Here is a 144,179-nt window from a genome sequence, read left to right as displayed (position 1 = left end):
ATAAATAAGAGATTTACCTACCCAATGATGAAACCATAAGGAAGTGGTGGCCCCATTACTAATGCCAATCCTCAATCCCGAAGCTAGGAGTTTCCTACCCTTGAGAATATCCCTCCAAATTTGAGATTGTTAAGCCCTAGGATTTCAATCAAAGAAAGCAGAATTCCTCAAATATTTCTCATTAAATATCCTTACCCAAAGCTGGGAAGGATTGTAAAGTAAAGTCCATCCTAAATTTAGCTTAGCCATAAATCAAACATTCCAATTCCTTAGTCTTCGAATACCTAGACCCCTTGCTGCAAGAGGCATGGTGACAAACTTCCACCCCAATATGGGTCTGTAATGAATGTTGTCTACCTTATTCCAAAGGAATTTTCTACATCTTTGTTCTAGCCTATCCAAAACCGAGAAAGGTATAAGATTGGTTTGCACGTGATAAACCGGATAAAAGTTTAACACTGATTTTATCAAAGTACACCACCTAAAATTTTCAACTACACCTACCAACCACTAGATTTCCCCCACCATAACCGCTTACCTTCCTCTACAAATCCAAACCTCCATCATCACATCTCTTCCTCCATAAAGTTTCAACAAAACCTAACCTAACACCATATTAATAATTAATAGAAACGCTTTAACTGTATGTAACCATTTTTTGCAACTAGTGCTCTCATAATAATCCAGCCTTTCGACTTGATGATTCCCTAGAATCACCAATCTTACCTTTAATCTCTGCAAATTACCATCTTCATCACACTTTTCTTTATATATAGACCCATCTCCTTTCAAAAGCCTTCTTCCCAGGTCACAGGTGGAAGTTTATCAAGAACCCACATTTCTTGCTCTTCTAGAGCTTTAATCTTTGAGACTATTATTGCATCTCGCCATCTAACATGTTTCATTATTGCCTTTTTGAAAGTTTTATGTTCATGGCCTCACATAAAGCAAAAGCTCCTTGAAAATCATCGAAAGCTAACCAAAGTAGTTAGCTATGGACTGCGTAGCATCCTATTGGTGCACACCCAATAGTGTCTTCAGTTGACACACTCGTGTTCCACTAACCACACAAAAGAGATTATTGAGGTTGAGCCATAATTAAGACAATAATTAAGACACTTGCATCATCATAATCACCCATTTTTGAACGCACCTTCGGGTCTAGTATGTTTGTTGTCCATTAAACCAACAACATGGACTAGACAACAATCCAATGATTCGTCTTCTTAGGGTCCTTTGCCTTCATGTACAATCGTCTGTCCTGTCTACAAAACCAAACTTTTACTTGGCCATTAATGATCAACATATGGCTTTAGCCCATACATCGTAATTCTCACCACGCAATTGAATAGGCATGATCATGTTACCGGTTACCCATTGCATCTCTCAAACCTTGGTAATAAAAACTAAATCGACTGGTGGAGTTTTATCACCCATCTGCCTTAATAAACAGTTTGTTCTACCTACTTAACTTAATCTCAAAGTCTCAATCTTCTCATTAATCACATAAGCTGTATTTATACACAATCATGGTCCCAATTAATTAATAGAAATCTAATTATTACATAGCTTGATCTGAGGATTAATTAATATATCACAATAAAAGATAATACAAGATATATAAAAGATATATTTCCTAATTATTATCACCCATCTCAACTCCCTGATCAGGAGGACACTAGAGCTGTGGATACCATCATATGTAATGGTAAAATTAACCTCCCCAGCGTTCAAAACATGCCCCCCTCCCCCTCATGTCACCATCCATATAAAAAATTTGGTCCTACCATGCTATGTCCAGGACCAAATATTCTATGCTCTAGGTAAAGGGGATTATTTTGATGCCAAATCAGCCTATCTTAGGCTTTGGAGCCAGAATACCCCCCAAACCCACCTCCCAAATTTCACCTCTATCTGGAAGCTCAACATTCCCCTGCTTTGTTTAATTCTTCCTTTGGTTAGGCTTATGGAATAGGTTACCCACTACAGACCACCTCCATACTAGGCACATTATAACCACCTCTGGATCATGCATCTTCTGCCGTGGCACTCCTGAAACCTCTAGCCATGTGTTTAGGGATTGCAATAGAGACAGGGAATTCTGGGATATTGTCCAACCTTCTCCAACTTGCCCTTCCTCCGATCCTGTTGCCTGGCTATGTGAAAATCTTGATATTACCTCTCATCATCCCTTTCTCAACCTCCCTTGGAATCAGACTTTTGCCCTCTTAACCTGGAGATTGTGGCTAGCTAAGGAGAAATGAGTGGGTTTTCAATATAAAGTCTACCCCTTGTCTAAAACCACATAAATGCTGCTAAAGCTTGGGATGTTGAACCTGACTCTCACCTTCACCATCCCAACCATAACCAGATTATTAGCCAACACATCAGTTTGGGTCTGGGTATGAGTATAATGGTTGATGCTTCTTTTAAAAACCATGTTTGTGCCACTAGCATTGCTTGTATCTGCGGGGACCAATATAACAATTGGGTGAAAGACATTGCCCTCCACACATGGGCAAATTCTGCCCGCATGGCTAAAACCATAGCCATAAATGTTGTTGCTGCCTGGTCAGTAAAAGAAGGCTAGGAGGATGTCCATATCATCTCTGATTGTGAAAGAGCTGTACAAGGAGTGAATCAACATCAACAAGGCTTTGATGAAATGGGGAATCATTATCTTTTTTGTAGGGACCTGCTAAAAAAGATACCAAGGGCAAGGCTATCCAAGGGACCTAGGGATCAAGTCAAGGAAGCAGATGTGGTGGCCAAGCAAGCTATGCAGCATCTAACTCCCTCCACTAGAGATGGCTGGCCGTTTGACAATGTTTTGGATATATGTGTGCTAATAATTGTACCTCATGTGCCAGCTTCTGATTTATGTAATAGCAACACTGTTTCTTTTGGTAGCAAACTCATCAACTCCGCTAATCAAATATGTAATTTGGGTGTCACCACACCACTTTTGAACCCACCTTAGACTATGGTGGTGTTGTTTGTATTATGGCTTAGGCCTCCTAACAATATGTCACTCTTGTTTATTTCTATAATCTAATCTAGTTCCTTTTCCTCCAAAAAAAATTCTCAACCAAACTAGTAATATATAACTTAAAGTAAGAAAAAATGAACAACTACGTTCTATACGACTCACACTACTACAAAAAAGCAGCAAAAAGACCTGTTGAAAAATGCTTTACAAGCTGCCAAGCTACAGGTCTCTAGCTAAGGGGTCTGTCAGATAAACAAACCGCCTCTTTGGGGGGGGGTCTATTTTAAAAACATAACAGATCCGTTAATTAAGAAGTCAGGTTTGTCAGACTAGTACTTTAAAAAATTATTTAGAAGGATAAGAGGCCTGTTATTTAACATAACAGGTCTTTTCAGTGGGGTAACAAACATACCCCATATGCTACATAACTGGTCTCTTTCTTCTTTTTTTTTTTTAAAAAAAAAATTCTCGTGATTTTTTTATTATACGTACTATTTTGAAATTTGAATTTCATTGCTTTATTGAATTGGCAGAATATTGAAAATGCAAACTTTGAATATGTAATTAAACAAACCGACATATATTAATTATTGAAATTTACAAAATAATTACTAGAACTATTTACAAGTGGTAGCTTATTGAATAACTTACAAGTATATACTTCATACGACCATGCATAAATTAATAGTGTATCTTGTACTCCGTATTCCTTCCATCTTGTACTCCATATTCCTTCTATGATTATCAATAGCATAATCTGTCTAATTATATAAATAATATCAGGAATAATTATGCCCAATACTATAACAATATTAGGAGCGATTGTGCAAAATGTTATGTAGTTATATGAAATTAAAATATATCTGGCTAAATTAAGAGCCAATAAATAAGTCAAGATTTAGTAAAATGAAGAGCAATAATCTAAGTTAACATTCAAACAAAAAAACAAAAAAAAAAAACAGATAAAAATCAGATTGCCTACAATTGAAAGCCAAATCTAAAATTTTACTCAAACAAAACAATTGCAATTAACAACAAAAAAAAACGATACGAATTTCAATGAATTGAACAATTTAGCAATTAATTTTTTTAGAAATCGTGGTGAAACATTAGTAGATCTCGAATAGTCATTTGGTAAAGCCGAAACTTCTACTTTTGCCCTCACTTTCGTCCCTTTCATAGATCTTCGGACCTGTACTAAAAAAAACATCGGATCTAAATTATTAGGGTGCAAATTACCCAATCACATAATCTTTCAATAGACCCAACAAAAGGATTATAATCAATTTAAAGAAAAATTCGAGAGTACAAATGGAATCAAAACCTGTTTTCATTGTTACCGGCATCTCCATCCTTGGATTTGTTTCTGGGTTGTGTCGAATCCCCATTTGGGTTTGAAAAGCTCTTAAGCTGTTTTAAGAGCTCTCAATCTCTCTCTCCTCTCAATTACTGCTTGTTCAATTGGATCTTCTTCAGTCACCATTAAAGCATGCTCAAATTATTTCAGTATTTACAAACTTAGGTAAATGAAGATAGAATAATAAAGTTATTTTCAATAAATAGGATTTAGAATGAAAAGGGCGTTGATAACTAAGAAGGGAATGATAGAGAATATCCATAGAATATTCTCATCCTAGGTTTAGGATATATTTTGTATAAGATTATCTTTGATATCTGTACATATCTTATAGTTACCTAATATGATTAGGTTTCTCATTGTAACCCTATAAATATTGATCAATGGAAATCACTCTAATTGAGGAGTTTATATTATCTGACATGGTATCACAGCTTAGGTTAGATCTTGGGATCATATACAAAAATTCTCACCCTGACGGTGGGTTAGAAAATTAAACCCACCGGCGGGATATACAAATTTTTTATGCTTCCGCAAACACACACATAGATTTTTTTTCTTTTCTCAAAGATTTTTTTTTTAAATTTTTTTTTTTATGTAGCCTTGCGCTTCCCACCGATAGTAGCAACCGCGAAAGCCGCCTCCATCATTGGTGGCAATCGCATACACTACCGCCTCCCACTATTGGCAGTAACCACATCTGCCAACCTACTCCATGTGCCGCACTCTATTTCCACCTCCCCATGACCAACAATGATTCTTACATTGCCTCATTGGTTTTTTTTTTTTTTTTTTACACATAATCACATAGATTTTGTTTTGGTGGTGGTATATCACAATAAGGTCAACTTTTGCACATCTCTTTTGCTATCAAGTTAGCTCCTTTTATTGTTGCAGCACTTGGAATCTTTGTGGAGTATTAATTCTTGCTACCTGGTTTCTCTTTTGAGAATTGATTAATTTCAAGCGGTGGGATTTAATCTTTTCTTGCGCAATTTTATTTGTTTTTCTTCAGCTGTGATTTCACGTAGTAGTGTAGTGTCTTCTCCCCGATGATGATTTGATCCCTTAACTTATTCTTCTCTGGATCTGCAACTTGGCCCAAGTATATGCGTGACTCTTCTCCTTCGGCCTAAAAGCGCATATCTCTACTATACGTAGGTCGTGGTTGTTGCTTCTCATCGTCATCACCAGCACACGTCTACTACTTCTCTTTTGATCATGGGTTACTATACTATCCTTACCGTTCGATGCGTGATTCAGATCCAGTCTGAGCATCCGATTTTCTCCCGCTCTGACTGCGGGGGTGTGATAGAGAATATCCATAGAATATTCTCATCCTAGGTTTAGAATATATTTTGTATAAGATTATCTTTGATATCTGTACATATCTTATAGTTACCTAATATGATTAGGTTTATCATTGTAACCCTATAAATATTGATCAATGGAAATCACTCTAATTGAGGAGTTTATATTATCTGACAGGGAAGAATTGGATATTACCAACCGTTCAGTGGCGTTGATATAAGAATGAATTAAGAAGGTAATATCCAAGGGACGTTGATAACTAAGAAGGTAAGGATGAAATGGGCCGGGCTTTAGAATGAAAGGCCTCAATAAGGTATGATATAAGAGAATTAAGAAGGTAAGAAACCCGTTCAGTCTCAGAACGGGTCTCTAAGACTTCTATTGTTTTACTAATATTGGATCTCCTACATCAAACAAACCTATTATTAAGATGATGGGTCTTTTATTAGGGGTCCTTTTTTCAGATTTCGTAATAGTGTCATTCAATATTTTTTGTTGATTTATAGAGATAGATAGACATAATAACATCATTCTTTTTTATTCCAAAGACAACAAATACAAATATTATACATATATTGTATTACTACAAATGAAATATAATCATATGCTTTACCAATAACCAAAGGTAAAGTATTCAACACAAAAGTAATAATGCGTAAATACGAGATATTAAAATGCATGGTACGTATGATTCAAAATTTAAGCCATAATAATAGGATCAACAAGAATAGTGGCAACTTTTTCTTGCATAAGTTGGCCGACGGTATAGCCATCTTCATCACAGTGATAGATGTCATATAATGTCCTTGTAACGTTGATAACTGCAAATAATATAGGGGTTGGAACAATTCTTGACCCAATTATTTCTTCATTCATGTCCTTCCACGCCTCCTCGATGTGTTTTTGAAGCTCCTTCGTAGCTTCTTCGATCGAGAATCCAAATTGATCCATGTAGCAATCTATTGCAGACGAAACATGACCTCTAGTCTTCTCAAACTACAAATTTCCATTAAAAGTGAAATCATAAGATTGGATTGAGCTAGGGCAATCGTGTTTAACCACTACGAAAAGTGGTGGTTTAAAAAAAAAAAAAAAAAAAAAACCCTAATGTTGTCAAATACTCGTAGTAAAATTTTCAAACAAATTGTAAATTAAACTACTCGTACAAATCTTATAAAGAGTAAAGTTTCCACTATTTTTATATTGGAATTTTTTTTTGTGAAAAACTACCTTTTAAACTCCAGACTTTGCGAAAAACTACCCTAAAAACAAAATGTTGTAATTAACTACCTTATAAAATATAAAACGTTGTAATTGACTACCTTCTACCGGAATGACACATTTGACTTTTATTTTCCGACATTGACCATGTCACGTGAGGGTCACGTGACCCTTTAATGACTTAATTCCCTTCTTTTCCCCAAATTTTCCCGCTTTACACCAATTCAGCCCATATAATTATCAAAGTGGTTGCAAATAAACAATATAAAATATGAATATTGTATTGTTAAGGAAAAGAGTTGGTATAAAGCGGGAAAATTTGGGAGAAAAGGAGGGGGGGGGGAAATTAAGTCATTAAAGGGTCATGTGACCCTCACATGACATGGTTAACACCGAAAAATAAAAATCAAATGTGTTATTCCGATGTGAGGTAGTCAATTACAACATTTTATACTTTATAAGGTAGTTAATTACAACATTTTGTTTTTAGGGTAGTTTTTCGCAAAATTCAAAGTTTAAAAGGTAGTTTTTCACAAAATATCCTTTTAAATTTAAATGAGGTCAATTAACCCGACCAACTACTATTGATTTGTCTGCCGCTAATTATACGATCATTAACAGCAAATCTAACCATCAATTTTTTATCTCATCTTATTTTTAATCGGTAAGAAAGGTATATTATCTAAGAGAAACATTGTGAATTAAATGTACAATTAGTCAATTCAAACTTATGACTAACCAAATATGTACAAAGCCTTTTTTTCCTCCTCTAAAATATTCGTAAAAAGTTGTCATAGTTGCAAATAGAAAAAATTGTACAAATTATCACAATTTCAAACTTATAACTAACCACATGTCTAATTCAGATTTTGAATTTTGTTTTCATTGAAGTATTTATGTCTAGGAGTTAAATAATTGTAACAAGTAATTTCAGTGTTGTCACTTTAGTTTATTAGTGGGAGTACATACCTTATGGCTACTAATGTCATTCAAGAGCCTAGCAAGTATGCACGAAGCTTTTAGAGCCTTTGTATTTTCGTCGACCCATTCAAAGGCATGTTTAGATGCCAACTTCCCCATGCCTTGATAAGAGGCAGCAGTAATGTACAAATAGCCAGAGGTGATGATGCCAGTTTTCATGTATTCGTCGTAAGTTGGAACAACATTTTGATGATGCCAAATAGATTCTTGCAAGTAAGCTTGACAAATACCTTTCATCTAGTAAACAAAATAAGACATTTATTGAGGATTTATGTTAGTTCTTTTATACTTTCTCAAGCAAATCAAATAATTATATATAGATTATATGCTCATTGAATGTGTATGTACTTCTTTTTGGAGATGATCAACAGCATATGATCGTTGCTCCAAAGCTAATTCTTGCTCAATTTCTTCGAATGTATCAAACATAACTTGAGAAATTGCTCTCATGTAGTCCGGAAGTTGATTGATGCAACTTTTGTCCCACCTATATATAATTTCATCAAGTTATACAAATTTCTAATAAGTTCAATAATTAGGTTAAAAAAGATTTAGGAGTACTATATATACACGTATGGCACATTCATGCATGTTAACGAACCTTTGAATCATTTCTGTGAAGGGTTTTAACTCTTCAATGGTTCCATAAGCGTCATAGATGTCATCTATTATAGATATAATGTTGAACAATTTGTTTAACAGCATCCTCGCGTACGAGTACTTAGGCTCATAGTACACACCCAAAATCCAAAAATAGGCCTCTACCACTCTATCACGAACAAAAGGGTATTTTGTGACCATATCTAGACTTCTCCACCACCTGAGTAAAAGAAAAATTAGTACTAACCCTAGCTAGATAAATCACTTGTATCAATAAGTTACTTCATATTTAATTACCTAGTATGATCTCTTAGCTCCTTGTTATGCAATATTTGAACCAAGTTGAAATCTAACTTCGCAAATTTCAGCAAAGCTTCGTTATGGAAAGGCTTTGACTCATACCACGAAATTTGATACCACGATTCAAGCCTTATACTACGTCGATGGAGGGGTAGTTTCAAGGCATGGGCTATTTGTTTAGCCATGGGAGAGTTTGATTGTGTAGAAAAGGAGGTTAGATGAGTAGTAGCAAATGCACGAGCTTCGTCGAGTGTATTCTCTCCATGTACTCCTAGATATGATGCTTCATACAAGCTCAATAGGCCTTGCACATCGTTTGTTAACCTTTCCTTGAAGCTTCCATTCTCACATTTGAAGTGTTCAAACACATCTGGTTTATACATACAAATATTATATCAATAAACTTGCATACAAAATTAAAACAATGTAACGATTAAGAAGATGCATTGGAATTACATACCACATGAAACATTGAAGCCATGTTGTCGTAAGAGACGAAAGCGTAGAGAAACATAGTAAAGATCATCCTTGTAGGAACTATCATCATACATCTTCTTATAGAAATTTTGAAAAGTGTCTTCGATTTCATTTTCAAAGTGGTATGATACTCCAATGCGATGTATGTCATCTAAGAATTCAAGTCTTTCCTTTGGGTCCTTATCAACGTCCATAATTTCTTTGCGCACTAGCTCTTTGAGCTCCTCCGCCTCTTTCTCCATTCGGCCTTGGGTAACCTAAACCAATAGATCGTTAACGTTTCTTAGTATAAAAACGAAAATAAAACATAAAATGTATATGAATCCTTTACTTTTTAAGTACAAAAATAAAACATAAAGTAGTATATGTATCCTTTACTTTTTAAGTACATGCAACAAGCTAAGGTGATTTTATTATAAATTTATTAATGATAACTTGTTAAATGTATGAATGTGACAACCTAAAATGTGCAATATTAATATTAATTTATGAAGTTTAATGCCAAATTCAATTTTATATATATGAGAAAATGAAAAGCCAATTTTACAAACTAATTATAGAACAGATTAAAGTCAGGCCGACTCATTGGCCAGAGCAAGATTAAAGCGGATGATAATAATAGTAGTAGTAGTAGCAGTAATAACAATAAATAAAAACCTCGTCCGGGGGAGTGTAGTTGAGGAAGTGATCACCCCATATGTTGGGAGGATAATTAGCAAGCGGACGAACGATTTCTGTAACTGTATGATTCATACTAACCATATCATTCATACAAGTCATATTCTCTCAAAAACTTTTGAGAATTGAAATTTGCAAGAGATTATTTTGAAGTCTTTTGAGTGAATAGACTTAGTTTTTTTGTTGTTATGAAATTTAAGTGTAAAGCAAGCACATATATATAAGGGAACAAGTCTAGATATTGCCGCACGTAAAATTCTTTGTCTTATATTACATTTTGTTTCTATTAGTTGATTACTCTTGCTAGTTGCAACTTTGTAAGTTTGCTATATTTTTTTTGTTTCTTTTTCAAAAGTTGGCATTTTTAAAATAAAAGGTGTTGGGATTTCTAAGATATTTTATTTTTTTAAGTTGGTCATAGTATGTGGGCTTGATTCTACGAGATGGTAATTTTTTTCTTACATCTGTCTATGTGTTTTAATGTTAATTAATTAGATATTTCTCCAGCCATACTAAGATTGTTGAATTAGTAATAATTGAATTTCTGAAATAATATAGAAGCCAACAATCAAATATATAATTAAGTATGAAATACTACTTTTGAAATATTACTTTTGGTTGCTTTTTTTCTCTCTCTAGATTTTAGAGAGAGATAATTCCCTCTAGGGTTTTCCCTTGGAAGGGTTTTTCCTAGCCTCTTTTGCTAGGGTTTTTTCTTTGTTTTTTCTTCAATCCTTCGCTACTTTTCTTTATCTCCTTCATTCTTGATTTTTATTTGTAAATTTTGTGGGGGCTTCCACTGGTTTTTACCAGTGGAAAGCCCCAAAATCTCTTTAATTGCTTTCAATAAAAAGATACCATCCTTAAGATGGTGTTCATGGTAGGGATTTTAATTACTTGTTTATTGAAGAATGAAGATCGAAGGTTTTGCAATTTCTATCGGAGTTTAGAAGACCAAGGAAGGATATTCATCAAAAAAAATTATGCATCTGCAGATCTTATGCCGAATTAGAGCGAACTCAAAAATTGTATTGCTTCGGATGAATTTTTTGTTAAGGCTATTATCAATCGATTCTGCGATGTTATTTTTAGGGTTTTATATGTTTTTGTTGGAATTTTAAATTTCTCAAAAATTGATTGTAAGTGTCGTTTGACTATTTTATAAATGAAATCTTTAATCTTATCGTAAAAAAAAAATAAAAAAAAACAATCAAATATATAATTAAATAAATAAAGTTATAGTTTTTACACAAATTAATAATAATAATAATAATAAATAATAATGTACTACTATTACTAATAATAATAATATGGTGTTAAGGATTAAAAATTCCATATAATAATGTAGTACTTTTTTTTTTTTTTTTTTTTTTTTTTGTATCAGTGACTTTTTCAGGTTCATAAATTTACTTGCATATTTTCTCACTATATTTTGGTTTCACCCATTCGCAATTTTAAAATACACTCACCCCATTCTATAATAATTGATATGGAATACATCTTTATTATTATTATTATTATTATTATTATTATTATTATTATTATTATTATTATTATTATTATTATTATTATTATTATTATTATTATATTTATGTGTTAACTTTGACTAAAGTTTTTAATAGCATATTTATATGAGATAGGAATGTATATTGTGATATGATATTATGAACAGAGATTTTTCAGTGCGGCATGCCACATGGTGCGGCACGGGTTACTTGTATTCTGGGGTTATTTGTACGGTGTTACTTGTATTCTGGGGTTACTTGTATGGGTTACTTGTATTATGAGGTTACTTGTATTCTGAGTAACTCCTACAAGTAACTCCAGACAAAAATCCCATACCAAACCAGTAATACCCTACAAGTAACCCCTAATCAAAACCAGTAACACCCATACAAGTAACCCTAGAATACAAGTAACACCTATAAGTTACCCCTGACAAAACCAGTAACACCCTACAAGTAACCCCGACCAAAACCAGTAATACCCATACAAGTAACCCCAGAATACAAGTAACACCTACAAGTAACCCGTGAAAAAACCAGTAACACCCTACAAGGCTAGTAACCCCGACCAAAACCAGTAACACCCATACAAGTAACCCCAAAATACAATTAACACCTACAAGTAACCCCTGACAAAACCAGTAACACCCTACAAGTAACCCTTGCCGCACCATGTGGCCAGCCACATACAAAAATTTGTATATTATGAAAATAATATTATATGAGATAATATTGTGAAAAGATATATGTGATATATTATATGAAGTTAAGATAATAAGGAATATTAGGGATAGTTTATATTGTAATGTGGCCTAATATTATTATGAATGGAAAAAATACAATGAAAACGATAAATATAATAAACATTATTGTGAATATTATTGACTATATTTAGTAAGGTTTTTACTAACATAGTAAACATGTGTAATCATGTAAAATGCTTTTAAACCTATAGTAAAATAAAATTTTATAATATCAATTTTTATTATAAAATTTACTAAAATTTTAAGTTAAACTACTATGTAATATATTATTGACAATTGTGCCAAATTAACAATGCCATTTTTTTGGTTCCACAAAGGGCATGGGCCGTGCCGACACGAATTCGACATGGCCCGACACGAGCTCGCCAGTGGCACAACGACCCAAGTGTGGGTCGTGGACCGTGTCATGAACAAACTTTTTTATAATAGGCACGGGCACGGCATGAGCACGGCGGGTGGCACGCTATATATATATATATATATATATATATATATATATATATATATATATATATATATATATATATATATATATATATATATATATATATATATATATATATATATATATATATATACGGCACGGCCCGCCAGGCACGTGGGTTGTGTTGTGTCGTTGGTTGGGTTGGGGTGTGCCAAAAATTGGCACGGCCCGGCATGAGCCACCCCTTGGCACGGCCAGACACGGCCCGCGGCGGCCCGGCACGGAACGATGCCCACCTTTACTTAGCTTCTTCCACCCATCCGAAATTTTAAATATGCATAAGCTTTATTCTTTCTTACAACAAAGAAAAATACGAAGTAACACACAACCTGCCACTTTAGCGGCTGTAGACACCCATTTGTGTCTCTCCAAAACCAAACCCAGTGATGAGTGCCTTTCACGTCGAATCATAATCGAATGAAACGAAAGTGTGGAAAGGTCTAGTGTTGCGGAAAGTTTTATTTCTTTTCTCTTCTCCCTGTTTTGGAAAACTTTATTTTAAGAAAACAGCTAATCCAGTTTGGTTGGTCCATGATATGGGTCCAATAGTAGTGTAGTTGGATGGGGCTTGCAAAGACCTTTCCAACGATATATTATAAGCCCAATTCCGATGAATATTGAGGAAGTTATGGCCAATTTACTAAACTGGGCCCGGTTTGAACTTTATATACGGCCCAATGATCTAGGGGAGGGCCTAATATGATTTATCATTCCTAATGTAATTAGGAATGGTTTTAGTCTTCTAGAATATTCTAGAAGGTTCTTTTCATTCCTAATTCAATTAGGACTCTTTTTGGAGTTTTAATCAAGATCAAATAGCATTTCGATGGAATTATATTATTTTATCTTCCAGTACGGGAAATTTATCAGATTTTCGAAAACGCGTTGAAAACCAGTTTGGCGTCCAACCCCAGGCCTTGGCGCCTGGAACCAGGCTTGGCGCCAGACGCTAGTCACTGGTGCTGGCGCCAACTAGCCAGGGCTGGCGTCAATGCTGTTTTGCGATCGTCAGACTATGTTTTGTTAAATTATCTTTTTTGGCTGATTTTCTCTATAAATATCGTATTAAAAACTCCGTTTTCATTCACCAATTCTCCTCATTCTTAAGTTTTCATCAACTCTCTTCATTCACAAGTTTTCATTCATCAATTCTCCTCATTCTTGAGTATTCATCTACAATTTATTCTCTCTCTTTTCTAAACTTTGGTTTTCATACAAAATTCCGCATTCACAAGATCTAGAAACACCTAGCCATATTCGAAGTTGCCTTCGCCCTAGATGTGAAAGGTTTAATTTCGGAGGGTTTGGTCCCAAATCTCTATTTCAACCATTTAATTTAATTGCTTTGTTTATTATTTTCCTTGAAGTTACTAACGTGTGTATTTTGTAATTAGAAAGAGGTACGAGGCATCCAAGTAAGTACTTTAAGGGTTTTAATTTATTTATGATGTAGACATCATGTTTATATTGTTATTATGACTCCTAGTATCATGTCTAGGTTAATTTTAATAGTAAATATGATTTCTATGATGCCTTTTATGCTCTTCCTAATATTTATTCATGTTAGTATCATGTTAGGGTTAAAGAATTGATTTTTATTGCTTAGTGACATGCTAGGGTTTGTTATTAATCTTGTTAGTATCATGCCTAGGATCTTACTTTTATTATGCTTTAATATGAATATTGTTATAATTATGATTATTAATATTTATGATTGCCATGATTATGAATATTATTATTGTTATTATGATGATTATTATTTTAATGATGATTTATTATTGATTATGTTGCTTGGTATTTATTTATTATTTATTTCTTGATCACACCTTTTATACATGTTAAAGGGAATTTGGTACTTGTAATCATGCTTAATAAGATAATTAATAATCTTGTTAGGTTAATTGTGATTATAATTCAAGTGATCGCCAATAATAGATTTATTTGTGCATTAATATTCAACCAACATAGATTAAACAGGTTTAGGGTTAATCCTATTGATTGTATGTTAGTCAGAAAGTGCACATGAATACGAGCAGAATAAAGTAGAGGCCTATTATTAGGGCAGGTTCAATCTCTTTTAGGTTGGATTTGTACCATCATCCCCGAACCCTTATTTGGTTCATAACCTTATGGAGTTGACGATCTCTTGGATCGTTAAGGGGTGTAACCTTCACCTCGTGAACGGTTTACAAGTTCCCTAAAAACTTGTTGGCGACTCTTTTGCTCTATCTTCTTCCCTTTTGGACGCCACCGTACTTTAGTGTATGATCACAGTGGGGTTCAAGCTAGTGGGATTTTAAAGGCTTGAAATTATTCCCTACAGCGGCCTAATACATTGATTTTTCCTAGAGTAACACAAGGAGTGAGTGACTCTTAATATAATTAAAGCTAGATCAAAGACAATGTACTGTAATCTAGTAATAGAATAAACTTGACTAGAAATAGTAACAACTAATTTATTCATTAGGTTACTTGTCCAAATTGTCGAGGAAGAGAATAGAGGTGTCAATTTGGGTACTTAGGTCAGGTTTAATTGGGCCGAGTCAAGTTTAGTTTAAAGTTAAATCATACTAAATTAGTGTTTGAGTGGGTATTTCGGATTAGATCGGATCAATTGAACAGGTCAATTTTTGACACTTGTAGTCACATTTTCTTGAAGAACACTCTTGCTCTGATCTTGGCCTTGGTGGGAGTGTGACTGTGTGAGTTAGTTGCCAAAGAATTTTTTAGTACTACCTCAAGTTCAATTTACTCGCAAGTCGCAACAAAGGAATATTTTATGTCTCACAAATAATACCTCTTTGTTGCAAGTAAATTAAATCGGAGGTAGTATAAGAGATAGAGGCACAAATCCTTCATACAATCATACACTCAGATATGATGTCCATGACATAAATTGGTTTACCAAGTCAAGTCTAGCCATTGAGTGTAGAAATTTCAAATGATTTGCTTGATGGTTCACCAACTAGTTATTAATTTACTAATTATTTTTGTATAAAGGTAATAAGGAGAAGCACGCAGCACAACATACAAGAACATATAGCTCAAGTCTTAGTAGACTAATCAGCTCTATGTCTCTAATCAACATAATATAGTATATCTTATTAAATTTGTCGTATATGATGAAATTGTCTTACGTATTTACATGCATCCTCAATTTTAATCGCTAACCAGGCCACTTCCGCCGGATGAACGTCACTTTTGCACAATTTTAAAATGATCTTTAACTAGTTCTTTGCCCAAGCAACACTTGGATATTCATAAGAAAAAATTACTTATATTTATATATTATTATAACTTTGTATTTAATTATAGATTCTGTGTACATTTAATAATTTATATATTTAAAGTTGTTAATGTTATATTATTTAGGTTGTATGTTTATGAGTCCAAAAAAAAGTATTTACTCTCTCTCTCTTTATTTTTTTAATCAATTATCATATTATTTTTAATGTAAAAAATAGAAAAAAAAAATTTGGAAGAAATTTTTTTAATGTGAATGTGACACGTGTACTTCTAGGATAATGTTGGTGATTACTTTAGCACTACGTATATATAGTATTGATAAATATAATTGATGATGATGATTATATATTCCCCTCTATAATTTTAACTTGCTTAGCTTCATTTATCCGGATACAAAGTATTAGGAGGAATAATAAAATTAATCATGTTATTTTATAATGTAATTAGGTTGGTTGAAAAAAAAATAAAAAGGAAAATTCTCAATAGTGACCCCCAACTCCTGCTACGCACCACGGTGACCCTCTTGAAAATTAATTATACAAATTGACCTTAGTTAGAAATTGCATCTCATTCATAACCATATTTCATTAAATATTAACCTTGGTTGGATTTATATTTTAAAAATAAAAATTACACAACCACCAAAACCAACCACCCCCACATGCCCAGCCACCATCTCCCTTTCCGGCGACACTACCCCAAGTTCTTTCGGCCGCCAGCAATGCTACTTACTGTCCCAGCCATCATCCTCGCAACAACCACTATCACTACAAAAATTTGGCCTTTTAGCAATGGGTGAAATCCGTTGCTAATTGCTAAAAATCCGTCGCTGGACATAGCTAGCTACGGATATATCGACGGAATCACTCCGTTGGTAAAAACCTTGTCGCTAAATGAATTTAGAGACGGAAAAAAAAAATCCGTCGCTGGACTTAGCAACGGAAAAAAAAAAAATCCTTCGCTGGATTTAGCAACGGAAAAAATAAATCCGTCGCTGGATTTAGCAACGGAAAAATAAATATGTCGCTAGCTTTAGCAACGGATTAATAAAATCCATTGCTATATTCAGCAACAGAAAAAAAAATCCATTGCTAGATTCAGCAACGGAAAAAAATATTTTGAATCTAAAAAAGAGCTGCTATTTGGGTCGACCTCACTCGGGTCAACCCGACTCGACTTTCCTTGAATCTCCAATCGCAATATTGCTGTTAGTAGGAGTCGAAATCGTAACCTCAATGTCAAATAGTGAAACTCGTACCAACTATACCAAATATTATTTGTTTACTTTTACTCACATAATTGATAATAAATGAAAGAAATATCAGAGACGGGATTTAAAATCCGTCTCTAGTTTAGAAACGGAATTTAAAATCCGTCTCCAATGTAGAAACGGATTTTCAAATCCGTGTCTAATTTAGAGACAAATTTAAAAATCTGTTTCTAGTTTAGGGACGGATTAAAAATCCGTTTCTAGTTTAGAGATGAATTTTACTTACATAATTCGTATCTAATGTAATATTTTAAATAATTAGTTTCAAAAATTATCTAGAGACGAAATTAATATGTCCATTTTATATAGTAATTTACCCCCGTCCCTTGGTCATAATTAGTAGTGTTTTTGGCTCTTTCGAGCCATTTTTATTGGTAATTGGTGTTTTTCTAGTGTTTTGGTAGTCTTTGTTGAGTTTTGTAGGAAATTGCACCTTTGGAGCATTTTCTCGGGTTTTTCATGGAGCGACTACGGAAATTAGAAGAGCACGACCATCTTTGAAGCCCAAGGCCGGTTAGAGTCATCGAGCCAGTGATTAAGGGCTCGGTAATCGGGATACCGAGATATTTAGACCGAGTATTCAAGACCCGAAGAGGAAATCCGGATTGGGCCGAGGCCCAATCGAAGTCCAAGCCTCGAAGAGAAGCAAGGGCCCGATCGGGCAAGCATTACCTCGATCGGGCGCGGCGTGCAACTTTGGTGCTGGTGCGTGGCCTAAGGCGCGCCCGATCGTGCGAGCATTTAGCTCGATCGGGCGTTGCTGCCGAGAAGAGGCGCGAGGAAAAAAGGTGCGTCCGATCGGGCGGCCTCTAGCCCGATCGGGCGCGTGTTTCAGGAAGACTTTGTTAGACGAGCACTTAGTTTCTAATTAGGAGTTGTTTAGTTTGTTGTTTAAGTACGAATTATGTACGTAATTTTGGATTACCTTCTTTTTTTAGATTTTCTCTCTCTACTTAGGATATTTCTCTCTCTTAAATTCTCTCTCAACTTTTGTTCTTAATTACTTCCATTAATCCAGATTTCCTTTGGTAACAATTTCTTCTCTTTTAATTTCAGCTATTTCATTTACTTCTTTGATTATGTTTTGTTTTATTTATTTGATTAGTTTAGTTACCTATATGTCTGAGTAGTTTAATTCTAGGGTTTATGGGGATCCATAATTAATATGAAGGGATAATTTGTTATTAATGATTATTGGTGTTACATGATAATTTCTTATTGAATTGTTTTAATTCTTTGCAATTAGATTATGAATCGAGCATATGTAATTTGATTGTGAATGTTTAGCAATATTGAATTGATGAATCGAGAAGATGTTAATTTAATATTAAAGGATTTTTTTAATAGGAACTTAGATCTAGTAAATTGCGAGAGCCTGTTAGATCTATGTTGATTAATAAATTGCGAGAGCCTGTTAATCATGTTATTTGTGCAATGTTAATTATTAATTATTATGTTTTATCCCGAAATATTAATTATTGGTGAACCTGTGACCCTAGGCCTTCTTATTATTGTTTTTTTCCCTAAACTTATTCTTCATAGTATAAAATTTATTCCCAAAAATATTGGTTACTTAGATAATTTAGATTATAATAATTAATTAGGAGTAAAAAGACTTACGACCCTACTTCCCTATCTACTTTAGTTAGAGGACTTAGGTATTTACTTTTGATTAGGGGATACGACTTTACCTTGTCAAAATTTGGCGCCGTTTCCGAGGAAACGGTTTTATTTTTATTTCTGATTATTTTTATAGTCTAGGTTATTTTCTTTTTGTCTCAGAGAACATTAGTTCTCTGAGGCAAATCTTATATTTGCTTCTAGTTTTTTGTTTATGCCCAGGTGTTCCAGATCAGGGTACATCCCATTCGATCCTGAGATCGAACGTTCCTTCCATAGACAGAAAAATCTCTACAAGCAAATCCTGGCGGATTCTTGTGATAATAATAATAATCACCGCGATCCTCCGACTGGTTCTAGCGATTCATAGGTATCATCAGACGCAGAATCAGAGATGGCGGTTCCAAAGAAGCTTAGTGATTACTCACAACCAAAGCTTTTAGATTTTCCACATCTCACCCCTACTCCGGCTCTTGATGGGGTTCAATTTGAAATTAAACCTCAATTTATAACGATGATAGAGAGGAAGCAATTCAGTGGAGCTAAGGGTGAAGACCCAAATCTTCACATTGCCGACTATTGTCAATATTGCAATACCATCAGGCAAGCCGGGGTCACTCAAGACCAAATCAGGGAGATTCTCTTTCCCTTCTCTTTAACTGGAAAAGCTAAATTGTGGTTTAATGGCTTAAATAGAACTGCACTTGGTATAACTGACTGGGAAACTCTGGTTTTGAATTTTTATAACAAGTATTATCCTGCAGAGAGAACAGCCGTACTACGGAGTGCGATTCAAAACTTTGCCCAAGAAGCCGATGAATCTTTATATGAGGCTTGGGAGAGGTTCAAAAACCTACAAAGAGAATGCCCCCACCATAATTTAGCACAATGGCAGTTAATCCAAGCCTTTTATAATGGCATTGGAAATTCTTCTAGAATAATTTTAGATTCTGCAGCTAGTGGGAGATTTATGAATCTCAATGTTGATGATGCAGGTCAGGTTATTGGAGATATGGGGATACACAATTCCCAATATGGGAATCCTAGAGGATTTGCTAACAAGGGGAAGCATAGTGTTGACTCTATATCCTTTTTGCAAGCTCAACTGACCTCTATCTGCCAAAAATTAGATAATCTGAGCACTGCTAATGTAGCTAATGTTTCTAAGATTAATAATAATTCTAATAAGGCTTTCTGTGAAAATTGTGGTATTGGGAACAAGATTGCAGGAGTTCCGTGGAGCAAGTTAATGCCTTTCAAGCTTATAGGAAGAATAACTCATACTCCAACACCTACAATCCTGGGTATCGGAACCATCCGTACCTTTCCTACCGGAGTACCAATGTTCAAAACCCACCACCACAAGAACCACAGGCGCCACAGCAACAGCAGCAGAAATATTATCATCCCAATGTTGGCCAGAAGAACCAACCACAACAACCCTCCTCATCTTCCGACCCTTCTTTGGTAGAAATTAAAGCAATGTTGGTTAATATGCAGAAGCACATGGAGAGTAGAGATGTGACAATTGATCAAATTCTAGCACATAATAAAATTGTAGATAATCAGATTGAGCAACTTTCCGCTACTCTACAAGCCCGCCAGCAGGGAGCTCTGCCGGCACAGCCGACCAGGCCTACGGATCAAGCATATGCAATCACTCTAAGGAGTAGTTCAAACTATGAAGGGCCCCCTATGCCCAGAGTTGATGAACCTAATTTATTAAATAATGCTAATCTTGATTCCGTTAAACCAAACAATGTAGTCAATAGCCCTGCAGGGCTAAAAGATAGTACTAACATATCTAATTCTACATTACAGGGTACGACTCCAGAGAAGGTGGCTACTCCAGACAAGAGCAATAATGCTCCAAAGCCAATTATCAAACTTCCATTCCCCAATCGTCACTTGAAGACAAATTTGGATAAGCAGTTTGGTAAGTTCCTGGAGATGGTAAAAGATTTGAAGGTAACAATTCCCTTCACTGAATTAATCACACAAATTCCTTCATATGCAAAATTTATGAAAGAAATATTAACAAGGAAAAGGTCTATTAGTGAGGTAGAGACAGTAGCTTTCACTGCAGAGTGTAGTGTCGTACTTCAGAATAAATCTCCACCTAAATTAAAAGATCCGGGTAGCTTTTCTATCCCTTGTCATATAGGAAATCTAATGATTGATAATGCATTGTGTGATTTGGGTGCTAGCGTTAGTGTTTTAGAGGATGTTCCAAGTTGAATATGGGTAAATTAAAAGCTACTAATATTACTCTACAAATGGCCGACCGTTCTTTCAAATACCCTAAAGGTATTTTAGAGGATGTCCCCGTTAGAGTAGGTAAATTTTATATACCCGTTGACTTTGTTGTTCTTGATATGGCTGAGGACATGCAAACCCCAATTATTTTGGGTAGACCAATCCTCAACACTGCAGGAGCAATCATCGATGTGAGAAGTGGTAAGTTAACACTATCAGTAGGGGATGATAAAGTTATTTTTAATCTTAATAATACCCCTAAAAGCTCCATGACCGAGGAGAAATGTTTTAGTGTCAATGTGGTTGAGAATTATTCTAACAAGCCCCAAGCTCTTGAAAAAGATCCCTTGGAGGCGGTATCTTGTGTTGCATCCCTTTCAGATGAGATAGACAAATGGCAGATGGAATTCGATGCAATAGAAAGAGCACTTTACACTGTTGGTCTTGGTTTCGAGGATGAAAAGGTGGAGCCGATCAAGCAAGTTGTACAAATTGAGCCTACGGTAAGTGTTCCGTCAGATCGAGTTGCAAGTGTTGAATGCAAAGACAATTTGGAGCAATCCTCGATCAAAGAAGGATCTTTGGTGCGTAGCACTGAAGAACCCCCAATTCAAGTCAAGGAGGATCCACCGGACAAAGTGAATTGGCGTCCCACAGGGTATGTCAGGAAGCCGCGTCGTAGCCTAAAAACCGCTAGACCGGGTGAGAAACCGCCCGATCAAGCGTTAGGCCAAGGGTCCTAGTTACTTGGTAAAAAGGTCGTGCGGGACCTAGATAAACCAGTGCTTTGCGGGAGGCAACCCGTATTTCTTGCTTTCTAGACTAGTTTTCCTTTTTCTTTATTTTTATTTTTATTTTAGAGAGGCGAGGAGAGTGAAATTTTACCTTTTATAAGTGTTTTTGTACAGGTATAGATTTGAGAGGTAAGGAGACTTAGAAAAATTTGAAGAAGAAAAGAAATCGAAGAAGAAGCTAAGAGAATCTGACTGGGCACGGGCCCGATCGGGCGGAGCTTGCCCGATCGGGCGCGCAAGCGAGGAAAATTTCAGCTCTTAATTCGCCCGATCGGGTGAGGTTTGCCCGATCGGGCGCGCAACTGGAGTTGGAATTGGAGCTTAATTAGCCCGATCGGGCGCATTTTTTGTGGAAAATCGAGTGAAGGAAAGGATATGTTGGGCGAAGCTCGCCCGACCGGGCGAGTAAAAAGGCGAAATCTTACTTCGTATTTGCGCCCGATTGGGCGCGCAAGGAGACATCTGGAATTCAGTATTTTCGCCCGATCGGGCGAGGCTTGCCTAATCAGGCGCGCCTGTTTTTGGTCGTCCCCTTTAATTCCTTTCCCTTCTTTCTTTCGTCACTTTCTTCTTCTTCCATCTTCTTCATTACTACTTTCTTTCTCTAAAACCTCCATTTTCACACCTTCAAACTCCCTTATTTTCAAGATCTCCTCCAATTCTTCCATCAAAACTCAAATATTTTTACATATTCTTATTCCTTTCATCTTTCTCTACAATCTACACCAAATTTCTACCACTTTCTCTCAATTTTTCTCAAAACCCTAAGAGAGAGAAAGCTTCACTTCCTACCATTTCCCATTAAAAATGGCTCTCAAAAGATCTAGGACCATAAGGGGGGAAAGCTCAAGGCAACAAGCGCCTAGGATTGACCCGGAGTTGCAAGTTCCGGGATGGGAGAGGATGGTCATCCCCACCCAAGAGCAAAGACAACGGATGATCAATCTCACGTCAAGGCAAGTAATTCCTACACCGCTTTGTTCATCACCCCACCCTTGCTAGATTAGGAATTGATAAACCCGTAGAAAAATTGTTTAAAGGAATTGGCATGAGTGGTTTGTTTAACTTGCATTATGATACTTATGATTATTTGACCTTGGAATTTATTTCTAGTTTTAATATTATAAAATCTAATGCTTTGATTACTCATGTTCAATTTAGATTGCTTAATAATGATGTTAGATTGTCTTTGAAAGAATTTGGCAAATTATTTGAGTTAAAATCGGATAGACCAATCGAACCTCCTCAAGACAACATTGCCGTTGTCTATCAATCCCTTACGGGGGATGCCAACTTGAACCTCCAACATGCCAAGGGCACTTGGATACAACATCCCATGCCAAAGTTTTGGCAACGGTTTGTTGGCCTTACCATCTTTGGGAGGCATGAACCCGCCAACGTTAGGAGGGATGAACTAGAATTGTTAGGGTCATACATGATACCTAAGAGTGATAAGCTCAACATTGTCCATAAGATGGCCCAACACTTCCAAAGGGTGGCCAATGCGGCCGAGGCGGGTAGGTCTAGGGTACCCATTTAATTTGGTGGTCTAGTAACTCACATAGCGGCCAAACACCTTAACTTTGTTCCTAACAACGAGCGGAAGGTAGCCGGCCCAACAATTATGGACCTACCCTATTTAGGTGGCCTAAATTGGATAAATGTCATAGGAGGTGAGACTTGGTGGGTGATTCAAAGGGAATCGGGTAGAAGGGGCAATGCTTTTACTGTGCCTAACCCTGTTTTGACCAAATTTGAGAAGGGTCTACCTTCTTACACCTTCGACTTAGGCAACCAAGGTGAGGCCCAAGCGTCTCACCAAGCACCACTCTCACCACAACCTCAATTTCACCAGCCATCACCCCAACCCTACACATATGACATTCTCACTTCCTCAACCAACTACAACATTGACCCCAACGCCACTTATGACTTTTCGGCTTTTAGGAGTCAATTGGATAGGATTGAGATGGGGCAAGGGAGAGCCGAGAGTATGGTTAGGAACTTGGACACTAGAGTTGGGTCTCTAGATAGACGGGTGGGGTATGTGGAAAGGAACGTCGGGAGGGGTTTGTACCTAGTGTACGATCGATGACTATGCACGTCGGGGGGCTATTCCCCCCGAATCACTTGTTCCCGATTGGTTCCAATATCCTCAAGGAGGATACACGGACCCTAGGGCCTACGGTACCTATGTGGACTACTCATCGGTCCATGGTTATGGGACCGATGTTCCTTTTGGTGGGCTTGGGGGAATATGGATCCTAACTACTTTGCAGGTGGTTCGGGTTATGGAGGTGGTGGTTCGAGCCATGGAGGAGCCGGTCCTAGCCATGGAGGGGGTTATTCGAGGATGGACGAGGATGAGGAGTAGACTACATTCCCAAGTCAATGAGGGCATTGCTTGATTTGGCTTGGGGGGTGATCTTTCGCTTGGTAATTCTCTTCCTTTTCTCTTTTTATTTGCTTTCTAGTATAGTTTTTTTTTTTCTTTTTTTTTTTTCTTTTTGCCTTTTAGTGTAGTGTCTATTTGCTTTCCCTTATGAGAAAAATACAAAAAAAAATTGAAAAATAAAAAAAATCCAAAAATACGTTCCAATGAATTGTAAATCATGCTTCCCTGTGCCCCTTACTTGAGAAAATTTGTTTTGATTCTTGGTTATTGATAATGAGAATTGTGGATTTGTTGGTCATGATTTGAAGTTTAATTGTTTGGATTCCTAAACATGCGTCAATTTTGCCAACTATTTGTGAATACAGTGCTTGGCTAGTTGATTTGGTTAGGAATGTGTGATAGTTCCATAGTTCCTGGTATGTCAATGAATTTGAGTATTGGTTTGCAATTATTAGTAATGTTTATATAGCTCAATATTATGCACATTGAGGAGGACGAAGGCATTTGTTCTCTTAGGAAGCCTTCAGACGATATTAGATACATTTGTTCCCTTCTTGTTACCCATGTTATTGCTTGTGCCCTTTTATTGTTTATTTAGCCACATTACAAGCCTATATGAGCCCCATTGGTTACTAGTCCCAAGCTTGGCTTGGGGGAGCTATTAGTTGGTGAGGTGAGGGAGTTGTGGTGTGCACATTATTTGCACAATGTGGGAATAAAAGGAAAGTGATTGTTCTTTGATTTTATGATTGGAAAATATTGATAAGTTGTGTTACAAAGTTGAAATTTCCAATATGAGTTAAAAAGAAAAAAAGAGCAAAGAAAAAAAAAGTTGTTTCATATGTTCAAATGTTCTATTTGAAGGTTGTTCAAAAAGAAAAAAAAAAATTCAAAAAAAAAAGAAGAAAAAGAATGAGTTCAAAGATTGTATTTCACTCAAGTTCTACATTATCATATTCTTATGAGTGAAATTGTTAGTGTTGGGATTGTTTATATTGTTTGGAGTTGTATTTGGTGGATTTTTGTTGGAGTTAGTTATGTTGATGGAGATGTATGATCATCATTTATTTTGATCATGGGTTTGTTAGGATTTGGCTCCCTTCGCATAGCTTTTCTCACACATATTCCCAAATTTATCCTACCCTTTACCCTAGCCTTACATTACAAGCTTTAAAGACCTTCAGACCTTTGTGCATAGAGTTATGTAAATGTGAAAGTGTTGTTTATCAATGCAAGTTATGATTTGACATATTTCGAGTTGACTAGTAGGTTGAACGTTCATTGTTTTAAACACACGAGAGTGTGAGATGGGTGGGCATTGTTCACAAATAAAGGGGTTGGGTTGGAGAGCGATCGAGTACATCTTTTACTCGCCACATAAATGAGATTTGAGTGTGTGAGCACTAGTCTTGAATTCTATATGCTCTTGTGGTTTGCTCTATTTGACAATTGTTGGGGAGGAAGGGTGATTGGATGAATAAGATTGATTGATGTTGAAGCATGTTCATTAGATTTGCCTTGAATCGTTTGTGCTTGATTTGATTATTGGGGTGAGGTATGTTTTATATGTTCATTGATGAGCTCTTTGCTTAGGGACAAGCAAAGGTTTGGCTTGGGAGAGTTTGATATGTCCATTTTATATATTAATTTACCCCCGTCCCTTGGTCATAATTAGTAGTGTTTTTGGCTCTTTCGAGCCACTTTTATTGCTAATTGGTGTTTTCTAGTATTTTCGTAGTCTTTGTTGAGTTTTGTAGGAAATTGCACCTTAGGAGCATTTTCTCGGGTTTTTCATGGAGCGACTACGGAAATTAGAAGAGCACGACCATCTTTGAAGCCCAAGGCCGGTTAGAGTCATCGAGCCGGTGATTGAGGGCTCGGTAATCGGGATACCGAGGTATTTGGACCAAGTATTCAAGACCCGAAGAGGAAATCCGGATTGGGCCCAGGAATCAAGCCCAATCGAAGTCCAAGCCTCGAAGAGAAGCAAGGGCCCGATCGGGCAAGCATTAGCTCGATCAGGCGCGGCGTGCAACTTTGGTGCTGGTGCGTGGTCTAAGGCGCGCCCGATCGTGCGAGCATTTAGCTCGATCGGGCGTTGCTGCTGAGAAGAGGCGCGAGGAAAAAAGGCGCGCCCGATCGGGCGGCCTCTAGCCCGATCGGGCGCGTGTTTCTGGAAGACTTTGTTAGATGAGCACTTAGTTTTTAATTAGGAGTTGTTTAGTTTGTTGTTTAAGTACGAATTATGTACGTAATTTTGGATTACCTTCTTTTTTAGATTTTCTCTCTCTACTTAGGATATTTCTCTCTCTTAAATTCTCTCTCAACTTTTGTTCTTAATTACTTCCATTAATCCAGATTTCCTTTGGTAACAATTTCTTCTCTTTTAATTTCAGCTATTTCATTTACTTCTTTGATTATGTTTTGTTTTATTTATTTGATTAGTTTAGTTACGATTATGTCTGAGTAGTTTAATCCTAGGGTTTATGGGGATCCATAATTAATATGAAGGGATAATTTGTTATTATTGATTATTGGTATTCCATGATAATTTCTTATTGAATTGTTTTAATTCTTTGCAATTAGATTATGAATCGAGCAGATGTAATTTGATTGTGAATGTTTAGCAATATTGAATTGATGAATCGAGCAGATGTTAATTTAATATTAAAGGATATTTTTAATAGGAACTTAGATCTAGTAAATTGCGAGAGCCTGTTAGATTTATGTTGATTAATAAATTGCGAGAGCCTGTTAATCATGTTATTTGTGCAATGTTAATTATTAATTATTATGTTTTATCCCGAAATATTAATTATTGGTGAACCTGTGACCCTAGGCTTTCTTATTATTGTTTTTCTCCCTAAACTTATTCTTCGTAGTATAGGATTTATTCCCAAAAATATTGGTTACTTAGATAATTTAGATTATAATAATTAATTAGGAGTAAAAAGACTTGTTTCCCTGTGGAGTTCGACCCTACTTCCCTATCTACTTTAGTTAGAGGACTTAGGTATTTACTTTTGATTAGGGGATACGACTTTACCCTGTCAGGAATAAAAAATTCTTCGCTCATATTAGCAACGGAAAAAAAAAATTCCGTCTCTAACTTAGCAACGGGAAAAAAAAATTTGTTTCTAACATAGCAACGGGAAAAAAAATCCGTCTCTAAATTTAGCAACGAAAAATAAATCCGTTGCTAAATTCAGCAACGGAAAATAAATCCGTTGCTAGATTCAGCAACGGAAAAAAAATCTGTTGCTAATTTAGCAACAGAGAAAAAATTCGTTTCTAATTTAGAAACGGATAAAATTCCGTCGCTAGAATTCCGTTTCTATATGGACATATTTTAGTAGTGTATCACCATCAGCCAGCCATGCTACTTCTACCTCTCGCAACCACATTCACTGCCCAACCACCAATCAGCCACCCTACCCCTGGTGCAACCCGCAATATCTACCTTACACACCAGACACCACCACACAAACCAGCCACCTACCATCATTACTACCAGGCGCAAACCTCCAGTATCACGCACAACGGCAACCATCACTAATACCACTACTAAAAAAACAGTTTTTTGCGACCGCCAGCAACGGTCGTTGATAATACCTAAAACGGTCGTAAATAAGGGGTGAGTGGCAAGGTCAACTCGTGGATGCCTCCCACACCTTGTTTGCATTGATGTTTATTGTGAAATTCTCGAGTTAGAGTGTAGTTAAGGTGCCTCGGGTGTGCATTTTGGGAGGTGGACTAGAATTTTGAGATTTTATAACCGAAAGAGGGCTTGTTACAATTTTGGAATATCTAGGTGTGCTCTAATGAACTAGTAAAAGGTTTAAGGAAGTATCCTAGTGCAACATTGCTTAGTTATCCTCTTTACCCCCAACTCATGTGTACATTTGTATGATTGGTAATTCTTGAAAGTTGCTCACTCGTCTTGCTTGTGTCTCATATCCCTATGGGTTGACTTAGGCGAAAAAATTGAGATTGTGTGATTTTTGACAATGTGTTTTGGATTGTGTGAGTTGTCACTACAAGAAAAAAGGGAATTAGTGACGGTGAAAGTAGTCGCAAATTCGTCGCAAAAATAGATTTGCGACGAATTTGCGACTACTTTGGTTAGTTACTAAAGGCCTCGTCGCAAATCCATTTTTGCAACTACTTTTGAGCTAGTCGCAATTTTAGCAACACCCTTGCAACTACCAATTAGAAACAAATTTTCATATTTTAGCAACTGAATCATTGTCCGTCGCAAAATATTAGCGACTAATTTGCAACTATCATTTAATGACTGTCTTCCAAATTTTAGCAACTGATTCATTGTCCATCACAAAATATTAGCGACGGATTAGCAACGGATTTAACTGATTTTTTTTAAGACTACAGAGACCATTATTTTGAGATGGATTAGCGACTACAGAGACCAATATTATATTTTTTTTTTTTTTTTTTTTTGTAATTCACAAGTAACATTGAGACCAATTTTTTGCTACTAACCAATTAGTTGAAATCACAAAGGCAGCAATTCAAAACAGTGCCTTTCATCATTAAAAGTTTTTTACATGAACAATTGCCTAAAATAACCACAAAAACATGGATTTTTTCAACCTCGAAATTGATACAGAATACACACATATATATAAACTTGAATATCTTTCAATAATAATTATTGTAATATTACAATTTTATCACAAAAGAAAGTATTTTAATTGTACAAAGTTGGGATTAGCATTAATAAGAACATTTAACGGCAGCAATGGCAGCATCAACATTGACATCAGTGACTTCAACGCTAACAGCAGCGATTAAGGCATGAGCAGCAGGTCTGTAGAATAAAAACCAGATAAGTAGCTTGATTAAAAATCCACAAGTCAAGTATAGATAACAGAATATACACAAGAAGACCTGTTTAAAAATCCACACGACTAGTATAAAAACAGAATATTGCAAATGAACTATAATAGAGATGCTTAAACTTATCAAGATCCCCTTGAAAGCTTGGGGAGATTCATAGCAATGCAAGGACCAATAGTGATCTAAGATACAAAAGATCCCAATCCTTCTTATCATAACTAAATTAACTAGATTATTTAGACAAACAGAATTAGGAGACTAAGGTAATATAACAAGTAAGGTTGGTTGTCGACGTTCCTAAGGTGCTTCTTTGCTTGTTAAGCTGATAGGGATCCAGTAGTGAATATTATTAACCTATCAAAGAGCAAAGATTTAATGGAGATTGCAATATCAAATAAAAGATGGAATAACAGTTCATATACGTTATGTTTTGAAGCTAAAGAAGCAATAAAACAAGAAAGAAAAAATATGGCAGAAACTTTTCAAAACTTTGATCCCATAAAGTAAGTAGTAGGGCATTCAATATGTCAAGGCTATGAACTAGCCCATCTGCACTTTTTTTATCATAAAACAATAAATATAGAAGCATAATATGTACTATGTATCTTTCTCAGTCCAATATATCAAGGGACCTCTAATTTAAGCAATAACAATAAATCCCAACCCCGTACGTCCCAGAATTTTGAAGTACTATATACTATACTATAATCAAGTTTCATGTTCTTGCTTATCAAGCAACTACTATACATGGACTAATGTAATTAATTTATTTAAAGAGTGAAACAAGCATATTGAAGCTCACGTTCCAAAATCAAGGACCATATCATAAACTAAAAAGAAGAAGATAGAAGAAAATGATGAGCTTGTGTTACAAGAGTGCAATGAATCTTGATTACTACTTGTCCTAACACTCCCCTTGATACTTTTAGACAATAAGCAGTAATTTGTTTGTGCTTAAACTTGACATTAACCTATCAGTTAGTCTCTAAACACTCCAAATTCCAAAGCATAACCATAAATCTCCATAAACCTAAGAGCAAATCCTGATATCTTAAATGAGAAAGTTATGGCATGAGCATTCATTCCACATCAGCAAATGGCATAGTTTGCACTGTTTAACATTCTCATTCAACTTTCTTTTCTACAGCTTCATAAACAATCTTCAAAACTAGAATGTGGCAACACTTCAATGATAAAACAGAAAATCATGAAGCTACACCTATTAAAGGGTGATAACACCATAAAAAGAACCAAAGAGCACAAAATAGTTTGCAAAATTACATCTTCAGTTGTCTCTTAAGGTGTTATCCAGCCAAGTATAATGCAGATTACATCTTCCTTGGGTTGTTTCTTAGTGACATGAGAATAGTAATAATGAAATTGTAGTTACAAATACAAACCTTTCAGCAACACTAATAATGCAAGGGTGATTATAAATACACACAAAAACCCCAAAATTTCATCAACAATTTCAATTTTCTGTCTCTGTAATTGGATTTCTATAAAATTACTATAAATCATCAAACCTCACCAATATATATAAAAAAAAATCTAGCAAAATCATGTAGAAATATATGAATAATTAAAAAAAACACAAATTTTGACATTGAATCTCCAAAGCAATTCAATAAATGGGCAAAATTAACCAATAAGCCCAAATAAAAAATCAACAAATTGATCCAAAATAGCAATAAAACAGGCGATACAGAGGGCCAAAATCGGTTATCAAGGAATTAATTCTAATGAGAACTGGAATAAATGAAATTAATTAAAATATAAAGGACCTTACATATCGAGTAAGCGGCGCCGGTGTTTAAGGAATTTGGCGACGTGGGCGACCACAACGATGGCGGAGGAAGAGTGATGGAGAGAGTAACCAGATCAGAGAGAAAAAGAGAGAAATCGGAGGTTATCAGTTGTTGATCGAATTTGGTTGGTTTTGGGGTCGAATTTGTTGGATTTCGGGGTCGAATTTGTTGGATTTCAGGGTCAAAATTTGCTGGGGTTTTGGGTTTGAACAAGAACAAGCTAAGGGGTTCAAAATTCCAGGGGATTGTGCCTCGGATTTGCTCGAAATTGGGGGGTTTGGCTCGAATTTGCTAGGGATTTTAGTTTTTTGTTGAATTTTTTTGGGTTCTAGGGTCGAATTTGTTGGGGTATGAATAGGAAATTTTTGCTGGGTTTATTGAGGTTTGAATGGCTTTAGCATCATTTAATGATGTTCATGTCAAAGTAATAATTTACAAAATTTAAATCCTAAGTTTTTGTGTCTTCGGAGAAGATGATCCTAGGTCAAAATTAAATTGGGGCTTGTAAGATTGGTAAAGTACTAAAGTGAAGATATGAAACGGAACTGAAGATCGTTACTTCTTTGACTATCTAAGCCGTTAGTCAAAAATTTTCAGTAGATGTTACCGTCTTAGCACCATCCAATAAAATTTACAAATTTACCCCAACCATGTTAATTCCATTTACGAAAATATCCCCTGATTTACATCTTATGTAAATCAGACTGATGCACTAGTATTTCCCCCAAGTTAAAGTAGTGCGTATTTCAATTCTTTGTCTACACTGTAAGCACTAAGCAGTGCGTTTTAGTTGTCAATATGAATAAACTTCAATTTGAATTAAGAGGGCAATTTCATCTTGTGGGTGAAACTGATCTTACCCTAACATAGGTGAACAAGTAAATTATACTTCGTATCAAAGTAAATTGTTAACACTTTTATCGCGAGATACGAAACCATAACTAAGTCGTATTTATTTCATTATTTGAAACACCAAACACATCAATTGGAATGTAGAATGAGTTGAAGTGACAACTACTCCGTATATATTTTTTGAAAAAGGATGAACATCAAACTAATACCGAACGAATGAATATTTCGGTCTTTTTCATTCGCAATTCTTTTTTTTTTTTTTTGCGACTGAATATTAGGGTAGTCACAAATATTAGTCGTAAATTAGCGACAACATTGCGACTACTGCGAAATTAGTTGCAAAATTTGCGACTACCAACCTTTTTCAGTCGCAAAAATATTTTTTGCGATTGAATATTAGGGTAGTTGCAAATATTAGTCGCAAATTAGCGACCGCATAACAACTACTACAAAATCAGTCGCAAAATTTGCAACTATCAGTCGTTTTCAGTTGCAAAAAAATTTTTTGCGACTAAATATTAGGATAGTTGCAAATATCAGTCGCAAAATTGGCTTTTTCTTGTAGTGTGTGGGACAAGCTAATTGGAAACCCTCACGAGATAAAAAAACTCATCCTCTAGGGAGACTTAGAGGTTTAAATTGCTTCTCACTTGCGCTAAAAGTTATTGTGGTTGCTACCATGCGGATTAGTGTGTATGTGCTTTCTCCTTGTTGCCCCTCCTTGTTTTGATTCTAGCAAATTATTTCCCTTCTTTGGTTTGACATTATTGTTTTGCTCGAGGACGAGCAAAAGCTTAGCTTGGGGGATTTGATAACTTGTTATTTGGTATGATTTTAGGGTACTTTTGAACCTTGCATTGTTTTCGTGATTATTCAACATCAAATTTCATTATTTATCCTATTTTTATGCATATTTTGTACCATCCATGCTTCACGGGTTGTTTGTGCTTTTGATGTAATGTAGCTATTTTTAGCACTATATATGAACGTGATCAAGAATGAGTGAACAAGGAGAAGGGAAAGATTGGTTGATAGAGCAATGGAGGAAGAAGGATGAGTTCCTTAAAGAGAAATGAAAAGCTTTTGGAAAGCCTTGAAGGGTTGTTTTCACAAGAGTCAACTTCAACTGATCATAACTTTTGTTCTACTCATTTTATTGAATTGATTCAAATTGGAGGTTAAATTTCGTCTCAAGAGCTTTCCAACGACTGGTCACAAGACCATTTTCGATAAGAAACGAAGAAGTTACAGCCTCTCGAAGTCAAGATGTTCGTGCAGGGGTTTATGCACGGACGTGCAACAAAATGGCACGTCCGTGCAAGGCTGCACGTCTGTGCCAAACTCTGCACGTCCGTGCAGACCTTGGCAGTAGGTTATGCCCTCTTCTGCCCTCTCTTGCATGCCCGTGCCAACTTTAGCACGTCCGTGCAAGCCTGTTTTCGGGCTTTTTTTCGTTTTCTCCGTCCTTTTTATTTGGGGTAATATAAATACCTTCTTAGTTTCGATTGTAGGAAGGGGGATCTTCTTATTATAGTTTTAGCTTATGTTAGGTTTTTAGGGAGAGAAACTCTCAATTTCTAGAGAGAGAAAGTGGGAAAAACTTGTTGAAAGCTTGGAATATGAAGATTTGAAGGAAGGAGACTTAAAGATTTGATTATTTCCTGCATTATCAATGAGAATTTCTTACTCTCTCTCTCTCTCTCTCTCTCTCTTATTTTATTGCTTTAATTGTTTATTTTTGTATCTTTTCTAGTTTTATTACTTGTTTATGTTAAATTAGTGTTTGATTTCATATTCTTATTGTTAACTCCTTTAGTTTTGCAATTTATAATGATTTGTGAGTAGTTCTTTTACTTGGTATGGTTGAAACTATTGATGAATTCACAAATAATTATTTGCATGTGTTGATTAAGCTAATGTGGGATGTTAATTAGTTGAACTTAAGTTGTTTCATTGTTAGTTCTTGTAAGTGGCCATTACTAAGGATCGAGAGATGGACTTAAGCTTTCTCAACGAAGGTTCGAGAGATGAACTTGAGTTGGCTCCCTTATACTTAATTGACTTGACATGCCATGAGAATAGGAATTTCTAATCAAGGAAATGTTTATGTTATCGTGATTATGCTTTAACAATTGTTTTATGCTTTAACACTTGTTTTATGCTTTGTGACCACGAGAGTAGGTTCGTTGTATTCACGACTCAAGTAATCCCTCTAGCTTGAGAGAGTAGTTGGGTGTCTTAGATGACTTCCCCTAATTATCCTCAACTTGCTATGTTTTATATATTAAATTGTAGTTTGTGAATGACTTAATTGGTGCATACCTTCCCAAGATCATTTTTATCATTGATTATAGTTTTTCTTTATAACTCAAAACCTAAAAAGACTTGATTTAGCTTATCACAAATCGATATTTGTTAGTGCTCCCCTTAGTCCTTATGGGATTGACCCTTACTTACCCTTTCTACCCATTAGAGAGACCAAGTTAGGTTTTTATCTTTGGTAGGCTCGACGACGGCCTATCAATCATGTTGGACTCTGTCGTTCCGCGACAGAGGCAGTTTTACTCCTTATGGGATTCGGTCTTTTTCTGATCGTATCCGGGCTATTTTCTCTATAAATAGGGTCGTATTTTCCTGTTTTTTATTCATTCACAATCATCATCAATATTCTATTCTTTTCTCTCTCAAGCTAATAATTTTTCTCTCTCCCTTTTCTAAGCCTCGCCTTTACAAATAAAATATCGCGCTCACGAGTTCTAGACAGACCTAGCCAAGCTCGAAGTTGCATTCGCCCTATACATGAAAGGTTGATAATTTCTGAGGGTTTGGTCTCAAATCCCTATTTCAATTATTTAAATTAATTGTTTAATTTAATATATTTTCCTTGAAGTTACTAATGTGTGTTTTGTTTTGATAGAAAGAGATACGAGACAACGAAGTAAGTAATATTATTGCTATATTTTTATAGAAAGCATGCTTAGATTATATTAATTTCTAGTATCATGTTAAATTAGGATGTTATTTATTGTTTTCTAGTATCATGTTTAGGTTGCTTCCTATCCTATTTTCTTCTATTATGTTAGTATTATGTTAGGGTTAAAGCTTTTATCTTTATTGTTTAGTGACATGCTAGGATTTGTTATTAATCTTGTCAGTATCATGCCTAGGGTCTTGCTAATATTATTATGCTTTGAGAATATTATTGTGATGATGATTGTTATTATGTTGCTTTATATTGTTATTGTTATTGTTATTGCTTGATCACGCCCTCTCTTGCAAGTTTAAATGGAAATTGTACATATAATCACCCTTAATAAAATAATTAATAATTTTATTTAGGCTAATGTGATAATTCAAGTGATCGTCAATAATAGATTTGTTTGTACATTAATATTCAACCAACATAGATTAAACAGATTTAGGATTAATATATTGATTGTATGTTAGTCAAAAAGTGCACATGAATATGAGAAGAATAAAGTATAGGCCTATTTTTAGGGCAGGTTCAATCTCTTTTAGGTTGGATTTGTACCTTCATCCCCTAATATCCAGTCATGGTTCCAGACCACTATGGAGTTAGCAATCTCATGGATCGTGAAGGGTTGTAACCTTCACCATGTGAACGGTTTACAAGTTCCTAAAACTTGTTGGCGACTCTTTTGTTCTAGCTTCCTTCCCTTTGGACGCCACCATACTTAAGTGTATGATCACAGTGGGACTCAAGTGTGGGATGCTTGAAATATTCCCTACACAACCCAATCCTTTTTTTCCTTGATTTGTAAGTCGAACAATATCTTGTATAGGTTTTAGGGGTCATAGTAGCGCTTAAGGATCCAAATCGAGCTCGGGATTGACAAAAAATTAATGTAAGTGTCTCATTTTGCGTATTAAAAAATATATCGATTTACGTGCAAATATTCTTGTTGCTGCGAAATATTCTCGGGTAAGGTTTTATGGGTCATTATAGTACTTAAGATACTAAATTGAGCTCGAAATTGATAAAAAAAAACGTAAATGATTCAATTTGTGTGTTTAAATTGACATTATTGAACTCGTGATTGCATGATTGAACACGTAAAATTAAACGAGAGTTATTTAATTTTATTGTCAATTTTGAACTCATTTTGGACCCTTAAAAGCTAAAATGACTCATAAAACCTTACCCGATCAAATTTCGAGGCAAAAAAGAATAGTTGCACGAAAATCGATATATTTTTTGATATGCAAAACGAGGCAGTTACGTTAATTTGTTACCAATTACGAGCTCAATTTGGATCCTAAAGGGCTAAAATGATCCCTAAACCTTAACATGACATTTTTTTTACTCAATAAATAGAAGAAAAAAATTGGATTGTACGTGTACGTGACAATTAACAAGTTATTAGTACTTTTAGGCTGTAATATATAAGTTTTTTTTATTATATGGCTTCAATTTGCAAAATATAGACTTTAAATGGTTGTAATTGACAATTTTTTCCTATCAACCGCCCAACAAAAACTTTGAAAGAGAAGAAGAGGGAGAGAAAATGAGAAGATGGCCATTGAAATTAGGAAAAAAATTGTGTAGAAAGTGCTCACCGTGAGTCCACCTACAAAAATACCCCTTCTGCTATCTTCTTCCACCACAAACTTCCTACTTCCTCACTTTCTCACTCCTCTCAATTCCCCCAAATTTCATCATCGTCATTCATGCAATTTTCTCGTCCATGGATCGATCGCGTACTTTCTCTCTCCTCTCAATTCCTCCAAAATTCATCATCATCATTCACGCCGGAGAATCGACGCTATTTTAGAGCAACATAAAAACATTAAGATTAATCCGAAAAGAGCAAGCAGAAAAAACAATATGAGGAGAGAGAAACTTAGCGGGGGATTAATTGATCTACAATTAAACACCCAAAATTGGAGTAAATTTTAGGTAAAATTGTTATAAACCACCTTTTTTGTCCATCTTTTTTGAAAAAACCACATTTTATGTTTTTTTTTTTTATTTACTAAACCACCTTTAAAGTACCTAAATTCTTGATTGCATCACCCCTATTTCAAATTTTGACGAAAAATTTAACTGAGACGTTAAAGGAGCCCACAACTTGTGTCTTTCGCTCCTAAATCATGTATTTTTTCACCCAAAAAGATTTTACCTTTCCCTTTATATAAATACATGACTAAATTGAGTAAAGCTCTAAAAAACCTGATAATACGATAATATACACGTTTTAATTATATGCCATATTTATATGATTTTTGTTGTGCTTTCTTCCTACATTTGCTTATTTGAGCATCATTTTATTATATATTTCGATATTGCTCTCCTCGGGATCTTTTTGTTTATTTTGTAGGAATAAGCTATTGTGTGAGTTGAGCTATATATTGGAGATGTTTTTATATGACAAAGAGTAGGAATTTATTGAAAAAAAAAAAAGCTTGCCCCGCAGCCAAGATGTGGCTTACTACACTCCTCCACAACCTACTCGTGGCTAGCACGTCAAAAGGAAGAAGAGTGGTGTGGCAGCACATACCACAGCCCCGCCTGTGGCCGGTAGAGGTGCGCCACAACCAGATTGTGGCCTGCTCGTATTTGGTACTTTGTACATGAAATTGGGCTTGTATGGGCTGATTTCTCGGGAGTTTTTATTGTATTCAACTACTCCAATGTTACCTTTGGCTCTTGCTAATATATAGCTAGTTATTAGGGATAATATTGGGGGGAGCGACATGATGTATAGCTAGGAGCAGCAACCCCATATAGGAGGCTAGTGAGTTGTTCTTTTAATAATTTTCTTCTTGGCTTAATTCTCTTTTATTATGTTATTCTAGTCATATTTTCTAGAGTTAGGTTGAACCCTAGCCATGATTAATACTTGATTTATTCTTTTAAATTCTCAATTAATTATTTATATCCTTGATGCTTAATTGATTGTGCTTATGCCAATACTAGATTAGAGATAATTGGTATTGTTATTATTCCATTGTCTTGATCGCAACGGGAGTTGGGTTTTGACGGATTTGAATAGATCAATTAAGGGTATGAAATTCTCCACGGAAGTAGGTAAAACGGATTATTGGGAAGTTAGGGTGCCGGACTTAATGTCTTTAATTTGCATGATTCCGCGGAAGTAGGTTTGATTATTAATTAGGGAAGTCATTGACAACTCAGGAGAGATCTTTGGTATTTTATAGGGCGTACCTTTCTTTGTGAACATATAATTGATTGATTGGGGTAAGAATTTGTCTTGTATTGATTATGCTAGTGGTAATACTTAATTCTAGATATTTTTATTATTTGATTTTCTTGTTTTAGTAGTATAATATTTTCAACCCTATTTTGATTAACTCGACTAGTTTTAATTCATAGTAACCCAATACTAATACTACCTTCTCTGTGGAATCGACCTTGATTTACCCTACTACATATTAGCAGGATAGTTTGACTTTTATTATTTTTGTTAGGTGTGCGACCGCCTATCAAAATCAAACCTAATTTTGCTACAAAAATTAAATTGTAGTATTGTTTATTCTCAAACCCTAAATTGAGGTAATAGAACTGATGGTTGAGATGGAGGGAAGTTTTTGCTATGGTTGCTGATTTGGAAGTTGATGGTTGAGATGCAATATGTTAGATTTGAAATAGGGGTGGTGCAATAAAAAAATTTAGGTACTTAAAAGGCGGTTTAGTAAATAAAAAAAAAAAAACATAAAAGGTGGTTTTTTCAAAAAAAAAAAAAAAAGTTGAACACAAAAGGTGGATTATATCAATTTTACCTAAATTTTAGGTAAAAATAGAGAAAAATGGATGTAATAAGAGGGAATTGAGAGAAAAGTAGGGAACATGATGATTGTTAGGTGCAGGAAGTTGTAGTGGTGTTTGATGATTGTTATTGGTATGACTACTAAGACGAAGGACGTTGGTATGACTACTGGTATGAGTACTATTAGATTGTTATTGGTACGAGTAAATGAGTATCAAAGGTTGGATTATTATGGGTTGGATTATTATGGGTACTTAGTAATCATTGGTATGACTACTAAGAGTAAACCTTTGATACTTATAATAATCCAACCTTTGATACTCATTCTCAAATTAGATTGTTATTGGTATGATTACTATTGTCAGATATTAGAATATTAAAGTCATATATTAGAATATTATCATCACATATATTGGAATCACGGTGAATTTAGTCTTACGCAAAACGTTTCCTTGAAATTAAGGCCACCAATTTAAGCAATGCTTTAAAAATTGGTGAAGATTAAAAATGTATTGGTGAAGACTCAAGAGCGGGGGTATTGAGGAAGTGACGGTGGTGAATTGGTGGGTGAGGAAAAAAATAATAAGAAAATTGGCGTGGGTGGTGGGAGGAGAGGAAGAAGAAGGGGGACGAATGCTACGGAAGGAGGAGAGAGAAAGAAGTAGAGACAGGAAGACGGAGAGAAGTTGTTTTTTTTTTTTTAAATATTGATTATTAGAATAATAAAAATAAAAATAAAAAATATTTTTTAAAATTTTAAAATTTTAGATCAATTAGAACGTGACACGTGGATTGCCAATTGGTTATCAAGGGTTGGTGACCTGCTTGTGCTGCTAAGAGTAAATGAGTATCAAAGGTTGGATTATTATGGAATAATCAAAATGTGAGATTATTTTAAAGAATTAGGGAATTGAATAATTTTAGGTTAATTTTCCTTTATTAAAAATAAATAAAAAGTGAATAACCACACGTAAAGGACATTGACACATAGAATAGGAATATTTTACTCATATGCATTATTACAATGAACTCAAATCATATACCCAAACCAAAGGTAAATTACTATATCCGTTCTCAATTATTTACAACGATTAGATATTTTCTACTCACACTTTGTCAAATAGTTAAAATTAATTTGCAACTGAGGTTATTATTTAACATACATAAAAGTATAATGCATAGATATATACATGAAATTAAAATGGTGCGTTATTAAAAAAATTATGCCATAATAATAGGATTAACAAGAATAGTGGCAACTTTTTCTTTCAAGAACTGGCCTATAGTATAGCCATCTTCATCGGGGTGATAAAAGTCATATAATGTCCTTTGTTATGTTGACAAGTGCAAGTAATATAGGCGTTGGAACAATTCTTGTCCCTATTATTTCTTCATTCATGTCCTTCCATGCTTCTTCAATGTGTAATTGGAGCTCCTTCGTAGCATCTTCCTTGGAGATTCCAAATTGATCCATGTAACAATCTATTGAAGATGAACCATGACTTCTAGTCTTCTCGAACTACAAATTTCCATCAAAATTAAATACGGAGTAATAAGATTAGATTGAAGGCATTCAATTCGAGTATACCCATTATGAAAAGTGGTGGAATTTAGAAAGACAAAAAAAGTTAATAGAGTAAATAGTAAATTTTCAAACTAATTTTTCAAGGACATGATTTATATTTTAAGTAAAACATAATCACACACGATCTTGGTGTTGTAAGTAAAAGGAAAATGAGAAAGTATTAAAAAGTGTTTCAAACATTTTTGCTACATGCTAGGGATTAAACATGTGACCATTTAAAAAAAAAAATTAAAAAAAAAATAAAAAAAAATGATTTTAACCATCATTTCAATATAACATCATTGATAAGTGTTTCAAAATAAAGGTAATAAAGCCAAATTTACTTGTATTTCTTTAGTATTATTAGATAAGTAGTTATACGTCCGCTAGCTTTATTCAGGTCTGTTTCTAAGCTTCTGATGGCCTATGGGTTAAATAATAAATTGGGCCTTGAATTAAAAATTAAAGTACAAAATTTAAATTAGCTTATATAGAAATTTTATTTTTTAATAAAAAATAATACATTAATTTTATTATTACAGCTATTTAATATTTAAAAGATACATTTAAAACTTAAATTTAAGCATCCAAAGAATCAAAGACAGCTATTAAAACATTTGTTTTGTTGTATTGTGGTCTACTCATTTTTACTATACTCCTTATACGAAATTTTATAATTAATTTTTTATTTATCACCCACAACTCTACTTTATCATGAGGTCCAATTTTTTTTTTATTTATTTAATAGACTTCTTATTCTTTATCTAATCATCAAAATAAAATTACTCAGATATATGGTCACCATTACCACTTTTTCTTTGTTTGCTAGCTATAGTAAATGGCTAAAAATCTGTAAATGGATGGAGTACGTTACGATGAAAAAAAAATATTAGATTAACTAAATTTTTAAATTAACAAAAAAAAATTTAAAAATTAAAATTTACGTGATTGAAACAAAAAAAATATATCAAACTTATGTAATTAAAACCATCATACAATATGCCATATTAAAGTATAATATTCTAAAAGAGTATAATTACATAAATTAGCTAGAGAGGTAACATTGAATCCATAATGGAATTTATGAAACTTCAATAGACGTGAACTTAAAATATTTAATTTGCAGTAAATAATTGGTGGAAGAATTTATGCATGCGGATTGCAAAAATGGTAAAAAACAGGAGCATTTGTTATTCTTTTAATCTTTAAATAAAAAACTTAAAAAAAATGTTAAACCATTTTTTATTGGGCCCCTCATCCATTAGGCCCTGGGCAGCGGCACCTATTGCCCTGCCCAGGGACGGCCCTGGCTTTATTGTTAACAAGCAATATTATACCTTAGTTCATTGCAAAACTCGGGACACTCACACACACACATATATATCCTGATGAGTTGACTTGAATTGGGTGATAAAGACATTGAAATTGTGTGACCATCAATGAAATGGTTGTTTTTGCATGATTTGTGGTTTAAACTCAATGGAAACCCTCATGAGATCAAAACTTGTCCCGTAAGGTGACTTGTGGGTTTAAATGGCTTCTCACTTGAGCTGAAATTGATTCGTGTTTTCCATGAGTGTGGTTTTGCTTGCATTCCCTTCCTCTCTTGTTGCCTTTCTTTGCTTTGATCCTAGCAAGTCCTTTCTACCCCTATTTTGGTTTGATATGACTATTTTTCTTGGGACGAGCAAAAGCTTAGCCTGGGGGGGATTTTGATAGCTTGCTATTTGGTATGAATTTATGATTATAGAGTAATTTTTTTTGCCTTGAATGTGTGAGGAATCAATGTCTTAGCTCATTAATCAATTCATTTTTATGTGTTTTTGTGTACTATGTGCTTCACGGGGTTGTTATGTTTTGATCACATTTAGGTCCTAAAGAATGAACAACAAAGCATCCTGAGAAGTAAATAAGGAATTTAAGACAATAATGAAAAGAAGTGAAGCAAAAATGAAGAAGCAAGAAGCAAAATCGAAGAAAGAAGGAAAGATAAGGCCAAGAAGACCCTGCACGTCCGTGCCATGTCTTGCACGTCCGTGCAGGGGTAATCCAAATTGTGAATTGCTACTTTCCAGTTCTGCACATTCATGCATAAACCAGCACGTCCGTGCAGGACCTGGCACGCCCGTGCTCGAATCCTGCACGTCTGTGTAGGATGCCCTGACCCAAATCAGTAGCTACTGATTCTACATTACAAGGTATGCACGGCCGTGCATAAGGTGGCATGTCCGTGCGAAAGTCTACACGTTCGTGCCACACTTATCACGTATGTGAAGAATGCCCCAACTTAAATTGGTAGCTACCGCCTCCCTTTTTCCACCTAGGACGACCGCGCTCAAACGTTACGCCCGTGCAAGAGGTTGCACGTTCGTGCCAAACGAACCCCTGCACGTCCGTGCAAACTTGCTTTTGAGCCCGTCTCTTGTTTTCTCCCTCCTTTTTATATGGGGGTTATATAAATACCTCCCTTGAGCTTCTTTGTATAGATTTTCTTCTCTCCTATTCCCTTAAGCTTATTCTCTTAGTTAGTGCATAGTTTTTCTCTCCCTTAGCTAGTTTAGATTTCCAAATACTCAATCATTGTACAAGAATTAATGGATGTTTGTTCTACCATTTTCAACAACTGTTCTCAACTTTGAAGCATCAATTTCTGTAATTTCTTTCCTTTCTCTTGTCAATTAATTTTCTGTTTTTCATCTTTGTTTAACTCTTGTTCAATCTTTATTAATTGCTCTTACATGTTCAATTCATCCTTGATTTATCTCTCTTCTAGTTTAATTGAATTCATGAAAACCCTAAATATAATTTTAAGAGTAATTTCCACCATGTTTAATAAGTAGTTAGTTACTTAGTTCACTACTAGTCAATTTTCGACAGAAAAATTTCATCAAATCACCCGGAAATCAGTCGGAAAAACCCGATTCTGACGGAATTCCGCCGTAAGCAGTTGTCGGAAACCCTCTGGTAGGAAAAACGCCCTTTTCCGACGGAAATTCCGATGGAAACACCTTTCCGACGAAAATTCCGTTGGAAACACCTTTCCGACGGAATTTTCAACGGATTTTTGTCCTCGGAATATATTTTCAAGTACCGGAAAAGTCCGTCGTAAATTTCCGACGGATTGTAAATCTGTCGGAAATTTACGACGAAAATTCAGTCGGCAAAGTTTTCGATCCAATTATAAAAAAAACACGCCGCACCACCACCGGCACGGCGTGACACCACCACCACCCCTAACAAACCCTAACCTAAGCCTTCTCCACAGCCACTCTCCCCACCCTAACCCTAAACCCACCTAAGCCCACGCCACTCCAAGATCGAAACCACCCCAAACAAACCCTAACCACAGCCACCACAAACCCAGATCTAAACCATCCCCACCACTCTGCCCACCCTAAACCCGCCTAAGACCACAACCCCTAACTAACCCAACCCTAAGCCCACACGCACCACCAGCCCCTAACACAAAACCCACAGCCCCTAACTAACCCAAACCTCAGCTCACACGCACCACTATGCCCATACGCACCGTACCACCAGCACCACCACATCAGACCACCTGTACCCAAATTTTTTTTCTAAAAAAATATAATTAATTAAAAGAAAAGGGTAAACATACCTTATGAATTCTTCAATTTTTTGTTTATATGGTCAAATTCGACCATGAAAATCCCAGATCTAGAGTTTTCATGGTCGAATTCGACCTAAAAACCCATTAATTTGTTGTGTCGTTTCGAATTAGATCCTTGAGGAGTTGTGGACGCAGCATGGTCGGGGTTTTCATGACACAGAAGGGAGGACGGAGAAAGAGAAGGGAGGACGGATAAGAGACAAAGGAGGGAGAAAAAAAGAGGAGAGAGACACAGGAGGGAGAAGGAGACCTAGGAGAGAGAAAGAGGAGGGAGAAGAAGGAGAAATTTGAAGAGGGGAAGGAGTTGCGAGTTGCGGCTGAAATAAGGTGTTGTGATAATAATTAGGGTTTCCGTGTTCATTTCAAAAAAAAAATTCGACGGAATATAAATTCGTCGGAAATTCCTATTTTTCCGACGGATTTACGTGTCCGTCCGAAGTATTCCATCAGAAGTAGGGCCTTTTTCTAGTAGTGGTTAGGGATTGGGTGAAAATACAATAAAGCAATGGTTGATTGATTTGGATTCCTTCATGTTTTACTTTGGGTTGATGTCTTTTTGTGCTTGAATTGATTATTGAATGTATGTGTATTTTGGTGGCCACTTCATGCTCATGTGTTCATTCTTTTATTTACTCACATTGAAAGATGGGGTTTAGTAGTGAGTCCTTTAATTTCTTGTGCAATTGGATTATGCTATTTTTATGACTATGGATGGATATTTGGTTTCAATGAATAGGATGCTTTAGTGTGGTAATTTTTGTGATAAATCCCAATTATTTGTGCTTCATGCTAGCTTGGAACGATTGAGAGACAAACTTGAGCTAGAAGCCCACTTCCTATCATTGAGACTTACTTTTTATCATGTTAGTGTTTCATCTAGGGAATACTTATGTTGTGACTTTGAAAGAAGACAATGTTATATTCATATTCTATCACCCATGTATGTTCATGATTTATCCTTGTTATCGATTATTTGGTTTGGTTGGTGTTGAATCCCGTCTCCCCTAACGTTTGTCTTTATAGAAGTTAACTAATCAAAACCCCAATTTGTAACCGAACTGGCTTACAACCGTTTCATACATACTCTTGGTGTTCTTTACCCATTCCCTTTGAATACGGTCCTCTACTTACCCTAGACTTATCTTAGGTTGGTTTAGGTAGAAATATTGTTTGGCTTAGGGTGATTTTCCAACGACCTATTTATCCTTCTACCAAAATGATGCCGTTTTCGGGGATCAATATAAAAGTATGTTATTGTATTAGATCTAGGATCAAAGTTAAATCAATTACTCATTAGAAGTACGTAAGCCATCCGTGTTTTAATAAGTGTGACACTTACCAAATACAGTCGTGTTTTACTAAGTGTTACATTTTTTAAAAAAGTACATTTTAATATTATATGTTTCTTCTTTATTGTCCCCATCCAAATCTATCACTATTTTGTTAATATTATTTCTTTCCTTTCATATTAATTACTTTTCAATAAACTATTACCCTTTTATTTATTTTTTATATAATTTTTTTATACTTCAACTACTCCACTTACCTCTTATTTTATTTAAATCAATTAAATTGTCTAAAACTATATATCGGTCAAAGTGCAACACTTATTAAAACATAGAGAGAGTAATTTTGGTTGTCAAAAAAGAATTAATTCTGAATAAAGGGTGCTCAAATGTCAACGTTGTTGACATCAATGTACTTTTAAAATGTGCATTAATCAATGGATTTTATCGACAATTAATTAAATGTGTAAAAATTAATATATAAAAAAATCATCAACAATTTACTATACCAATAGGTTGTGGAGTAAAAATTTTCCATGTTTATATTCATTCTTTTGGCATTCTAGTTCTTTTTGTTGGGATTCCTTTATAACCTCCACTTATCTCCTTTCTTAATGGGGTGTTTAAGGGTTGGTTAATTTTCTTAATTTCTAATTAGTATCTTTGTCTATCATCTTCTTTATTCTTTCATATTACATTGTGAATTATATATATTCCTTGGTTGAAAAAACCAATTATTATACATTTATGTAAACGTACGAAAGTTGCTAAACACATTCCATCTTTTTTGCGCGTAAGTTCTAAACACATTCCATCTTTTTTGCGCGTAAGTTTATGTGACTCTAATCTCTCACCTAATTACAAGAGTATGCATGAGAGTAGAGTGTGAAGTTGTGAGCTAGTGGCGGATCCAGAAATTTATAAATAGGGGTCTAAAATAATTGGCAATAAATTCAGGTAGTTGCCAACACTATCAATCCAGGCAGTTAGACGGTCTGTGGGCGGCAGTAGATCTGGGTAGGTGTTTGATAAGTGTTTTGGGGCTTTAAGTTGGAGAGAGAAAATTAGACAACGGTTTCGTAAAAAGGATTTCACATGACTGTATAAGAAATTTAAAAAAATATTAAAATTGCTTTTTTATATTAACCAATTCACATGAAGAGCTTAGGAGAAATAAAGAGTCTAGCAAAACAGAAATATTCGGAATGGGTCAAGGGTCTAATTTTTTGGGCTTCTACTCGGGCTTATGAACCTTTTTTTTTTTTTTTTTTTTTTTTTACAAAATGGGGATGCAGGTATGGTGCTCGCTCCCTAATCCCTATATGGGCTTAATATGTCCGCCACTAGTGTGAACCTTAAGGAACATGCCAGCGATTGAATACAATTGAGCATCACTTCCGATTGCGCTAGAATTTTGTTTTCAAATCAGTTATTTACGTACATAACGGCACACCAGTTTTGTTCCATTGTTTATAATATTTACATTTTAATCTTTTGGCTATTTCTTACTCATGGCCTTTTAAATACCTTATTTAACAACATTTTTATCAGAAATTTGAAAAATACCACTATGTAAAGTAGTAAATTTTGACATTACCACCTCAAGTTTTTTTTTATTTAATCGTACCACCTAGTTTTTTCCAAAACATTTAAAAGTACCACCATTTTTCAGAGTGACGTCATCATGGGATTGTGTTAGTGTTTTCGCCCCAATTACATGTATTGATTGTGTTTTTGCCCAAATTACATGTTTTTATTGTGTTTTCACCCCAATTACATGTTTTAATTGTCCAACTATTCATCCAATTAAGCAATTCATAAAACCTAATTTTTTGAATTGAGCAAAACCCCCAAATTGATTACCCAAACCCTCATTACACTAATCAAGCAATTCAATTCGTTGAAGGTTTAATTGCAGAAATTAATACCCTAATTTGCAAAAATGCTATAATTGAAATCAAATTTACAAGATGAATAGGTAGAAAAGGGGGAGAAGATACGAGAAATCGAGGGAAAAGAAATGAAAAATGAAAAAGGGGGACTCATGATGACGTCACACAGAAAAGTGGTGGTACTTTTAAACGTTTTGGAAAAAAATAGGTGGTACGATTAAATAAAAAAAAACTTGAGGTAGTTATGTCAAAATTCACTAGTTTACATGGTGGTTTTAATCAAAATTTCCTTTTTATTAGTACTACTTTATTGGTAATTTTGAGTCGCCGGTAGATACCCCTTTTCTTGTTGTGCATCTTAAATGAGAGTACGTGTACATACCTTGTGGCTACTAATGTCATTCAAGAGCCTGGCAAGTATGCATGAAGCTTTTAGAGCCTTTGTATTTTCGTCAACCCATTCAAAGACAGGTTTTGATGCCAACTTCCCCATTCCTTGATATGCTGCAGTAACAACATAGAAATAGCCGGAGCTTACAATGCCATTTTTCATGTATTCTTCGTATGTTGGAACAACATTTTGATGATGCCAAACAGATTGTTGTAAGTAAGATTCACATATAGCTTTCATCTATCAAATAAAATAAGACATTGATTAATGTTAGTCATTGCTTGTATAATTTCACAAGGAAAACAGATAATAATGATACGAGTATAAAGATTATACTTTAGTATATATGAACGTACTTCTTTTTTGAGATAATAAACAGCGTATGATCGTTGCTCCAAAGCTAAATCTTGCTCAATTTCTTCAACCGTATCAAATATAACTTGAGAAATGGCTCTCATGTAGTTTGGAAGTTGATCGATGCAATTTTTGTCCCACCTATTATTTCATCAATTAAGTTAAGATTCTAGTTAGTTCAATAATTAGGTAAAAATATAGATTTAATTAGGAGGACTATATTTAACTTTCATATGGTACATTTATGCTAACGAACCTTTGAATCATTTCAGTGAAGGTTTTTAACTCTTCAATGGTTCCATAAGCATCATAGATGTCATCTATGACCGATATAATGTTGAACATTTTGTTAAACAACATCCTTGCATATGAGTACTTTGGTTCGTAGTACATACCCAAAATCCAGAAGGAGGCCTCTACTAATCTGTCTCTCACAAAAGGGTATTTTGTGACCATATCTAAACTTCTCCACCACCTTAGCAGAGAAAAAAAGCAGTTTAGAAATTTCTCAATTATTGACACTGTTAGAGATATGAGATATCGGAAAATATATGTGTTAATCCGATGAGCAAACCCACATGTGAGTGAAAGTATTGTCCCACATTCAAAGATTGAAAAAAAAAAGTGGAGAAATATTGGGATGTGTATCCCACATTGAAGAAAAGAGAAATGTTAAGTCCATGAGAAAACCCACATGTGAGTGGTGTGTTGTCCCACATTGGTTTAGTTTATAGTAAGAGTTTGTATTGGGATGTGTATCCCACATTGAAAAAATAAGAAAGTTGTGTGCACTTTATAAGGCAAAAGGGTTACTTCCCTCATTGCCATATGGTTTTGAGGTAAAACCTCATTGGTCGTGTATAGTGGACAGATGTGTCGGGTGTGGCCTAGGCCTCTTTATCAAGAAAGTTGTGTCCACACTTAATAAGCATAAGGGACCACTCCCCTCATTGTCATATGATTTTGAGGTGGAACTTCCTTTGTCGTATAAAGTAGACACTCATGGCGGGTGTGGCCCAGGCCTGTCATCAGACACTAAAAAGATAAATCACTTTTATCTACTTGTATAAGTTACTTGACATGTTTACCTAGTATGATCTCTTAGCTCCTTGTTGTGCAATATTTGAAGCAAGTTGAAATCTAACTTTGCGAATTTCAGCAAAGCTTCATTGTGGAAAGACGTTGACTCGTAGAATGAGATTTGATACCACGATTCTAGCCTTATACTACGTCGATGAAGGGGTAGTTTCAAGGCATGGGCTATTTGTTTGGCCATGGGAGAGCTTAATTGTGTAGCAAAGGAGGTTAGATGAGTAGTAGCAAATGCACGAGCTTCGTCGAGTGTTTTCTCTCCATGTACTGCTAGATATGATGCTTCATACAAGCTCAATAAGCCTTGCACATCACTTGCTAGACAATCCTTAAAGCTTTTGTCCTCACATTTGAAGTTCTCAAATACATCTGTTTTTTTATACAAACAAATACCGTGTTAATATGCGGAGTATTATCTTCTAATTACGATGTATATATTTGACATAAAACTATGCAAAAACAATGTAATGATGAAGTAAATGGTGACATACCACATGAATCATTGAATCCATGTTGTCGTAAGAGACGAAATCGTAGAGAAACATAGTAAAGATCATCCTCATAGGAACTATCATCGTACATTTTCTTGTGGAACTTTTGAAAAGTGTCTTCAATTTCATTTTCAAAATGGTATGCAACTCCAAGTCGAAGTATATCATCTAGAAATACAAGTCTCTCTTTTGCGTCTTTGTTAACGGCCAAAATTTCCTTGCGCACCACCTCTTTAAGCTCTTCTGCCTCTCGCTCCATTAGACCTTGGGTAACCTAGGCCAATGGTACGTAAATCATTTTTTGGTATACAAACAAAATTAATATTACAATAATTAGAAGCTAACAATAACACTTCCTCCGTTTCTATTTAGTTGACACGTTTAATTAAGCACACATATCAAGGAGATGAGATAGAGTGAGAGAGAATGATAAAGTAAGTGGGAAACACTTAAAAAGCAAGGTATAAAAGTTACCCAAAAAGGAAATGTGTCAACTAAAAAAATCTTCCTAAAAAGGAATACGTGTCAACAAATAAAAAACGGAGGTAAGTATGAGATTTAATCTGTTAATTATCTCTATTTATCAATAAGAAAATTTGCAAATTGCAGCCATTTAAAGTTAATATTTTGCAAAATTGCAGCCATTTAAAAAAATTGCAAATTACAGCTCAAAAGTTGTTATAAATTGTAAACTGCAACCTAATTTAATTTTTTCATCGGTTTGCGTGTTGAAAATTATTTGATAAAAGTTTTAATAGTTCCAAATTGAGCTCCGAATTAGCATAAAATTATCCCTCCCCATAATTTTTATTAAAAAAACTCCCTCGAAAGATAGGGTTTTTGCTCCCTTGCGAGAAAGGATTGTACTCCGTCACGAACGACTGTGCTCCGGTATCATGGCAGAGGATTTAGCAAAGATGTACTCCTCTTTGAAAATAGAGGAGGAGGAAGGAAGTGTGATTGACTTAGGCAATATAGAAAGTTCGAAATCGGATGAAAACCTAGAACTGCTTTTGGTAGGGCGCCTGTGTACATCTAGGCCTTACAATATAGAAGCCTTACAATATAGAAGCGTTTAAGCGCACGATGCTGAAGGCGTGGGCGCCAACGGAAGGGATGGTTGTATGGGTCTTGAGCCCTAACTTGTATGGTTTTCAATTTTTTCAATGGCGAGATAAGGAGAAAATTTTGAAAGGAAGACCATGGTGTTGGGATAATCATCTCCTTGTTTTGAATGAAGTTAAAGGGGATGAGAAGCCTGATCAAGTAATTCTCACCCATTCTCCTTTCTGGGTAAGAATTTACAACCTACCTTTTAACTGTCGATCGAATGAGTATGTGGAAGCCCTCGTCGGGGGATTAGGGGAGGTAATTGAGATAGAAGATGATGCCCTTGGGTTGGATCGATATAGGAGAGTTCGAATTCTGATGGATATTACCAAACCCTTGCGACGTTTCCAACGAATCAAAGGCAGGGGAGGGAATGAATTCAAGGTGGAATTCAAATACGAGAGGCTACCTTATTTCTGTTTTGCGTGTGGAGTGATTGGTCACTCCGAGAAGGACTGCCTTGTGCTGACAGAAGAGGAGAAGGAAAAAAGATTAGGGTGGGGTTTATTCCTCCGAGCCTCACCTAGGAAGGGGCATGCTAAATAGAGGGAGGAGTTGTCTCTGATTACGAAAGGCAAGCGTCAGTTGTTTGTGACTAAGGAGGGGGACAAGCAGCAACTAGATAGACTCGAACTAGAGCAAGGACTGATCAATTGTGCTGACCAAGAACCAAATTTGAACACTAATATCATGAAGAAAGCATGGGAAGGCAGTGTAGTGCCAGAGGTGCCAGAAGAGTGTGCTTTAATCAAGAGCTCTGGAGTGAATGAGGCTAGTGTCTTCCAATTCGTTGCTGGTAAGAACTCCCCTAAGAAATTACCAGGGGCGAAGACATGGAAGAGATTTGACAGAAAATTGGTGACAGATGCTGGTGCTGAGTCTGCTTCTATGAACCGCAAAAGAGATGCTAGTGTTTTAGGGGAGGAGTTAATTGATAAGGGAGTTGAAGGTGAGGGAAAGAAGTTAAAATGAAGGCTCTCGAGTATGTTGATGAAGATATGGCGGAGGTTGGCTTGAACCAACCCCGCCAAGCCCAATGAGTCTCTTATGTTGGAACTGTCGGGGTATGGGCAATCCTTGGACGGTTCGAAGACTCCGTAAGTGGAGTTCTATTTATGCCCCTGACTTGGTTTTTGTCTCGGAGACCATGATCAGTAAGGTGGAGGCAGAAGGTGTTAAAAATAATATAGGCTTCTCAAATTCTTTTGGTGTGTCGAGCCATGGGAAGTCTGGTGGTTTGTGTCTGTTTTGGAGCGAGGATAAAATCAGTTTTTCCCTTGTTTCCTTTTCCCGCAATCACATTTGTGGAGATGTGGTTCGTGATGGTGTTAAATGGAGGTTTGTAGGAGTGTATGGGTGGCCGGATTCTTCGCATAAGCACTGCACATGGCGTCTCATTCAATCTTTGTGTGAAGGCATTAATTTGCCTATTATTTTCGGAGGCGATTTTAATGAAATTCTCTCCCTTAGTGAGAAGGAGGGGGGTTCGGATCGTGATCGAAGGGAAATGCCAAATTTCAGAGAAGTTCTTAATAATTGTGAACTCAGAGACCTTGATTTTCGAGGTCAATGGTGGACTTGGGAGAAGGGGTTGACTGAAGCTACCAAAATTCGTGAAAGACTGGATAGGTTTGTGGCTTCTCCTTCTTGGTTTCGATTGTATCCGAATGTTTATGTTGAACACCTCTTGAGATACCGTTCTGACCACACCCCCATCATAACCCATTTTGAGCAACAAAATAGACAGAAGAAGAAAAAGCACAAAAAGTGGTTCAAGTTTGAGTCTGCGTGGCTGCTAGATGAGACTTGTGAAGCTACGGTTCGAGAGGCTTGGTGTGAGACTGGCAGGGTGAGTGTTATGGAGAAAATTATGGCAGTGGGCAGAAAGCTCCTAGACTGGAGTATGGTGAAATTTGATGACCTCGGTAAGCAGATTGAATTGAAGGAAGAGGCTCTCAAGAATGCGCAGCACAAAACTGTGACAACTGCAAGCTGTGATGAGTGTTCGAGGCTAGAGCTCGACGATTTACATGATAAGTACGAAGCTCACTGGTATATGAGGTCGAGAGTATCTGAAGTTCGAGATGGATATAAAAACACCAGCTATTTCCATCATAAAGCTTCATAGAGGAAGAAGAAGAACAGAATAAAAGGGCTCTATAATTCGGAGGGGGTTTGGCAGGAAGATGAGAAGCGTGTAGAAGGCATTGTTTCTGATTATTTTACAAAAAATTTCGAGGCAGGCACTCCTACTGATGAAGAGTTGAACGAGGTTCTGAAACACGTGAAAAGTTCTATTTCGCCGGAGCAAAATTCGAACTTAATGCAGCCTTATACAAAGGATGAAATCTATTCAGCTCTTCAACAAATGCACCCTTGTGATGCCCCGGGTCCGGACGGTATGCATGCTATTTTTTATCAAAAATTTTGGCATATTGTTGGGGATGGTGTGACAATTTTTGTTAGTGTTGTTCTTCATGGTTCTGTTGCTTTAGAGCATGTTAATGCCACTAATATTGCTTTAGTTCCTAAAGTTGATTCTCCGAGTGTGACCTCCGAATTTAGACCTATTAGCCTCTGTAATGTACTCTATAAACTTGTTTCCAAAGTGCTTGTTATGAGACTTAAGTTGATTTTTCCTAGTGTGGTCTCGGAAAATCAAAGCGCTTTTGTTCTGGGAAGACTCATTACAGATAATGCCCTCAAAGCCTTGGAGTTGTTTCACACAATGAAGAAAAGGAGTAAGGGGAAGCGGGATACGATTGCTCTTAAACTTGACATGAGTAAGGCGTATGACAGAGTTGAATGGGGATTTTTGAGGAAATTACTGCTTACTATGGGATTTGATGGCAGATGGGTTAACCTTATCATGCAATGTGTGTCTACTGTGAAGTACTCTTTCATAATTAATGGAAGGGTGTGTGGTGATGTGGTCCCTTCCCAGGGACTCCGTCAAGGAGACCCCCTCTCTCCTTACCTCTTTAATCTGGTGGCAGATGCTTTATCTCTTATGTTGCAGAGTAAGGTTCAGGGAGGTGCTCTTCATGGTGCCAGACCTAGTCGCAGGGGTCCTATAATTTCCCATCTTCTTTTTGCAGATGATAGTCTTCTGTTTGCTAGAGCCAACCGACAGGAATGCGAAATTATCGTTGACATTCTCAACCAGTATGAAGTAGCCTCAATTAATTATGAAAAGTTGGAGGTTTCTTTCAGTAAAGGAGTTAGACAAGAGCAAAAGTATGAGATTATGGGAGTTCTGAACATGCGACAGGTTGATAGACATGGTAAATACTTGGGAATCCCTACTGTGGTAAGCCGATCAAAAAAGGCAATTTTTGGGGCTCTTCTATATAGATTATGGAAGAAGTTGCAAGGGTGGAAGGAAAAACTTCTTTCTCGGGATGGGAAGGAAATTCTCCTAAAATCCGTCATCCAAGCCATCCCGACCTATTTGATGGGGGTTTACAAATTCCCAGGCTCGGTAATTGATAAAATTTCAAGTGCCATGGCAAGATTCTTTTTGGGTCAAAAAGGAATGCAACGCAAGATTCATTGGAGGAGTTGGTCCTCTCTTTGTACTCCTAAATGCTTTGGTGGCATGGGATTTAAGGACCTCCGTGTTTTTAATGATGCGCTTCTTGGAAGACAGGCTTGGCGACTTGTGCATAATGAAGAGTCCTTACTTAGCAAAGTCATGAAGGCAAAGTACTACCCGAATTGCTCATTTCTCGATGCGGCTCTTGGTCAAGGGGGAAGCTATTCTTGGCAAAGTGTGTAGAGTGCTAAGGCTTTAGTGAAGGAGGGGGTTATTTGGAGGATTGGGACGAGTTCCAATGTTAATATATGGAAGGATGCGTGGGTTGCGGATGAACATGGCAGTGGTGTTACTTCGAGTGACAATGGTGAATTTTCCCAGGTTAGTGAGCTTATTAACTTTGAGACTATGGAATGGAATGTGGATTTGATCTCTACGCACTTTAATGAAAGAGATAAAAAATGCATCTTAGCCATTCCTTTGAGTTTGAGAAAACCCAAGGATATTTTGACTTGGGCTTTTTCGAACGATGGGTTGTATTCTACAAAATCTGCTTACATGCTTGGGAAGGGCTGTGATTTTGATGATTTTCATCAAGTTTGGTTGTACATTTGGAGCTTGGAGGTGTCTCCCAAAGTTCGTCATTTCCTTTGGCGTTTCTGTACGAGTTCACTGCCCTCCAAGGCTTTGCTTCTTCATCGCCACCTTATTGACAATGCAATATGCCCTTGGTGTGGGGTGGAAGAGGAGTCCAGTGTACATGCTTTGTTCACGTGTGTTCGAGTGCAGGAACTTTGGGAGGATAGTGGTTGCTTGCCTTTAATTGATGCAGATTTTATGAATGATCCTTGTGAATTTCTTGCAAACTGGAAAAAGGGGAGTGCCAAATTGCAGCAGCGTGCTGCCTTCCTTGCGTGGTGCATTTGGGGGGAGATAAATCAAAAGGTTTTCAATGATAAAACTACTCCCACTACTAAAAAATAAGGTTTTTGCGACCGCCTCTAACGGTCACAAAAAATAGCAAAAACGGTCGCAATTTATAATTGCGACCGTCAACAGTCGTAAAGGGGTGGTCGTTATTTACTTGGTCGCAAAAAAAAAATTATTACGACTGTTTGACGGTCGCTGATTTATTGCGACCGTTTTTATTAATTTCAACGACCGCTAGGGAAACTGTCGTAAATATAAACAATTGCGACTGGTAAAAGAAGCGGTCGCAATATTGGAAATTAGCGACCGCTTTTGGCCGTCGCTAAAAGTAAAAAAAAAACAAAAAAAAAATCGCCTTCACCACTGCTCTTCAGAACTACGCCCCCCACCACCCAAGCCAACTCCACCCACTGCCCCTTCCCAGTCAACCACCTTTACCAACCACACTGTACACCTTGAAAACACCACGCAGCCACCATGAAAACCCCAACCAACCACCACGAAAACCCCAGCCACCACATATATTAAAATCAAACAAAATTAACGAAATTGAAATTAACGAAAATAAAACCCAAAAATAACAATAATAACAAAAACCAGCAAAAAATCAACCAAAACACAGATAAAATCAAACCCAAAAAAAAAAACCAAATTGAAATTAAACAAAATCAAACATTAACCCAAAAAGAACGAAAAATTCAAACATAAAATTAAACAAAATTAACCACATTGAAATTAACGAAAATGAAACCCAAAAATAACAAAAACCAAACAAACCAGCAAAAATCAACCCAAACACGGATAAAATCAAACCCAAAAAAAACAAAAAAATCCAAACAAAAATTAAAATGAAAATTAAAAAAAAAAAGACAAAATTCGAATGGATAAAACATGGAATTCGAATTAATAAAAGTAATAAACCTCAAAATCGAACATAAAACAATTATCAAACCAAAATCAACAAAAAATATCAAACCCGAAATAAAATTACCAATAATCAACTCAAAATTCGAAACGAATATCAAACATACTCAGTAATATTAACAAAAATCAAACAAAAAAAATTGCCCAAAAATTCAACCCAAAAATTATACCTTAAAACAAAAAAACCCACAACAATTAAACCAAAAATTCGAACAAAAAATCCAACAAAAACGAAATTAAACCCTCTTAAATCGAAAACAAACATAAATTAAACCCACCTTTATTAATATTTTTATCTCTAATGGTTCATATGGTCGAATTCGACCACAAAAATTCCAGATCTAGAATTTTTATGGTCGAATTTGACCATTAACACCATAATTCGTTTGTTGCTCGTTGAATTTATCAAAATTTGTTTATTGCTCAGTTAAGAATCACCAAAGAAGATTAATTAAGGCAGCTAGCACTGGTGTAAAAGAGAACGGAGGTAAGAGAAGAAGAGGATAAAGGAAAAGGAGAAGAGGAAATAGATCGGGGATAAGAGGAAACAAAAGGAGAAGGGGAAACTGATTAGGGAAAGAAGAAGAGGAAATAGAGAGAAGGAAGAGGAGAGAGGCGTGAGAAATGAAAAAAATGAGAGAGGGGAAGTGGAGCGGTTGTATGCTTATTAGGGTTAGGGTGTGCTTCTCTCCCCTTTTATATTACCCTTTAAAAAAAAAAAAAAATTTTTGCGACCGGCATTAGCGGTCATAATTTTGCGACCGACTCTCAAACGGTCGCAATTGTAGAAATTTCCGAACGACTCTCTCAAACGGTCGCAATTGTAGAAATTTGCGACCGACTCTCAAACGGTCGCAGTTGTAGAAATTTGCGACCGACTCTCAAACGGTCGCAATTGTCCAAATTTGCGACCGTTAGTAACGGTCGCAACAACATTATTTTTATTTTGAATTATTTTTGACATGTATTTTATTTTTAAAAACTATTTAAATGCCTTTGCGACCGTTTTATAACCCAAAAACGGTCGCAAATCTGCGACCGCTTTCAAAACGGTCGCAAATTTAATATTTTGCGACCGTTTTCATGACGGTCGTAAAAAAACGGTCGCAAATTGGCCGAATTTTAGTAGTGTCCAAATCCCATCCTTTTGGCTCGTGCTATCAGATTGAGCGATGAATATGGTCTTTATAGCAAGAAAGTGCACGTCAGTTTTGGTGTGAAGCGCCCTCGTAGCAGCAAATCATGGAAAGCCCCTCCGGAAAGTGTGATCAAGGTGAACGCTGATGCTTCCCTGGTGGAGGAAGGCTGGGTTGGGCTTGGAGTCGTGGCGCGTGATAGTGTGGGTGGGGTTGTCTTTGCCACAACTCGAAGAACAAAGGCATGGTGGCCTCCCGAGATAGCTGAAGGCAAAGCCATATGAATGGCTATTCGTTTAGCCAAGAAGTTTGGGTTCAAGGATGTGATAATTGAGTCTGATTGCCAAGTTCTTATCGATCGTCTGTCGAAAGCTATGGTTTACTTATCTGACCTCGATGGTTATATCCTAGAGGATATTTTATTTTTAAGTTCCTTTTTTAATTCTTGCTTTGGGGCTCATGTTAAGAGGGATGGAAATAATGTTGCTCATCATCTAGCAAAGCTTTTACCTTTCGGTGTTGAACAAACTTGGGTGAATCACTGCCCTGCGGAGATTTCTCCTTATGTACTCTCGGACGCTTTCACTACTAAAATTCAGCCAAATTGCGACCGCCTCAAACGGTCGCAGAAAATAGCAAAAACGGTCGCAAAACATAATTACGACCGTCAACGGTCGTAACATGGCGGTCGTTATTCTCTTGGTCGCAAAAAAACAAAATTACGACCGTTTGACGGTCGCAGATTTTTTGCGACCGTTTTTACTATTTTTCAACGACCGTTAAGAAAACGGTCGCAAATATTAATAATTGCGACCGCTTTATGAAACGGTCGCAAATCTTGAAATTAGCGACCGTCATAAGCGGTCGCTAAAAGTTTTAAAAAAAACAAAAAAAAAGGAAAACAGACCCACCACCCACTCACCCTTGACCCAGATCCACCGAAACTAGATCCCACCTACCCAAGCCACCACCACTGCCCACCCTAAACAACCACTATCCGCCGCCCTCTACCCACCACCACCTTCGCCCACCTTCAACCATCAATACCCACCACCACCCACCCACCATTAACCCAAAAAAACATAAATTTATCAAAAAAATCAACCCAGAAATTGAACCAACAAAAACATCCAATTAAACCAACAAAAACAACCCATATAATTTCGAAAAAATTTACAAAAATCAAACAAAAAATCGAAATAAAATGCACAAAAATTAAATAAAAATCAGCAAAAAATACGAACACAAATCAAACCCACAAACACTAAGCAAAATTTGAACAAAAATTCAACTCAAAAAAACCCACAAAAATTCGAACAATCACACAATTTCGACAAAAATCGAACCACTATTTGAACAAAATCAACAAAAATTCGAACCAAAACTCAAACAAAAACACACAAAAATCGAACCAAAACTCAAACAAAAACACAATAAAAAATCGGAAAAAAATTGAACAATCATGGAAATTAGAGAACAAAATAAAACAACAAAAATATAATAAAAATTCAGAGAAGAAATACATACCTTTCACAAAACTTCTTCCTCTTTAGGTTTATATGGTCAAATTCGACCATAAAAACTCCAGATCTGGAATTTTTATGGTCGAATTTGACCATTAATACCAAACTTTGACGAAAATACAACACCACAATTCATTAGAGAACGAGAAGGAGAAGGAGAAGAGTACGAGATGGAGGAAGGTGAGGAAAGAGAACGAGAAGGAGAAGAGGAAAGAGTACGGGAGGAAATTTAGAGAAAGAGAAAGAGAATTAGAGAGAGGAGGAACGTGAGAAGGAAAGAGAGGAGATACGAAAATGAAGGAGTAGCGGCTGTGAAAATATTAGGGTTAGGGTGAGTTTCAATCTCTTTTATACCCTATTTTTTTTTTTAAAAAAAAAAAACAATTACGACCGCTAAAACGGTCGCAAAATTAGAAATCTGCGACCGTTTTAGAGGCGGTCGCAGATTCTGACATTTACGACCGTCTCTTTGACGGTCGCAGATTATGACATTTACGACCGTCTATTTGACGGTCGTAGATTATGACATTTACGACCGTCTTTGACGGTCGCAGATTATGACATTTACGACCGTCTCTTTGACGGTCGCAGATTATGACATTTACGACCGTCGTTGACGGTCGCAAACGATTTAATTTAATTTAGAATTATTTTTAATTGTTCAAACATCCTAGCGACCGTCTAAAAGGCTTAAAAACGGTCGCAAATTTGCGACCGTTGTCAAAGCAGTCGTAATATTGCGACCGCATAAAAAACGGTCGCAAATTTCATAATTTGCGACCGTTTTTCAGACGGTTGTAGAAATACGGTCGCAATTTAGCCGAATTTTAGTAGTGTTTGTCCCTTAATTAATACACCGTTCGGTTTCAAAAAAAATTAGCATAAAATTAACGTAAAATAGTTTTTAAAGCAAAAAATAGTTTTCCACAAATCGATATATTTTTACAACGCAAAATGAGGCACTTACGTTTTTTTTTGCTTATTCAAAAGCTAAATTCGATCCCTTAAAACCTAACATGTCCCCTAAAACCTTAACTGAAAATTTTTTGACACGCAAACCGATGAAAAAGTTGAATAAGGTTGCAAATTACATTTATAAGAACGTTTGGGCTGCAATTTGCAATTTTCTTTTTATATGGCTGCAATTGACAAATTTTCCTTATCAATAAGTAAAAATTATACTCCCCTAAAAATCTATTCGAATCTTTGACATCATGCATGCATATCCTACTAATGCATAATTATCGTCGATGTTAATAATATAATATCGATATTAATTAATTCATCAATCTACTCATGAGTAGGATTTTTATTAATAATTAGAGACATCACATTATCCTTTTTAATTTAGGATATTTTGTGGTAGGATACCATTAGTTTAGGCAAGAATAAAAGCAATTAATATTATAAAAACACACTCTGTTTGTGAAAACAACAGTGTAAATTTTATAGCTAAATTAGTATAATCATCTCAAAAAAATTTCAATATGCTATCTACGAATTAATGATCAGCTAATAATTACATCTGTAAAATTACATCTGCAGATGCATAATTATCCTCGATGTTAACAAGGTAATATCTATACTAATTCATCAATATACTCATGAATAAATGATCACTTAACAATTTATTAGTAAAATATGAAAACATATCACCATTAGTAGTTGTAAAAATAACAGATTTATAAGGGTTTTTTTTTTTTTTTTTTTTTTTTACTAAAAGTGATAATTTATTTTATACTTCGCATATTTTAAATTAGCTTATCTCCCGTGCGATGCACGGTTTAGATAAATAAAATTTGCTAATTTTGTTTGTTTTATTGAATTCAAATTGATTGTCCGAAGTAATTAATACTTCAGCGCTTTATATTGTTCTTTTTCACTTGGGCAATTTATCTCAAAAAAAAAATTCAAAAGTAGGAAGAAGAATATAAATTGAAAAGAGTAATATTCTTAGTAAGCCTGAATGACAATCATAATAAAACATGGAAATAGGAGTATTAGTTAATTGAGATAAGTACAATAAGTATAACATGGACAATATAAATGATGTAGTATAAAAGGATAAGTAGAAAAACGTACAACTATATCCTTCATATCCCACTTTTATAGGAGATAGTAGTTTAGTGTTATTAATTTAAATTACTTATTTAATTATGTAAAATGTATGTAAATTATCACGTTATGATTTTTATTTATTTTTGTTTTTTGTAACATGCAATAAACTTTTGGGCGGGAAAATGTTTTATAATAAGTTGACACGTGTATAGTAATGGAGGAAAGCTGACATCAGCAGTTGTTACTTTAGTATATTTAGACCCTGTTCTTTTGAGCTTTTGGGCAGAGCAGAGCAGATTAAATTTCAACATAGCAGAGCAGAGCAGATTTCAGGATTGCCGAACAGAGCAGAGCCGAGCAGAGCAGATTTCAACATTATTATTAATGCTATTATTAATTTTATTATTATTAATGTTGTTGTTGTTATTATTATTATTATTAATTTTTATTATAATTAATAATTATTATTATTAATTATTAAATTTATTATTATTATTATTATTAATTAATAATAATAATAATTAATAATTAATAATAATAATAATTTTAAAAATTATTAATGATAATAATAATAATAATTATTATTATTATTATTATAATCATTAATAATTATTAAAATTATTATTATTATTAATTATTATTATTTATTATTAAAATTATTATTATTAATTATTAAAACTATTATTAATTATTAATAATTATTATAATTATCCAAAATAATAAATTATTATCATCAATAAAATATTAATTATTATTATTGAATATTAATTATTATTGTTGTTATTATTAATTATTATTTGAAAATTAAGCAGAGCAGAGCCGAGCCAAGCCGAGCCGAGCAGAGCAGAGCAGATTTCTTTTGAGCAGAGCAGATTTTATTTGAGTAGAGTAGAGCAGAGCAGCTCTAAAGAACGGGGCCTTATAGATATTAAAATTTTATCGAAAATAAAACTCTTAAATAACTTTTGATTTTAAAAAACCTATTTGAATTTCGCTAACTTATATTAGAATCATACTAGTGCTTATTTGTTGTCTATATGGCGTGACACGTGGTGAAATTTTGGAACGTCGAGTATCAATATCTTATTTTAATCAACTAGCGTATACCATAGATGAATCTTGTTTTGAAAAACATTTTAAAAAGAATTTTATGATGTAATAATTGAACATTTATAAAGATATTCATTTAAAGATTATTTTGTTTTTATACATATGAAATATAGAAGTGTTTTAAAAATTAAATCTCTAAAAAAACATATTATCCTAAAATTACTTTTTTTTTTGTCATACTAAATAATTTTATTCGAATTTCACTGTAGCATCATACATATTATATTAATGCTTATTTGTGGCTTGTGTAGTATGACACTTGGCAAAAAGTTAGAATGTCAAGTGTCGATATCTCGTGGTCTGGCTACGATACTCGACTATATTTATTAATGATATGATATATAAATTTACATATTATTTTATCCATATGAAATATGGGAAGTTTTATCGAAAATAAAACTCTGCTTTACAAAAACATCTTATCCTAAAATTAATTTTATTTAATTAATCCAAATAAATTTATCCAAATTTTTCTTATGTAGCATCATATACATATATTATATTAAATATTAATGCTTACTTGTCTCCTTGTGACACTTGGAAAAAATTTGGAATGCCAAGTGTGGATGTCTCGTGGTCTGGCTGCAGGACTCGTCTTTATTTATTAGTGACTAGTTTTGTACACGGGCAATGCCCAGATAGTTGATAAAAATTTTGGGAAATTTTTTTTGGCTTAAATGTTAATTACGATCATATAATCCCTTTGACAATGAAGGATATTTAGACATATAATATCATATCACTTATTTATATGATAGTCTAATTTTTGTAGTTTTGTTTGTAAATAGAAATCTATGTTATTACTGACTTGAAATATTTTATGTTACAAAATCTATCCAAAATTTACTAGCTTAGCATCATATGTGTCACAATAATACCTATTTGTTGCTTACGTAGCGCGACACTTGACAAAAAATTGTAACGCCAAGTGTCGCTGTCTCGTGACCTCGCTTCTTCGTCTGGCTTTATTTATTAGTGATACTAGATTAGTCTCGTGTGACGCACGATTTGAACAAATAATTTATTTTTTTTAATTTTTTGATATCAAAATCAAAAACAAAAAAATCCCCCAGTAAATCAAATATTAAAAATATTTAGACCTAACAGAAAAATTAAAGGATGAAATGGATAAATAAGGGGAAAAATTATTATTATTATTATTATTATTATTATTATTATTATTATTATTAGAGAAAATTATATTGTTTAATTTGTCAGAAATTGATACTACATCATTTGCTCCATTTCTCCATGCAGAGGTTTAGGAAAAAAATGGAGAATTAATAAAATATGGAGGTAGTGGGGTTGGTGGAAGAATAAAAAATTGTAAAATGCAAAAATAGTTGAGAGAATCAGAGGAGAGAGAATACATGAAATTAATAAAGTAAAATATTATTTATGTTGGATCCACTAATTGAAAAAATTAATTAAATACGATAAAAGGTTTTCAAATAAGGAAATTAAACAAGTAATTAAAAACAGTCAGAAATGCAGATTGAAACAAGTAATTAAAAACGAATGGAGTAATATATATAGAGTTATAATGAACCTAACCAGAATTTTAAGGGGAAAAAATAAAAACTATAAAATGATGACATCAGTCGTAGGTTTGGAGGGAATATTTTTAATGACATCCTGATATATGTCTAATTTTATGCTAGGATCAAAGTTATTAGAATCGGGATTCTACTTTGAATCGGTGAGTGGGGTAGAATCGAATCGGTAAAATCGAATCGTAGAATCGTACGATTCTACCAAAATGTAAAATTGGGCTTCAAAATGTAATAAATGACTACATACATAATTTTATAGCACTGAGAATGATAATAATATATATTGTTAATAACATAATATTGACATACAAACATAAAATAGTTTTTAAAGTAATTTCGCACGCGCATAACTCAAACAATACACTATAAACTATAAAGTCGGAGTATTGGTACACATTCTTAACCATGAGAGTACACGACAGTTGTTGTTAAATTATGAAAAAAATAATGTTGTTGACTCGTAAAGTTATTTTCCCTAGACCCATGCATAATAAAAAAAATCCAATAAAGATAGAAAACTAAGTGTCAAGTTAGTTCATTTAACGAGATAGCTAAAGAATGACAACTACAACAAACTCATGTTATAAAAGTGTTTTTTATATGCCCAAAGTTGAGTGCATGAGACTCATGAATACATTCTTATGCCCATAAAATTTAAATGGTTGGATATAATCTTAAAAGCTATTTAAATTGATGTTTCATAAGCTTTATTATGATTTAGATTGAATAATATGTAAGTCATTGACTAAAGTTAGGTTCAACTATGACACCCTTACACTCTTTACTCTATAACATAAAATATATAAATGATATAGGTACGATACCAATCTTATCAGAAAGTAGACTTCAAGAGCTTTCCGATGATATATTATAAGCCTAATTCCGACTTCGAAATAAAAAGTTATGGGTTTCCAAAAATCAGGTTTTTTGCAGGAGTAGAATCGGTATAGAATCGTAGAATTGGTACCGATTCCACTTATTCTAACCGATTCTACCGATTCTATGAGCAATTCTACAACATAACGATTCTACCAGCGATTTACATCGTTTAGGTAGGATTGATGATGTTAGCGATTGCTATTTTAGCATTAACTAGGTTAGATCCCGTACCATGCACGGTGATATATAGTTATAAACTAAATTAGCCCCGTGCGATGCACGACATAAAAAATTTCTTTGAAATAAATATATTTTATAAATCTACCTCATATGAGAAAAAAAAATCGAAACATAATCATTAATTGAAATGGTATTTAGATTTAAATAATTTTGAAGATAGTAAAAATTTAACCAAATTATACAATAAAGAGTACTCTTAAACTGGGAGTAATTATATTTGGAAGCCAAATAGTTTTTTATAAATCCATAATAATGTAAAAAAAAAAATAGAAATAACATAATATAATAATTGTTTTAAAAAAAATAAATTCCGAATATATAATTTAATAATTTTAGGAAAAATTTAAGAAGGTTAAAAAAATAAGTTAGAAATAAGAATATGATGTCAGCAATTGATCTATTAGGAGGGAATTTTTTTTACCACAACTTGACATTTGTACGTACAATTTAAATAGGGGATGATGTCAGCGGTTGTTACTTTATTTATATTTATAGATTTATAGACTAGCTTATCTCCCGTGCGATGCACGCTGTAAATAAATATAATTGCTAATTTTGTTTGTTTTATTGAATTCAAATTGATTGTCCCAAGTAATTGATACTTTAGCCGCTTTATATTGTTCTTTTTCACTTGGGCAATTTGTCTCACAAAAAAAAAAATTCAAAAGTAGGAAGAAGAATATAAATCGAAAAGAGTAATATAAAGAGTAATATTCTTAGTAAGACTGAATAACAATGATAATATAACAATAAGTACAGTAAGTATAACATGGATAATATAAATGATGCATTATGAAAGGATAAGTAGAAAAACGTACAACTATATCCTTCATATCCCACTTTTATAGGACATAGTAGTTTAGTGTTGTTAATTTAAATTACTTTTTTAATTATGTAAAATGTATGTAAAAGTTATCACGTTATAATTTTGTTTTTTTGGTAACATGCAATAAACTTTTGGGCGGGAAAATGTTTTATAATAAGTTGACACGTGTATAGTTTTGGAGGAAAGCACATCAACGGTTGTTACTTTAGTATATTTAAGATTATAGATGGTATAATTACTTGTATGAATTTTGTTGGTTTACAGAGTTTTGAGATATCTATCAATGAGGCTTGGAGAGTTTAGTACATTTACAAGGCTAAAAGAGCTGAGATTTGGTAACAAATCAATTGGTGAGAGTGTAATAACTCTTCATAGATATGTAAACAAGAGAAAAACAATGTAACAAACTAAAACAAATTACGGTTAGTCCTTAGTAACAACAAAACGAGTAGTAACACACTAATTAACATTAATAATAAGGAATAAAAATAATAATTTTATCAAAAAAAATATTTTAAAAAAAACCTAATAAAAGAATAAGAATAAATATAAACCAAAACTAATAATAAGAAGAATAAATAAAAACCTCGTTTGGGGGAGCATAGTTAAGGAAGTGATCGCCCCATAAGTTAGGAGGATAATTAGCAAGAGGACGAACAATTTCTGTTGTTTCATTCATACACTGCACATTATGATGCTTTGGGAGATTGTTCATTTGTTTGGTTTAAATTCCTTCCATTCCCAGCGGTTGGGCTGCATAATGGAAAAATGAATGACTACATAGCGCAATGAAAAATAGTTGGGTGGCTCAAAATCTATGTTGCTGGGAATTATCACTACCACAAAAATGGGAATAAGCAACACACAATACACAACAGTCAAGTTGGATAGGCAATCTCTAGAATATTACAGAACGCCTAAGTAACATGAGCGTTTTGTAAGTTGAACTTATAGATCGCCTCCCTACTTGACCGTTCTATATAATTTAAGACTATATTAATTTAAAAAAAAAGTGACTTTGCAATATAGAGCACATGTTTTGGTTAACAACTCTATAACTCTATTTTCTTTTAACATAATTAAAAAGAATGCTAAAAAAAAAAAAAAAAAAAAACCTAACTGAGCAAAACCTAGAACTCTAATCCGTCGTTGTTCACTCTCATTCCCTTCAAAAATAATTTCTTTCTCTCACCTCCATCTCCTCCTCTCTTCCTTCCGCCCGTCTTACCTCACACTTCTACTTCCGCCACTTTTCGTTTACGGATTTTGCTTTGTATTTCCGATCTCAAATTCCCGGCGAAACCTCCTGACACCACTAGTACAAAAATGGCCTAAGGTAACATCACATGGTATCACTTTGAAAGGTAGAGATTGTACTAAGTTATAGGTAACACTATTGTAACACTTTAACATTAGGTAACACTTGATTGTAACACTTTAATATAAAGTAATACTTTATTGTAACACTTTGATATTAAGTAACACTATTGTAACACTTTGATACATAAGTATGCTCACTAACTGAAGGTATTATTTTAATTTTTTTTTTAAGAAAAAGAAATGCCCTTTTTTCATTAGCTCCTTAAACTTATTATTGGCATTTCGATTATTTCTAACTCACTCGCATTTCATTATTTCAGTCTCTCTTCGCACTGCATTCTCCACCACAGCCCCCTCCACCGCAACCGCCTCCTCACCGGTGCTCCACCATAGCTCTCCTCCACCAGAGCCCTCATCCACCGTAGACCTCGGCCTCCAACACGTACAACTCCTCGTCTTCCTCTCTTTCCCAATGAAGCGCACTCCATGTTCTCCTCTGAGGCGACCTCATCTGAAATCAATTGAGCCGAATTATGATATCAATTGAGGTGAATTCTCTCGGGTAAAAGTTGATTCTCTATGCAATTATCAAATCTCAATTTCGCAATCTAGGGTTTATTCTTAATTTAGTTTTAAGTATATTCAATTTAGTGTTCTATTAAACTCGATTATTATAATAAACTATTGCTTATATTGAATTTCTATTGAACTATTGCCTGTAAACTTAAGTTTTACTGCCCTAGGTGTTGGAAATATGCATGTGATTACTGTTGCTGTAGATTTCAGACTCCAAGAGGAAAAATTTTCTATTTTATTTGGATAAATTTTTCTGATTTCAATTATAAAATTTGTGTTTCCATGTAATTTTCAATTTGATAATTATCTGAAATAGATGATGGAATATTTACTAATTTGCAGTCTCAATTGTTTTTAGTTATTTTTACCTTTGGCTATTGCTGTTTAGATTTAATCTTTAAAATTATTAATCGAAAATGTTAATTTTATTAATATGTTCTTCCCTGAATAAAAGTGTTCTAATTAATTGAGATAAATCCCAAACCAGCAGCAATTTGATGCAACATGTTAGATGATGTGGAGTTCTGTTACTGGATTTGTTAGAGGAAGAATAATCAAGTAATTTGGGGGAGTTTGTTATTTTTGTTATCACTATTAGTTTGTTATAAGTGAATTTTGTAACAAATAGAAGGGAGGGAAGGGTAGTAAGATCATTCAGAAAAGTTGTAAGTAGAAGTTTTGGGAGAGAATTCCTTCCTCTTGAAAGACAGAAATTGTGAACTGGTTGAATTCTGTTTCTGTTTTTTGGGTCTGATTTTATTCACTTCAGTATTATGTGTTTGTACTTGTTGTCATGCAAAATTAATCTAACCGGGGACTTAAGAGTTAAAAACACAGCTCAAATTAAATATCGAGTTATCCTTTAGTTTCACTGATGTTAACAGTGGAGTTACGAGCTTTGCAGTTAAGATCCTTTAGTTACGAGCTTACGTACAACTCTATGTTGTTGTTTGCTTTAATCATAGCTTCTCAGTGGTTTAGGATCTTTGATAAATATGATGTTGTTTATGCTGTTTATTTGTTTAATCATTAGAGTGCGATATTCTTCCCTGTTTAGTGTGATAGTTCTTCAGCCAGAAATGTGATAGTTCTTAAGCTAGAAATATAATCTCTTCAAATGCAGCTGTGTAATGCCAAAATAATGACCCTGTCGTAGAAGACACCTATCAGCCGAGCATGGTGCGTTTTTGAGTCAAGGTATCTTCTCTATAAATGAATAAGGAAATCCCGATGAATAATTTCAGAATTGCTTCAAAAGTCCTGAGGCAGGTTCTTTCTTCTCTTTGTCGGAATCATGGAGCTGCAATAGAAGAGAATTACAGACCATAAAAATTGAACTCAAAGCCATGACCCCACCTGATATAATTGAAAATAAAAAGAAGCAATCAGTAAGCTTTTATAGGCAGACAAATACTTGCTACTTCAAGCGTAGTTTGGGATGTCTTAGTATCAAATAATTGAGTATTAGCAAGATTAATTTACCTCAGACTCAGCTTTATAGGAAGACTATTAATAAGCTTCTATAGGCAGACTATTAATTGAGTACTAGGTTAGGTCCCGTGCCATGCACGATTATTGACAAAAAAAATATGTACGTATTATTAGTTGTCATATATTGTAATATCTCGTTTTTAGTCATTAAATTTTGTCTATCTCAATCGTATCCTTGAAACGAATATTATGTTTGCCACATAAAAACTTATAGTAGAAGATTGTATTTTTTAAAAAATATTTACAAAGATTATATTTTGCTATTCTATTTTCCATATTAATTAGTTAATTTAATGTAAATATAGAAAAAAGGTAAATATCATTTTATTTATATAGTAATTAAATTTTACAAATAATTTCCTTAAATAAATTTTCTATTAAATATATTTTTTTAAAAATACTAAGGACACACCAGAAATTGACATGTGTCATTGCTGGTGTGTCTTTTAGTATATAGTTATTGATTAATAAGCTTCAAGCGTAGTTTGGGATGTCTTAGTATCAAATTATTGAGTATTAGTAAGCTTCTATAGGGAGACTATCAATCTTGCTAATAGTCTGAGGTAAATTAATCTTGCTAACAGTCTGAATTCTGCATGTCCTAGCTCTTATGTGAAGTCAAGTGCTCAGGTACTCTTTTTGTGGTGCTCAGTTGCTCAGGTGCTCGAATCTGTAGTCAGGTGAGATCTTGTCTGCCTAACAAAGGTAATAAGCTCTTAAACCCGTATTCTAATCAGTGAAAGTGACCAGTAGAGGTCCTATGACATGCATGCATAATTCTACAGAACAAAGTCAATGCATAGATTTGTGACTTAAATGCATGCATCTGATCCATGTAGGGAGAAAACCTTGAATTTGAACTTAATGCCTGCAATATCTGTGAGCTAGTCATATATGAACTTTCCCTAGTAGGTATGTTTCCATTAGCGTTAAAACATGTTAACATGGTGTATCAATTAAGCAAATATCAATTCTAGTTATTAATAATTCAACCCATGAATAATACAATGATTACTCTCACTTGATCATTTCCATTTTGTCATATTTACAAAGGAATCGAACAACCCTTGACAGTAACACAGGACCAATCAGGTTGAAAATTGCTTACACAAATAATCAAACACTAATTCATCTATTAAATGGGATAATGTTTGAAGTTGTTAGTTATTTGAAAATAGCTAAATTAGCATGCCCTAATGGTTGTAGGAATCAGACTTATATTGACTCTCCCAAATGATTTACTGATAAGAATTTATGCGTTCATAGAATATGTAAAGGCTGTATGGCTCTTATTTTCATCATATTTTGAGATGAAGAAATACAAAAAATGTGTATCATATAATCTACCATGATAATTTTGTTTCTATATCTATTTTGCAAATTTTGATGTAAAAATGTGCCTATTTGACTAGTTACAGCCCCTCATGGATGTAATGCAAGTTTGTATGCATTGTTCCTCAATGGTGAATGAAAACTATAGTTTTTTCTGGCCACTTTTATAATCTGCCAACAGTGAAAATTGGACATAGTTTTGTTCTGGCCACTCTCTTTTGAGGTAAATCAGGAAGGTGGAATTAGCAATGTAAACTCTGAACATCAGACTAATAATCTGCTAGGGGTCTGATACTCTGAAAATCTATTTGTCATCAATAATGTCCGTCAACTGACTGTCTTGTGTGTTCTTTGTAGGAAGCAAGATCTAGATGGCAGAATATGAAAAACTTAGACAAGCAAGGATAGAACAAAATAGAAGCACAATGAAGGATTTGGGGGTTATATCCATGGCTTATGAAATGAAAGAGTCGATGAAGGGCTTGAAACAAACGAAAAAGCATTGACTCTTATTATTGCGTTATTATATTTTTGCTCTAGATGTTTTATATATGATGCTTTCACCTTATGGAATCAAATGGATCAAGATGAAGAATTGGGATACAAGTGATGATGCTACAAGAAGCACTTACTATTACTGTTGTTTTGCTGCTGCTACTGCTGTTTTGATGTTGTTACTGCTATTTTTTTGCTGCTAATGCTGTCTGTTGCTGCCCCCTGCCACTGCTGTTTGCTGCCATAGCTACTGTCGTTTGCTGCCACTACTTTCTGCTATTGATGTTTGCTGTCACATAATGTTGTGTGCTGGTCTGTTATAGCTGCTGTCGTTCTGCTAGCTAGCTGCTGCCGCTATTTGCTGTTATTATCGCTGACTGTTTTTTTGAAATTTGGAAGTTTTTCTTATTTCCTCACTTTTTCCAAGCTAGAGATCGAAGTTGATTTTCTTTTTGTTTGGATTATTATATTGTTTGGCCAAACATTAAATTTGGCTTAGGGTGATTTTCCAACGACCTATTTATCCTTCTACCAAAATGATGCCGTTTTCGGGGATCAATATAAAAGTATGTTATTGTATTAGATCTAGGATCAAAGTTAAATCAATTACTCATTAGAAGTACGTAAGCCATCCGTGTTTTAATAAGTGTGACACTTACCAAATACAGTCGTGTTTTACTAAGTGTTACATTTTTTAAAAAAGTACATTTTAATATTATATGTTTCTTCTTTATTGTCCCCATCCAAATCTATCACTATTTTGTTAATATTATTTCTTTCCTTTCATATTCATTACTTTTCAATAAACTATTACCCTTTTATTTATTTTTTATATAATTTTTTTATACTTCAACTACTCCACTTACCTCTTATTTTATTTAAATCAATTAAATTGTCTAAAACTATATATCGGTCAAAGTGCAACACTTATTAAAACATAGAGAGAGTAATTTTGGTTGTCAAAAAAGAATTAATTCTGAATAAAGGGTGCTCAAATGTCAACGTTGTTGACATCAATGTACTTTTAAAATGTGCATTAATCAATGGATTTTATCGACAATTAATTAAATGTGTAAAAATTAATATATAAAAAAATCATCAACAATTTACTATACCAATAGGTTGTGGAGTAAAAATTTTCCATGTTTATATTCATTCTTTTGGCATTCTAGTTCTTTTTGTTGGGATTCCTTTATAACCTCCACTTATCTCCTTTCTTAATGGGGTGTTTAAGGGTTGGTTAATTTTCTTAATTTCTAATTAGTATCTTTGTCTATCATCTTCTTTATTCTTTCATATTACATTGTGAATTATATATATTCCTTGGTTGAAAAAACCAATTATTATACATTTATGTAAACGTACGAAAGTTGCTAAACACATTCCATCTTTTTTGCGCGTAAGTTCTAAACACATTCCATCTTTTTTGCGCGTAAGTTTATGTGACTCTAATCTCTCACCTAATTACAAGAGTATGCATGAGAGTAGAGTGTGAAGTTGTGAGCTAGTGGCGGATCCAGAAATTTATAAATAGGGGTCTAAAATAATTGGCAATAAATTCAGGTAGTTGCCAACACTATCAATCCAGGCAGTTAGACGGTCTGTGGGCGGCAGTAGATCTGGGTAGGTGTTTGATAAGTGTTTTGGGGCTTTAAGTTGGAGAGAGAAAATTAGACAACGGTTTCGTAAAAAGGATTTCACATGACTGTATAAGAAATTTAAAAAAATATTAAAATTGCTTTTTTATATTAACCAATTCACATGAAGAGCTTAGGAGAAATAAAGAGTCTAGCAAAACAGAAATATTCGGAATGGGTCAAGGGTCTAATTTTTTGGGCTTCTACTCGGGCTTATGAACCTTTTTTTTTTTTTTTTTTTTTTTTTTACAAAATGGGGATGCAGGTATGGTGCTCGCTCCCTAATCCCTATATGGGCTTAATATGTCCGCCACTAGTGTGAACCTTAAGGAACATGCCAGCGATTGAATACAATTGAGCATCACTTCCGATTGCGCTAGAATTTTGTTTTCAAATCAGTTATTTACGTACATAACGGCACACCAGTTTTGTTCCATTGTTTATAATATTTACATTTTAATCTTTTGGCTATTTCTTACTCATGGCCTTTTAAATACCTTATTTAACAACATTTTTATCAGAAATTTGAAAAATACCACTATGTAAAGTAGTAAATTTTGACATTACCACCTCAAGTTTTTTTTTATTTAATCGTACCACCTAGTTTTTTCCAAAACATTTAAAAGTACCACCATTTTTCAGAGTGACGTCATCATGGGATTGTGTTAGTGTTTTCGCCCCAATTACATGTATTGATTGTGTTTTTGCCCAAATTACATGTTTTTATTGTGTTTTCACCCCAATTACATGTTTTAATTGTCCAACTATTCATCCAATTAAGCAATTCATAAAACCTAATTTTTTGAATTGAGCAAAACCCCCAAATTGATTACCCAAACCCTCATTACACTAATCAAGCAATTCAATTCGTTGAAGGTTTAATTGCAGAAATTAATACCCTAATTTGCAAAAATGCTATAATTGAAATCAAATTTACAAGATGAATAGGTAGAAAAGGGGGAGAAGATACGAGAAATCGAGGGAAAAGAAATGAAAAATGAAAAAGGGGGACTCATGATGACGTCACACAGAAAAGTGGTGGTACTTTTAAACGTTTTGGAAAAAAACTAGGTGGTACGATTAAATAAAAAAAAAACTTGAGGTAGTTATGTCAAAATTCACTAGTTTACATGGTGGTTTTAATCAAAATTTCCTTTTTATTAGTACTACTTTATTGGTAATTTTGAGTCGCCGGTAGATACCCCTTTTCTTGTTGTGCATCTTAAATGAGAGTACGTGTACATACCTTGTGGCTACTAATGTCATTCAAGAGCCTGGCAAGTATGCATGAAGCTTTTAGAGCCTTTGTATTTTCGTCAACCCATTCAAAGACAGGTTTTGATGCCAACTTCCCCATTCCTTGATATGCTGCAGTAACAACATAGAAATAGCCGGAGCTTACAATGCCATTTTTCATGTATTCTTCGTATGTTGGAACAACATTTTGATGATGCCAAACAGATTGTTGTAAGTAAGATTCACATATAGCTTTCATCTATCAAATAAAATAAGACATTGATTAATGTTAGTCATTGCTTGTATAATTTCACAAGGAAAACAGATAATAATGATACGAGTATAAAGATTATACTTTAGTATATATGAACGTACTTCTTTTTTGAGATAATAAACAGCGTATGATCGTTGCTCCAAAGCTAAATCTTGCTCAATTTCTTCAACCGTATCAAATATAACTTGAGAAATGGCTCTCATGTAGTTTGGAAGTTGATCGATGCAATTTTTGTCCCACCTATTATTTCATCAATTAAGTTAAGATTCTAGTTAGTTCAATAATTAGGTAAAAATATAGATTTAATTAGGAGGACTATATTTAACTTTCATATGGTACATTTATGCTAACGAACCTTTGAATCATTTCAGTGAAGGTTTTTAACTCTTCAATGGTTCCATAAGCATCATAGATGTCATCTATGACCGATATAATGTTGAACATTTTGTTAAACAACATCCTTGCATATGAGTACTTTGGTTCGTAGTACATACCCAAAATCCAGAAGGAGGCCTCTACTAATCTGTCTCTCACAAAAGGGTATTTTGTGACCATATCTAAACTTCTCCACCACCTTAGCAGAGAAAAAAAGCAGTTTAGAAATTTCTCAATTATTGACACTGTTAGAGATATGAGATATCGGAAAATATATGTGTTAATCCGATGAGCAAACCCACATGTGAGTGAAAGTATTATCCCACATTCAAAGATTGAAAAAAAAAAGTGGAGAAATATTGGGATGTGTATCCCACATTGAAGAAAAGAGAAATGTTAAGTCCATGAGAAAACCCACATGTGAGTGGTGTGTTGTCCCACATTGGTTTAGTTTATAGTAAGAGTTTGTATTGGGATGTGTATCCCACATTGAAAAAATAAGAAAGTTGTGTGCACTTTATAAGGCAAAAGGGTTACTTCCCTCATTGCCATATGGTTTTGAGGTAAAACCTCATTGGTCGTGTATAGTGGACAGATGTGTCGGGTGTGGCCTAGGCCTCTTTATCAAGAAAGTTGTGTCCACACTTAATAAGCATAAGGGACCACTCCCCTCATTGTCATATGATTTTGAGGTGGAACTTCCTTTGTCGTATAAAGTAGACACTCATGGCGGGTGTGGCCCAGGCCTGTCATCAGACACTAAAAAGATAAATCACTTTTATCTACTTGTATAAGTTACTTGACATGTTTACCTAGTATGATCTCTTAGCTCCTTGTTGTGCAATATTTGAAGCAAGTTGAAATCTAACTTTGCGAATTTCAGCAAAGCTTCATTGTGGAAAGACGTTGACTCGTAGAATGAGATTTGATACCACGATTCTAGCCTTATACTACGTCGATGAAGGGGTAGTTTCAAGGCATGGGCTATTTGTTTGGCCATGGGAGAGCTTAATTGTGTAGCAAAGGAGGTTAGATGAGTAGTAGCAAATGCACGAGCTTCGTCGAGTGTTTTCTCTCCATGTACTGCTAGATATGATGCTTCATACAAGCTCAATAAGCCTTGCACATCACTTGCTAGACAATCCTTAAAGCTTTTGTCCTCACATTTGAAGTTCTCAAATACATCTGTTTTTTTATACAAACAAATACCGTGTTAATATGCGGAGTATTATCTTCTAATTACGATGTATATATTTGACATAAAACTATGCAAAAACAATGTAATGATGAAGTAAATGGTGACATACCACATGAATCATTGAATCCATGTTGTCGTAAGAGACGAAATCGTAGAGAAACATAGTAAAGATCATCCTCATAGGAACTATCATCGTACATTTTCTTGTGGAACTTTTGAAAAGTGTCTTCAATTTCATTTTCAAAATGGTATGCAACTCCAAGTCGAAGTATATCATCTAGAAATACAAGTCTCTCTTTTGCGTCTTTGTTAACGGCCAAAATTTCCTTGCGCACCACCTCTTTAAGCTCTTCTGCCTCTCGCTCCATTAGACCTTGGGTAACCTAGGCCAATGGTACGTAAATCATTTTTTGGTATACAAACAAAATTAATATTACAATAATTAGAAGCTAACAATAACACTTCCTCCGTTTCTATTTAGTTGACACGTTTAATTAAGCACACATATCAAGGAGATGAGATAGAGTGAGAGAGAATGATAAAGTAAGTGGGAAACACTTAAAAAGCAAGGTATAAAAGTTACCCAAAAAGGAAATGTGTCAACTAAAAAAATCTTCCTAAAAAGGAATACGTGTCAACAAATAAAAAACGGAGGTAAGTATGAGATTTAATCTGTTAATTATCTCTATTTATCAATAAGAAAATTTGCAAATTGCAGCCATTTAAAGTTAATATTTTGCAAAATTGCAGCCATTTAAAAAAATTGCAAATTACAGCTCAAAAGTTGTTATAAATTGTAAACTGCAACCTAATTTAATTTTTTCATCGGTTTGCGTGTTGAAAATTATTTGATAAAAGTTTTAATAGTTCCAAATTGAGCTCCGAATTAGCATAAAATTATCCCTCCCCATAATTTTTTATTAAAAAAACTCCCTCGAAAGATAGGGTTTTTGCTCCCTTGCGAGAAAGGATTGTACTCCGTCACGAACGACTGTGCTCCGGTATCATGGCAGAGGATTTAGCAAAGATGTACTCCTCTTTGAAAATAGAGGAGGAGGAAGGAAGTGTGATTGACTTAGGCAATATAGAAAGTTCGAAATCGGATGAAAACCTAGAACTGCTTTTGGTAGGGCGCCTGTGTACATCTAGGCCTTACAATATAGAAGCCTTACAATATAGAAGCGTTTAAGCGCACGATGCTGAAGGCGTGGGCGCCAACGGAAGGGATGGTTGTATGGGTCTTGAGCCCTAACTTGTATGGTTTTCAATTTTTTCAATGGCGAGATAAGGAGAAAATTTTGAAAGGAAGACCATGGTGTTGGGATAATCATCTCCTTGTTTTGAATGAAGTTAAAGGGGATGAGAAGCCTGATCAAGTAATTCTCACCCATTCTCCTTTCTGGGTAAGAATTTACAACCTACCTTTTAACTGTCGATCGAATGAGTATGTGGAAGCCCTCGTCGGGGGATTAGGGGAGGTAATTGAGATAGAAGATGATGCCCTTGGGTTGGATCGATATAGGAGAGTTCGAATTCTGATGGATATTACCAAACCCTTGCGACGTTTCCAACGAATCAAAGGCAGGGGAGGGAATGAATTCAAGGTGGAATTCAAATACGAGAGGCTACCTTATTTCTGTTTTGCGTGTGGAGTGATTGGTCACTCCGAGAAGGACTGCCTTGTGCTGACAGAGGAGGAGAAGGAAAAAAGATTAGGGTGGGGTTTATTCCTCCGAGCCTCACCTAGGAAGGGGCATGCTAAATAGAGGGAGGAGCTGTCTCTGATTACGAAAGGCAAGCGTCAGTTGTTTGTGACTAAGGAGGGGGACAAGCAGCAACTAGATAGACTCGAACTAGAGCAAGGACTGATCAATTGTGCTGACCAAGAACCAAATTTGAACACTAATATCATGAAGAAAGCATGGGAAGGCAGTGTAGTGCCAGAGGTGCCAGAAGAGTGTGCTTTAATCAAGAGCTCTGGAGTGAATGAGGCTAGTGTCTTCCAATTCGTTGCTGGTAAGAACTCCCCTAAGAAATTACCAGGGGCGAAGACATGGAAGAGATTTGACAGAAAATTGGTGACAGATGCTGGTGCTGAGTCTGCTTCTATGAACCGCAAAAGAGATGCTAGTGTTTTAGGGGAGGAGTTAATTGATAAGGGAGTTGAAGGTGAGGGAAAGAAGTTAAAATGAAGGCTCTCGAGTATGTTGATGAAGATATGGCGGAGGTTGGCTTGAACCAACCCCGCCAAGCCCAATGAGTCTCTTATGTTGGAACTGTCGGGGTATGGGCAATCCTTGGACGGTTCGAAGACTCCGTAAGTGGAGTTCTATTTATGCCCCTGACTTGGTTTTTGTCTCGGAGACCATGATCAGTAAGGTGGAGGCAGAAGGTGTTAAAAATAATATAGGCTTCTCAAATTCTTTTGGTGTGTCGAGCCATGGGAAGTCTGGTGGTTTGTGTCTGTTTTGGAGCGAGGATAAAATCAGTTTTTCCCTTGTTTCCTTTTCCCGCAATCACATTTGTGGAGATGTGGTTCGTGATGGTGTTAAATGGAGGTTTGTAGGAGTGTATGGGTGGCCGGATTCTTCGCATAAGCACTGCACATGGCGTCTCATTCAATCTTTGTGTGAAGGCATTAATTTGCCTATTATTTTCGGAGGCGATTTTAATGAAATTCTCTCCCTTAGTGAGAAGGAGGGGGGTTCGGATCGTGATCGAAGGGAAATGCCAAATTTCAGAGAAGTTCTTAATAATTGTGAACTCAGAGACCTTGATTTTCGAGGTCAATGGTGGACTTGGGAGAAGGGGTTGACTGAAGCTACCAAAATTCGTGAAAGACTGGATAGGTTTGTGGCTTCTCCTTCTTGGTTTCGATTGTATCCGAATGTTTATGTTGAACACCTCTTGAGATACCGTTCTGACCACACCCCCATCATAACCCATTTTGAGCAACAAAATAGACAGAAGAAGAAAAAGCACAAAAAGTGGTTCAAGTTTGAGTCTGCGTGGCTGCTAGATGAGACTTGTGAAGCTACGGTTCGAGAGGCTTGGTGTGAGACTGGCAGGGTGAGTGTTATGGAGAAAATTATGGCAGTGGGCAGAAAGCTCCTAGACTGGAGTATGGTGAAATTTGATGACCTCGGTAAGCAGATTGAATTGAAGGAAGAGGCTCTCAAGAATGCGCAGCACAAACCTGTGACAACTGCAAGCTGTGATGAGTGTTCGAGGCTAGAGCTCGACGATTTACATGATAAGTACGAAGCTCACTGGTATATGAGGTCGAGAGTATCTGAAGTTCGAGATGGATATAAAAACACCAGCTATTTCCATCATAAAGCTTCATAGAGGAAGAAGAAGAACAGAATAAAAGGGCTCTATAATTCGGAGGGGGTTTGGCAGGAAGATGAGAAGCGTGTAGAAGGCATTGTTTCTGATTATTTTACAAAAAATTTCGAGGCAGGCACTCCTACTGATGAAGAGTTGAACGAGGTTCTGAAACACGTGAAAAGTTCTATTTCGCCGGAGCAAAATTCGAACTTAATGCAGCCTTATACAAAGGAAGAAATCTATTCAGCTCTTCAACAAATGCACCCCTGTGATGCCCCGGGTCCGGACGGTATGCATGCTATTTTTTATCAAAAATTTTGGCATATTGTTGGGGATGGTGTGACAATTTTTGTTAGTGTTGTTCTTCATGGTTCTGTTGCTTTAGAGCATGTTAATGCCACTAATATTGCTTTAGTTCCTAAAGTTGATTCTCCGAGTGTGACCTCCGAATTTAGACCTATTAGCCTCTGTAATGTACTCTATAAACTTGTTTCCAAAGTGCTTGTTATGAGACTTAAGTTGATTTTTCCTAGTGTGGTCTCGGAAAATCAAAGCGCTTTTGTTCTGGGAAGACTCATTACAGATAATGCCCTCAAAGCCTTGGAGTTGTTTCACACAATGAAGAAAAGGAGTAAGGGGAAGCGGGATACGATTGCTCTTAAACTTGACATGAGTAAGGCGTATGACAGAGTTGAATGGGGATTTTTGAGGAAATTACTGCTTACTATGGGATTTGATGGCAGATGGGTTAACCTTATCATGCAATGTGTGTCTACTGTGAAGTACTCTTTCATAATTAATGGAAGGGTGTGTGGTGATGTGGTCCCTTCCCAGGGACTCCGTCAAGGAGACCCCCTCTCTCCTTACCTCTTTAATCTGGTGGCAGATGCTTTATCTCTTATGTTGCAGAGTAAGGTTCAGGGAGGTGCTCTTCATGGTGCCAGACCTAGTCGCAGGGGTCCTATAATTTCCCATCTTCTTTTTGCAGATGATAGTCTTCTGTTTGCTAGAGCCAACCGACAGGAATGCGAAATTATCGTTGACATTCTCAACCAGTATGAAGTAGCCTCAATTAATTATGAAAAGTTGGAGGTTTCTTTCAGTAAAGGAGTTAGACAAGAGCAAAAGTATGAGATTATGGGAGTTCTGAACATGCGACAGGTTGATAGACATGGTAAATACTTGGGAATCCCTACTGTGGTAAGCCGATCAAAAAAGGCAATTTTTGGGGCTCTTCTATATAGATTATGGAAGAAGTTGCAAGGGTGGAAGGAAAAACTTCTTTCTCGGGATGGGAAGGAAATTCTCCTAAAATCCGTCATCCAAGCCATCCCGACCTATTTGATGGGGGTTTACAAATTCCCAGGCTCGGTAATTGATAAAATTTCAAGTGCCATGGCAAGATTCTTTTTGGGTCAAAAAGGAATGCAACGCAAGATTCATTGGAGGAGTTGGTCCTCTCTTTGTACTCCTAAATGCTTTGGTGGCATGGGATTTAAGGACCTCCGTGTTTTTAATGATGCGCTTCTTGGAAGACAGGCTTGGCGACTTGTGCATAATGAAGAGTCCTTACTTAGCAAAGTCATGAAGGCAAAGTACTACCCGAATTGCTCATTTCTCGATGCGGCTCTTGGTCAAGGGGGAAGCTATTCTTGGCAAAGTGTGTAGAGTGCTAAGGCTTTAGTGAAGGAGGGGGTTATTTGGAGGATTGGGACGAGTTCCAATGTTAATATATGGAAGGATGCGTGGGTTGCGGATGAACATGGCAGTGGTGTTACTTCGAGTGACAATGGTGAATTTTCCCAGGTTAGTGAGCTTATTAACTTTGAGACTATGGAATGGAATGTGGATTTGATCTCTACGCACTTTAATGAAAGAGATAAAAAATGCATCTTAGCCATTCCTTTGAGTTTGAGAAAACCCAAGGATATTTTGACTTGGGCTTTTTCGAACGATGGGTTGTATTCTACAAAATCTGCTTACATGCTTGGGAAGGGCTGTGATTTTGATGATTTTCATCAAGTTTGGTTGTACATTTGGAGCTTGGAGGTGTCTCCCAAAGTTCGTCATTTCCTTTGGCGTTTCTGTACGAGTTCACTGCCCTCCAAGGCTTTGCTTCTTCATCGCCACCTTATTGACAATGCAATATGCCCTTGGTGTGGGGTGGAAGAGGAGTCCAGTGTACATGCTTTGTTCACGTGTGTTCGAGTGCAGGAACTTTGGGAGGATAGTGGTTGCTTGCCTTTAATTGATGCAGATTTTATGAATGATCCTTGTGAATTTCTTGCAAACTGGAAAAAGGGGAGTGTCAAATTGCAGCAGCGTGCTGCCTTCCTTGCGTGGTGCATTTGGGGGGAGATAAATCAAAAGGTTTTCAATGATAAAACTACTCCCACTACTAAAAAATAAGGTTTTTGCGACCGCCTCTAACGGTCACAAAAAATAGCAAAAACGGTCGCAATTTATAATTGCGACCGTCAACAGTCGTAAAGGGGTGGTCGTTATTTACTTGGTCGCAAAAAAAAAATTATTACGACTGTTTGACGGTCGCTGATTTATTGCGACCGTTTTTATTAATTTCAACGACCGCTAGGGAAACTGTCGTAAATATAAACAATTGCGACTGGTAAAAGAAGCGGTCGCAATATTGGAAATTAGCGACCGCTTTTGGCCGTCGCTAAAAGTAAAAAAAAACAAAAAAAAAATCGCCTTCACCACTGCTCTTCAGAACTACGCCCCCCACCACCCAAGCCAACTCCACCCACTGCCCCTTCCCAATCAACCACCTTTACCAACCACACTGTACACCTTGAAAACACCACGCAGCCACCATGAAAACCCCAACCAACCACCACGAAAACCCCAGCCACCACATATATTAAAATCAAACAAAATTAACGAAATTGAAATTAACGAAAATAAAACCCAAAAATAACAATAATAACAAAAACCAGCAAAAAATCAACCAAAACACAGATAAAATCAAACCCAAAAAAAAAAACCAAATTGAAATTAAACAAAATCAAACATTAACCCAAAAAGAACGAAAAATTCAAACATAAAATTAAACAAAATTAACCACATTGAAATTAACGAAAATGAAACCCAAAAATAACAAAAACCAAACAAACCAGCAAAAATCAACCCAAACACGGATAAAATCAAACCCAAAAAAAACAAAAAAATCCAAACAAAAATTAAAATGAAAATTAAAAAAAAAAGACAAAATTCGAATGGATAAAACATGGAATTCGAATTAATAAAAGTAATAAACCTCAAAATCGAACATAAAACAATTATCAAACCAAAATCAACAAAAAATATCAAACCCGAAATAAAATTACCAATAATCAACTCAAAATTCGAAACGAATATCAAACATACTCAGTAATATTAACAAAAATCAAACAAAAAAAATTGCCCAAAAATTCAACCCAAAAATTATACCTTAAAACAAAAAAACCCACAACAATTAAACCAAAAATTCGAACAAAAAATCCAACAAAAACAAAATTAAACCCTCTTAAATCGAAAACAAACATAAATTAAACCCACCTTTATTAATATTTTTATCTCTAATGGTTCATATGGTCGAATTCGACCACAAAAATTCCAGATCTAGAATTTTTATGGTCGAATTTGACCATTAACACCATAATTCGTTTGTTGCTCGTTGAATTTATCAAAATTTGTTTATTGCTCAGTTAAGAATCACCAAAGAAGATTAATTAAGGCAGCTAGCACTGGTGTAAAAGAGAACGGAGGTAAGAGAAGAAGAGGATAAAGGAAAAGGAGAAGAGGAAATAGATCGGGGATAAGAGGAAACAAAAGGAGAAGGGGAAACTGATTAGGGAAAGAAGAAGAGGAAATAGAGAGAAGGAAGAGGAGAGAGGCGTGAGAAATGAAAAAAATGAGAGAGGGGAAGTGGAGCGGTTGTATGCTTATTAGGGTTAGGGTGTGCTTCTCTCCCCTTTTATATTACCCTTTAAAAAAAAAAAAAAAATTTTTGCGACCGGCATTAGCGGTCGTAATTTTGCGACCGACTCTCAAACGGTCGCAATTGTAGAAATTTCCGAACGACTCTCTCAAACGGTCGCAATTGTAGAAATTTGCGACCGACTCTCAAACGGTCGCAGTTGTAGAAATTTGCGACCGACTCTCAAACGGTCGCAATTGTCCAAATTTGCGACCGTTAGTAACGGTCGCAACAACATTATTTTTATTTTGAATTATTTTTGACATGTATTTTATTTTTAAAAACTATTTAAATGCCTTTGCGACCGTTTTATAACCCAAAAACGGTCGCAAATCTGCGACCGCTTTCAAAACGGTCGCAAATTTAATATTTTGCGACCGTTTTCATGACGGTCGTAAAAAACGGTCGCAAATTGGCCGAATTTTAGTAGTGTCCAAATCCCATCCTTTTGGCTCGTGCTATCAGATTGAGCGATGAATATGGTCTTTATAGCAAGAAAGTGCACGTCAGTTTTGGTGTGAAGCGCCCTCGTAGCAGCAAATCATGGAAAGCCCCTCCGGAAAGTGTGATCAAGGTGAACGCTGATGCTTCCCTGGTGGAGGAAGGCTGGGTTGGGCTTGGAGTCGTGGCGCGTGATAGTGTGGGTGGGGTTGTCTTTGCCACAACTCGAAGAACAAAGGCATGGTGGCCTCCCGAGATAGCTGAAGGCAAAGCCATATGCATGGCTATTCGTTTAGCCAAGAAGTTTGGGTTCAAGGATGTGATAATTGAGTCTGATTGCCAAGTTCTTATCGATCGTCTGTCGAAAGCTATGGTTTACTTATCTGACCTCGATGGTTATATCCTAGAGGATATTTTATTTTTAAGTTCCTTTTTTAATTCTTGCTTTGGGGCTCATGTTAAGAGGGATGGAAATAATGTTTCTCATCATCTAGCAAAGCTTTTACCTTTCGGTGTTGAACAAACTTGGGTGAATCACTGCCCTGCGGAGATTTCTCCTTATGTACTCTCGGACGCTTTCACTACTAAAATTCAGCCAAATTGCGACCGCCTCAAACGGTCGCAGAAAATAGCAAAAACGGTCGCAAAACATAATTACGACCGTCAACGGTCGTAACATGGCGGTCGTTATTCTCTTGGTCGCAAAAAAACAAAATTACGACCGTTTGACGGTCGCAGTTTTTTGCGACCGTTTTTACTATTTTTCAACGACCGTTAAGAAAACGGTCGCAAATATTAATAATTGCGACCGCTTTATGAAACGGTCGCAAATCTTGAAATTAGCGACCGTCATAAGCGGTCGCTAAAAGTTTTAAAAAAAACAAAAAAAAAGGAAAACAGACCCACCACCCACTCACCCTTGACCCAGATCCACCGAAACTAGATCCCACCTACCCAAGCCACCACCACTGCCCACCCTAAACAACCACTATCCGCCGCCCTCTACCCACCACCACCTTCGCCCACCTTCAACCATCAATACCCACCACCACCCACCCACCATTAACCCAAAAAAACATAAATTTATCAAAAAAATCAACCCAGAAATTGAACCAACAAAAACATCCAATTAAACCAACAAAAACAACCCATATAATTTCAAAAAAATTTACAAAAATCAAACAAAAAATCGAAATAAAATGCACAAAAATTAAATAAAAATCAGCAAAAAATACGAACACAAATCAAACCCACAAACACTAAGCAAAATTTGAACAAAAATTCAACTCAAAAAAACCCACAAAAATTCGAACAATCACACAATTTCGACAAAAATCGAACCACTATTTGAACAAAATCAACAAAAATTCGAACCAAAACTCAAACAAAAACACACAAAAATCGAACCAAAACTCAAACAAAAACACAATAAAAAATCGGAAAAAAATTGAACAATCATGGAAATTAGAGAACAAAATAAAACAACAAAAATATAATAAAAATTCAGAGAAGAAATACATACCTTTCACAAAACTTCTTCCTCTTTAGGTTTATATGGTCAAATTCGACCATAAAAACTCCAGATCTGGAATTTTTATGGTCGAATTTGACCATTAATACCAAACTTTGACGAAAATACAACACCACAATTCATTAGAGAACGAGAAGGAGAAGGAGAAGAGTACGAGATGGAGGAAGGTGAGGAAAGAGAACGAGAAGGAGAAGAGGAAAGAGTACGGGAGGAAATTTAGAGAAAGAGAAAGAGAATTAGAGAGAGGAGGAACGTGAGAAGGAAAGAGAGGAGATATGAAAATGAAGGAGTAGCGGCTGTGAAAATATTAGGGTTAGGGTGAGTTTCAATCTCTTTTATACCCTATTTTTTTTTTTTAAAAAAAAAAAACAATTACGACCGCTAAAACGGTCGCAAAATTAGAAATCTGCGACCGTTTTAGAGGCGGTCGCAGATTCTGACATTTACGACCGTCTCTTTGACGGTCGCAGATTATGACATTTACGACCGTCTATTTGACGGTCGTAGATTATGACATTTACGACCGTCTTTGACGGTCGCAGATTATGACATTTACGACCGTCTCTTTGACAGTCGTAGATTATGACATTTACGACCGTCGTTGACGGTCGCAAACGATTTAATTTAATTTAGAATTATTTTTAATTGTTCAAACATCCTAGCGACCGTCTAAAAGGCTTAAAAACGGTCGCAAATTTGCGACCGTTGTCAAAGCAGTCGTAATATTGCGACCGCATAAAAAACGGTCGCAAATTTCATAATTTGCGACCGTTTTTCAGACGGTTGTAGAAATACGGTCGCAATTTAGCCGAATTTTAGTAGTGTTTGTCCCTTAATTAATACACCGTTCGGTTTCAAAAAAAATTAGCATAAAATTAACGTAAAATAGTTTTTAAAGCAAAAAATAGTTTTCCACAAATCGATATATTTTTACAACGCAAAATGAGGCACTTACGTTTTTTTTTGCTTATTCAAAAGCTAAATTCGATCCCTTAAAACCTAACATGTCCCCTAAAACCTTAACTGAAAATTTTTTGACACGCAAACCGATGAAAAAGTTGAATAAGGTTGCAAATTACATTTATAAGAACGTTTGGGCTGCAATTTGCAATTTTCTTTTTATATGGCTGCAATTGACAAATTTTCCTTATCAATAAGTAAAAATTATACTCCCCTAAAAATCTATTCGAATCTTTGACATCATGCATGCATATCCTACTAATGCATAATTATCGTCGATGTTAATAATATAATATCGATATTAATTAATTCATCAATCTACTCATGAGTAGGATTTTTATTAATAATTAGAGACATCACATTATCCTTTTTAATTTAGGATATTTTGTGGTAGGATACCATTAGTTTAGGCAAGAATAAAAGCAATTAATATTATAAAAACACACTCTGTTTGTGAAAACAACAGTGTAAATTTTATAGCTAAATTAGTATAATCATCTCAAAAAAATTTCAATATGCTATCTACGAATTAATGATCAGCTAATAATTACATCTGTAAAATTACATCTGCAGATGCATAATTATCCTCGATGTTAACAAGGTAATATCTATACTAATTCATCAATATACTCATGAATAAATGATCACTTAACAATTTATTAGTAAAATATGAAAACATATCACCATTAGTAGTTGTAAAAATAACAGATTTATAAGGGTTTTTTTTTTTTTTTTTTTTTTTTTTACTAAAAGTGATAATTTATTTTATACTTCGCATATTTTAAATTAGCTTATCTCCCGTGCGATGCACGGTTTAGATAAATAAAATTTGCTAATTTTGTTTGTTTTATTGAATTCAAATTGATTGTCCGAAGTAATTAATACTTCAGCGCTTTATATTGTTCTTTTTCACTTGGGCAATTTATCTCAAAAAAAAATTCAAAAGTAGGAAGAAGAATATAAATTGAAAAGAGTAATATTCTTAGTAAGCCTGAATGACAATCATAATAAAACATGGAAATAGGAGTATTAGTTAATTGAGATAAGTACAATAAGTATAACATGGACAATATAAATGATGTAGTATAAAAGGATAAGTAGAAAAACGTACAACTATATCCTTCATATCCCACTTTTATAGGAGATAGTAGTTTAGTGTTGTTAATTTAAATTACTTATTTAATTATGTAAAATGTATGTAAATTATCACGTTATGATTTTTATTTATTTTTGTTTTTTGTAACATGCAATAAACTTTTGGGCGGGAAAATGTTTTATAATAAGTTGACACGTGTATAGTAATGGAGGAAAGCTGACATCAGCAGTTGTTACTTTAGTATATTTAGACCCTGTTCTTTTGAGCTTTTGGGCAGAGCAGAGCAGATTAAATTTCAACATAGCAGAGCAGAGCAGATTTCAGGATTGCCGAACAGAGCAGAGCCGAGCAGAGCAGATTTCAACATTATTATTAATGCTATTATTAATTTTATTATTATTAATGTTGTTGTTGTTATTATTATTATTATTAATTTTTATTATAATTAATAATTATTATTATTAATTATTAAATTTATTATTATTATTATTATTAATTAATAATAATAATAATAATTAATAATTAATAATAATAATAATTTTAAAAATTATTAATGATAATAATTATTATTATTATTATTATTATTATTATTATAATCATTAATAATTATTAAAATTATTATTATTATTAATTATTATTATTTATTATTAAAATTATTATTATTAATTATTAAAACTATTATTAATTATTAATAATTATTATAATTATCCAAAATAATAAATTATTATCATCAATAAAATATTAATTATTATTATTGAATATTAATTATTATTGTTGTTATTATTAATTATTATTTGAAAATTAAGCAGAGCAGAGCCGAGCCAAGCCGAGCCGAGCAGAGCAGAGCAGATTTCTTTTGAGCAGAGCAGATTTTATTTGAGTAGAGTAGAGCAGAGCAGCTCTAAAGAACGGGGCCTTATAGATATTAAAATTTTATCGAAAATAAAACTCTTAAATAACTTTTGATTTTAAAAAACCTATTTGAATTTCGCTAACTTATATTAGAATCATACTAGTGCTTATTTGTTGTCTATATGGCGTGACACGTGGTGAAATTTTGGAACGTCGAGTATCAATATCTTATTTTAATCAACTAGCGTATACCATAGATGAATCTTGTTTTGAAAAACATTTTAAAAAGAATTTTATGATGTAATAATTGAACATTTATAAAGATATTCATTTAAAGATTATTTTGTTTTTATACATATGAAATATAGAAGTGTTTTAAAAATTAAATCTCTAAAAAAACATATTATCCTAAAATTACTTTTTTTTTGTCATACTAAATAATTTTATTCGAATTTCACTGTAGCATCATACATATTATATTAATGCTTATTTGTGGCTTGTGTAGTATGACACTTGGCAAAAAGTTAGAATGTCAAGTGTCGATATCTCGTGGTCTGGCTACGATACTCGACTATATTTATTAATGATATGATATATAAATTTACATATTATTTTATCCATATGAAATATGGGAAGTTTTATCGAAAATAAAACTCTGCTTTACAAAAACATCTTATCCTAAAATTAATTTTATTTAATTAATCCAAATAAATTTATCCAAATTTTTCTTATGTAGCATCATATACATATATTATATTAAATATTAATGCTTACTTGTCTGCTTGTGACACTTGGAAAAAATTTGGAATGCCAAGTGTGGATGTCTCGTGGTCTGGCTGCAGGACTCGTCTTTATTTATTAGTGACTAGTTTTGTACACGGGCAATGCCCAGATAGTTGATAAAAATTTTGGGAAATTTTTTTTGGCTTAAATGTTAATTACGATCATATAATCCCTTTGACAATGAAGGATATTTAGACATATAATATCATATCACTTATTTATATGATAGTCTAATTTTTGTAGTTTTGTTTGTAAATAGAAATCTATGTTATTACTGACTTGAAATATTTTATGTTACAAAATCTATCCAAAATTTACTAGCTTAGCATCATATGTGTCACAATAATACCTATTTGTTGCTTACGTAGCGCGACACTTGACAAAAAATTGTAACGCCAAGTGTCGCTGTCTCGTGACCTCGCTTCTTCGTCTGGCTTTATTTATTAGTGATACTAGATTAGTCTCGTGTGACGCACGATTTGAACAAATAATTTATTTTTTTTAATTTTTTGATATCAAAATCAAAAACAAAAAAATCCCCCAGTAAATCAAATATTAAAAATATTTAGACCTAACAGAAAAATTAAAGGATGAAATGGATAAATAAGGGGAAAAATTATTATTATTATTATTATTATTATTATTATTATTAGAGAAAATTATATTGTTTAATTTGTCAGAAATTGATACTACATCATTTGCTCCATTTCTCCATGCAGAGGTTTAGGAAAAAAATGGAGAATTAATAAAATATGGAGGTAGTGGGGTTGGTGGAAGAATAAAAAATTGTAAAATGCAAAAATAGTTGAGAGAATCAGAGGAGAGAGAATACATGAAATTAATAAAGTAAAATATTATTTATGTTGGATCCACTAATTGAAAAAATTAATTAAATACGATAAAAGGTTTTCAAATAAGGAAATTAAACAAGTAATTAAAAACAGTCAGAAATGCAGATTGAAACAAGTAATTAAAAACGAATGGAGTAATATATATAGAGTTATAATGAACCTAACCAGAATTTTAAGGGGAAAAAATAAAAACTATAAAATGATGACATCAGTCGTAGGTTTGGAGGGAATATTTTTAATGACATCCTGATATATGTCTAATTTTATGCTAGGATCAAAGTTATTAGAATCGGGATTCTACTTTGAATCGGTGAGTGGGGTAGAATCGAATCGGTAAAATCGAATCGTAGAATCGTACGATTCTACCAAAATGTAAAATTGGGCTTCAAAATGTAATAAATGACTACATACATAATTTTATAGCACTGAGAATGATAATAATATATATTGTTAATAACATAATATTGACATACAAACATAAAATAGTTTTTAAAGTAATTTCGCACGCGCATAACTCAAACAATACACTATAAACTATAAAGTCGGAGTATTGGTACACATTCTTAACCATGAGAGTACACGACAGTTGTTGTTAAATTATGAAAAAAATAATGTTGTTGACTCGTAAAGTTATTTTCCCTAGACCCATGCATAATAAAAAAAATCCAATAAAGATAGAAAACTAAGTGTCAAGTTAGTTCATTTAACGAGATAGCTAAAGAATGACAACTACAACAAACTCATGTTATAAAAGTGTTTTTTATATGCCCAAAGTTGAGTGCATGAGACTCATGAATACATTCTTATGCCCATAAAATTTAAATGGTTGGATATAATCTTAAAAGCTATTTAAATTGATGTTTCATAAGCTTTATTATGATTTAGATTGAATAATATGTAAGTCATTGACTAAAGTTAGGTTCAACTATGACACCCTTACACTCTTTACTCTATAACATAAAATATATAAATGATATAGGTACGAAACCAATCTTATCAGAAAGTAGACTTCAAGAGCTTTCCGATGATATATTATAAGCCTAATTCCGACTTCGAAATAAAAAGTTATGGGTTTCCAAAAATCAGGTTTTTTGCAGGAGTAGAATCGGTATAGAATCGTAGAATTGGTACCGATTCCACTTATTCTAACCGATTCTACCGATTCTATGAGCGATTCTACAACATAACGATTCTACCAGCGATTTACATCGTTTAGGTAGGATTGATGATGTTAGCGATTGCTATTTTAGCATTAACTAGGTTAGATCCCGTACCATGCACGGTGATATATAGTTATAAACTAAATTAGCCCCGTGCGATGCACGACATAAAAAATTTCTTTGAAATAAATATATTTTATAAATCTACCTCATATGAGAAAAAAAAATCGAAACATAATCATTAATTGAAATGGTATTTAGATTTAAATAATTTTGAAGATAGTAAAAATTTAACCAAATTATACAATAAAGAGTACTCTTAAACTGGGAGTAATTATATTTGGAAGCCAAATAGTTTTTTATAAATCCATAATAATGTAAAAAAAAAAAAAATAGAAATAACATAATATAATAATTGTTTTAAAAAAAATAAATTCCGAATATATAATTTAATAATTTTAGGAAAAATTTAAGAAGGTTAAAAAAATAAGTTAGAAATAAGAATATGATGTCAGCAATTGATCTATTAGGAGGGAATTTTTTTTACCACAACTTGACATTTGTACGTACAATTTAAATAGGGGATGATGTCAGCGGTTGTTACTTTATTTATATTTATAGATTTATAGACTAGCTTATCTCCCGTGCGATGCACGCTGTAAATAAATATAATTTGCTAATTTTGTTTGTTTTATTGAATTCAAATTGATTGTCCCAAGTAATTGATACTTTAGCCGCTTTATATTGTTCTTTTTCACTTGGGCAATTTGTCTCACAAAAAAAAAAATTCAAAAGTAGGAAGAAGAATATAAATCGAAAAGAGTAATATAAAGAGTAATATTCTTAGTAAGACTGAATAACAATGATAATATAACAATAAGTACAGTAAGTATAACATGGATAATATAAATGATGCATTATAAAAGGATAAGTAGAAAAACGTACAACTATATCCTTCATATCCCACTTTTATAGGACATAGTAGTTTAGTGTTGTTAATTTAAATTACTTTTTTAATTATGTAAAATGTATGTAAAAGTTATCACGTTATAATTTTGTTTTTTTGGTAACATGCAATAAACTTTTGGGCGGGAAAATGTTTTATAATAAGTTGACACGTGTATAGTTTTGGAGGAAAGCACATCAACGGTTGTTACTTTAGTATATTTAAGATTATAGATGGTATAATTACTTGTATGAATTTTGTTGGTTTACAGAGTTTTGAGATATCTATCAATGAGGCTTGGAGAGTTTAGTACATTTACAAGGCTAAAAGAGCTGAGATTTGGTAACAAATCAATTGGTGAGAGTGTAATAACTCTTCATAGATATGTAAACAAGAGAAAAACAATGTAACAAACTAAAACAAATTACGGTTAGTCCTTAGTAACAACAAAACGAGTAGTAACACACTAATTAACATTAATAATAAGGAATAAAAATAATAATTTTATCAAAAAAAATATTTTAAAAAAAACCTAATAAAAGAATAAGAATAAATATAAACCAAAACTAATAATAAGAAGAATAAATAAAAACCTCGTTTGGGGGAGCATAGTTAAGGAAGTGATCGCCCCATAAGTTAGGAGGATAATTAGCAAGAGGACGAACAATTTCTGCTGTTTCATTCATACACTGCACATTATGATGCTTTGGGAGATTGTTCATTTGTTTGGTTTAAATTCCTTCCATTCCCAGCGGTTGGGCTGCATAATGGAAAAATGAATGACTACATAGCGCAATGAAAAATAGTTGGGTGGCTCAAAATCTATGTTGCTGGGAATTATCACTACCACAAAAATGGGAATAAGCAACACACAATACACAACAGTCAAGTTGGATAGGCAATCTCTAGAATATTACAGAACGCCTAAGTAACATGAGCGTTTTGTAAGTTGAACTTATAGATCGCCTCCCTACTTGACCGTTCTATATAATTTAAGACTATATTAATTAAAAAAAAAAGTGACTTTGCAATATAGAGCACATGTTTTGGTTAACAACTCTATAACTCTATTTTCTTTTAACATAATTAAAAAGAATGCTAAAAAAAAAAAAAAAAAAACCTAACTGAGCAAAACCTAGAACTCTAATCCGTCGTTGTTCACTCTCATTCCCTTCAAAAATAATTTCTTTCTCTCACCTCCATCTCCTCCTCTCTTCCTTCCGCCCGTCTTGCCTCACACTTCTACTTCCGCCACTTTTCGTTTACGGATTTTGCTTTGTATTTCCGATCTCAAATTCCCGGCGAAACCTCCTGACACCACTAGTACAAAAATGGCCTAAGGTAACATCACATGGTATCACTTTGAAAGGTAGAGATTGTACTAAGTTATAGGTAACACTATTGTAACACTTTAACATTAGGTAACACTTGATTGTAACACTTTAATATAAAGTAATACTTTATTGTAACACTTTGATATTAAGTAACACTATTGTAACACTTTGATACATAAGTATGCTCACTAACTGAAGGTATTATTTTAATTTTTTTTTTAAGAAAAAGAAATGCCCTTTTTTCATTAGCTCCTTAAACTTATTATTGGCATTTCGATTATTTCTAACTCACTCGCATTTCATTATTTCAGTCTCTCTTCGCACTGCATTCTCCACCACATCCCCCTCCACCGCAACCGCCTCCTCACCGGTGCTCCACCATAGCTCTCCTCCACCAGAGCCCTCATCCACCGTAGACCTCGGCCTCCAACACGTACAACTCCTCGTCTTCCTCTCTTTCCCAATGAAGCGCACTCCATGTTCTCCTCTGAGGCGACCTCATCTGAAATCAATTGAGCCGAATTATGATATCAATTGAGGTGAATTCTCTCGGGTAAAAGTTGATTCTCTATGCAATTATCAAATCTCAATTTCGCAATCTAGGGTTTATTCTTAATTTAGTTTTAAGTATATTCAATTTAGTGTTCTATTAAACTCGATTATTATAATAAACTATTGCTTATATTTAATTTCTATTGAACTATTGCCTGTAAACTTAAGTTTTACTGCCCTAGGTGTTGGAAATATGCATGTGATTACTGTTGCTGTAGATTTCAGACTCCAAGAGGAAAATTTTTCTATTTTATTTGGATAAATTTTTCTGATTTCAATTATAAAATTTGTGTTTCCATGTAATTTTCAATTTGATAATTATCTGAAATAGATGATGGAATATTTACTAATTTGCAGTCTCAATTGTTTTTAGTTATTTTTACCTTTGGCTATTGCTGTTTAGATTTAATCTTTAAAATTATTAATCGAAAATGTTAATTTTATTAATATGTTCTTCCCTGAATAAAAGTGTTCTAATTAATTGAGATAAATCCCAAACCAGCAGCAATTTGATGCAACATGTTAGATGATGTGGAGTTCTGTTACTGGATTTGTTAGAGGAAGAATAATCAAGTAATTTGGGGGAGTTTGTTATTTTTGTTATCACTATTAGTTTGTTATAAGTGAATTTTGTAACAAATAGAAGGAAGGGAAGGGTAGTAAGATCATTCAGAAAAGTTGTAAGTAGAAGTTTTGGGAGAGAATTCCTTCCTCTTGAAAGACAGAAATTGTGAACTGGTTGAATTCTGTTTCTGTTTTTTGGGTCTGATTTTATTCACTTCAGTATTATGTGTTTGTACTTGTTGTCATGCATAATTAATCTAACCGGGGACTTAAGAGTTAAAAACACAGCTCAAATTAAATATCGAGTTATCCTTTAGTTTCACTGATGTTAACAGTGGAGTTACGAGCTTTGCAGTTAAGATCCTTTAGTTACGAGCTTACGTACAACTCTATGTTGTTGTTTGCTTTAATCATAGCTTCTCAGTGGTTTAGGATCTTTGATAAATATGATGTTGTTTATGCTGTTTATTTGTTTAATCATTAGAGTGCGATATTCTTCCCTGTTTAGTGTGATAGTTCTTCAGCCAGAAATGTGATAGTTCTTAAGCTAGAAATATAATCTCTTCAAATGCAGCTGTGTAATGCCAAAATAATGACCCTGTCGTAGAAGACACCTATCAGCCGAGCATGGTGCGTTTTTGAGTCAAGGTATCTTCTCTATAAATGAATAAGGAAATCCCGATGAATAATTTCAGAATTGCTTCAAAAGTCCTGAGGCAGGTTCTTTCTTCTCTTTGTCGGAATCATGGAGCTGCAATAGAAGAGAATTATAGACCATAAAAATTGAACTCAAAGCCATGACCCCACCTGATATAATTGAAAATAAAAAGAAGCAATCAGTAAGCTTTTATAGGCAGACAAATACTTGCTACTTCAAGCGTAGTTTGGGATGTCTTAGTATCAAATAATTGAGTATTAGCAAGATTAATTTACCTCAGACTCAGCTTTATAGGAAGACTATTAATAAGCTTCTATAGGCAGACTATTAATTGAGTACTAGGTTAGGTCCCGTGCCATGCACGATTATTGACAAAAAAAATTATGTACGTATTATTAGTTGTCATATATTGTAATATCTCGTTTTTAGTCATTAAATTTTGTCTATCTCAATCGTATCCTTGAAACGAATATTATGTTTGCCACATAAAAACTTATAGTAGAAGATTGTATTTTTTAAAAAATATTTACAAAGATTATATTTTGCTATTCTATTTTCCATATTAATTAGTTAATTTAATGTAAATATAGAAAAAAGGTAAATATCATTTTATTTATATAGTAATTAAATTTTACAAATAATTTCCTTAAATAAATTTTCTATTAAATATATTTTTTTAAAAATACTAAGGACACACCAGAAATTGACATGTGTCATTGCTGGTGTGTCTTTTAGTATATAGTTATTGATTAATAAGCTTCAAGCGTAGTTTGGGATGTCTTAGTATCAAATTATTGAGTATTAGTAAGCTTCTATAGGGAGACTATCAATCTTGCTAATAGTCTGAGGTAAATTAATCTTGCTAACAGTCTGAATTCTGCATGTCCTAGCTCTTATGTGAAGTCAAGTGCTCAGGTACTCTTTTTGTGGTGCTCAGTTGCTCAGGTGCTCGAATCTGTAGTCAGGTGAGATCTTGTCTGCCTAACAAAGGTAATAAGCTCTTAAACCCGTATTCTAATCAGTGAAAGTGACCAGTAGAGGTCCTATGACATGCATGCATAATTCTACAGAACAAAGTCAATGCATAGATTTGTGACTTAAATGCATGCATCTGATCCATGTAGGGAGAAAACCTTGAATTTGAACTTAATGCCTGCAATATCTGTGAGCTAGTCATATATGAACTTTCCCTAGTAGGTATGTTTCCATTAGCGTTAAAACATGTTAACATGGTGTATCAATTAAGAAAATATCAATTCTAGTTATTAATAATTCAACCCATGAATAATACAATGATTACTCTCACTTGATCATTTCCATTTTGTCATATTTACAAAGGAATCGAACAACCCTTGACAGTAACACAGGACCAATCAGGTTGAAAATTGCTTACACAAATAATCAAACACTAATTCATCTATTAAATGGGATAATGTTTGAAGCTGTTAGTTATTTGAAAATAGCTAAATTAGCATGCCCTAATGGTTGTAGGAATCAGACTTATATTGACTCTCCCAAATGATTTACTGATAAGAATTTATGCGTTCATAGAATATGTAAAGGCTGTATGGCTCTTATTTTCATCATATTTTGAGATGAAGAAATACAAAAAATGTGTATCATATAATCTACCATGATAATTTTGTTTCTATATCTATTTTGCAAATTTTGATGTAAAAATGTGCCTATTTGACTAGTTACAGCCCCTCATGGATGTAATGCAAGTTTGTATGCATTGTTCCTCAATGGTGAATGAAAACTATAGTTTTTTCTGGCCACTTTTATAATCTGCCAACAGTGAAAATTGGACATAGTTTTGTTCTGGCCACTCTCTTTTGAGGTAAATCAGGAAGGTGGAATTAGCAATGTAAACTCTGAACATCAGACTAATAATCTGCTAGGGGTCTGATACTCTGAAAATCTATTTGTCATCAATAATGTCCGTCAACTGACTGTCTTGTGTGTTCTTTGTAGGAAGCAAGATCTAGATGGCAGAATATGAAAAACTTAGACAAGCAAGGATAGAACAAAATAGAAGCACAATGAAGGATTTGGGGGTTATATCCATGGCTTATGAAATGAAAGAGTCGATGAAGGGCTTGAAACAAACGAATAAGCATTGACTCTTATTATTGCGTTATTATATTTTTGCTCTAGATGTTTTATATATGATGCTTTCACCTTATGGAATCAAATGGATCAAGATGAAGAATTGGGATACAAGTGATGATGCTACAAGAAGCACTTACTATTACTGTTGTTTTGCTGCTGCTACTGCTGTTTTGATGTTGTTACTGCTATTTTTTTGCTGCTAATGCTGTCTGTTGCTGCCCCCTGCCACTGCTGTTTGCTGCCACAGCTACTGTCGTTTGCTGCCACTACTTTCTGCTACTGATGTTTGCTGTCACATAATGTTGTGTGCTGGTCTGTTATAGCTGCTGTCGTTCTGCTAGCTAGCTGCTGCCGCTATTTGCTGTTATTATCGCTGACTGTTTTTTTGAAATTTGGAAGTTTTTCTTATTTCCTCACTTTTTCCAAGCTAGAGATCGAAGTTGATTTTCTTTTTGTTTGGATTATTATATTGTTTGGCCAAACATTAAATTTGGTGTTTATGAATTTTTTTTTATAAGACTATGAAATTATTTCAATCCAAATTGTTGTCCATCATATATGTTAATTTCTCATTCATAGTTGTTGTACATATTAATACTAATTTTATATTTTAAAAATAATAATAAAATAATAATTGTAATAATAATAATAATAATAATAATAATAATAATAATAATAATAATAATAAATATTATCTATTAATTAATAAGGTGTTACATTATTTTGCAAAAAGTGATACATAATGTCAAAAAAAGTGCTACAATATGTTCATAGATGATTGAAAAATGTTACCTAATAATCAATAAAGTGTTAAATTAGTTCAGAAAAGTGATACATAATGTCGGATAAAGTGATACTAGATGATTGAAAAATGTTACTAAAGATAAGTAAGTGTTACATAAGAAATAAAAGGTAACACTTTAAAAATAATACTAATAATATAATAAAGTGTTACATAAGAGAGTTTATAGTAACATTTTTAAAAGTGTTACCATAGGTTACCCAAAGTGTTACATAAGACCTTAGGTAACATGGGCGGATGTATCACCCACTAAAGTGTTACCTATTGTCTATAATAACACTTTTACCACTTTATGTAACACTTTTTGGGTGTTACTTAAGGTTAGTTTTGTACTAGTGTACTTTTCACTTATCTTCTGCGACGTTCAATAAAGGGAGGGTAAGCGGTTTCAACTCTCCCTTGAATCTGCGAACAAGCAAAGGGCGCCATAACAGGCGGGCCGAACCCACTCCAAGCCCGTAGGCTTCTTCCTCTTTAGATTTAAGTCGTTGAACAAACCGATGCTAGGTAAGATTTTTCCGTAACATAATTTATTTAGACTTATTGCTTATTAAACCTAATAAAATAAATTAAAATAAGGGCTTCATATTTTTTACTGATTTGAGCTGAACTAAACTGATTGGAGCTGAACTAAACTGATTGGAGCTGAGCTGAACTGAATTGAGCTGAAATGAATATTTTATGAGAGAGTGAAATTACGAGCTGAACTGAACTGATTGGAGCTGAACTGAAATTAAGTAAATGTGAACATGCCCTAAGTTAAATAAAACAAACCCTATTGCAAATAAAAACAAAGATGATTTTTAATTAATTACTTAATATTTTTCATTCCAAAATTAAAAAGAAATTTTAAACAATAAAAAAAATTACTCATATGGACACATCAAAAAATCACATGTTGTCATTCTTGGAGTCTTTAAACATATACTATGGGGTTGTTTGGTTGCCAAAGAAAAACATGGGAATTTGGAAATCCTAGAAATTGAAATTTTTTGAAGTTGTTTGGTTAACAAATTCATGAAAAGTAAAAATTCTCATGAATTTCCATTTCCCACAAAATGGGGGAAGTTAATTACCTAGGAGGACCTAGGTAAATGGAACTTTCTATGGGAATTTCTACTTCCATTAGTTAACTAAACAATTTTTAGAATTTCATAGAACACAGAAACATTATAACAATGATTTTATTAAAAATTAATTTCCTAATATTTTTCTTTCCAAAATTAAAAGAAATTTTGAAAAATAAAAATAATCCGTACTAAGGACACAGAAAATGACGTGTCAGTGATGTAACCACTGTCGGTATGCCTTTTAGCACATACGTAGTATATTATTGACTAACTGATTAGGACATTCTCCAGTCTTTTTATTTGGCAACTAAGGTCCAGTGGTCCACTAGCTTGTTGCAAATATTCAAAGTGGTGTTATTTGGCAACTAAGGTCCACTAGCTTGTAACGCATTTTGTAATTCAATGCTGAAATTTTTAAGTACTCAATCCATTTGTAATCCAAAATTTGAACTTATGCATTGAGACTTTAACTAATATTTTCATTCCTTTATTTTTACAATTTTGAACCCACATGTCAGAATTCCTGGATATATACACCATTACCATAAGGGCATGCATGTGCCTTGCATATTCATTTTAGTTAAACCCTAATCATTTAAGGTTATACCTTGTATATTAATTGGGAGATCCCATTTAAATATTACAATATACACCTTTTAGCACGAAAAATAATTAATTCAAATATCTAATCATTTCATTCTCAGCTTTATAATTTTTATTCATAAAACATTTTTACACTACTACAAAAATTGGAATAAAGACCCCTAATTAATAGAGGTAACGAGTCTCTTATAAGCCTTTAGGCCCACAACTTCAATGCATGGTTCGTGCAGGCGGATGCACGATCCACATGGTACATCTCTTCCAGAAAAAAGCGGAAAGAACATTGCATAGAAATATAAAGAACATTTAGTTTAAGTGAAAAGAACATATTATAGAATTGTAAAGAACATTGTATAGAAATGTAAAGAACATTCCGTTAAAGTGCAAAGAACATGTTATAAAATTGTAAAGAACATAACGTGCAGTTAAATAATGTTCTTTATCTTCATGTTCTTTGATGTCAGAATAATGTACTTTTATTTGTGACATATGTTAATTGTTTAATTTGAAATGTTGTTTGAAATTTGTCTTTAGATTATGGTGGTTGAATACAAATAATGTTCATTACATTATATTATCATTAGAGGTGATAAAAATTTCGGGTCGGGCTGGGTTATAACATAATATCTCGTGTCCAAAAAACCCGAAAAATGTAGTGGGCTTTTCGGCTTTTTTTCGGGCCGAATTTGGATTTTTTAAACTAAAAATGCATTTTTAGGCTTGTCTAAACCCGCCCTATTTTCGGGTTGGATCGGGTCGGGTCGGGTCGGGTCTGGTCGGGCCGAAGTTGATCACCTCTAATTATCATGTTTTTAATTAATATTACGGATGTTCTTTAGATATATTTAAAGAACGTGAAGTTGGATGTTTTTTTTACAAAATAGGTATATGTTCTTTATAAAACAAGTATATGTTCTTTACAATACAACTCTAATTTGGATTTTCGGCTTTTTTTCGGGCCGAGTTTGGATTTTTTTAACTAAAAATGCATTTTTAGGCTCGTCTAAACCCGCCCTATTTTTGGGTTGGATCGGGCTGGGCCGGTTAGGGTCGGGCCGAAGTTGATCACCTCTAATTATCATGTTTTTAATTAATATTACGGATGTTCTTTAGATATATATAAAGAACATGAAGTTGGATGTTTTTTTACAAAATAGGTATATGTTCTTTATAAAACAACTATATGTTCATTACAATACAGCTATATATGATGTTCTTTATGAAAAAGCTATATGTTCTTTACAAAACAAATGTATGTTCTTTACTGAACAACGGAATGTTCATTCCGCATTTTTAAAGAGAAAACGGATGCACGAAGCATCGTGCATCCCCCTCCATAGAAAAAATTTCACCACAACTTTATTGAGTGGAGTGAAATAAGAAACCCATGTAAGAGTCAACGGGTCTCTTATCTCCCTTTTCCACTTTGCATTATTTACGGATGTAAGGCCATTCTTTTGGCTCAATATCTCTCCTCTTGAGCTATACCGACATTAATTATAATCACATGTTTCTTTCTCACTACACCGACATTCCTCATAAACTTATTCATCACACCTCCATATTTTCTCTCTCATCAATGCCTTCTTCTCCTTCTTTTTCCACCTTCATCAACAAATTTTACGAACAAATGCGTGCTCCGTCCTTGTATTTTTGAGAAATCTCCGCCTTCAAGATCCCTCATTGCTTAGCCTCCAACGACGGTTGCGAAGTGCTTTGATGCAATTAGATCTAGATCTAATTAAGCATTCAAGGAAATTTCTCGAAATTTTTAGCCTTTTTTCTCCAAGTTTTCATATTTCAAGTTTTTGAATTTCTATTTGAAACACAACCCTGTTCTTAATTTCATCTTCTAACCTTATGTTCAGTTACGAAGTGCTTTAGTTACGCCTAAGTTTGAATTTCACATCTGGGCAATATCAAAATTGACTAAATTGACACTATTAATTGGGAATTTCGAAATACCCAATTTTGACACATAGTTGCAATTGATTTGGTAAGTGTTCATTTGACGATGACTTTGTATTTTTCTAATATGATTGTTTGATAATGTAATTATTTCTCAATTCGATTTAGTTTTTAAGTCTAATCTTATGTTCCTTTTTTTTTTCCAGTTCCTTGTCTGATGAATCCATGCAGAAATTCCTAACCTGCGAAATTCAGAGTGACCAAGAGTTCCAGCTCGTCGAACTTGCAGAAAACTGAATAATCAAGTCTTATTGATGTAATTGTAGTAGTAAATTTTAGGACTTCAAATATTTTTGTGTTAATTTTGCTTGAATGTTGTTTTTTTTTTTAATTTATTTTTGGGTATCATATCAATTTTTTTAGCCCATGCTATCTCATATGGTCTTAAAGTACTGTAAGTACTTACAATTTATTAATTTTCCACCAATTTGTCTAGAGATGAAATATTCAAACTTCAAATGCAAACCATATCAAAAGCAAAAAATAATTTCTATTTTTTTTTACAAAAATAAAGAACAAAGAGACCCGTTAATTGATATGATAGGTATGTTTGATACCCACCAAACAGACCCATAATCTCAAATAACGGGTCTTTTTTCTTTTTAATTTATCAATTTTCTAATTTATGTGACAGACCCGCTATTACTGACGACGAGTCTCTTTGTCCTCACAAAAAGGCCCCTCTAAGGAACGGGTCTCTTTATCAAAGAGACCCCTGAGATAGAGACCCGTTCTGAGGCGGTCTCTCAGGCATATTTCAACGGGTCTCTATGCCATTTTTTGTAGTAGTGTTATTAGTTGAGATACCCAATATGGAGTAACATTTTGTATACTAGTAATATATAAAAATAGAAAACAACAAAAGCATTTTTTGAGTTTCATACTTTGGAAGAGTTTTGATCTATATATCATCTCTAAACTAGGTGAAAAACTAGACTTTTGTAACTTCTCCGCACGTTTTCAAAAGATCAAAGGTGTACTTTTTTTTTAATTTATTATTATTTTTTTTAGGAATCATTGAATCAAAAGTGTACATATAAGATTATAAGGTACACACTTCATATAATAAAAAGACAAGGTACTTGTTCAAAAATTTTAAATCAAATTTTTTTTTCTTAAAATTTTGACAAAATTTCAAATTTTACACAAAATTGGTAAAATTTCTTTTTTCCAAAATTTAATTAATTCAGATAAATTCCATACTTTACTGTGATAAACATGAATTAGAGTAATTACATTTTGTTACTACTCCCTCCGTTTTAAAATACTTGTTCCATTTTTTATTCCACTTTTTATTTCCGGCCATTTTTTAATACTTACTTCATTTTCTTATTTGAAAAGTTTTTAAAATATTTAATTCATTTTTCTTTACGTGAACCCAACATAAGTCATATTTTTATTATTTTCATATTATCTCTCCTTCAATTCTCTCACCAAGTACTTAGGACATGGCATAAGCTGCACAGGAAGATCATATGCTTGTATGTACTTCTCACTAAGCTACTTTTATAGTTTTATAGTTTATTACTTCTCAATAATTTGCTTATATAATTTTTTATTTTTCCACCAACTTCACTAAGCTACTTTTATACTTTATTACTTCTCTAATTTCTCCTAAAACTACACATATGGAGAAATGATGCAAGTATTTAAAAACAGAGGGAGTATTAATTGAGGTGTAAAACAAAAGTTGGAGTTTATCCAAATTCACTGTCAAATTCAAATTAGAACCCAGGAAAAGGAATATAAAGATAAAATAAGATTAGGCGAAAAAAAGGAAATACCTGAAGAGAGGTAGGAGAAGGAAAGAGGCGTTGACCAAAGAAAGAGTTGGAGGAGAGAGAAAGAGAAGTAAAGGAGCTTTGTAGAGCAGCCATGGCTGCCATTTTTGCAGTTTCTTACTTTCTTCAAGTGTGTATTTGTGTGTTGCAAAGTGTTGAACGATTTTATGATGATGTTGTGGATAAGACTATAAGAGTATGTAAACGGGCCAGCCTTGTACAAGGCCCATTAAATATTTGAACACTTAGAGAAGGGTGAGTTATTAATTACATCTATAAATTATTTTGATTAATTTATCCATTAACATTACTAAATCTTTTTTTAAAGTGTGTGCCAAGAAAGTATGTTGCATTTAAAAGAAAACGGAAAAAAATATATAATATGTGAGTACAATAAAACTTTACAAAGTGTCTTGTGTGCGGTTGGCCATATCGTGTGGCTGCTTGTAAAATAACAAAGTAGTCCCTAAAACATTGATCGAGTAACACATAAAATTTTAAAAAAAATACAAAATTATGAAGTTGAAGGAAAATGTCCAAATACATACATTATTATTTTCAATAATCCATACATGTAGCAATGAAATACTAGTGTTCTTCCCTCAAGTAATAAGGTAAAGTTCATTCTCTAGAAAGAATGTTGAGTCCTTTTTTCTTTCGTGAAGGGAGCATTAGGGAAATCCTCTTGATTGCAATTTTCTCCAGCCCTTTGGAAAAGCATGAAAAAAGGCTTGAATGGTACGATCCATCCGTTACCCCAGAATGAATGAAAGGGGTGATCTCTTAGTTCTTGGTCTGTGAAGATGCGTGTTTAGGTTCTCCATTTCCATTGAATCCAAACCTAATCCTGTGCTCCGAAACAAATACGATTCCCCCGACAAGATATTCCTTTCATTCTTCCTCTAGGCTTACATTTTTTGGGTATAAGGAGGAGTGTAATCAATGTTGCATTAGGCTTATGTAGACTAATAGCCTCCAATAACTAAAAAGTGTATCATTCCTGAATCTAATCGAGGTTCGCGGTGGTGGAGGAAATGGATTGGAAAAAAGAGGGCCTTGTAATATTGGCTAATTAACCCCTATATCACTGACGAATTGATCCCTTTAACACTAACAAAGTAACCCCTAAACACTGACCGAATAACTTTTATAATACTAAACGAAATAACCCTTATGATGACTGACCACCGTGACCAGCCACATATTAGAATTTATGATTATTGCCAATTATTTTTAAAATTGTAATTTTTTTTTTTTGGCAGGAAAATAAGATTGTTTTTTTAAAAAGAAAAACAAAAGATTCATATATATAATTTCAAAAAAAAAATAAAATCATATATTAATTAATCTAGATATCTAGATTTTACAGAGTAATATTTACTACTCCATATATAATAAGTTGCTAACAGTCTATAACTATATTTTTTTTACGGGTATAACTATAATTGGCAACTAGATTAGGCTCGTGCGATGCACGATTTAAATATTATTTTACAATTTTAACAATATTATTTAGCTTATATGTGTGTAATATGTACGTAGTACAAATAATTTAATCAACATCTAATAAATTGAGAAATTAATAAAGAGTGAAAACCCCAATTCATATAATCAGTATAAAATATACGGAGTAGGAGAAAAATATAATGTTTTTAAGAAAATAAAATAGTCTGACCTTCCTTTAATTTTTCCAATCAAATTAAATTGCATAATTAGTCAAATTAAATATAAAATTCTCTTAGAGAAATGTATAATTATTTATCTTTTTCAAATTTTGATTTATTTTGAAAAAAAATAATGATGTCATTATTAGTTTTAGCGGAATTTTTTTTAAAAGAAGGTTGACATGTGGAAAGTAATGACATCAGCGGTAATTACTTTAGTTATACTTATAGACCTTAAAGAAGGCCAATATAAATATACGAAGAATAATGCAACTAGCGCGCACCACGAGTCTCAAAATGTACACATTTAGGGCCTATTCATATTTGCTGAACTGAACTGATTGGAGCTGAACTGAACTGATAGGAGCTAAACTGAGCTGAACTGAACTGAGCTAATTGGAGCTGAACTGAACTGAAATTAAGTAAATATGAACAAACCCTTAGTTAATAATAATACTTGGATTTCAATTGGACACCCCCACAAATAAGCCATTTTTAATTTTTTTTTTTTTTTTCCGTATGTACATATAAGTATCGCAATCATATCAATTGCCAATTGGTGTGGCTCACCTTTTGTCGTCACCATATTGTTTGTATAATTGTAATGTCCACCAATCCACCATCATTTAAAAAATTAACGTGTTCAGAAAAAATATTTATGTTGACAGGTTATATACTCTGAGCCAATTGATAAAAATATCTTGGTTGATGAGATAGACATATATATAGACATGCAATATTGCAATGTAATCGTAGGTCCGCTGGGGCGCCAGGGTGAAAGCAGCTACTCCTTCCGTCCCATTTTATGTCAACGGGGCGGGGTGATGCGGATGTTGGCTTTCTCATCCCCGTCCCTGCCTAATATAATCATCCCCATCCTTATTTCCGTGGCAAGTTTAAAATTTATCCTTATACCCGTCACGGGGGGTACAACTCTAAAACCATCCCCGTCCCACCCCTCACTTGGATATCTATCCCACCCAAAACTCCCGCCTCCTAAATACAACAATACTACATAACATAGATTATAATTTAAAAAATAAAAAATTCATTGTTAATATTACACAATTTTTTTTCTTTAAAAAAATTAAGTATATTAGAATGTATTTTATCCGCTTTCTCCTCGTTTTTTTTTAACTTTATTCATTGAACCATCTCCGCCCCACCCCCACTTGAATATCTACCACCACCTAATCCCCACCCAAGACTTGACTAATTCTCGCCTTCCAAATACAGCAATGCTACATAACGTAGATTAGAATTTAAAAAATAAAAAATTCATTGTTGATAGTTGATATTCCATATTAGACATGTTTTTTTTTTTTTTTTTTTTTTTTTTTTTTTAAAAAAAAAATAAGTATATTAGAATGCATTTTTTTCACGTATTTAAGAAATGGTATCGAGGCAGGTTATTTGTTTTAAAAAAAATCTAACCTATGACATGCGACACATCATTATAGTCACTTGTTTATCAAATTTTCATAGTATAATTAAATCAGCAACTATGGTTGGTAACACTACGGTGTCTGATAAAAGGATGAATGGTAAATTCAATACTAATTTTTGAATAGTTGATACAGATGGTCTCAGACTCCCCGCCTCCTAACTTATTTAGAATAGATGGTCTCAATGTTTTCAAAAACTAAGATCACCTATTACAAATAAAAATAATAAAAATGCAAAAAAACACCTTTTACATCTTATTTTTTGCATATAACCACCTTTTTAAAAAAAATGTTGCAAAAGACCAGCAATTTTAAAATTTTTGTTGCAAATTACCACCATTTCAATGTAAAATAATTGATAAATTTGTCTTAAAAAGTTGTATTTTACAACAAAAATTTTAAAATTTGGTGGTCTTTTGCAACATTTTTTTTAAAAGGTGGTTATATGAAAAAAAACAAGATTTAAAAGGTGGTTTTATTTGCAAAATTTCCTAAAAATAATATTAAACAAACTTTTAAATCATCAATTAAATTTACATAAACAGAAATTAAAAAATTAATTGAAAACAAAAAATAAAAACAATAATGAAGGTAAGAAATCTTCTTCAATTACACTTTTTACAGTGAAAATTTTTCCAAAGCATCAAAAATTAAAGTAGTAAACAAACAAATATTTGAATTAGCAATTATATTTAAAATTGCAGAAATTTAAAATTTAAAACTTATTCGAAATCAAAAAATTAAAAAAGACGAATGTAATTTTTAAAACAAATTCAAAAGAAATTAAAATTTATCAAAAAAATGACATTTAAGAAAACAAACCAGAAAATTCATAATTAAGCAAGTTTTGGAGTTGTAAATTAAAAAGCAGTCCCTCGAGTAGGGTGAATAGTTCTCTCGTCTAGGGTTCGCTATTTCCCCCAATTTACCCACTGCAACTCCACGATTTCTGGCCAAATTGATCACAAAAATAATAATTCTGCCTGTGTATCGACGATGGAGGACCAATTAGTGAAAGCGTGGGACAATCTGAAATTGACCGATGAAGAAAACCTTGTTCTCGATGGAGCGTCTTCCATGGTGGATACGAAGGAACCTGATAACCGTCTTGCCTTGTCGCTGGTGGGGAAACTCCTCACAAAAAAAACTTTCAATGTTGATGCGATGAAACGTGTGTTAAAAAACTTGTGGCGTATCGATGACAATGTTGCGATTCGATCGATAGACACAAACCTGTTTGTTTTCCAATTTTTCAAAACAGAGGACAGGGACAAAGTACTGAATGGGAGGCCTTGGGCTTTCGATAATCAAACCCTTTTGCTGAAGGAGACTTGTGCTGATGAACAACCTTCTGATGTCTGCTTTGACTCGTGCCCTTTTTGGATACGACTTCTTGATGTACCTTTTGGGAAACGAACCTCTCGATTTGTTAGGGAGGTGGGTGATTGTATTAGAGAATGCTTGGAGGTGGATGAGTCCGATCCTCTTGGATGGGAGGAGTACACGAGGGTAAAGGTGTTGGTGAATATTACCAAACCGCTTAGAAGGGGACTGAAGGTAGCGTTGGAGTCGGGGGTTACAAAATGGATTGGCTTCAAATATGAACGTCTCGGGGATTTTTGCTATTATTGTGGTGTAATGGGGCACATTGACAAAGACTGTATTGAGAAGGAGATGAGTGATGATGAATCACTGTTGGTTCACCTCACCGTCCAAGGGTCTCTGCTTTGGACCGTGAGAAGGAGAGGACATGGGCTGCAAGACTAACAACGAAGAAGAGGATTCCTAGGACTGACTGTAATGACCCTTTGGCAATTAGACTGGGTCCTCCGGGGGCTGCGAGAAAGCTATTGTTCTCATCCCCGAATGAGTGTAATGTGGGACTCCAAAGCCTCGTACTGCGTCTCTGATGGCGGTTGCGGATAATGGGGGTGGTAAAATGGTGTTAAGGCCGAAAGCTCTTTGTGAAGTAAAGAGTTTTACTCCTGATAATACTCTTGGTACGGGCGGGGATGTAACTGTTGTGCACAATGGTGATGATGTTAGGAAGGAGGGGCCACATGTGTCAGAGAAGATGCCAAATGAAACTGTTCAAGCACCTACTTGCTCCAAGAAGGTACACAAGAGAATGAGAAGAGATGGGGCTGCTATTATGGACACATCAGAGAGCCATGAAAACCCAACTACTGCCAAGAAAAGAAATGCAGAAGATGCCCTTGTGGATGAACAACATGATCCAATAATTTCTTCCGAAAAAAACAGAAAATGTGTGTCAGTGATGTCTCTTCTTTTGTATCTATTAATGAAGTAGAGGGTCTTGGGAATGCCCGAGCCCTCGAAAAACAATGAAAATCATAAGTTGGAACTACCACGGGCTTGGCAACCTGAGGCAAGTTCGTGCCCTCCAAGATAAATGTTGGAGGGAGAGGCCAAACTTTGTTTTTGTTATGGAGTCGATGATTGATAGTTCTATTTTAAATAAAATAAAAAATAGATGTGGTTTTTCTTATGGTTTATGTCTTAGTAGTGTTGGTAATTCTGGAGGAATGGGTTTTTGGTGGAAAGATGTAAATGCGAATGATGTCTCTTACTCTGATCATCACTTTGAGGTGGATGTCTTAGATGGTGATAACTCTCCATTATGGAGGGCTATTGGCATATACGGGTGGCCGGAACAAACACAGAAACATAATACTTGGTCGTTGATGGCTTCTCTGAAGTCAAAAAGCGATTTGCCATGTGTAATGTTTGGAGATTTTAATGAAATTACTAGCTTGAGGGAAAAGGAGGGTGGTGTTCCTAGAAGTGAGAGACTTATGGATGCATTTAGAGATGCTATTGATACTTGCTGCTTTCGAGACTTGGGTTTTAAAGGTAGCATATACACATGGGAAAAAGGGAATTCTATGATAACTTATGTCCGTGAACGTCTGGATAGATTTTTTGCTGACGATGGTTGGGTGTCCTTGTTCCCAGATTATAAAGTTTGAAACTTTACTATTTATAGCTCTGATCATGCTCCAATTATGTTGTCATTGAAGAAGAGGTACGAATCTGAGGTAAAAGGGAAGTGCTTCCATTTTGAGCGACTTTGGCTCTCTCGGGAAGATTGTGGTGAGATTGTTGACAAAAGCTGGAATGCGAGCCTTGCTGTGGATATTAATCAGAAAATAGCCCGATGTGGTGAGGATTTGAGCTCATGGGCTAGTAAGACCTTCGGTTCGATAAAAAAAGAAAATAAAGATGGCTGAACAGAAGATGCGTGAGTTGAAGGAGGGTGCTATGGATGGTCCGACTTTGGACTCGTGCAAAAAATTATCCGAAGAGCTTGACTCCCTTTATTTGCAGGAAGAATCTTTTTGGTCTTCTAGAGCTCGTGCAAATGAGCTTAGAGATGGTGATAAAAACACCAAATATTTTCACCATAAGGCCAGTCAACGAAGAGCAAAAAATCGCATCACAGGCTTACTTGATTCGAATGGCATTCTACTCCACCTACGGGTTGATCTTGAGCGTCTCATTGAGGCTTATTTCAACGATGTTTTCACAACCAGTTCTCCCACGGGTTTCCAAGGTGCTCTTGAAGGTATAGAGGAGGTCGTTTCTGATGAGATGAATACAATGCTAGATGTTGAGCCTACAGGTGAAAAAATCAGAGAAGCCCTGTTCCAAATGCATCCAAATAAAGCTCCCAGCCCCGATGGTATGCACGCTTTATTTTTTCAAAAATTTTGGCATATTATTGGGAATGATATCATTAGCTTTGTGAAGAGATGGTGGAGGGCTGAGGCGGGTTTGATAGAAATAAATAACACTTGTGTGGTGCTTATTCCAAAGGTTGATGATCCTAAATTAATATCTGAATTTAGGCCTATTAGTTGCTGCAATGTCATTTATAAAATTATTTCGAAAACTTTGGCCAACAAATTGAAGGGGTTTTTAGGTGATGTGATCTCCCAAAATCAGAGTGCGTTTGTTCCTAAGCGTCTTATTACTGATAATGCAATTGTCGCCTTTGAGATTTTTCATACTATGAAGAGAGGAGGGGAAGGAAAAGAGGGTAACATTGCTTTGAAGCTAGACATGAGTAAGGCGTATGATCGTGTAGAGTGGGTAGGTGTTCTTGGAGAAGGTGATGGAAAAGATGGGTTTTTCCAGGGCTTGGATTGGAGAATCATGAATTGTCTTGAGACTGTCAAATTTTCTTTTAAGATCAATGGGCACATTTCGGATTCTATCACTCCATCTAGAGGGTTGAGACAAGGCGACCCAATTTCCCCGCACTTGTTCCTACTCTGTGCTGATGCTTTCTCGGGTTTGTTGAATAAAGCCGCTTCAAACAATCTTATTCATGGTGCGAGGATATGTAGGGGGGACCCCCGGGTCTCACACTTATTTTTTGCCGATGACAATATTCTTTTTGCTAGAGCCAATGTGCAAGAATGCTCCGTTATAGCTGACATTATCAGCAAGTATGAGAGGGCATCAAGTCAGAAAGTCAATCTAAGCAAGACCGAGGTTATTTTTAACAAAAAAGTTTGTACTGTTCGGAGGGAGGAAATTATTGAGATTTTAGGTGTGCAGGAGGTCGAATTTCATGAAAAATATCTAGGCCTTCCTACTATCATTAGCAGATCAAAAAAGGTGATTTTTGCAGGGCTCAAGGAAAGGTTATGGAAGAAGTTACAAGGGTGGAAGTAGAAACTGCTTTCAAGACCGGGGAAGGAAATACTTATCAAGGCTGTGGCCCAAGCAATCCCAACGTATATGATGAGTATTTTCAAAATTCCTGACACTTTGATCGATGAATTTCACTCTCTTCTAGCGAAATTTTGGTGGGGTTCGAATGATACTACTCGGAAGATGCACTGGCAAAGATGGGACCTCTTGTGTCAACCTAAAGGAAATGGGGGATTGGGATTTCGCGACCTTCGTTGCTTCAATCAAGCGTTGCTAGCTAAACAATTTTGGCGGCTTCATCATAATACGGGGTCTCTGTTACACTTAGTTCTCAAAGCGAAGTATTACTAGAGTTGTGATGTGTTGCAAGCGAATGTGGGTTTTGATCCTAGCTATGCTTGGCGTAGTATGTGGAGTGCAAAATCTTTGTTGCTCGATGGACTGAAGTGGAGAGTGGGCAATGGAAGCGCAATTAATGTTTGGTGTGATGCTTGGCTTCCAGGCAACACATCTTCTTTGGTTCCAACTCCGTCGGTTGATAGTGATATGAAGCTAAGAGTTATTGACCTGATTGACCACTCGTGTAATTCTTGGAATGATGAAGCTCTGAATAACACTTTTATAGCTGATGAACGTGCACTTGTGCTGTCAATTCTTCTGTCTAATAGAATGTCGAATGACTGTATGTTCTGGTGGCCGAGTAAAAATGGAGAATATAGTGTTCGATCAGGGTATTGGCTTAGCAAAAATGGGGGATATTTTGACACAGGTGATACGTGGGATAAGGTATGGAAAATAATCTGGAACTTGAATGCTCCACCTAAGCTCCGACATTTTTTGTGGAGAACTTGTAAGGGCTTTCTTGCGGTTCGAGAAAGACTTATATATCGCCATATTCTTGATGATAAAAATTGTGCAATATGTGGCAATGGCGATGAGTCTGTTATTCATGCTATTTTTTAGCGTGCTGCAGCAAAGGAGATATGGGCAACAAGCAACTTTAGGGATTTAATTGACCAAGGCCTAAATGAGAGCTTCACTACTAGGATGCTGTGGTTGTGTGACAAAATATCGAAGGAGGAGTTGCCTGTTATGGCCTCTCTTTGTTGGCCAGCGTGGCACTGTAGGAACAAAGCAACATTTGACAGTGAGCCGTTTTCTACTACTGCAGTTGCTATTAGGATGTGTAAGCTGGTCCAAGAGTACAATGCATATGCTGAAAAAGTCCACTCACAAGTGACTCGTGCTGCTCCATCAACGAATAACGCTTGGCGATGCCCATCTTCAGGTAATATAAAAATAAATTGTACTGTGATGCAATGGTGGGCAACGAAGTTTAGTTGTGGGTGGTGTTTCGAGATGACCAGGGAGGTGTTCTTGCTGTTACAGTCAAAAGGGGAAGGTTGGGATGGACTGTTGATGAGGCAGAGGCTGCTGCAATGGCTTTTGGTATGTGTATTGCTAGAAGGTTAGGCTACTCAAGGGTGGAAGTTGAAAGTGATGCTTTGAAGGTGGTTGTGGGTGTTAAGCAGAAGGCTAATGGTTTCTCCCCTTTTTTCCTTTTACTTGATGATATTGTTGCTAGCTCTTTGCTTTTTAATTTTTTCTCTGTTTCTCATGTAAATCGGGCAGGGAACACCTTAGCTCATATGGTAGCGAGGTGGGATACTAGAAACTGTGATGAGTTTGTATGTTTTGGTCCGTTTCCTCAAAGTCTTTTAACTTTGGCGGAAATTGATCTCCTTTAATATTATTCCTTGCCGGTTTTCAAAAAAAAAAAAAAAAAAAAAAACCAGAAAATTCAGATCTGATATAATTGAAAATTAAAATGAAATTTGAAATGAAAAATTTCAAATCTAATATACAAGTAGTTGAGAAGTAAAATGAAAATTAGAAATTCTTGATAGGATAAAATCTGAATAAAACAAATCACAAAATCATCAAATTTAGATCTTTAACATAAACAAAAGAAAAACAAAAACCAAAATCAATTATGAAAGCAAATCAATAGAAAATAAACAAATATGATTTTTATGCAAACAAAATTCTAATTTCTAACACTACATAATATATAAGTCTAGTAGGGTATACAAATTATGAAAATGAAAACAAAAATTGAAGGGAAAAAAAAGAAAAGAAGACAAACTTGAACAAGACCAGTGTCCGGCGATACAGAGGTAGCTGGTCAGAGCGTCCAGCAATGCTGAGGTGGGCTGGTCACAGCGTCAAGCGGAGGTGGCGTCGTGGGCGGTCAGTTTCGTTTATTATCAATTTCATAAAAAAAAATACAATTATAAAAGGAGGAAGACATGGAGGTGGTGGAGATATGGATCGGAGGCAGCGTGGAGATATGGAGCCGATGGAGGAAGGGGTGAGTTTGAGAGAGAGAAGAAGAGTAAAATGAGTGAGGAATTGACTGTGATGAAAGTGAGAAGAAGAGGGGAGAAGGGGCTGGGCGTGAGAAATTATGAGGTGTGAGTTTAGGGTTTGAGGGAAAAGAGAATGAAGGAGAGCTAAGCCTCTAAGGTTTTATCTTTTTACACATGACAATTCGTGTAATACTAGTAGATCAGTTCAAAAATATTTTTTAATTAATTAAAAAGGAGAGACCATTTCTCTTAAATAAATTATCTTTCTCTTTTTTATTTATTTAATAAAATAAAGGAGAGACCACTTCATCTGTTAAATAGATGGTCTCTTATTTATTTGTTTGTTTAATTAAAAAAAAAAGGAGAGAACACTTCTTCTAAATAAATGGTCTCGTTTTATTTATTTATTTAATTAAAAAAAAAATTTAGACCACTTATTTAGAATAGATGGTCTTTGATACGTTTTCATCTCTCTAAAATTAAATACAAGAGACCATTTATTTGAAATATTTGGTCTCTTGAATCCAAAAGACCACATATTTATTTAAATGGTCTCTTATTCTAACAAATAAAAAAATTAATATTTTAAGAAGGATTCTATGCACAGTTTGTTGTTGTATTTCTAAGAATAAAGGAGGTCTTTCTATGAGATTGAAAATCTATTGGTTATTGTAGATTCTCGTTGATAGTAGGATGGATAGTCCTATTCTTCTAGATATTTTTAGAATATGGCCCAAGTTCATTCCATGTTTAAAGAATTTTAGCCACGCAAACACAAAGATTAATTTAAAGGGTAGTACAACTTTTAAAGGATTAGAATTATTTGGTAATTATCTCAAATGAAATTTATGTTGTAAAGTAGTCTTTAAATGGTAGAGTGAAACTTAGGCCTTGTTTGGTTGGATGTGGGAAGTAGAAGTTTCCATAAAATCTCAATTCCTATGAAATTGAAATGCCTAGGAATTTCCAAAAATTGTTTGGTTGGATGTGGGAATTTCCACTTCTCATGGGAAGTTCCATTTACCTAGTGGAACTAGGTAAGTTAATTCCTTCATTTTGTGGGAAGTGGATATAAAAAGAAAATAAAAGTTTGAATGTGTTTAGGATGTTTCTACTGTGTCATTCTTCAAAAAATGACACCATAACATGATGATGTGTCATATTATGATTGGTCTATTTTTTATTTATTTTTAAAAGCCTAAATATACTATACATGTATGTATAATTGTAAATACATGTATTTTTTAAAAAATACGTAATTATAGCTTTTTAAAATCTATTATTTTTCTTATTAAAATCATTTTCGAAAGTTAAATTATAATTAAAATTTAAGAAATAAAAAATTCATCATTGTTCTTCATTAATCACTCTCATAATCTTGTATAATCTATTCGCAATGCAGACCAAAATTCCAACCAAAATTCCTTCAAAAATCCCGTCATATTCATTTACAAATTTTGTTTTAGGGTTCGATTGATAATTTTGATTAATTTAAAAATCACATTATTTGATGTTTTTGAGAATGAAAAAAACATTAGGAACTTGTATTATGATGATATAAAATGCAGATCCTTCATTTTTTGTAAACGATGAATGGATAATGAGTGTTTGCTCTTTGATCCGAAATCTTGTTTTGCAATTTTTGTAATCTGTTTATGGTTAGGTAATAACTTGTATTTAGTTAGGTCATTACCTTAAAAAATTTAGTTTTTATTTTGTAGTTAGATTCTAATTGTACGCTAATCGTATAAAAAAAATAAAATAAAATTATATGAAATTTTTATCATATAATTTTAGCAAAAAATGTTTTTGGGATCATTATCTTATTATATTTTGAAAAAAATATTTTTGAAATTTTTATCAAGTAAAAAATATTTATGGGATAATTATCTTATTATATTTTAGGAAAAAAATATTTTTGAAATCTTGGGCATATAAATGAGTGGCTATAATATTGGGATATTCCTAATTAGCTTTTATTCACTTTTTTTTTTTTTTTTTTTTTTTTTTTTTTTTTTTTTTTTTTGTATTAGCTATATTCGGAGTATTGTTCTTTATCAAATCCTATGTAATGACCAAAGATAGTTTAAGTCATTACCTAACTCACAAACAAATTCGAGCAAACTTAATAACATTTATAAGATTAAACAGAGGTTGCGGTAGGTAAAAAAAAATTCGACCCACTTCATCTTGTACAAACTTGATACTCTTTGTTCTTTGACAAAATTGCACAATTTGAGTCCACATAAATCATATTTTCAAACCATTAAAAGCGGAATTTGTCATTTGCAAATACTTATAGATGAGATTGTTATTGAGATTTTTTTACGAACGAAAACTTAAAATCAAAAGTTGCAAAAAGCAAATGCAAACACACAATTTATTTTCAAATTTTTATCACAATTTTAGCTGGGATTTGCGAATTTATCAACAACTAACAATTTGGGAATAGGGCTAATCTATGACATGATTGATGAACAATGATGAACGATGACGATCAAATACTGATGAACCATGATGATGAACGCAGACCAACAAAGATCGAACAATGATGAACCATATGATCGATGATGATGATGAACGATGATGATAGAACAATGATGAATGATGAAGGATGATGATCGAAAAATAATGATGATGAACAATTTTATCACGATGATTTCTAATTATAATTATAAATTGAAAATTAATTTATATTATAAAAATACATTTTTATAATTTATTATTATGTATTAAAAAAAAATACATGTATTAAAAATAATACAAAAAATAATACAATTTTAATACATTGTGGACATTAAAAATAATTCAAAATGAAAATAAAAATACAAAAAATAGGTCAATTATATTTTGCCACATTTGCAAATTGTGGTGTCATTTTTAAAGAATGACATTGTAGAATTTTTAGTGTGTATTAACTTGTGTGTGTAATATGTGATTAAAAGTTTTTGGGCCTATAAAATTAAGCTTGGTTATGGTCATGCTAGTGGTTGGTTAGTATTATATTATTAGGGTGGCCAATGTATGCGGGTGACTAGCCTTTTCAAAAAAGTTTAATTAGCTTGTTTTTATACTCTTCACGACAAGCCACGAATGACTATGGAAATTTTGCCATGTAAACAATTAGGTTTTTTTTTTTTTTTTTTTTTTTTTTTTTTTTTTTTTTTTGTGTGTGTGTGTGTGTGTGTGTGTGTAAAGAAAGCCTTGTGAAGTAAGGCCATTAAATTTATAGTAGACAATTTAATTACTACGTGATACTTCAAATGAGCTAGTACAATAAGCTTAGATAAAATGCTAACAAAAGGGAAGCATAAGTGACTATTTAATAATACTAGATGAAACCCGTGCGATGCATAGATTGTTTGAATTTTTAAAACATTTTTTTTAATTTTTTATTTATATACTATTTTTTTTTTATATATATAGATAAATTTCGTAATATCAAAAGATAATATTTTAATTTAAACTTAAAAATCTCATTTGCCAATTTTACTTACGCGATAATTGAATTATTTAAATCTAAAAGTAACTAATAATCTCTTATTTAATTGACTATCACTAGATTTTATAATCGTACATGGCGTGCTAAGAAAATTAATTCCTACGTGGCTCTTTTAAAACTCGGGAAAAAACTTTCCTTTATATATGTATAACTAGTTATTGGCCCGGATGATGCCCCGGTTTATTATAAATTTAGTAATTTAATGAAACTATATTATGGCCTTGTTTGACACCGAGAGCTCAAATAGAGTGTGTGTGTGTGGTTTTTATTTTTTATTTTTTATTAATTTTTAAGATTATGACATCTTAACTACGTAGTTAGTTGTTTGTGTGAGCTAGTTGGTTTGACTATAAATTTTTTTTTGGTTAATATAGAACAAATAATAATCAAATCTTAATAATTTTGATGTCAATATATACTATTAATTATTGCTCGTACTCTATAACTACAATTTTATGAACTAATGCACAAAAAATGGAGTAATGATTAATTTCTTACAAATTATATTATTGTGCAATTACTAAGGATTTCAAGGGGGATTTAAATTGGGGGTTACACATATGAAAAACCTTTCAATCAAATTATATTATTGTGCAATTATTATTCATCTTGGGTATTATATGGATAGGCTCAAGGAAAATTAGGGGGGAAATGGGGAAAGATGAATTAAACGTCACGTGACCGGCACAACGCCGGAAAAATTATCTCACTTTCCGACCAAGTGTAGTATCTTACAACATTTAGCTTTTATAAGGTAGTTTTTTACATTATTTTTTTTAAAGGTAGTTTCTCGCAAAAAAAATTGAAAATAGTATGGTGCACCCGGGTGCATTATGCGTATGGTGCACCCGGAAAGAACATTAGACATATTTTAATGAACATGGAAAAAAAAAAGAACATGCTAGTGGTTGAAAAAGAACATACCTGTGTTTGACAAAAGAACATGTTTGTGTTTGACAAGAACATGACATTACAAACAACATAAAGTCTTTACAAAAAGAACATGTTATTTTTCATGCTTACTTGGGTGGTTGAACGTGTTTGGTTAAAAAATCAGCTCACTTCTCGAGTCGGGCCAAGTTTTGGGCTGAAGTTTTTGTGCCCAAACCTGCCCAAAATGGTCCGGTCGTGCGGGCTTTTCGGGTTGAGTAAAAAAAATCAACTAAATTGCATAAAAACGCAATCCCAAACCTGCCCAAAAATTTAAATTTACGGGCCGGGTTTGACCCGATTTGGGGGCGAAAAAAATCTGCCCAAAACCCGTCCAAAATCAAGCCGGGTCGGTCTAACTTTGATCACCTCTACCTAAAGAACATAAAGTCTTTACAAAAAGAACATGATAGTACAGTAAAGAATATGTTCTTTTTTCTAGTTACTCGGGTGATTGATTTTTTATTTTTATTTTTTTTAATGTACATTCATTAAAGAACATATTGTATAATATAAAGAACATATAGTTCAAACTCAAAGAACATAATAATCAAATTTGAAGAACATATTATGCTCACGTTCTTTATAAATATCTATAATGTTCTTTTTTTCGCCCCATGTTCTTTTAAATATACCTAATGTTCTTTTCGGGTGCACCATGTGCATGGTGCACCCGGGTGCACCAACCATACATTATCAAAGGAAGAAGTTGCTATATTTTTTTTCTTCTCGCATACCCAGTTTGATCTGTATAACACAATCGTAAATTTTGTGGTTTGGTGTACTGTAGGATTTCGCTTATGTACACTTTGGCCATTACCTAAACATGGAGTTAATCGTTTTCTGATGAATGACCAAATGTAATTTTTAAATTGAATGACCAAATGTAGTTTTTAATGTAATTTCAACTGTACAAAAAAAAAAAAAAAACAAAAACAAAAAAGATTGATCAGCCTAGAGTCATAATAAATTAGTGATTTTTAAATTAAAATTTCTAAATCAATTTAGTTGAAATTTATTGTTGCTAATAGAAAATCACAAAAGTGAAAAATTTTCAAGTATAGATGGATGGATCTCTCAATTTTATCTTTATCTCAAGATTAGTAAATCTAGCATAAAACAAAGTTTCATCATTATTTGATTGGCCTCGACGATGAATATGGCTCAAATTGAGGGGAATTTCTTGCTCCAGACTCTATATATGTCAGGGGTTGATTGAGGATAACATCAAATAAAGAAGCGTGGAACATTGATTGAACATAGTTACTATACATGAGATAGATGATTACTCTCACTATTAAACGTATCAACATATGTCTTACTGCCAATTCAAGTCATCAAGGTTAAACATCAAAAAAAAAAAATTTGAATTTTATTCATTTATGTTTTTTTTTTTGCTGATCCCAACTACTCTTCATGGTAATAATATTTTTGTCTTAAATTTTAAACATGTTTATGAATATCAATCCATTACTTTTTATATCATAACTTCAAAATGTTCTTATTAGATGAAAATATCACGAAAAATAACAACTCAGGGCATTGCCTCGCAAATCAAAATAATAGTCCTAATATGCTTGAAACACAAAAAATCCACGTAAATGGTAAAAACGTGTAAGCCAAATTTAGATTAAAATTATAATCCAAGTAAAATAACATGGTTGCTCCACATCATGTATTATTGGAAACCTAGCTTAGCTTAGGGTCACTTCTTTAATTTGCCTGTTTGGCGTACGAACCATGATTTATTCAATGATAGGGTCAATTAGAATCATTTCGACTTGTCCTCTGATAAATTGAGTCATAGTATAGCCATCTTCACCATCAGGATAAACATCGTGTAATATTCTTGTTAAGTTAACGACACAAGTTAGCAATGGCATTGGAACAATAGTAGGTCTTAAAATCGCTTCGTTTAAGTCCTTCCATGCACACTCCACCTCCGATCGAAGCTCCTTGATGGTTTCTTCCATGGACGTACCAAACTGACCCATATGACTATTTAATGCTGTTGAAACATGGCCTCTTTTCACTTCAAACTGCAAAGTTGTTATACAATTCCATTAATTAAAAATAAGAATGAGTAACCATATGGTAATTTAGAGTAGTAATGTAAATTAAATATGTTGAGACCATAAACAATTCCACACGTGAGTTAAAGTGTTGTCCCGGCCCACATTATTAAAATGATGTTTTGTTTTTTTTTTTTTTTTTTTTTTAGGCAATTATTAAAATGATGTTAAGAGTGAGGGAGAGTGTTGTTGGGATAAGACAAAGCGGTGTCCTCTACTCAATGTAAGTCTAGAAAATACTCCTTTGACCTTTCATTGGCATATACTTTTATAGTTGTACCTTCTTAGACTTATAGAGTGGATACACTCGTGAAAGGCATGGCTTACACTTATTTAACAAAATAACACGATAGATATTGAATGAATTTAGATACATACCTCATGGCTACAAATGTCATTCACGAGCCGCCCGATTACACAAGAGGCTTTTAGAGCCTTGGAAGAGTGGTTCACCCATTCAAAGGCATCTTTTGTTGCAAACTCCCCCATGCCTAGATAGAATGACGCAGCAACGAACAAATATCCGGAGCTATAAACCCCGTTTTTCATGTATTCATCGTAGGTTGGAACAAATTTTTGGTCACGCCATATGGCTTCTTGCATGTAGGCTTGGCAAGTATCTACCAACTGTTAGGAAAAAAAAATTAAAGCATTATTAATAATCATTATTATTGTTAATGTAATGTATAATTCATACCAGAAGCTAAGGGTTTGTTTGGCATCATTTTTGGTTTTCAGTTTTCTGTTTTTTTGAAAACCAAAAACCAAAAAACAGAAAACAAGAAAAAGGTGTTTCCACTTTTCTGTTGTCAGTTTTCAAAATTATCATGTTTTTAATAAGTTTAAATAATTTTTGATTCATTATGGGACATATATTACATACTTTTAAAAAACAAAAAAACCAAAAAACAGAAAACTACAGCAATGCCAAACGAACCCTAAACAAATAAAAACAATAATAACGGATAAATAAATAATAAAGCTCTTATTAATATGTACATGTTTTTTGGCCGAATGAATAGCATTTAATCGTTGCTCCGGGTCTAAATCTTTCTCAATTTCGTCAAACGTATCTTGCGTAGCTTGATAAATTACTTTCATGTAGTTAGGAAGTTGGTCGACGTAGCTTCTCTCACCCCTAATATTCCATCAATCAACATTCAAGTTATTAAATTAATTAAATAAACTTTGCCAAATATATATATATAAAACTACACGAAGTATATAATTAAATAAAGATGCATATGAAATTAAATCAAGTGTATGTATTCATGTGTTAGATAAAACCTTAGAAATGCTTCAGTGAAGAGTTGTAACTCATCAATGGTTCCATAAGAGTCGTAGATGTCGTCTATCACAGATACTAACTTGAAAAGTTTGTCATCTATGATCCTAGCTAATGAGTATTGGGGCTCATGGTACACGCCCAAAATCCAAAAGTAGGCCTCTACAACTCTGTCGCGTACAAAGGGTAGTTTCTTGACAAAATCTAGCTTTCTCCACCACCTGTTTTGAGCACAAACAAAAGCATTAGGATTTAGAAATACATCAACTCTTAAATGGTAATAAGTATCCCCAATATTTTTTTTGGTTGTATAGAGAGCCACAAGGGAAAATGATAAGAATCATCAATCTCGGATCCCTGCTAGAACAAAAAGAAGATTTAACCAACTGAGTAATCCCTCACTCTCAAGTTCCCCCAATATACTCCGTCATTTGTACATTTACATTAACATGCAACCGGCAAACACAATATGCTTTTGTTTGTTTGATAGAATCATTAGTAACCTCACATATTTACGTACCTAGTAAGTTCCCCAAGCTCGGTGTTGTACAATATTTGGAGCCTGTTAAAATCTACCTTTGCAAATCTAAGTAAACTTTCCTCATGAGAAGACTTTGATTCATAGATTGAGATTTGATATCTTGATTCCAGCCGTATACTGCGCCTATGAAGAGGTTGTTTCAAGGAACGCGCAACTTGTTCAGCCATGGGAGAGCTTAACTGTGTAGCAAATGATTTAAGTTGAGTAGTTGCAAATTCAAGGGCTTCGTCGAGTTTATCCTCTCCATGTACTCTTAAATATGATGCTTCATACAAGCTTAGTATTGCTTGCACTTCGCTTGCTGTACATGCCTTAAAACTTCCATCTTCGCTTTTGAATTTGTCAAATACATCTGATTTTATTTGTAAAGAAAGACTAGCTTAGGTTAAAAAATATTCAAATATCACAACACGTAGAGAATGCATGGAATTTAAAAAGGTTGTATTTGAGTATTATATAATATGGGGAATATGAAAATAGATATATAATAGTAAAGTTCCCGTGCGATGCACGGTTTAAAAATCAAAATTTTAATTTCATAAAAACGAAACAAAAATAATTCAATTAGTAAAAATCGACATATTTACATTAACAAATTAATTATTAAAATTCTGTTCACCAATCACCACAATAATGGTCAATATATTTTTTACGGAATGTGATATGAAAATTATTTTATTGCTGTTATTTTATTCCTTTTCATTTTTTATATTGTTATTTTATTGATTAAAAATGAATAAAATATGCACTACACAAGCTAAGGAAAGTCGTTTCCTATTACCCGTAGTCTATAGAGGGATACAAAACTAAAATTTTATCGTCATATTAATCGCTTCAATAGTTATGCAATATAATATCTATTTTACCCATTATAATCACCAAATCTAAAGACATATAATTTTTTCATTATGCAGTATACAAGCTAAGTACCCTTATATCTTATCCACCTGTACATATTTTGTCTAAGCATTGTGCTAAAAAAATCACATAACAGTCGCACAACCTAAAACTGAGTGAATATACAACACAAATATGTATGTATAGATTGATATTGATAAATAATATATGAATTAGCTAGTAATAACACAATTTTTTATATGCGGCCTGTAGTATCATGCGGCAGGGGTTACTTGAGTTTCTCGGTCAGGGGTTACATAAGTTTTCAGGGTTACTTGAATTTCTTGGTCAGGGGTTACTCGAGTTTCTCGGTCAGGGGTTACTCGAGTCACAATTTTTTGAATGCGGCCTGACCGAGAAACTCGAGTAAGCCCTGATTGAGAAACTTGTGTAACCCCTGATTGAGTAACCTTTAACTGAGAAAACCCCTCGAGTAACCCTTGTCCGAATTCCTCAAGTAATCCCTAATCGAGTAACTCAAGTAACCTCTGACCGAGTAACTCCTGAGTGAAAAACTCAAGTAAGTCCTGACTGAGTAACTCAAGTAACCCTTGACTGAAAAACTCAAGTAAGTCCTGACCGAGTAACTCAAGTAACCCTTGACTTAAAAACTCAAGTAACCCCTGATCGAGTAACCCTGACTGAAAAACTTAAGTAACCCCTAATAAAAAAATTTATAAAAAAAAAAAAAAAAAAAAAAAAACTCGAGAAACTCCTAGCGCATGGTGTGGCTTGTTGCACCAAAAATTTCTATAGTAATAATGGACTTATTTACATTAACAAATTAATTATAAAGTATTCACTAACAATAATGGCTAATACAAATATTAAGGAATGTGATATGAATAGTACTTTGTCATTTGTATTTCTTATATTTTACTTCTTTTTTATTTTTTATATTGTTATTTAATTAATTGAAAAAACGAATAACTTGTGAAAAAAAAAAAACCCCGAATAAATTATTATGTTCTATTAAAGAAAAGTTATTTTCTATCTCCTGTGGAGGGAATTAAAACTAAAGTTTTCTTGTCATATTAACCGGTTTAGGGTGTGTTTTATTCACCTAATTTGAACTTTTCTCTTTTAATTATTAGACCTTAACATCTTATTAAAACTTATTCTAATTGTAATTTGTACTTGGGTAACCTTTATTAAAACTAAATTGAATTTATATGAACTTAATTGAACTTATTACGCTTGAAATAAGTGAAAATAAAGTGAACAAAACAGACCCTGATAGCTGTACAACCTAATATCTATTTACCCGTCATATTTACTAAATCTTTTTTTTTTTTTTTTTTTTTGGAGAATACTAAATCTTTATTGACACATTAAGAACCTTATATCTTACCTACATGTATACTTTCCTAAGCATTGTGCCAAAAACTTTACGATAACCAATTGATTGAATATACAACATAAATATATAGATGTAGATCAATATTGAAAACTAACATTTGAATAAAAGATACGGAGTATTTATTACTTGTAAGATTTATATGAATGAAAGACATAATTCATCATCAACTAATCAATCATGTTGGTAATGTATTTTTTTATGACCTGTATTCTTATAAATATGAATGAATAAAAAAATTATATATAGCATATAGGTATGAATAAATTATATAAAATTAAAATATGATGAAAATTCAATGATTATAAAAATGAGAATAATCTTCATATATTAGATACGGAGTAATATTTAATTATTAATTATAGAATTGTATGGAATATTTAATAGTTATCATTTATGCATAAATATTTGGAATTCATTTTCAATATTTAGAATCAATCAAATTTATTTTTAAATCTATAAAATTTATATATTAAAAACTAACCAAAAATATTATGTAATATATTATGAAAATTTTACATATCATATTACAGATATATGATAAGCGAGTCATAAAATGACACTTGTTAGCTCTCATTGATCCACTTGTCATAAATTTGGCATAAATTTTTCTTATTTAGTACTTCGTATATAGTACTACAAATATAAAATATAAATCGAACACTCAAAATTACCCGACCTTGCCGATGGCGACTCAAACACTCAAAATTGACACCTCTAAGATCCACATTGATTCGCTTGTCATAATTATTTGGCAAAATTTTTGCTAACAATTAACTTCTCTTCTTTGCAAAATGATTAATAAGTAATTAGCATTTATTTATCATATAATCTCAAAATATCCAAAGTCATATATTTAATCGATCATTATTTATCTCATAATGTTTGGAGGAAAAAAAAACACTAAGCTCGATTCCTTAAACAGTCGTTTAACGCAACTACTTAGTAAGGAATTAAGAAGAATATCATACATTAATAATACTCTGAAATATATATGAATAGATGATATGCATTAAGTCATATACAAAATACAGATATAAATAGAGTAATATTTTTATTTTCAATTATTTACCATAATTGAATTTAGTTACTTTATCTTTTGTGCTTCATATATATATTTTTTAATTGTTTTACTATATTAAGAGAAGCGAATCAGAGACAGACATTTGGCAGCTCCATATTGATCCGCTTCTCTTTTAGTATAGTACTAGGTTAAAACCCCGTGCAATGCACGGTTAAATATTTTTGACAATAATAATATTACAAAATATAAAATATATGAAAGATATGTAGAAATATTTCTTTTGGGTATAAATGCAGTACATATGATTGTCAAATTGGAAAGAATATATCTTAAGATGTAAATAGTTTACTAACTTTACTTACACATTTTGCCAAAAAAAAAAAAAAAAAAAAACGAAAAAGGCGGGAAAATTTTTCACAAGGTCATGACAAGTGTCATTAGTTATTCACTTTTAGTATAAGTTAATAGATATAGATAGATAGATAGATATAGATGCCACCTTTGCTAAGTTTTTCCAAAACAATTCCATTTTTTTTTTACCTTGATCTTCTTTTTAAAATGTCATATAATAGTGGCATATGATATTCTTATATGCCACGGTTAAAAAATAAATGTACTCATTAGATTATAAAACATATTCAACATGCATGACACTGTAATGCGATGTAGCCAGTGAATGTGTAGTCTTACCGCATGATTTTAAAAAAATAAATACGAACAAGTATCGTGTTAATAATCTAAAAATATTACGCAAGAGCAATATGATCATGGTGATGAAGATGGTGACATACCACATGAAACTTTGAGGCCATGTTGGCGTAGAAGACGAAAACGAAGAGAAACATAATAAAGATCATTCTCATAGGAACTATCATCGTACATCTTGTCGTGGAACTTTTGAAAAATGTCATCAATTTCATTTTCAAAGTGGTATGCAATTCCAAGCCGATGTATGTCATCTAGAAATACAAGTCTTTCTTTTGGATCCTTATCAACAACCAATATTTCTTTGCGCACTACCTCCTTCAGTTGTTTAGCCTCTTGCTCCATTTTCCTTTGGATAACCTATGCCAATAATATTCGTTAAATACAATTATTGTTATTCATTAGCCTCACCCCGTTTCAAATAAAATCAAAATACTAATGAAATGGGACTAGGCAACCCGAACAAGAAGGAGGCATGAGAGATTCCATACTAATCTAATATATTATAAAGGGGAGTTTTTTCCCGAGTTTTTAGAGAGCCACGTAGGATCTAATTTTCTCAGCGTGCCATGTAGGATTATAAATCTTAGTAGTAGCCAATTAAATAAGAGATTATTAATTTCTTTTAGAATTAAATAATTTAAATGCCATGTAAGCAAAATTGACGAATGAGATTTTTAAATTTAAATTAATTAAATATTATATATTATCTTTTAATATTAGGAATTTTATCTAAATATATAACAAATTTTAGGCTCATAAATACAAAAAAAAAACATTATTTAAAAAAAATCAAACAAACCGTGCATCGCACGGGCTTCATCTAGTTAAAACTAATTGGCAATAATAAAAGTAATTCCTCAACCTTATAAAATATTAAACGTGGGTCTGGACCGCACCCGCAAACCAAGAGAGAGAGTCCACTTCACAAGTCCAAGGAGGTTCCATCCCAAAACCATATGGCAATAGGAGGAGTAGCCCCTTAGCCTTATAAAGTGTTTAATTCTCTCTTCTTCAACCAATGTGGGACACTTACATGTGGTGACACTTGAGAGGTTTATTCTTCAACACAAATGGACTACATTGAGTTTCAATAGTATCTCTAACCACTTAAGCTATTTCGAGCTCAGTCTCATACGTAAAAAATTTATCAAAAACTTTAAACATGTGTAAGTGATACATACCTCATCTGGAGGACAATAGTTTAGAAACTGATCGCCCCAAACGTCAGGATGATAATTAGCAATAGGACGACTTATTTCTGCGCTATCTTTCTCACACTCCATATTCATTTTGATTTCTAACGAGGGTTTTTTTTTTTCGGTTTGTTAAAGAATAAAGTTTACTTTGTGAATATATTTAATTCTAGGCTTCTGTGGCGTACCCCTATATATAAGGGGACAACCAAACCATGAAACCAAGGCTCCTAGTGCACATCATAATACTAATATCTAGTATAAAAGGGTATTTTAGACATTAAAACATCTAGAAATAGTGTAACTAGTGTGAATAGGAAGAATTTACAAGTCCACGTTTAACGGCCAACAATCAATCGTCAAATAATCCTCAGTGTGATACTTAATCACTTAGAGGTGGAATTACATATCGACATGGATTTGTATTTTTTTTTTTTTTACTGTAAAAATATGTCAAATAACTTAGATAGTGTTTATCAAATACAAATAACAAAGAAATTAAAATATGTCAAATAACTTAGATTGTATAATGGACATCCACACAATATTTCATAACAGAGAGGGGTTTGGTTTTTTTTTTTTTTTTTTTTTTTTTGAGGGGGAGTTTGAATGTGTGTGTGATACTGTGATGTTATACCTATAAAACTATAGATGCATGATTTTGACAAATAAATTTGATATATTGTCACAGTAAAGTTATTGGAAAATTATACTCGGGTATTAATTTATATACTAAATTTTCAAATTATAAAGAAAACTACTTTAATCTCGTGCATTGCACGACTTAAATAGATATTATTTGTTTAAAATAGTTGTCAATATTCTGTATTTGAAAAAGGCGTAATAATAATCTCATTAATTGGGAAATATTGTGTAGAACTACCCTAAAGATAGGGTCATTTGTGAACAACTACCCATTTTTTTTATTTGTTTAGAACTACCCGCAAGTTTGGAAAAGTTTGGGCAACACTACCCACTAACATTTTTCGTCCAATTAAAACGTTATTTTGACCCAATTTTTCACTTTTCTCAATTACAATGGCCAATTAATGCTAAAATAAGCAAAACCCCAATTCAATTAAACCCCCAAACCTTAGAAATTAAAAACCCCAAATAATACTACACTCATGAACCCTAAAATGAATTATGATTAAAACCCTAATTAGGTTAATTAAAGTAGATTAAAACCTTTATACAAATTGGGAGAGTTAATTGGGGTGGCAAAAGTGAAAAAAATGAGCTCTGATAACGTCTTAATTGGACGGAAAATGTTCATGGGTAGTGATACCCAAATGTTTTCAAACTTGTGGGTAGTTCTAAACAAATAAAAAAAAAATGGGTAGTTGTTCACAAATGACCCTATGTTTAGGGTAGTTCTACACAAAATTTTCCATTAATTAATTTTGAAAGAAATATTGTGTTTTTTTAGTTTTAGAACTTAGGAGGAAAAAAGTAGAGAAAAAAAATTATAATGTCAAAAATAGTTTTGGCGGGAAATTTTTTCATAAAAAGTTGACAAGTGTCTCTTAATGATGTCAGCATCGTTTGTTTTAATAATAGTTAATAGATAATAATAATTTACACAATGCATATTTTTTCAAAAATCGAAATTTTATCAAAAAAACAAAATTATAAAATGAATTGATGACATCCAATATATTTTAGACGGAAAAATTTTCTACCACAATTTGACATGTGTACACTTTTCAAAAAGCGATTGTTATTAAGAAAAAGAAAATAACAAAAGTTTGGGTAACACTACCCACTAACATTTTTCAAAAAGTGATTGTTATTTTCGTAATAGTTACGGAGTACTACGTTAGTTAAGTGTGTAATAGCTTAGTCACTTGTTGGATACATCACAATCAAGATGTATGGTATCGATCTGATTCACTCTACACCGGTTCACAATCAACATGATACTCCACAAATAGTACGGAGTTTATATTTTTAAGGGCCCGATCAACATATACTCCGCAAATAATAATATAATATACTACCTCCGTGAAGTGGCGGAACCGTGATTTTTATAATGGTAGGGCCATGGTACCATTTGAAAATTCCTGGCCTAAAATCATTGGAAAAAAGAAAAATTACATCCACTTAATACGAAGTATATACTATATAGCAATATAATCATGAAACAATGTTTGTAATATCATCAAATTTAGTTGACAATTGTATTTACAAACCTTTGCTATTCCAAAACCCATCAAATGATACCCCAAAAAAAAGACATTAAGCAATGACCCAGTTAAAATTGTTTTAGAATTTTCTTTTTCTTAACTATGGATTTAGAATCACTAAGCTAAATAGATTTTTCCTAACAAAAATACCAATTATAACTAACAGTTTAGACATCTACGTGTTAAAAGAAATAGGAAATTTTATGAAAAATTACCTATTATAGTCCAAAATTTGCGAGAAACTACCTATTAAAAAAATGTTGTAATTGACTATTTAATTTTTGAAAAAATGTTGTAATTTACTACCTTACGCCGGATTATAAAGGAGTTTGACAAAAATTCTCCGGTGTTAACTTGATCACGTGACACTTAGTGACTAGTAAAAATAATTGGGACTGATCTGAACTGATTGGAGTTTAACACCTCATATTTGAAATTTAAGAAGTTTGATAGAATGATAGTGTATAAAAAGTCACATTTATCCAGCAGAAGCCTAGTAGTAGACCAGTAAAAAGGGTTGAACTTTCTAATTATATTCAGTTTTAGTTAAAATGCTTAGTCTACGAAGACTAAGACTTGAGCTATATATATAATATTCTTTGATGTTGTGCTGCATGCGTGCTTCTTCTTATAACCTTAATTATTAGAAAAATACTTTGTAATTAGTTGTTGAACCGTCAAATCATTTGAAATTTCTACACTTAATAGAATAAAATAGAGTTCACTAACAAAAGTTGTCTTCAATAAAATGTACGTAATCCTCCCCCATCGACGGACTGAACAAGTCACACCTAACGAAGTAGATCACATTGTCTTCAATCTAGCTATCATTAAGAGTCGTTGTGAAGTTGTGTTACCCTAGTTGATCATACGGAGTAATAGAGATGAGAAAAATCCAGACAAAATTATTGACTAGTGTGTCAAATTTACTTATTGTCTCAATGTTAACAGTTAAATTTGGCTCACTTGTTTGGCGCGTTAAATATAACTGATAAAATATCAGTAAAAATTATTATAAAAGTTAACATTATAAAATTTAAGTTTAATATGTTTAATAACATATCATTTTAGTTACTCGTCAAAAAAAAAAAAAAAAGAAAAGAAAACAGATGTTTATATTGTTTACTATGCTAGCAAAACAATTTATTGGTAAAGTTTACATATATAAAAAGTGTTGAAAAAAAAAGTGTTTCAATTATTATTGTACAACTTAGGTAGTACATTTTGAATATTCAAATTGGTGGAACCAAATAATAATGACATACGAAAATCGCGGTACAACTTAAGTAGTACATTTTGAATATTCAGATTCGTGGAACCAAACCTAACTGATTTAATAATTTTTAAAATAACAACGTTAACAAATACATAAGATATTGAATCAAATAAAAATTTCCTTCAAAAAAACTACGATTGTCGAGTAGATCTTGCACTGTGGAACATTTCCCGCTTATATCGTTGAAAAATACAGGCTTGTTGGAGAGACAATCTAATGATCCTTTGTAGCTGTGAGGATGTTTTTCTTCTGATTTATCTGTCTGCATTCGAAAACTTGATAACTTTTTTACCAACAAAATAATTTCACGACAATCCATTAGATCTAATATCATGGATTCAAAACTAAGAAATTTCTCCCCCGAAAAGAGGAGATAAACCTTGTCTTTCGAAGGAGGTCGAAAAAACCCTTGTCTTTCGAAAGAGGCCAGGTCGAAAAAACCCTTGTCTTTCGAAGGAGGTCGAAAAACCCTTGTCTTTCGAAGGAGATCGAAAACTCTTTCTTTTGAGGGAGAAAAGTTCCTCCCAAAAGGAGGAAGCATTATTATAAAATCTAAAAAAACTTTAAAGAAACTAGGATTGGGGCTTCCCACCGGTGAAAACCGATGGAAGCCCCTTTAAAATTTAACAATGGAGGCTAAGGTTTTGGAGAGAGGAAGGAGCTGAGAGAGGAGAGGTTTTTTTTTTAAGAATTTTCAAAATGAACCTAAACTGACCTATAAATCACTTCAATTTGGTATAAAGTGAAGCTGATAAAACCAATATAAAATTAAACCGTTTACCCGAGTTGACACCCCTAAATCACATTAATTCTTTATCCTTATTACATTATCTTATCCTCTTTAACCCTAATTTTCTTACTAAACGCCCCATTATGAGATGAGCTTAATTAGGTTTTTTTTAAAGGAATGAGCATAATAAGTTCAAAATAAAAAAGGACTCACTCATTAATTAACTTGAAAAAAAAAAAAAAACTAGCGTATGCTGCGTGTGTGTGTCCATTATACTTTATGCTTATTCTAGAATATTTTAGATATACTAGGTTTATTTTTCTAAAATATTTTGTGTGTGTGTGTCCATTATACCTTATGATTATTCTAGAATATTTTAGATGTACTAGGTTTATTTTTCTAGAATATTTTAGATATACTAGGTGTGTGTGTGTCCATTATACCTTATGATTATTCTAGAATATTTTAGATATACTAGGTTTATTATTCTACAAGAAAACCCTAATTGTATTACACGTATATATAAATGTACTCCTACTACATCATTCAGAAACAGGATATAGATCTATTCACTTCCCCACTTCATGCTCTTTCTCTTTAATTTCATAACATGTTATTAACACCAACACTAAGTATTACGAATTATTTAAATTTATGCTTTTTGATCTTGTTTATTTTAAGGAATGAATTATGATTATTATAATAAAACAAGGTATAAAAGTTATTGTGTGATGTTTGATTATATTCTTTTCATTGCATGCATATGGAGTAATTATATTTAATTAGGTCATTGCCTCACATAATATCTGATCATAACTATAATTCTAAGCACAAACTTTTATAAGTGGTTGGCCACACGGTGTGGCCAACCACAATTTTTTATTAAAAAAAAATCTTAAACTAGTTTTCTCTCTCCTCTTTTCTTCTTCTCCAAGCAAACATTTCTTTTCTGTTTGTATCATTCAAGCTTTCTCTCTCTTACCTCTTTCATTTGCACTAGTGAGAAAAAATTCTAGAAAACCACTGATTTTTGCTCCATTTTTGTTTGATTCTACACCAATTTTGATTATTAACCTAGTATTATGCTCAACAATTTGTGTTGCAGCAATTAGAAAGCCCAATAGTATAGAAGAATCAATAACAAAGAAGAGGAGAGAAATTGCATTTATTGGAACTATCTTCGAAGTCGTCGCTTCAATTTGATTTTCCACCATTTTTGTTAAAATCAGCTCAACTTAGAGGTTTTTTAGGCCAAATTCGGCCATAAAAACTCTAGATCTAGAGTTTTCATGGCCGAATTTGGCTTTTTTAGTCGTATTTGAAGTGAAATTCGAAGCCATTGTTAATTTTAAAGGTATTTGTTCGATTTTTTTTTTTTTTTTTTTTTTTTTTTTTTTTTTTTACGATTTGGTTGTGGGTTCAGTTGGATCTATGTTTGTTTGTGGGTTCGGTGTATGGAGGTGATGTCATGGCTTATTGGGGGTGAGGCTAGTGGCATTTTGGGGGTGGTGGTGGGTCAAGGGTTATAAGGTCGGGGGTTACTTAAGGGGTTACTAGATAGATTACTTAAGTGGGCACTACAAGAAAAATCTCTTTTCGTAGCGATTGTATATTCGTTACAATATGCAAGTATGTTTGTGAAATAATTAAGAATGTCGTATCATTTTTACAATCGCCATAGTTTTCCCATATAAAATCGATACGGAAACATAATAATAGATATCAACACTATTTTTACACATTTATATAATTTTGAGAAATCGTAACATTTACAATCGCCACTAAATCCTAAAAATCGATACGAAAAGCCTTTTCAACACTAGATATATAAATATTGTTTGACAAATAATACATAAAATATGTCATTGCTTATTGGTGAAACATTTAATATAAGAGTTTGAGGTTGCATGTTCCAATCTTGTAAAGATCATACGCATGTTTTTTTTTTTTTTTTTTTTTTTGAAGAAAATGAGTTAAACATTTATAGCGATTGTAATCGCTACAATAATCACCACGATTGGATGTATTTTTTTTATCGATTATTGAGGCCAACCCCAACGATATTGAAAATCACTACTAAAGGCTAAGGAACCGGGGGATATTGTATCGAATGACCATTCTTTGGGAAAGCATTTTGTTGCAATTACAATCGATACTAAAGGTTAAAATAATCGCTACGAAAAGGTTATTTTCTTGTAGTGATAAATTGGGAGGTTATTTAAGTGAGGTTACTTGAGGGGTTACTGGAGGGGTTACTTAAGTGGAGTTACCTAAGGGGTTACTAAGTCAGAGGGGTTACTAAGTCGAAGGGGTTACTAGAGGGGTTACTTGGTTCGGTCAGGGGCTACTAAGTCAGAGGGGTTACTATAGGGGTTACTTGGTCCGGTCAGGGGTTACTAGGTCCGATCAAGGGTTACTTGGTCAGGGGTTACTTGGTCCGGTCAGGGGTTACTAGGTTGGTGGTGTTATTTTGTCATTTGTTGATTTGACACCCTGCCGCATGGTGCGGTCAGCCGTACCACAAACACACTGAATTCTAAGATATTTTATTTATCAAGATATGTATACCGAGATTCCCTTTTGATTAGTATGTTATAAGTTCTAACAAATTAATTAAAGATAAGATTGATTTTATCAATTCGTAGCTCTATTAACCAAGAGACCAATTTTATTCGTAAATCAAGCCTATTTGCATCCTTAATATTAACCAAATATCTATATTTATTATGTTCGTCTATAAATTTAATTTGTCTTTATTTGTTTTTTCGAGGAATTGAATTGCTTGATACTTGTTAACTTGATACTAGTCAGATGTATGTTTATACAATTGTATTTTAAACTATAAAATCAATTATTAGTTGCAACTTGCAAGCTAAAACTCTATAATGGTATACTTCTTTTCAATTTTGGACTTGAAGTTCTAAATTTTGTTCTTTTAATATAGGAAATTTTTTTAAAAATAATACAAACTTCAGCGGTCTGTCAAAAAAATCAATCTTTTAATTATTTTTAAATAATACAACCTTTACCTGTGTCCGCTTTAAACAAGTTATGACCAGTTATTAACTTAATTAATAGGTTATATGGACACGTGTCATTGATTGATTGGTTTGAAAATTTTGTTTGTTTTTAAATTTATTTAATGTTTTTAATTTTAAAAGATTATTATTTTTTTAATTAAAAAAAAAAACAATTTTCTCCATCTTTCCCACCAGCCACCAGCTGCCACCCCTTTCCTTTTCCACGGTATCTGCTAGCACCCCTCCCCGCCCTCCGACGCCGGCCGCGCCCAAATCTCCCTCTTTCGCGTCGGCGTCGACCCTGCTCCCCCAATCGCATGTTTCCCTCTTCCTCACGAACCACCAACTCCCTCCTCGATTCCTCTTTCCACATAAAAACCCCCTAAAATCCATTCCCAACCCTCGAAAACCCTAACTGAAATCGTCACCGACGGTTGGATAAGAAGACAGGGTTTGGGCATGGGCGGCGAGAGTGATGTTGGCTTTTTTAGCCGTATTTGAAGTGAAATTCGAAGCCATTGTTAATTTTAAAGGTATTTGTTCGATTTTTTTATTTTTTTTTATTTATTTTTTTTTTACGATTTGGTTGTGGGTTCAGTTGGATCTATGTTTGTTTGTGGGTTCGGTGTATGGAGGTGATGGCATGGCTTATTGGGGGTGAGGCTAGTGGCATTTTGGGGGTGGTGGTGGGTCAAGGGTTATAAGGTCGGGGGTTACTTAAGGGGTTACTAGATAGATTACTTAAGTGGGCACTACAAGAAAAATCTCTTTTCGTAGCGATTATTTCGTAGCGATTGTATATTCGTTACAATATGCAAGTATGTTTGTGAAATAATTAAGAATGTCGTATCATTTTTACAATCGCCATAGTTTTCCCATATAAAATCGATACGAAAAACATAATAATAGATATCAACACTATTTTTACACATTTATAAAATTTTGAGAAATCGTAACATTTACAATCGCCACTAAATCCTAAAAATCGATACGAAAAGCCTTTTCAACACTAGATATATAAATATTGTTTGACAAATAATACATAAAATATGTCATTGCTTATTGGTGAAACATTTAATATAAGAGTTTGAGGTTGCATGTTCCAATCTTGTAAAGATCATACGCATGTTTTTTTTTTTTTTTTTTTTTTGGAAGAAAATGAGTTAAACATTTATAGCGATTGTAATCGCTACAATAATCACCACGATTGGATGTAGTTTTTTTATCGATTATTGAGGCCAACCCCAGCGATATTGAAAACCACTACTAAAGGCTAAGGCAACGGGGGATATTGTATCGAATGACCATTCGTTGGGAAAGCTTTTTGTTGCAATTACAATCGATACTAAAGGTTAATATAATCGCTACGAAAAGGTTATTTTCTTGTAGTGATAAATTGGGAGGTTATTTAAGTGAGGTTACTTGAGGGGTTACTGGAGGGGTTACTTAAGTGGAGTTACCTAAGGGGTTACTAAGTCAGAGGGGTTACTAAGTCGAAGGGGTTACTAGAGGGGTTACTTGGTTTGGTCAGGGGCTACTAAGTCAGAGGGGTTACTATAGGGGTTACTTGGTCCGGTCAGGGGTTACTAGGTCCGATCAGGGGTTACTAGGTCTGATCAAGGGTTACTTGGTCAGAGGTTACTTGGTCCGGTCAGGGGTTACTAGGTTGGTGGTGTTATTTTGTCATTTGCTGATTTGACACCCTGCCGCATGGTGCGGTCAGCCGTACCACAAACACACTGAATTCTAAGATATTTTATTTATCAAGATATGTATACCGAGATTCCCTTTTGATTAGTATGTTATAAGTTCTAACAAACTAATTAAAGATAAGATTGATTTTATCAATTCGTAGCTCTATTAACCAAGAGACCAATTTTATTCGTAAATCAAGCCTATTTGCATCCTTAATATTTACCAAATATCTATATTTATTATGTTCGTCTATAAATTTAATTTGTCTTTATTTGTTTTTTCGAGGAATTGAATTGCTTGATACTTGTTAACTTGATACTAGTCAGATGTATGTTTATACAATTGTATTTTAAACTATAAAATCAATGATTAGTTGCAACTTGTAACATAAAACTCTATAATGGTATACTTCTTTTCAATTTTGGACTTGAAGTTCTAAATTTTGTTCTTTTAATATAGGAATTTTTTTTAAAAATAATACAAACTTGAGCGGTCTGTAAAAAAAAATCAATCTTTTAATTAATTTTAAATAATACAACCTTTACCTGTGTCCGCTTTAAACAAGTTATGACCAGTTATTAACTTAATTAATAGGTTATATGGACACATGTCATTGGTTGATTGGTTTGAAAATTTTGTTTGTTTTTAAATTTATTTAATGTTTTTAATTTTAAAAGATTATTATTTTTTTAATTAAAAAAAAAAACAATTTTCTCCATCTTTCCCACCAGCCACCAGCTGCCACCCCTTTCCTTTTCCACGGTATCTGCTAGCACCCCTCCCCGCCCTCCGACGCCGGCCGCGCCCAATCTCCCTCTTTCGCGTCGGCGTCGACCCTGCTCCCCCAATCGCATGTTTCCCTCTTCCTCACGAACCACCAACTCCCTCCTCGATTCCTCTTTCCACATAAAAACCCCCTAAAATCCATTCCCAACCCTCGAAAACCCAAACTGAAATCGTCACCGACGGTTGGATAAGAAGATAGGGTTTGGGCATGGGCGGCGAGAGTGATGTTGGCAGAGCGCCGGGGAAGGGTATGGGGTGGCTGCCGGTGGCTGGTGGAGGATTTTTTTAAAAAAAATATTTAAATTGTTAATCATTATTAAATTTTTAATTAAGAGATAATTAAAGTGTTAAAGGAATTTATATAAATAAAATAATGGACATTTAGGTAAAATATCCTGCTTAAAGCGGACACCCCCCAAAGTTTTTATTATTATCACATAATAAAAAAAATTGACTCGTTTTTTGCGGACCGCTCAATGTGTATAATTTTTGACAATTTTTCCTTTAATATATACTTTAAATTATCTCATGTACATGCATTAAAATAGACATTAACTTAGTAACCTTATAAGAGGGTACTATTATAAAACATACTAACACAATTATATAATTATTGTTTGATGTGTGATTGAATTTGATTATATACCTATATACATGAACTTTAATAATAGGAATGATGAATAAATTGAACGTGAAGTATTGATAAGTAACAACTTGAAGTTCTTTAAATTCAAGAATAATTGAAGGGTCAGATATACCGTATATATGATCTGAATATGTCCACCAGTAGAGATGGCAATGGATCGGATTCGGATCGGGTGGAGCTTCACCCGCATCCATCCATTACTCTAATCGCTCCATCCACATCCATCCATCATCCGCTTCACCCATCATCCATATCCATCCGTCCATCATCCGCGGATGAAACGGGTGGAGCGGATGACTAATGGATGAGTATTAAAGTTGAAAAAAACTCACATAACTTTAATTTTTGGTTATTTGTACAATAGTTTTATTAATTTTATTAATTAAAAAGGAAACAATAACAATATATTGTTTGAAAAATTAATTTGCAACAAAAAAATACATATAATTTTCTTGCACATTTCAGATTTTATTATTAAAATTCTTAGATTAAAAAATTAATATATGTTAAACGGGTGGGTGGATGATTAGCGGGTGAAAAAAGTATCATCCATATCCGATCCGATCCATCATCCGCTTCATCCGTCACCCGCTTTTCATCCATTTAATTCGGGTTTTCATCCATTTATTTATTGCGGGTGGAGCGGGTTAGTGGATATCCACTTAATATTGACATCCCTATCCACCAGTCACAGGACTAAAGTGATTTTATAAACACAATGTCAAGAAAAAAATATATACAAAATATTTTGATTTGTCAAGAACATTACTTATAAATAAATTAAAACATCGTAGTTATACTAGTTTATTATACATTAAAAACGAACATAGGGTACATAAAAAAGAATGTTTCATGTAAAATAAAGAACATTACATATAATAAAAGAACATTACTTTGAAATAAAGTAACAGTACATATAAAAATAAAATAAAAATTTTTAAAAAAAGATATCTTTTTTATAAAGAACGGTACATTACATGTAAATAATGGAAAAATTCTACTACGTACCCAAACACATGGAAGAAGATGATGAACAACAATGGTAGTGCCAAAAATCAAGTAATTTCATGATAATAAAGCATTATATGAACAACTAACATTATCAAAAAAACACAAAATATATATAGGTTAAAATAACAAGCAAAGAGGGTTCACTATTGAACAACAACCTAGCACTACAAAAATTTGGCCTTTTAGCAATAGGGGAAATCTGTTGCTAATTGCTAAAAATCCGTCGCTAGACATATCTAGCTACGGATATATCGACAGAATCACTCTGTTGGTAAAAACCTTGTCGCTAAATGAATTTAGAGACGGAAAAAAAAAATCCGTCGCTAGACTAAGCAACGGAAAAAATAAATCCGTCGCTGGATTTAGCAACGGAAAAAATAAATTCGTCGCTGGATTTAGCAACGGATTAAAAATATCCGTTGCTAGATTCAGCAACGGAAAAAAAAAAACATTTTGAATCTTAAAAGAGCTGCTATTTGGGTCAACCTCACTCGGGTCAATCCGACTCGGCTTCCCATGTAAGGCTCCTTGAATCTCCAATCGCAAGAATTGCAGTTGGTAGGAGTCGAACCCGTGACCTCAATGTCACATAGTGAAACTCTTACCAACTATACCAAATATTATTTGTTTACTTTTACGCACATAATTGATAATAAATGAAAGAAATATTAGGGATGGAATTTAAAATCCGTCTCTAGTATAGAAACAGAATTTAAAATCCGTCTCTAATTTAGAAACGGATTTTCAAATCCGTCTCTAATTTAGAGACGGATTAAAAATCTGTTTCTAGCTTAGAGATGGATTTGAAAATTCGTTTCTAGTTAAGAGCTGCATTTAACTTACATAATTCGTCTCTAATGTAATATTTTACATAATTAGTTTTAAAAATTATTTAGTTACGGAATCAAAAAATCCGTCGCTCATATTAGCAACGGGAAAATAAAATCCGTCTCTAATTTAGCAACGGAAAAAAAAATCCGTCTCTAACTTAGCAACACAAAATAAATCCGTCTCTAAATTGAGCAACGGAAAATAAATTTGTTGCTAGATTCAGCAACAGAAAATAAATCCGTTGCTAATTTAGCAACGGAAAAAAAAAAACCGTTTCTAATTTAGAGACGGATTTTCAATTTCATTGCCTAATTTAGCGATGGAATTTTAATTACGTCTCTAATTTAGAAACGGATTTTTTTAATTTCGTCTCTAAATTAATTTAGAAACGGATTTTTTGATTCCGTCTCTAATTTAGAAACGGATAAAATTCCGTCGCTAGAATTCCGTTTCTATATGGACATTTTTTTGTAGTGTAGGGTTTCATATTCATGAAGTATAACAAAGATGAACAAAGAAAGAGAAGTCATATCTCAAATGAGTAGAAAACCCTTGTAAAGTGAATTAATAGTAGAAATGAAGTAAATAGAACACTCAATTGCAATTTTTTTTTAGCTAAAACCAAAAATACCCAAAATTCTCAAATAATGAAAAATCCGAAAATTTGATTGTGAAATTCAGATTTTAGAGTTTGTGAGTGATGAATTAAGCACAAAAAAGCTACAAAATCCAATGCATGATCTATGCACCAGGGTGCACCATGCAAGTTAAATTAAAAAATAAAAAAAGCGGAAAGAACATCCAGTTGTTTGAAAAAAAACATTCAAGTGTTTGAAAAAGAATATTCAAGTGTTTGGAAAAGAATATGCATTACTAAAGAACATAAAGACATTACAAAAATAATGTGATTAACACTTTATTAAAAATTTCATTAAAAACTACACATGAACGGAAAATTCTTTATCAAAGATAATATTTCCCCAAAAATAGTTTTCTCTCTCCAAAAATTCAACTTCCCATGATAAATTTAGTTTTCTCTCACTAAAATTATTTTCAACTAAAATAATTCAAGATTTCATTTTAAAATTACATTTCAAAATTCAAAATAGCATATGTTAAAAGAACATAAGTTATAATGTAAAGAACATATAGTTCATACCCAAAGAATACACTTATCAAACGCAAATAACATTACGATAATAATAAATAATTAAATAATTAATAAATATTATATATGATAACAAAAAAAAATAAAAAAAATTGTCATGTGCATCATTCATTACCTCAAAGAACATACGAGCCAAATTCAAAGAGCATACTTTGTGTCATTAAAACCCAAAAAAACATGTTTAATCAACTACTTCGTATGTTAATAACATATGAATAAAAGAACATATAATTTCAAATATATATATATATATATATATATATATATATATATATATATATATATATATATATATATATATATATATATATATATATATATATATATATATATATATATATATAGGGTTGAGATTCAATGAGAAGGATGAGAAGGAACAAATGTGCATATATTTTATACTAAATGTGCATTTTTTTAATATTGAATGTGCATAATTGTGTTTCGAGCTGATAAAATTTTTTAATTTTCTAGAAAAACAAAAATTATGCACATTTGTTCAAAAAATATGCACATCAAATTTGAGTCATTTTTGTTTTTCACATTTAGTTCAAAAAATATGCACATTTAGTACAAACATCTTTCTCATTCTTCTCATTTTAAGGGATCTAGTGAGAATAGACCCATATGTGAGAATTCATACTTATATGAGAACAAATATTGAATTTAGAACATATGAGTAAAAATTTAGAACATGTGTCTCAAATTAAAATTTAGAACATATGAGTAATAATTTAGAATATCTATGTGAGTTATAATTTAGAACATCTGATTTAAGAATTAGAACATGTGAGTAAAAATTTAGAACATCATACCTAAGTTTCTGTAGTATAGCGTTTAGAACAAAATGCCTAGAAATTTAGAACCTAGACTCAGTTATTTTTAACATATGTAATTGTTCTTAAAAGAATAAACTTAGCTTTTCAAAATGTAGTTTTAATTGGAACATGATACTCAAATTTTAAGACCTTGAACTCAAAAACAAATCTAAACATATATGCAATATTTTTTAGAACATATGCAACATATTTTAGAACATATGTAACAGTTTTTAGAACATATTTAAATTTTTTAGAACATAATTTGTTAATCTTAAACACGAATTGAAATTCGATTTTTACAATGAATTGATTCGAAATCAGTTTATTCTTGATTTCCAAGGTAATTACAAAAACATATGAATTGTTGTTTAGTTTCTTATATTCAATTAAAATTCCTTGAAATTTCAAACTCTATAATTTGCCCAATTTGATTGATTTGGATGAAAAAAATTTGATTTCACATATTAAACTGCAATTAAGCTTGGTTTACCTTTGATTAAGCTTCACAACTTGAATTCCTTGACTACAATAGTTCAAAAGTTGATACAAAACACCTAAATTCTTGAGCATGCATGTGGTGATGGTGGTCATCGTGGAGAGGAGAGAGAGTGTTGGCCATGATATCAGGGAGAAGAGAAAGAGTGATGGTGGTGGAGGTAACGGCATAAAGGCTATGAAACAGGCGATGGTAGTGATAGAGGAACTAGAAATTGGATAGTGTTGGTGAGGAGAGGAGAGAGAATGTTGAGGTTGAAGATGATGGGTTTAATTTATCTTCAGAATATCTACCTTCACATATTAGAACATAGATGTGTTCTCACATAAATTTAGAACATGTAAACACTTGGTATAAAATATAGAAAATGGGAGTAAAAATATTAAACATATAAGTAAAAATATAGAACATGTGAGTAAAAATTGGAACATATGCTTTCGAATTTAGAACATATAACTAAAAATCTTAGAACACACGCATATTTTAAAATTTAGATCATATAAGTTAAAATTTCGGAATAAGTCATTCGAAATTTATAACATCTAACTTAACTAATTTATGGTTAAGAACATGTGAGTACTAATTTAGAACATCTGATATAATTTAGAACACCTGGGAAAAAGTCTAGAACATCAGATTTAAAATTTAGATTATACGAGTAAAAATTTAGAACATAAAAAGTGTTCTCACATAAGAAAAATTCTCACGAGAGCCTCCCCCTATATATATATATATATATATATAGGAATTCTTAAAAGAATGCGCAATTATGGAATAAGAGCTAAAAGTTATCCCTCTCTCGACAGAGCTCGGGAACCCTGGGGCTGAGGATCCCTTTATTTCCTCCATGGATATCATCCCTAGGGGGAAAGCTGAGGGGATCCAGCTTTAAGAGTAACAGGCCAATAAAAGAAGGTTTGTGAGGTTCCAACTGTAGTGAAATGAAGGGTCTTTCTTAAAGTTCACTATGGTTGGAGGAAGAAAGGTGGGAACGAGCGGAGCGAGAGCAAAGCAAGTTCCAGCGGTGGGTTGTCTTCATAGTGCCATTTCCATCTTTTTCATGGGAAGATATTCTTAGTTCGCTTTACTTCCTTTTTTGCTTTGTTTTCCAGCCTCAAGAGACTTACTAACACTATGCCTCATGCGAATTTTATAACTTCTTTTTGCAATGCATATATCAAACAAAGAAAAATTATTCTTTTCCTCTTACCTAACACTATAAGTTTTTGTATTGAAAATTCTCAAAAGTATGGGCATAGTGAATACATTGTTCAACTATTTAATTAATCTTTTCACAATGTCATGCTTAGATTAATTTGTGTTAGTTGAGACGATTAATACAAGGGGGGGGGGGTGAATTGTATCGAGTTCCTAATAGCTACTTTTGCGGAATAATAAAACAATGCATATAAAGGACACATAGATTTTACAAGGAAACCTTCCAGGGCCCAACTGGAAGTAAAACCTCGACCCTACCTTAGGGATTTCAAACACAAACCACTTCACTATAATAGGGCAAACACCAAGTTACAACCTATTAACAGAGACCTTTAAATACAAGTTCCACACTTGCTACTTGATAGGACCCTATCCTACCCAATCTAAGTACCACACTTAGATTCACTTGTACTGCCAAAGTACAAAACTCTTAGCTTCACACTAGAAGCTTACACAACTTGTATGCGATGTAAAAATATAACAAACTCACCCAAATAACCCAACCAATACAAATGTATGACACCTAGTATATGATAGGCAAGCTATGCACGAAATCCAAAACTAATATGACAAGTTAGAAGCTTGGTAAACTTACTCTATTAATGCTCAGTGATTTCTCCACGCATAAACTCGCCAAACCTTAAACCATTTCAATCTCTACTATTTATACGAGTGTGACTTGTATAGCAAGTAGGTTTTCTAAAAGATAAATAAGTTAACTTAACTTATCTTTAAACACGGTTTTATGTAAATCAATATTGAAGAAAATCTTTTCCGGGAAATAAGATAGAAAAGATATTTATTAAAAAGAATTATCTTTTTAACAAATCGATTTTAAGAAAAAACTCTTCAGAAAATCTTTTCCTAAAATCTATCTTTTATATTTTCCATATTAATTAATTTACCAAGCCAACTTGCCACGCTTCGTGCATTAACCTACTTAACATATTAACAATAATCTAGAAGTTAAAAACCTTAACTAAATTGAATTGTTGTGCCGCGCCTTTGTACAGGTAAGTTATTGGTCTCCAAGCTTACTAAGTTCCACCAAAGATCTTAGGCTTGCTGTCTTCAAGTTCCTGTTAGGGAACGTTCCTGTTAAGGAACTAGTTCTTGTTAGAGAACTCTTCCTCTGTGTTATTTAACTCTTTAAATAAAGATCTCTTCATGTCTTCTTAGTTCCAGTTACTTCTTCCATCACCATGACCAACTTCACCTAAACTAATCAAACACTTAAAAAACTTTATTAGTTGAGTTTGCTTTAGTTTAAGTTCCTCATCATCAAAACCTTTAAGCTTCAACACTTTGTAAGTTGTATGCCAACTTTTGTATCAAGATAGGTTGCACATCTAATAATTTATTTGTACACCGTTATGACCTATTCAAACGCATAGAAAGATATATTTTGGTCATAGTGAGAATGTGCATGATTCTTGCCTATTTTCATTGAGTCACTACACCTAAAGTGTAGATTGTAAGATCGGTTCCGATATATGTGATATATGGCAACTGGAAAGATAGTGCAGTTGATGTTAATACCATAATGTATGAAATACCATAGATAAAAGTGGTATGTATAGATATCTGAGAATTATAATAGATGACCTATGATAGGAAAAAAAATGTTATAATGGTACCAATTGGACGGAGATGTATTCAGATTTCATAGTTAATTAGCATGCAAAATTGTATCTTATTGAATTTTATAATACCAGTATACAATGGAACCGATAAATAGTATACATGTGCATTATATCATGGACTAGTGATAAGAGATCTAAAATATATATGTCCATTTTAATGTCGACATAATAATAATAATTAAAACTTTATCATGGACCAGAAGTCCATTGAAATATGGATTTTTAAATCCACACTGTATAGTGTCTTACATTATTTTGAGTCCTATGTATGTGTGAGTCACAGATTAATGGATTATTCATTGCATATGTAAGAAGTTGTTAGATGCATTACCCATTGTATATTTTGTTTAATTTGTTATCATGAATTCTACCCCTCATATTGCATGCATTAGTACTAGTTCTATACAACAACAACTGTGTTATATGTGAATGTTTGTGGTATGACCAGTTTATAATTATGATGAAGACTTACAAGAAGAAACTTATACTTTGATGGGCTTATAAATGTGATGACAGTTCATATGATTAAAATCCAATTGCATTTTATGTATTATGCATGAAAAATTACCGAAAAACTTACAAACAACGTATTCAAATATCTAGCCCTTCAATTCTACATTCTGAAAAATGAAAGTGTTGATATTG

At 33.7% G+C, this 144,179-nt stretch overlaps 7 protein-coding genes, 1 long non-coding RNA gene and 1 other non-coding gene across 9 annotated transcripts; 3 read left to right on the top strand and 6 right to left on the bottom strand.

Annotated features, from left to right (window-relative positions):
• Positions 1 to 6,356: 6,356 nt before the first annotated feature.
• LOC145628163 (sesquiterpene synthase-like) lies at positions 6,357 to 10,016 on the bottom strand. The gene is made up of 7 exons (XM_081680473.1): positions 9,894 to 10,016; positions 9,220 to 9,493; positions 8,757 to 9,129; positions 8,461 to 8,679; positions 8,208 to 8,346; positions 7,848 to 8,096; positions 6,357 to 6,653 (listed from the first exon to the last, which is right to left on the bottom strand). The coding sequence occupies exons 1-7, from the start codon at positions 10,014 to 10,016 to the stop codon at positions 6,357 to 6,359; spliced, it is 1,674 nt and encodes a 557-aa protein (XP_081536599.1).
• Positions 10,017 to 19,578: 9,562 nt separating this feature from the next.
• On the bottom strand, positions 19,579 to 19,685 carry LOC145629796 (small nucleolar RNA R71). The gene has a single exon (XR_014111936.1). It is a non-coding gene; the product is annotated as a small nucleolar RNA R71 (small nucleolar RNA).
• A 20,144-nt stretch (positions 19,686 to 39,829) lies between these two features.
• LOC145628162 (sesquiterpene synthase-like) lies at positions 39,830 to 49,474 on the bottom strand. The gene is made up of 6 exons (XM_081680472.1): positions 49,216 to 49,474; positions 48,721 to 49,093; positions 47,889 to 48,107; positions 47,635 to 47,773; positions 47,270 to 47,518; positions 39,830 to 40,033 (listed from the first exon to the last, which is right to left on the bottom strand). The coding sequence occupies exons 1-6, from the start codon at positions 49,472 to 49,474 to the stop codon at positions 39,830 to 39,832; spliced, it is 1,443 nt and encodes a 480-aa protein (XP_081536598.1).
• An 827-nt stretch (positions 49,475 to 50,301) lies between these two features.
• On the top strand, positions 50,302 to 50,871 carry LOC145628161 (uncharacterized protein At4g02000-like). The gene has a single exon (XM_081680471.1). It carries the CDS (start codon positions 50,302 to 50,304, stop codon positions 50,869 to 50,871), a length of 570 nt encoding a protein of 189 aa, XP_081536597.1.
• Positions 50,872 to 72,781: 21,910 nt separating this feature from the next.
• Positions 72,782 to 92,212, bottom strand: LOC145628160 (sesquiterpene synthase-like). Its single transcript, XM_081680470.1, has 7 exons — positions 91,493 to 92,212; positions 75,083 to 75,356; positions 74,588 to 74,960; positions 73,756 to 73,974; positions 73,502 to 73,640; positions 73,137 to 73,385; positions 72,782 to 72,805 (listed from the first exon to the last, which is right to left on the bottom strand). Exons 1-7 carry the CDS (start codon positions 91,619 to 91,621, stop codon positions 72,782 to 72,784), a joined length of 1,407 nt encoding a protein of 468 aa, XP_081536596.1. The 5' UTR covers positions 91,622 to 92,212.
• Positions 92,213 to 98,663: 6,451 nt separating this feature from the next.
• On the bottom strand, positions 98,664 to 102,657 carry LOC145629337 (uncharacterized). The gene is made up of 2 exons (XR_014111652.1): positions 102,347 to 102,657; positions 98,664 to 98,852 (listed from the first exon to the last, which is right to left on the bottom strand). It is a non-coding gene; the product is annotated as an uncharacterized LOC145629337 (long non-coding RNA).
• A 3,791-nt stretch (positions 102,658 to 106,448) lies between these two features.
• LOC145628159 (uncharacterized) lies at positions 106,449 to 107,219 on the top strand. The gene has a single exon (XM_081680469.1). It carries the CDS (start codon positions 106,449 to 106,451, stop codon positions 107,217 to 107,219), a length of 771 nt encoding a protein of 256 aa, XP_081536595.1.
• Positions 107,220 to 107,797: 578 nt separating this feature from the next.
• Positions 107,798 to 108,442, top strand: LOC145628158 (uncharacterized). Its single transcript, XM_081680468.1, has one exon. It carries the CDS (start codon positions 107,798 to 107,800, stop codon positions 108,440 to 108,442), a length of 645 nt encoding a protein of 214 aa, XP_081536594.1.
• A 10,160-nt stretch (positions 108,443 to 118,602) lies between these two features.
• LOC145627293 (putative sesquiterpene synthase) lies at positions 118,603 to 126,149 on the bottom strand. Its single transcript, XM_081679686.1, has 7 exons — positions 125,999 to 126,149; positions 124,901 to 125,174; positions 120,811 to 121,183; positions 120,293 to 120,511; positions 120,005 to 120,143; positions 119,384 to 119,632; positions 118,603 to 118,972 (listed from the first exon to the last, which is right to left on the bottom strand). The coding sequence occupies exons 1-7, from the start codon at positions 126,104 to 126,106 to the stop codon at positions 118,679 to 118,681; spliced, it is 1,656 nt and encodes a 551-aa protein (XP_081535812.1). The 5' UTR covers positions 126,107 to 126,149; the 3' UTR covers positions 118,603 to 118,678.
• Positions 126,150 to 144,179: the final 18,030 nt, after the last annotated feature.

This window comes from Chenopodium album, chromosome 4, assembly GCF_948465745.1.
Source record: "Chenopodium album chromosome 4, dcCheAlbu1.1, whole genome shotgun sequence".
NCBI classification, from domain to species: Eukaryota; Viridiplantae; Streptophyta; class Magnoliopsida; order Caryophyllales; family Amaranthaceae; genus Chenopodium; species Chenopodium album.
Note: the sequence above shows the minus strand (reverse complement) of the source record. Positions and strands in the feature narration are given on the sequence as shown.

Coding starts and splice junctions, on each gene's coding strand:
- LOC145628158 (XM_081680468.1), top strand. CDS start 107,798: ATGAAAATCATAAGTTGGAACTACCACGGGCTTGGCAACCTGAGGCAA.
- LOC145628163 (XM_081680473.1), bottom strand. CDS start 10,016: ATGACTTGTATGAATGATATGGTTAGTATGAATCATACAGTTACAGAA. Junction 9,130..9,219: donor TGGCTTCAATGTTTCATGTG/GTATGTAATTCC, acceptor TGTATAAACCAG/ATGTGTTTGAACACTTCAAA. Junction 8,097..8,207: donor TTGATCATCTCCAAAAAGAA/GTACATACACAT, acceptor TTTGTTTACTAG/ATGAAAGGTATTTGTCAAGC.
- LOC145628162 (XM_081680472.1), bottom strand. CDS start 49,474: ATGGAGCGAGAGGCAGAAGAGCTTAAAGAGGTGGTGCGCAAGGAAATT. Junction 47,519..47,634: donor TTTATTATCTCAAAAAAGAA/GTACGTTCATAT, acceptor TTTATTTGATAG/ATGAAAGCTATATGTGAATC. Junction 40,034..47,269: donor ATGACATTAGTAGCCACAAG/GTATGTACACGT, acceptor GGAAATTTGTAG/TTCGAGAAGACTAGAAGTCA.
- LOC145628160 (XM_081680470.1), bottom strand. CDS start 91,621: ATGAACAATCTCCCAAAGCATCATAATGTGCAGTGTATGAATGAAACA. Junction 75,357..91,492: donor ACTATGCTCCCCCAAACGAG/GTTTTTATTTAT, acceptor CCATTGGCCTAG/GTTACCCAAGGTCTAATGGA. Junction 73,975..74,587: donor GAGCTAAGAGATCATACTAG/GTAAACATGTCA, acceptor TTCTCTGCTAAG/GTGGTGGAGAAGTTTAGATA.
- LOC145628161 (XM_081680471.1), top strand. CDS start 50,302: ATGCTGAAGGCGTGGGCGCCAACGGAAGGGATGGTTGTATGGGTCTTG.
- LOC145627293 (XM_081679686.1), bottom strand. CDS start 126,106: ATGAATATGGAGTGTGAGAAAGATAGCGCAGAAATAAGTCGTCCTATT. Junction 125,175..125,998: donor ACTATTGTCCTCCAGATGAG/GTATGTATCACT, acceptor TTATTGGCATAG/GTTATCCAAAGGAAAATGGA. Junction 119,633..120,004: donor TTCATTCGGCCAAAAAACAT/GTACATATTAAT, acceptor TTTTCCTAACAG/TTGGTAGATACTTGCCAAGC.
- LOC145628159 (XM_081680469.1), top strand. CDS start 106,449: ATGGAGGACCAATTAGTGAAAGCGTGGGACAATCTGAAATTGACCGAT.